We start from the raw sequence: 144,179 nt of genomic DNA, 5'->3' as shown, positions 1-144,179 counted from the left end.
TGCCTTAAAATAATCTGAAAAAATGGATGAATGACATTAATATAGAATACATATGTCAAAGTGGGCCTCACGATAAGGGTCACACCGTCTTGGGTGGGGCTAAGGTGCACCTAATCTGCTCCTAAGTTTTGGAGTAGGGCTGTCAACGGCCAGGCATAGTGTTGGTCTCCGCCTGAAATTTGAACTATTTTAGGCCAGCCCTATTCAAAATTCTGATTTTGCATGCCTAATCCCAGCCTATTTGACACCCCTACTTTGGAGCATGTTGATATTTATGTTCTCCGCAGAGGCAGGAGGGAAGAAAGTTTCAGCTTTGAAAAATTAGGTGTGGCCCCCTATTCATCTGTTTTGCTAGCCCATGTTAAAACACGAGACTAAAAATAAGACGGATCCAAGAGTCATGTAGGACACATGACAGGAAACATCGGGAATTGGACACCCATGGTTGAAATCGTTCCAAAGCCCTCACCTTGATTTATGTGCCATATTAACTATTCATTAGGTTATTTCCAACCGAATGAATTGAAAACACAAGTCATCAGCTTGCTTCAACAGTAGGCATTCAATCTACTTATTTCATGTTGTGTGGCCCATTTGAGGTTTCAATCCACCTTATTTTTTATCTCGTCCTGAAGTGATATCATAAAACAGATAAATGAAGGGAATTTCTCATAAATATTTCAAGGCATCCCACCTAACTTTCCATGGTGGGAAACTCCTATGCTAGGGTTTCGCAGTAATCCATACTAGATCTGCTTGATCACACCTACACATGAGCTAAAAAATAAGATAAAAGCAAAACTCAGCGGAACCACGTGACAGGAAAAGGTGTTGACATTTACATGCCATCTAAATCAAAAAACACAAAATTACTAGTTTTTTCTCTTTTTAGGTTAGCTTGTTAGAACACACTCCACTGTTAGCCACCCTCACTAGGGAATCAATACTAAGACCCCAGTGTTGAAATGAGGGTATCTTCACCCAGTCTACCACTTGAGCAATGGATTATAATGTTAGTGTAGCTTGATTCAAAACTTACATGATGTAGTGCATTCCTCGCTAATTCTTGTTGTGTGGCTCACTTGAATTTTAAATTAACTCATTTTTTGGACTCTTTTTGTTATTTTACACATGCACAAACACCCCCACACACTCATGCCATAGTAGGAATTCACCACCTATGGATGCTCAAACCCTTGACCGGATGTTGAAACTCATGAGAGTCTACCACCAAGGCAAGATTAAGGATCCAACTCATTTTTTAGACTTATATCTTAAAAAGAGCTGGCAAAATAAGTGAACTGGCTGGATATCTGAAAAACTAATATTTACAAGTCCCACTTAGCTTTCAAGGAAAAGGAAGTGGGTGGCCTGGACTCCACTTGTGTTTCCCATCATCATTCACACGCGTTCCAAGCACTGCCCCTACCTATATTGATGTTGATATGTTAATGAATTAGCAGGATTTAATCCCAGAAATGGCTCTCAAAAGCATGTTTAGATATGGTTTAGTCAAGATGCTAGACTAATCAAAAGTAGCCATGTCAGCACCCACCTCACTCAATTCACTCTCTTTTCGAATATATTTTGAAATGGTCCAATCAAATTCCACTGCGTGAAGCTAGCTCCGACTCGATGTGTAAAGAGGCAGCATCCAATTCCCATCTTCGTCACCCCGGTTAGAATAACACCAGGATTAGGTTTGATGGCATATCAACATCAATGGGGCCTGCAAAATTTTCTACAGCGTACGTTTCCATCCCCATTATTTTCTGTGGTCTGGCCCACCCAAGCTTCCGGTCTGCCTAATTTTCAGTGCACGTTCTATCTTGATTGGGAAGAATTGCTGGACGGAGTGGATATCTTGGAGACATTGCGGTGGGCGTCACAGATTTTTGTTCTGATGTGACTGTGACTGCTGGCCCCACTTCTGTCTAAAATACATGCGACGCTGTACGAGAATGCGCCCTATACCTTTCATCAAGTGCCCGAACAGGTAAAGGCGGCAACTCAAAAGCAGTACTGATGGCATAGGTGCATGCCAATCCACACCATCCAAATCATAGCTGGGCATGTTGATAGATCCATCCTAACCATTCAATCAGGAGTCGTGAACCATCAGCGACAACTTGGACTGCTCCGTTGGGCATGCATGTCTGGTAGGCCCAGAAACGCAGGCTACAAACGTGCTAGCGTTTTTTTTCTAAGTATCCCAGAGAATGTGTACGGTCAGGCCAACCGACTCATTCTGGGGAGCATGGATGGATTTGGATGATGGACGCGGATTAGGTGGTGTTGCCCACGCCACCCCCAGTGATGGTCGGTAATGTGTTGGGTGCTGTGGGTTCCACCTCAATGTATGTGTTTTATATCAAAGCCATTCATCCGTTTTGCCTACTCATTTTAGGGCATCAACCTGAAGATGAAGTAGATATAAAGATCAAGTGAACCACACCACATGTAACAATGATGATTAAACGCCTATAGTTAAAAACTTCTTGAGAGCCACAAAAGTGTTAGATCAACTGTATACTTGTGTTTACTGCTTGTCAAAGTTCATGTGACCTTATTAACAGGTTGGATGGTGTTAGAGTGTTACGGTGAGTATTAAGTCTCATAATATACATCTAAACACCATTGGTTCTCTATCAACTTTTACAGTAAGTGGTTTTACATGAGTTGAGTTAGCTCAGTTTGTTCGCTCGACTTACTCGGAAAAGCTTGACTTGCTTCTGCTTGAAATTAGATTCAGACTATGTTAAGCTGGTTTTTGGAGATCGAAAATTTTTTGACCTGAGTTTCAACTTGCCTGAGCTTAATTCAAATAGAATCAAACCTCAACTCGAATCGACTCAAATTAACTTGGTGACTCAGTTTTTAGATATTAACACCGCTCGTTGAGTGTTTGATGAAATGACTCAACAAAGTGTTATTTTTGGTGCATACATTCTTCGTAGGATTAACTGATGGAGAGGAAGGAATGGATACGAAATAAATCACTACAAAAAAAAAAAAAACTTTATATTATAAAACTACTCTCATATCTTAATTTTGATGTTACCTACCAAGTGTCTGTTGAAATACCTATAAACTATTGTTATTGTTTTATATTCTGTAAAAATGCATTTTATGCATTTGCGAAAATGAAGAAAATGTCATACTAGCCCAAACTTAGCTTGAATGGGGTAGAACTACTCACCGAATCAAGCCGAGTTGGCCAATCAAGCTCGAGGACTGAGCCGAGCTGACTTCAAACTAGGGTTAGCTACTGGCCGAGCCAAGCCATGCTAAGCTCAACTCAATTTAACTCGTGTGCTCGAGTGACATGATACTAGAGGATGGGCAGGTGTATGGATATAAACCATAGACATGGAGATGAGCCCCACAACCCAACACATCACACACCACCTAATTCGGGTCCACTTGGATCTGCTTAATTTTGGACTACTTTCCTCCAATGAGCTGGGGAAAAAAGATGTACGGTATAGATATAAATCACATACATCAAGGTGAGCCTCACAACACCCAACACATCACACACCACTTATTGGCCCACCAATTTTTTTTTTCTATTTTTGGCTAATCTTTTCTGTATATCTCTTTTGGATGGAAGGGGAGTTATCAATCTTGGGCCAATTCGTGACCCGACCTGTTTTAAGACTGGGTCCAAAACGATGAACCCAAACATAGACCCGACCCAAACCCGGATAGACCCGTTTCTAGACCGGGTCCGTCGGGTACCGAAGCCGTAGTAAGTAGTGGCAAACAAGCACCAGTGGTAGCGGCTTGCAGGGGTTTGGGATACCCCCTTTCAAAAGCTAAAACCCTCCTTTTTGTGGGTTTGAAGTTTGAATTGAGGTGAGGAAGAGGGAGGAGGGATTTGGGTGTGGATTGTGGTGAAAAATTCGGAGGGATGGAAAGTGGGAGAAGAGTGGAAGCAGGTCCTTCTGCTTCATGTATTTGCAGAGAGCAGATGATTGCTGCTGCTGATGCTGATGGTAGGAGAGATGAAGCTTCTGAGAAGGAGAGAAATGATAATGAGTTTGTGTTGGAGGAAGAAGAAGAAGAAGATGATGATGATGATGAAGGAGAAGTTGGTGTTGGTGGTGGTGGGTTCATTCCTGGCCCTTTGATTCCTCTCAAACAACAGATTGAGAAAGACAAGGTTTCTTTTACTTTTTCTTTTCATTGATGATTCTTTTGTTTTTCCCCTTTCTTTCCTGCTTTGTTCATGGAATCTCTGGTCTACTTCTTGGGTTTTGGTTTGTGTTTTTTCTGCATTTTTGTGTGAATTTAAGAAATGAAAGAATGCCGTTCTGATTGTGTCTGTGGGATTTATTTATTTTTTGAAGATTTTGATTGTTGGTTTTGGTTTTACAAGTTCTGGATATGCTTGGATTGTGATTCTGTGGAAACTGGAAAAGGAAAAGGACCGTTGCTTTAAAATGGGTTTTTCTCATTTTGAAGATTTCTTTCTTTCTTTCTTTGTTTTGTAGCTGATTCATGTTCTTGAGTGTCTAGCATTTCGATTTTGGTGATTTGGGTTTTATGTAGTGCCTGCTCTTATCCTGTCTTAATTCATTTATGTTGTCAAAATCACAAGAATTTTCTTTCCTTCTTTTTTTAGTTGTTGTGTGATGAGGGTGAAATGAATGAACTTTGAGGTTTGCGGGATTTGAGAAGATGTGAAATATTGCCTCCATGTGCTTCTAGTGTTGCATAATCTTTTCAAAAATCCATTACAGTTTTTGCCTTGCTGTGCTTTTTTATTTACACACACACACCCCACAAGGGGTACTCGAACCCATGACCTCTGCATTGAAACTCTTGTGAATCTACCACTGAGCCATGAGTAGGGACTCCTATCAGGAAGACTTGAGGATATGTGATGATATATCATTTATTTCACTCATATGAATGAACAGAGATGCATGGACTATTTTTTTAGACCATGGAAATGGGACACGATGCATCATTACACATATAAATTAGGCATGCCAGTTTCCTTAGGGGTATAAACTTGCATGCATGGCTTGAAGAAAAACTTGCATAAAATTCCACGTACATGGTATAGCATTTATACCTTATTAAGTTACTGTGTGATTGCCTTAGGTAAAGAGATAACTTTCTTAGATGAATGACAGGTGTCTTAGTTTGGAAGGCTAGGATCATGGGTAAAGGTTGTAATGTGTGGCTTCTAGAAGGGTCTTTAGGGTCGTCCTAGCTAAAGAGTTGAGTTCCCTAAATAAGTGGCACTTGTACTTGGTTTGACCTAACTAAAGATAATAACTTTCTTGGATAGGCTTAGTTTTTGCTTGGAGAACATGAAGTTTTAACCTGATGGTATCCAACACCTTCTCAAAAGTTATCCAGATACCCACCACATCAGCATGAGCTATTGTGTGAGCCAAATATTTTTCACTTGTCAGTTTTGCAGGTATCTCATGCTAAATGATAACTGAATGTTGCCTTAAAAAAGCATTTAAAAAAGGAAAAAAGAAAATGCTGCCTTATATAAATGATAACTAAATGCTGGTGTTTGCATCTCTTGCCCATGTTTCAGAATATCTCAAAGACCAAGAGGTTATGGTGGAGTTTGATGGTTATTGTGGAGATATTCAAGGGACTGAGGACCGGCAACCGTTGAGCCGTAAGCAGGCATCCTAGATCAAGATGAGAAAATATTTAAAAACAAAATCAAATGTATCTGATCAAGATATTCAATGCCCTCTTCTGATACATGATGAACAAAATTCGATGTGTTCATATGGATTGACCTTGCTCTGCTGCTGTTGGTCCGTCAAATGTATCTTCACCGTACCACCAATTTAAGCATAAAACGTCATAGTTCCCAAAGGATACATAAGATGTTCATTTCACTTGCGGAGTAGATTTAGTATGACAATTTTTATAAAGCTTTGATCCAATTAAGTGTTGTTTATAGACAGTTTTAGGTTTTCGGTGGGCCCATGGGTGGCAGTGTTTTTGTTGTCTTTGCATTCTCTTTTCTTTTTTTCTGAAAGGTGATAAAATTTGTTAAACGGCCCAAAGGGCAAAACAACTATACAAACCCTAAAGGGAGGAACTATACGAGCTCAGGCCTGAGCAAAAAGAGAAACCAACACCTAAGAGACATTAAGAGGCCAACTCCTTAGCAAGCATCATTGCTTTTCTAAACACTTCCAAGTGGGGCCCACTCTGGTTCCGAAAGCACTAGTTGTTCCTCCTACCCCAAATAGTCCAAAGGCGTGCTAACAGAGCCAACATCCTTCCTCTTTTTCTGATACCACCTCCATACCATGCAAGAAAGAAACCATCAATAGATCTCGGCATCACCCAAGAGACACATCATGTTTTCAATGCTTAGGTTGATATAGTTTCTACTCCAAGGTAGCGAATTTGATTGTTTTGTCTTGTTTAATGGTTTGGGTTCTAACCCAAAATGTGTTGGTGTGCAACTTTCCTTGCAAAGGCTTTAAAATTCTCAACTCTAAAAAGCTATGATGATGACGTACTCAAGTTATTTTTACTTTGTACCTTACATTTCTTAGCTAGCCCATGCAAAATGGGTTGCATTTCGCATATTCCATGACCTTGGGGGCAACTTCAGCAATCGCTTTCCAAACGAAAGAGGCCCGATAAGGCAAAGATCATTGAATCCACCAACCCATCGCATTTGTCCCATAGAAGCGATTAAGTTTCTCCATAAACTAGTCTCTTTAGCACCAAACCTCCAATTCCATTTGCCCAAAAGTGCAATGTTTACATCACAAGTTTCAGCAGTCTAATCCCAACTCCCCCCTCATTGAGGGTGGCATACCTCTTTTCATTTTAACCTTTTAGGTGATAAAATCTACCAATATAATGCGGGGGCATTTTCACGCCGGGCTCGATTGGGGTGGCTTGTGGGATGCAGGGGCACACTCGAGGTGGGCAGCCCGTGTAACACATGGATTTGAGGGCCCGTGGAGGCGGGTGGCTCATGTGAAGCAGAGTCCATGGATTTGGAGCTCACGAGAGGGCGGAACCCATGGATTTGGGGCCCATGATGAGGTTTCGGCAGAGGACCTAACCCATGGATTTGGGGCCTGGGCTATGAGATAAAGGGCTTAATTTGTCATGCTCTATCAATTCGAGCTTTTAGAGCAAGTGGTTAATTGTCCTGCATCAGGAGGTATCCAATTTTACTAATATTTTTGGTAAAGTAGGATTCTTTCCTTTTTCTTATCTTGGGCAACCTTTGTCTATGGGTAAGCTAGCGCTTCGCCTTTGGGGTAAAATTGTAAAAAGGATGTAGAGGAAGTTAAGTCCCTGAAAGAGTAAGTTACTCTCTTTCGGGGGTAGACTTACCCTTATTTAAGTCATTGTTGTCTAACCTCCCTCTGTACTTCTTATCCCTATTCAAATGGCCTAAATTAGTGTGTGATCACATTGATCACATTAATCCCTTTATCTCATAGCCTAGGCCCCAAATCCATGGGTTAGGTCCTCTATCGAAACCTCCCTGTGGGCCCCAAATCCATGGGTTCCGCCCTCTCGTGGGCTCCAAATCCATGGGCTCTGCCTCACATGAGCCACTCGCCTCCACGAGCCCCAAATCCATGGGTTATACGGGTCGCCCACCTCGAGTGTGCCCCTGCATCCCATAAGCCACCCCAATCAAGCCTGGTGTGAAAATGCCCCTGCATTACCTTCTCCTGAAAAAAAATGAATTCGTAGGATTTCTGACTTGGAAGGGATAACTTCAAGTTCTGAAACAATCTTGAACCAAGAAATCGAAATCTTGAGATCGGCAACCATAGATTCCCTGGCTTCATAGAACAAAATGGTTTCATCTGCAAACTGAAGGTGACTGATCGGAAGTGGAAAAATCAAAACAGAAAAAACTTTTAAAAAACCAGCCTTTTGCCCCGTGGATAACATCCTATTGAGAGCTTTTAATACAATCACAAAGAGAAAGTGGGATAGGGGGTCCCCTTGTTGCGAACTTCGAGAAGATTTAAAAAAACCAAAAGGAAAACCATTAATTAGAACAAAAAGGAGGTCGAGGAGACACAATTGTGAATCTACCGTCTCCACTTCACGCCAAAACCCAACCTCCTCAACAAATAATCCAGAAAAGACCAATCAACATGGTCGTAGGCTTTTTCCAAATCTAACACTATCAATGATCTGCCTTCCTAAGATAAAACACTTTCATATAGAGAGATAATGCTCGAGAGGACCTAATTTAAGACCTTAGAAAGGATTTTATACAATAGGTCTAAAATTCGAAAGACAGTACGGATCGTTAACCTTAGGGATAAAGGCAAAAAAAAGTACAACCTAATACCAAGGACAGCCAAGAAGATTCGAAGAAATGATTTGCAAATGCAAAAAAGTCCAATTTTACCAAATCTCAGAAAGATTGAAAGAAAGCCAGAGGGAAACCCCAATCGGGCCAAGAGCCTTATCTCAACATAGATCCCAAATAGCATCTTTGATTTCCACCAACTAAAAAGGCACCTCCAAACGGGATGCCATTTCGGGAGGAAGAGAATCGAAATCCAGATTGTCCAAAGAAGGCCTATCCCCGTTCTCATTCGAAAGCAAGTCAAAATAATACTTAACAATGGATTGACAGATAGAATTTTTGTCACTAAACGAATACCATTAATCAAAAGAGGAGATAGAATTGGCTCTAGCATGGGTACTAGCATTGCCATGAAAAAACTTAGTTTTTTTTATCTCCCTCTTTTAACGAGGTCGCACGCGAGCATTATCGCCATTTTATCTCTTCTTCTTTAACCTTAGAGAGATAGTCAAAAGTTAACTTGGATTTGGAAAGATGCTCAAAATCCGAGAGAAGACCGCCTTCCTCCTTAATATTAAAAACTTGAATCTCCCTTAGCAACTCATCCATATCCTGCTCTCGGATGTCAAAGAAACACTTCCACGAGACAATCTTAGCTTTAAGCAGTTTTTTTTTTTTTTTAAGAGAACGAAACCCACTTGACCTACAATATGAAAGGAGGACCACTAATTAGAAACCAAGGACCTAAACCCTTTTACTTCAAGCCAATCTAGCTCAAAGTGGAAGGGTCTTGGTCCCCTGTTAATCTCATTAACTTCGAATAAGATTGGACAATGATCAGAGATAGGCTTGGGAAGGCGTCTTTGGCAGGAAAGAGGAAATTTCAAAATCCATCTTGGCGAAACTAGGAATTTGTCAATACGGACATGGCCGAGGAGGTCCACTCATTAGACCAGGAGAATCTAATACTTCCCATCGGAATGTCCATAGGTTTGTGCTTAAGGACCCAATTAGCAAAGTGGACCACATTTTTTCTGAAATGAGGTGGACCACATTAAAGTCCTTTCCCATGCACCAGGGGAGGGGCCATTGATCTGGAATATAAGAGAGCTCTTCCCGAATAGAAGGGTGAAGAGAAGGATGATTCGGGCCATACACTCCTAATAGGACCCATCTAAAACTAGAAGATATTTCTTGAAAAAGAACATTGACGGGAAAGACCCCAATTCAACTTTCTTCCTTCACCCAAATTGACGGATTCCAGAGCATCAAGATGCCTCATGATGCCCTAATGGAATCTAGAGCCTCCCAATTCACACCTTTTTTTTAAAACCTCAAATAGACCGCATAACACCCTTGTCCACTGACTGGAGTTTCGACACTTGGACGATGATACTAGCCTTCGAACACTTGCACAAATCTTTCACAAGGATGCGTTTCTAGGGCATCCTAACCCACGAACATTCCAAGTAAGAAACTTCATTGGGACCCCAATATGACCTCTCTTCCTTTCTTGTCATTCCGCAAAATGGCTTCAAACTCACCTTCAAGATCCATCCTGAGGTTCACTAATTCACTGTCCCCTTTTGGAACTCTGGGAGAACGACACATTGCCTCCACATTGGAAAGACGGAGACCCGTAGCTTCCATCATTTGGAATAAAGCAGCATAATCCTTATTTTTATCCCCAAAGACCACCCCTAACTGTCCATCCACATGACCTAGAGCATCCCTAACCCATCGCTTACTTTTAACAATAGCTATGGATTATCTCCTCTATGCGAGCTGCCCGAATCAGGGGAATGTCCAAGGTCCCATTAGAAGAGAGAGGAATTGAGGCATCGGAAGAATGACTACCCAACTCCGAACAAGAACTCAAAGGAAACTCAATGGGAGAGAAGGGGATAACAACCAAAGGACCAAACATCTCATACTAAGGAGCCTCACTCCCAGAAACTAGAGACCCAGAGTGGGATGGGAGAGGAATTTGGGGTGTGAAAAGAATCCGAGTTAGATGGGGAAAGAAAGGAGGAATCTCATGTGATTGGAAAGTGGAGGTTGTGCACACGAGGGGGAAAAGACAAGCTCATTGCATGAGCTGGGGATGACACACGAAGAACTAAAGGGTGAGAAGGATTGGAGATACCCATCAAAAGAAGGCCATCATTTGGCTTACGAGAAGGCGGGTACCCTACATGTGTCCAGGAGAGGTTCTAGATCTCTGCATTCTCTCTTAAGATGGGATCTCTTGTCAGCTAGAGAAAATGCTTGCTTGACATCATCTTCCACTACACTCCCAGCCTCGGCGAGAGGGAATACAACTGGAGCGTCCGGATTGGGCAAGAGCACAATGATACAACTCCCTTGAACATAGGAGTAAATGCCATCGGACACCAAGGAGCAGTCAACATCATAGTTAGGGCCACACGTTCGCAAAAGAGAGGGCATGTCCATCGGAGGTAGTGCATGGATGCTCTCTTGTTGCCACACGTCCCAAGGGCATCTCACCGCAATACATATAGAAGGGAGAGAGTTGAAAGGCAATAAAGCAGGAAACGTCATCATAGCAACACCACCACTCACCGTTTCTAGCATGGTAGACTCCTTGACATGTGGACAAAACTTCTCGACTCTTTGGAGGCGGAGACCCGTCCAAGTCATCCTCTGTAATAGGAGACAATGAAGGGCTCTAATCAGATCTCTAGTGAAGGCCCGGGTTTATCACAACCATTGAAACAGAGGGCCTTATGATAGGAGAGATCAATTCACTCAATAAACGACAGTTGTCCCTGGGAGCTGTAGACGATAGGACAAACCCACTAGGGGACAGCTATCCTCCATGTAGCGGGGGCGGTTGGGGAAGGTGTATTCGCATAGCCATCGACTGCTTGTCCCTCACACATGTTACAAATGCATATCTCGTTTCACACGAGAGCCGGATGGTTTCCCGTGGGAGCAAGAACAAGGTGCTCCTTCGTTCCCTGAGGGTTGCCAAGCTAGACCCGAAAGCCTCCCATCCATATTGCCATGGATTCTGGTGACCAACGAGTCAATAAGCCTGGTCGAAGGGCAAACACGTTGGATTTTAACCTCAATATGGATTTCGCCAACACAATTTGGAATGGAATCTAGGATAGGCATTGAGTTCTTCTGACGGACACAATTCGTCGCCCGACGAAGGTCCACCAAATTAGTGGTGGCATCGTTAATGATGGTAACCTCGCCAAGGCCAGAATCCACTACCACCAAGACCTCTTCATTCTACAGCTCTAGCGGGAGATCTAAGAGATGAAACTAGGTATCCGAACGTTGGACTACCTAGAAAGACAGAACAAGGCCATTCAGGTAGAGTTGACCAACGTAGAGGGCATCATCAATGTTCTCCATGGGTTAGAGGGAAATCCAAAAAATAGATTTTTGAAGTTGACAGAAGGAAATCCTCCTTCAAATTATAGGGGACTCAAATAACCAAGAAACTAAGTTGAAACCATCGACTTAGTTCTCGAGTCTTCTCAACTCTGCAACGCAACTCCATTGGCTATGACTCCAGGAAGGACAAACACCCCTAAATTAGACACCATAACTGACTTAGAAACATAGATGATAACGGGGAAAAACCTTGGAACTGGGCAGATGGCTAACAACAGGCTTAAGAATAATAACCCTAAAGGACGAATCCCCAAAAGAGCCCCTTTAAAGGAAGATGGACCCCCACCGCATGCCCCTGCTTCCTTCACCAGCCCCTTAGAGATCAGCTGCTGAGAGGGAAGAGATTGAGGTTCGCTGCTATTAGAAACTAAATTTCCTTTCCCTTCCCTCCCTTCTTGGTTAACCTTCCCCGGCCCATAGTAGGCTTCCTAAGCTCCAATCTCCCTCCCCGAAAAGCATCTATCGGCCATGCCTTCGATGGCCCTTTTCATATCCTTTACGGACTCTATCCCGACAAAAGCAAAACCCAGAATGGTTGACAAGCCCTTAACCCTAGGGATAATGACCTCTCTTACCTTTCTGAAGTGACCAAAAACCCTAAAGAAATTGATATCCACCCATTCCTTCGAGATTTGGTCAACTAACGGAGTTGGCAACTCAAAGAGGGGCTCCCCGTTCTTCTTGCAATTCCTGGGAGCATTCTTTTTTCTACCTTTGCTTGTCGGAATCCACACCCCTTCCTCCCTCCTCCCAGTCGAGCAGAGTCAAGTTGCCTTGATTATCTAGTGATTTACCTTTGCCCTTGTCTTGGTGCTTCGATTCCTTTTTTCCCTTCTATGATAGGAAGACTTAGACCTCCTAGTGCTTTTCCAATCATTCCCTTGGACGGGGAGGGACGAAGGGTGACCTCTATTTCTCCCTTTAGATCGATAAGAACTCCGCTATGTAGATCTCCCTCGGCTTCCACAAGAAGGATTTCTCTGGCCCCCATCTTTGGATATATCTTGGCCTCGAGAAAGAGAGATTCTTCCTCAGCTAGGCTTTGGGCAAAATGGCAAAGCAAATACAAGTATTAGTAGCATAGCAAAGCAAAAATGTGTTCCTCATCATTAATATGTTTGCCTGTAGTAATTGTGGCCTCGTAGGAGAATCAATGACTACACTGCATCTTTGATGCACTGCTAATACATCATCTGAGAATTATTAATTGCCTAATTGTAAATAGCCCAGACAGAGAATACAACCCCTGCTGCGGGGCTTAGAAAAAAGAGCCGTCAACGGCAGCCTTTACATAATCCGCCCAACTCAACACAAAACTCTTGACTTTACAAATGACCTCTTCTATACCCCTTGTTTCATTCCTAAAAGACGTGATCATGATGTCTCACAACTCGCAATACTATCTTGTGATCTTGATGCTTTGAGGAGACGTACCAGCCCATCTCTTTTGCTAGGGAAATCCTAAGGATTTTGCCAAATTTCCCTAAATTACAACTCTGTCCTAGGATGTTAGCTCTCTAAAGAATAAATTCTATAATGCATGTCATTCATGTAGGAAATGCATCTCCAGTTAGGAACACCATCACAATCTTTGCCTTGAAGCATGATAAATATCCCATGTCTAAACCTATTACGTGGTAATTATCAAGTCCACACCTAGCCCAAACTCTATAAATGGAGGGAATTATAATCATCAATGGCACATCTCTTTGGCTGTTTTGACATTCTAGGGATTCTTTCCTCCTCAACTTCAAGCAAAATCTCTCATACAATAAAAAATTTGCAAGAAAACCTACTAAAAACCTCCAACACTTGGAATTCCATAGAAAAAACCTCTAATCTTGTTCTACCAACACCCGTAGTTTAGGATTCTTAACCTACTATCCACCACTAGGATCCCGAATAAAGACTCTAGGACACAACCCTTGGAAGAAGGGGCCACAAGCCTACAAGTGAGAGGAGGGGAGGAATCTATCCAACCTTGTGTGCTAAAGGCACTCGGGCCATTCCTTGAAATGGGTATAGACTCTGGACTCACTTATCTAGTGAGCTATTTTGCTTGCAACTTCTTTTTAGTGGAGATGGGCTTTTGCAGGAAGGGTCTTGGGTAATTGGCAATGCCTTGTTGAAGCTAACTTCTGAATTTACAGTTTCATAGAATGATTTTGTGGAGAAAATGCGGATCCCGAGTTATGTTACAGAATAACCTTCAAGCACTTTGCGATTTGCTCTGGGAATCCATTGTCATGAATTGCTTCTTTTGTTATGTTGGGTCCCTCATGTTGCGGACTTAGAGATGCAGTGCCGAGTAGTCTTGAACGAGAGCAATCGAAGGAGCACATGTAGGAGCAAGCTAGTCGCCCCTTTTTGGAAATAATTATTTTTCATGCATTATTAGGACCAAATTTTCAACAGAGTAGTTTTTGTTGTTTGTTGAATGCGGGAAAGAATATAATCAGTGTTTAGAGTTTCCCTAGTTTTACTTTTGAAGTTCTCTTATTCTGCAGGAAGATGAGAGTTTAAGAAGGTGGAAGGAGAAGTTGCTTGGTTGTGTTGATGGTGATTTGAATGGTCTGTATCATTTCTTCATCTTCAGTAGCAGTTCTGTTTTTAATTGTTTCACGATCTCTTTCTTTATCATCATTGTTGTCGTCGTCATCATTTTTTTTTTCTTTTGTGCAGATAAAATGGTACCCGAAGTAAAATTCCATTCCATAGGAATCATAACTGAGAACTGTGCAGAGATAACTACACCCTTACCTATTAATGAGAATCAGAGCAGAGTCCTGTTTACTCTTAGAGAAGGATCCCAGTATTGTCTCAAGTTGACATTCAGTGTTCAGCACAACATTGTCTCTGGCTTGACCTACTCAAATACAGTTTGGAAGGGAGGGCTTCAAGGTACTTTTGAGTGTTATGTTCTTTTTGGCTTAGTACAGGCTCTTGTATTGTTCAGCCGGTTTCGTTTGTTTGCTTTCTCTTTTAATAAAATTCAGATTGCCAATATAAGAAAATTTAGATCTGATAAACTATGGCAAATGCAACCTGCAGCTCTCAAGCCTGATTGTTTATACGCAGACAAGTTTTCTCTTAAAGATAGTAATCCTCGTAGCCACTATTAGGTTCTCTTGTTTCTCGGTTGGACCACCTTACTATTGACTCTAGATTGCTACTTATGAGACTAGTGTGAGTGAGAGGGAGAAAGGGCCTCACCAAACAGGTGCCAACATGGAAGACTGGTATGAGACCTGGGTTGCCCATCGGGTGGGGCCTACTGTGAATGTTCCTGGCCTGAAAAATAAGGCTGTCCAGTCAAGTGGTGAATATTTTCTGAGAAACATGTGCGGTTAGACAAAGAAACAACTGAGGGTCCATATTTAATGTGGCCCCCTGATGAGAGGCCTGAATTTGGGACCATGCATCTTTCTGGTGCACCTGATAATTGTTTTCTGGATCTTGCACTTGTCTGACAGACCCCATCTCTCTCTCATTCACATAAGTTCCACATGCATTGCTTTAACTCTGAGATGAATATACTCATGTTCACTCAAATCAAGTTCACTGTTTTCAACTTCCAGGTCCCTTTACATATTTATAACCTTTGAGAAAAGTCTCTCTAAGATTCTCTGAGCCAAAGGCCCAAAGTTACTAAAAATAGGAGAATTCTCTTCTAAGTAAAGAGCAAGCAAACGAAAGAAATTACAGTGTGTTGACTTATCATCTAAATCTATAAAGGACACTATTTACTCTAGTCAAATCCTAATTAAGCCAATAAAATAATAAGAAACATATCTCAAAAGTGTTCCACCAATTAGACAAGCATGTGGGGGGCCATCCATCGTGTGTCATCGCATGTATTGGCCCAGATGTCAATGCATCGTTGGTGCTGGTGGGGCCAACAGTCAACACAGTTCTAGGCTGACAAATCTTGTGATGGCAGATGTCAAATTTATGAAGCCCTATGCGGGTTCATCAAATTCCCCTAATTTGGAGAAATCGCCCTTGGGTTTCTGTTCATAGTAATCTCCAAAGAAACTTCAGATCCATGGCAATCCACATTATAAGCAGTGCCACATTTGTCAGTCTTCAGTCAAATCGTGCTTGTTCCATCCAACAATGTTGGATTCAACAGTTACCTCTGCACGAATTGTTCTCAGGTTGTCAATCATACTATCCACTATTTGAACAATCACCTCTTGACCTACAAGATCTGTAGGTTTTTGGAATGAAAAATCCCTTTCAAGTAAAGAACTTTCAGAAGGTAAGATTTCATGTGCCCTGGCAATATTTTCTTCTTTGAGAAGATGACACATCAACAAGGATTGGGAGGTCATCCTGATTGCTGTGCTTGTAATTGTCTTGTTCTCTGTACATTTGGTTATGCCTTTTCAACTGCTTCTCCACTGTATTCTTCAAGCTCTTCATTGTTGATTGGATCTTCATCAAAGTCTCAATACTCGACAGACACATCTTCGTCGTAGATTTGCTCTTCGTCAAAGTTTTGATCTTTGTTGTAGATTGATTTGATCTTTAATTTTCAATCAGTATCTTCAAGCGACAGAACCTCAAGTCGCATTATGCATCCAATCAAAGACTCAACTTGTCTTCATAGAAATTGGGTCTCTATGTGTAGAGCCAAAGTCTTTACTTGCTCTTTAGAAAATCAATCCCTTCATTCCAATTGGCTGTGACTTGCTCGGGGTAGATAGTCCTATCGGCGCAGCACCTGTGCTCTCGAACTCGCCGAGCCATCTGTAGTTGGGTGGAGATGGTTTTTGATGATGGATGAAGATGGGTGTTGCCAAGAGATGGCTGCCTAGAAATCTGCTAGAGAGACAGTGATGGTGGTGTGGCAGTGGCCAGAGAAGGTGTGGCAGAAAAAATCTGGGCAGTGGACTTTGTGGAAGAGCCTTGCCTGGACGGATTATCATCCAGGCAGGGGCAGGACGCAATCCGCTTCTGTTCAAATTGCCAGGAAATTCAAGGCGCATATTATAAGTAGAGATTGGGCAGTTGCTTTAGTGTTTCTTAATTCTTAATGGTAGCGTTCATATGCCATAATAGTTTTGTCTGCAACCTGAAGTCCTTCCAATGTCCTTTTCTTTTGGATGTCAGTTGATCAAAGTAAGGGCATGTTGGGTACCTTTGCTCCGCAGCGGGATCCCTATGTACATAGCTTGGAAGAGGAGACTACTCCATCTGGTGTGCTTGCACGGGGAATTTACTCAGCAAAGCTCAAGGTACATTTCAATGGCTCTCTTTTCTTTTTCTTTTGTAAAAGCAATTTGATTACCGTAATAGTCCGACAAATGTCAGCACTCCACATGTTTTCTTCTGCATTGAAGAATTTTTTTTTTGGGGCTTGGCATTGGGGAGGAATTGGGAAGGAAGGTAAGGTAAAATGGCAAATATCTGTGTTTGGTTGGAATTTGGACTCTATAGGAAGAAAGGAACAGCAGATGTTTTAGGAATCAAAGAAGGTGGTGGGTAGGGGATGTATCCAAAAGGGCTCAAATGTGTGTAACGGAATGTGCAAAGGCTTTTTGAAGCTGGTTGGCTGTATTCCTTTTTCTTTATTTTTTTAGATTGGATTCTTTCAGGCCTTGGCCTCTGATAATAAAATCGTTGCCTTCCAAAATAAAAAAGAAAAGAAAAGCATAAGATGTTTGTTTTAATGCTGCTGCTCACTCATCATCCAGTCTGTTGATGCAGTTTGAAGACGATGATAAAAGATGCCATTTGGAACTTGATTATTCCTTTGAGATCAAGAAGCGCTGCTAACAGGACCCATCACGCCAAATTTCCAGATGGATAGATTTTTATTCTGTGAACGCCGAAGCCGAGTGCAGATAATTAATGAAAATACGATTTCAGTGTGCCTTTATTATGCCAATTTGTTTAACATTGTGTTAGCATCGGCTTGCCAGCAGATTATAATGCCATGAAAACTCCAGACGTGCGCCCCTCTCCCCCTCTCCCCACGGCCTATATTGCAGGATACCTGTTTTCTACTAAAAGAAAGATTCTTGATTAAACTCAAATTTTTTTTCCTGGAGATCAATTCCAGCATCCTTAGCAATTGTATCCAACTGTTTGTCAATTGTCTTCAATGCTTTGGTACACAGATGCAGCATCGGGTACCATTTCCCTGCTTCCAACTGCAGCTTCTCTCTTCTGCTCAGAAGGCGTGTCCCTTCAGCCTGCCACATGATGATCCGGACTGTTCATCTATCTTGTCCAATGATTGATCAGAGATACATTGGCAGAAAGTTAGTAAGAAATAGTGCTAATGTGAACTGTTGTTTCGAAGGGGACCTGGGGACGTTTGGATAGTAAGTTACTTAAGTTACTTATGCCTCAAGTAGTTTATCTTAGTTTCTACTTATTAAGCAGATAGGATGTTTGGTAAACAACATATATATATATATATATATATATATATATATATATATATATATCAGCTTCTTCTCTCTTATGTCTCTCTTGATTCTCTCTTCAACAACTTATGAAAAGTAGAAAAGCTAAAAGAATTAGCTGAAGTGATTAAGTAACTTTGAGTAAAAGAAGTTACTTATAACTAATCATAAACCAAACTTATTTGAAATAAGTTACTTATCTGCTGTAAGGTGTTTTTTTTTTCAAAGAAGTAACTTATTTGGGGTATCCAAATGGGCCTAAATGAACTTCATGTCGATGGTGAGACAGAAGTCCTACTGTGCCTTTTCAGGTAGTGATTAAGGGCGGGCTTTGTCCCCAGCCTTTGGACTTTGATTGTTGAGCCTAATACGGTTCAAGTTACACACCATTAGACTTCTATAAATTTTTTTCTTTTGTTTTTCTTTCTTTTTAAAGAGAGCGAGAACCAAAAATTTATCGACGAAAACAGAAAAATGGAACAGCAAGGAAAGAGCGATGATCTAGACCATTGTTCTGGTGGGCCCCATGGAAGATGGTTTCATTGCAGGAAAGAAGGGAGAAAAAGTCATATATTGGGAGATCCAAGCCACCAATCTTGTTTCTTCTCTCACCTGGATGTGAATTGCTCAACGGGGGACAATTTTGGGCAATGGTCAATGAGCAGTTGGTCCCAACAGATCAATGGTCTGGATCAAGGAACCATAGGCCCCATTTATGCGAACTGAAAATATGAGCAGATGGGATGGAGGATTGGGTAATATCTCAATAATGGCGCTTTACAGCCCGGTTGTAAATTACCTGTGCTTCTCGTCTATTAAGGTAGATATTCTTCCAGTAGATAAATAAAATAAAATAAAATCGACCGTCCAAACTAAAATAGATGAAACTGAAATCAGAATCCGAATAAACAAGGAATCCTAGATGGCATGTATTGAAGTTGTTTGTACCAAGATTCATGTGGATTATATGGATGGTGCTAATATTGACATGTGGCACAGGAGATCTTCAAAGAAGATCTGTGTCGGGGGCAATTTGAGGATCGGCTAGTCTTTAGATATTCAAGGTCGAGGTTGTCATGTGTTAAGGGTTGAGGTTGTGAGAGTTGAGGTTATCATGTGTTAAGCGTTGGGGTTGGGAGGGTTGGGGTTGTGATGTGTCGAGGTTGTTGAGGTTATGATGTGTTAAGGGTCCGGGCTGTCCTATATTCACTTCATTTACTACCGAAAATGGATGAAAGGCTACTGACTAAATCCACAGTGAAGGAATGTTTTAGTTTATAGCCATTGGTACCATAGTCTAAGGCCCACAATGGGGTGATATATTCTGTCCACTTTGTTGGCCAGCACGTTATGGTCCCAAGAAGTCCTGACTTGAGCATGGTCTACTTCCAATAAACATAACATTTAGCCTAAAAAGTTTTAATGGTAGGTGACACTGTCACCATAGTTTTCTATTATGTGGCCCACACTAGCTCTGGATCAGGCTGATATTTGGGCCATAACCCTAAAACGACACGGCAAAATGATGGGCTGCGTGGATTATACACATACATCAATGTGGGCCCCACGAGTTGGGCTTTTCTCCACACCTAAAAAGGGCTTTCGTCACGTCATTTTTTTGGGATTGAATATAATTTAACTTCTTATTCACTAAAAAATCATACAACTACTGATACAAGGGCAATTTGGTCTGAAAATTTTTTTAAGACCTGTTAGATGATTACCTTCAGAATACTTGAAACTTTCATTTGATTTAGAGATTTTGACCATACCACAATGCTAGTACGGTCAAAATCCCTTTATTTATCTGATAGAGAGAGTCATTACAAATGAACGAGGAGAGCCCCGTTGCTAAAGAAGAAGAACAATGAGAAAAATGCTCATTTTTTGTTTTCTTTTTCCAATGGGAGTTGCAATTTTTTTCTTTACAACTCAGGTATGACGATAGACTTTACTCTCCTCTCGTTTTTCTTTTTTTTTTTCCCGAATTTATATATATATATATATATATATATATATATGGGCACAAGGCTTCTGTCGAAAACCAGTGATATTTATCTTCTTTTATGGATATTTTTCAAATGGTGGTAATTGGCTATATTCGTCAAATGGGGTTTAAGGGAGATTATATCGCTGATAATTTCAATAAATTATTATCGGCAATATTTTTAGTGAAAATTCACGAAACCAAGAAGAGAAAAGAAATATTGGGTATTTGATGTCCATGTGATAGCGAAATCAAAATTATCGGCGATAAAACGATAATATTGACGACGACTGCATGCATGTGCATGATCTAGTCAAGCTGCCTCGTCTCCTCATCGGCTAAGCCAGCTGAGAAGGTGGAAGCTGTAACACAAACAGCGTGCCCGATAAGTGTCAGAGCCCCTATCATGTTAGTTTTCTTATGATTCGGTCAGGGACTAAGCCAAGACTAGGGAGGCTTGGGTTACGGTCTTACTCGTCGGCCATCAGAATGTCTTCGTGTGCCAAAAAAGCAGCCAAACAACTCTGGGAAGATCTCCTTGAGGAGAAAAAGGAGGACAAAAAGGATTGCAGGAGGATTAAGATTTGAAGCTTGGCTAAACTTGAGCTAGGAAATAGTATTCGCAGGTTTTTAGAAGCAAGTAGAGCATTCATTAAGTTTGGAAAATGGAGGCCACATGATTGAAACTGAAGCATTCCATTCTAGCAACGCTAGCTGAATCGTAGAATACATGGGTAATAGTAATGGAGATTGTTGTCATTTCAAGTATTCCAATAGTCAATGCTAAGTGGAGAATTTTGATTCGTCTCCATGAGAGGTGATTGATGATCGAACCTGAGGGTTGACAACCCCAATTATAGGGTTGTGATGTGGTAATAACTTGGTAAGACCGAAATTGATCCATTGGTGAGAATATACTATGAATTTAATCTAAGAAAAATGATAAGTCTGAATTTTTAATCTAGTAGAGCAGAAGAGTTGTAGAAATAATTATAAAAATGACTAACGATCTAGGAATTCCCAATTAATAGACTTTAAATTCAATTCATCTTCTTGAGTTGATAACTCAACTAGAATTGGATTCCAATCCGTTCTAATCGGAAGATAACACAGTAATATCAATAAAAAAAACATTCAACATAGACTAAAATCATGATAGGCTTAATCTGTCATTAAGATATAGGTAATCACATCACAAGAAATTGAAAGAATCTAATGTACCCGAAGGCAACACTAGATGAAACAACTTTACAGATTAATTTTTTCCCCAATGTAGAAATTCAATCATATCCAATCATAATTCAACTTAAAAACTTTAACTTTCATTGAAGAAACAAATTAAACATTAAATATCCATTAAAAAATTCATCCCTTAGCCTTATCAAAAATATTAGTCAAACCTGACTAACATCTTAAACAAAATATAAAGAAAAACTAGAAAAACAAACTAGAATAGAATGATTGAGAAGGAATGATGATTCTAAAAAAGTTTCGCAACTCTTACGTCTCTTTCTTAAGCCCTAATTCGCACTTTGGAATGCTTAGAACATCCATTTAAATAGGAAAAATTTATACCGACTTGAAACCATTTTTAATTTTTGCACTTTTGTTACACTTCGGTTGAACCGACTATAGCTTCGATTGCAACTAAATTTCCTTAAAATTTTCTGAAGTCTCTGTCTCCCTTTGGTCACATCAAACTTTACTTCGGTGGCATCGAACCCAGCTTCAGTCAGACCTAAGTGTCAAGTTGAATTATCTCTGAAAATCACAGTTTGTTGCTGGACTGTTATTTACACATTCGGTCGGACCAAGCCAACCTCAGGTGGGACCGAACAGTCTGTTATTTTTGTTATTGAATTTTGTGATTTTCAATTATTCCTTATCTTTTGTACCTGGTTTTCTTAGAAGTTTGGCACTTGAATTCTTTATTAATGTCTTCTAAATTTCCAAGTCTTCTCTTGATTAATCTTTTTAGCTTTAATTCTTCTTAAGCATGATTTCATCTTTGTTTCCTAAATCACCTCGTATGTATAAATTAAATATTAGTTAATCAATTAAGCACTTTAAATGCATAAAAACTAGTGCAATTGAGAGAATAAATATGCAATATTTAGATGTTATCGATTAATAAGGCATTTCCATCGTAATTAATGCATGGAGATATGTGAAGTGAAAAAGATCAAAGAAAGAATTTTTTAGATGTTTTGCATCCACCTACTTGTGTAGGGTGTACAAAGATAACAGTTCTTGGTATGAATATGATAAGACTTTGGTATGTCAGGCACTTGAAAGAACCTAAAAAGAAATCATCAAAGGATTCATAAAATAAGCTAATGTTGCATGACCGATGGTCGGTAAATATCTCAAAGAAAGCCGTGTGGTTAAAATATTACTGATCCACGAGTGAAATATGAAAAGATACTAAACTGTTTTAAATTTTAAAGCCTTAAAAGGCTTTGTAGCTTTCAACCACGACATCCAGTAATCCTATCGTGATCGTCTTGCCATCCTACAATCTACTGATTTTCCATACAAAAGTTGTGAGCTAGTCGGAAGAGGAGGAGATTTGCTTGATCAAGGTGTTGCAAGTTTCATATGCTACCAACAATTTTTTGTCAAGCTCTATAACTTCATTCTCCATCACTTTGATCTCTTCCGTAACCACAACAGTTGTTTCTCTAGCTCTTCCTTGCAAGCATGTGCAGTCTATCTCCTGGAAATGAGGTCATTTTTGTTGTCGGTCATGGTTTTAATTTGTTGTCGCAGAACTGTGAATTGTCGGAAGGATTCATTCATGATGGCGCAGATATGCTCGTGCGACTCCAAGGAAGTGTTAACCCGACTGATCTCCTCTTAAGCCGACTTATAATTGTTGGCAACAGTCAGGGCTCGCTTCAATGACTCCAATTTCGCAGGACCTTCATCGTTTAAAGATTCTAGCCGCTTAACGTGAGCTATCATGATTTCCAATCGATTATCGGCCACTAGCGTAGGTAGGTCAAAGGTCATAAAGCTTTCGATCTTTTTTTTAGGTAAATCGACCCGTGACTGTTGTTCATTGACAATCGAATGAGAGGAAGCAGAAGCCGTAGGCACAAGAGCCACTGAGAAAAGTTGAGAAAAGATGTTGAAGGCGGCATTAAGATCGGCCAAAGATTTTAATTTCACTAATCGTGGGCAGATGATTCACTAACGTGTAGATAATCTATGGTTGCAACGAATGGGACGGTTAATGTTCATCAGTTGCTTTACCCGACTTAACAAGATGGTCGGTCGACATTGCTGGTACATTTGAGGAGATTGTAGGCTCAACAGTAATTGTCGGAGCCTCATTTATCTCCAGAGAGCTTTCAGTGTTAGTTAGATCAGTTATCATGCGTGCGATCTAACTGCTCAAGTTTGGCTATAGGATAGTCAGCATTAGTTGAAGAGCCTAGCTGCACAGTTTCATCATATGGGGGTGAAGGATCGGGAACCTGAAAAGCAACAGCCATAGACGTGGTTGATGAAAGTCTCGATCGTGGCTGATGAAGTAATGGAGTGGAGTCAAATGATACCTTGGCTTCTCCTAAAATTGGATTGTAGATGAATGCCGGTAAGTCAGCAGGCTCTTGATCCATCGTTTCATCAGCAGCTTGTTCTTCTGCTACCTCAGTGCCTCTTAGTGTGTCTCCTAGGCAAGCTTATAGAGAAACATATTTGTTTAGATCAGTAAAAGGCTAGGTAGTTCCAAGGGTTATCCTTGAAGGGATTATCGTTGCTGAGACCATTGAAAAAGAATAAAATAAAGAATGAGCAAATTAGGAGACGAGGCGATTAAACATTAAGGATGCTGAAGTTCTTAGTGTGGTCACCTTGAAGGGCTATTAGAGCTAATGTTCGTTCATTAATGAGGCCAACACACATCACCCCGGGTTCAAGTTTGACCCCAGAGTTGAGTTTAAAAATAGGTTCTGATATTGCATAATCAACCTTAGGGAATGGGGGCAGTTCCTTGTCATATGAAGGATAAAATAAAGCTTTTTGCCTTTTGGCTTCGGAAAATTCATAGTCAAACAGGCTCTATTCCATTTTCGATCATATTGCCTTTGGTGGAGATCTTCGCGAAGCCATAAAACTTGTTGCATGTGTGGCCAGTGTTCAGCATAAGATTTTTTAGAATTGAATTCCATGAAATAAAAATGCTCAAAATATTATATGGTTGGGATATGCTTACTTGGAACGATCAAGGTCGGGGCAATTTTTTCTGCTTTTTCTTCACTAGCCGTTCTTGTGGTTAAGGCAATAGTGATCCACTCATAGAAGATCTTGTTCACTTAGATTTCGACCGTTTCCATCGAAATGATTGAGGTAGAAGTTTCTATCGGTGGATTCATCAAGAGAAGAGAATGAGATGACTTATCGAAAACATTCTGAATAAGCCTCTCCCATCGTTAAGTATAATAGTTGGCCCACCAGGCTTTGAAAGAATATGTAGATGATGGACACAGGGTAGAGAGACCAAAGAATACGAATTGGAATTGTTAGTATAAGAAGTAATAGCAGTGACTATCTCTGAAATATTCTTAATATACCAGCATGTATATATTAGTTAATTCAAGGAAAGTGAACAGCATGGAAAGGGAATGGCTTGGCCAAAACCAAATTGATGAGCAAGGAGGTTAGGAGAATAGAATTCTACGCCGTGCATCTGATATTTTCCCATATTCTTATTGGAGTTGACTATTGGGATATCCCAAGCTAAAAGATAGCTAGCCCAAACCAGATTTCTAGCTTCGATCAATTATGTGTCAGTTGTATCGAACTATGTATCTGTGAACCATTTTGGGCCAAGTTCTCCATTCATGTATGGGTGGAATAGCTAATCAGGTCAATCCAATCAAAGAGAGTAAAAGAAATGAAGACATTCGTCGAAAGAAGTAATTTTGATGGAAGCCTTTATTCGACGATATTCATAAGACGTCAATCTATTGGTAGACCCCACAACTTTATCACTAAATTCATGAAAATATTCGAAGAGCCATAGCTGAAGTAGCCAGAGAGGGCCACCAATCAGTTATGAACCAGTGGAAGCCAAAGTATACATATTGTGATAAAGATGGCCAAGTAGAAATGGAGCAAGCGCAACTTGTATTCCTGATGCCAGCAGATCGACCAGGCCGACATACTCTTTTTTTATTTTGTCAGTTTTGACACAAACGAGTGACCGACAAATCCACATTAACAAGAAAGCGCAGTGTTCTTGATAGCTAACCTCTCCTTCGGTCTTGCGCTCTCATGCCATAACTGTTGTGTACGACACACGAATGTCATCAATGTTAAACGTAAATTTGTTGGACATGCATCCTAGGTAGAATTGATGGCCTATGGAAGCAGAGAAGTAAGAGCACAAACGTCCATGACTGTTGGACTCATCAGACCACATCAAAAGTGAAGAGAGTTGGTGGAGTGGCTCAAGAAGCAGGCTGCTGCAAGGACTAAGGCTGGATGTGGAGAGATTTCAGACTGATAAATGTATGCATTCTGCAATACCGATTTCTGTCTATTGAACTATAAACTACTTTTTAACTCGGCCATACCATTCTGGCCAGTCATTAAGATGTTTGGGCCATAGTTGAGGAATTCTCCTAGTATTTCCAATCAAAGAATTCATGGGAGATAAGGAATCGTTCTCTTTTTATCCATTGGAAAGTAGTTTGCAATGGTGATAAGATCTAGGGATGAAGATAGATTAAAGATGGGGGCCAGGTAAAGGGTAGAATCTAAATCAGAAGAAAGAATCGTTTCTGTAGAAATAAGAGGAAGGTGTGGCGCTAGAAGAGTACTGAGAGATGAAGTGTGAGAAACTGGAATATCAGAGATCTTCACCGTCTTCGGAGCCATATCCGTACGTGACGTAAAAAAGGGGTTCAGGATTTTTAGAAAAGAAAACAAAGAAGAAGAGGTGGTATATATAAGACTTCCACATGCGAGACATTAATTGTTGCATGATGATTGGAACGATTTCCAAAGCAAAAGCTGCCACAGAGATATGGAAATATATTCTCTGTATTATATGTGGCACTCGATGATAACAGAGAATGATATGATGGTGACACCATCTAATATTTTTAGAAACTTAAATTTAGCATATGTCGCAAAAGTTAATACACGACCATATGTCCGACTATTCTTTGTCAAATAGGCATAAATGTGACGGGAAAATGTTTATATCAAAATATGTGCAGATCAGATAGATGGTACTAATATTGCCAAGTGGCACAGGAGATATTCAAAGAAGACCTGCGTTAAGGATTCGAGGATCGACTAGTCCTTGGGTACCTAGGGTATTTTTGGTCATTTGGATAGAGACGGACGGTTACTTCTGCCACGTCAGCCTTGTGCCGGATCTGAAGGAAGAAAATAGTTTAGGGCCTGTTCGCCTACGCTCATATGATAGGCAGACTGTAATTGTAATTCCTGGCATTGTCTCTACTTCACTCATCATCACGCTGCTCTCGGAAGCACGTTGCTGCTCTCAGTAATTGGCATTTTCCTCAACCACATTGTCTTGGAGGCACCATAAAACTGTTGTACCTTCACAAGTCCTTGCATTTCAAAGGTAAAAAAGAGCTCATATGAAAATTTCAAAGGTAAAAAAGAGCTCATATAGAAGAGCCCCAACCTCCACCAATCATCAGTTGGCTGAATAGACGAAAGGTTGAGCTATGAACGAGCCTCACTTTATCTCCACGCCAGCGGTCAATGGTCATGGTTTGAATCGGACCCAATCAGTTTTGGCACGCCCGCAACCCTCTCATGTGTTTGGCGTCGCCGAATTAGAGATCCAACAGAAGTACATCAAAACTAAGAGTCGAGTAAAGAAAAGGATTACATAGTGATTACTTCGGTTGTGTCGAGCCTGACAAGGTCGAGGGGATTGAAATCGAGAGGAGAGTAAGGGCAGTCGAGGGCGGACCACGCTTGTAGCAGCATAAGGCGAAGCCGGGATTATAATACCCGATAGCTTCGAGAATCCTCAACCGCCATTGGCGTTGCTTCTCTCTATATATATATCTCCCACAACGACGAATGCCAAAACAATGAGAAGCGGAGAAGAGATTGCATGCGATTCTCCCATTCTTCAAGTGAGAGGCTTTTATAATTTCTCGGGGGGCTCTTTCGTGATTTAAAGAAAAAAGAATCAGTTTAAACGCGGCAAAATCTGCCAAACTGGCACCGCGTGTGAGAAATCCTGGCCTTTGAAACTTTTGTGGCATCACGAACATGGGCCACCGTACTGTGCGGAGCCGGGTTTTCGCCCACGGAATGCATCTCATAAATGACGATCCGAAATCTTCATGTTCTCATTAATACTGCGTAGAAGCTATGATCTGCATCTTTAGATGAGAACGCTGCCAGGATGGATTCGGTCCTGGTATGGATTTTGTAGGGCCCACCATGATGTATATATTTTATCCATGCCGTCCAAAAAATTTTCCAGATCATTTTAGGTTACGAGCCCAAAAATGAGACCAATCCAAGGCTCAGGTGCACCACACAGTGGGGGTTGATGAAATAATGTTTCCTTTCCAACACTACTCCATATCTAACACTAACACGGGTACATGACACTTATTCGAATATTAGAATTACAAGACCTATTGACCCTTGGTTACAGACGGCAATCCGCATCTACCTGATAACTAGCCCTATTTTCACACGTGTCACCCTCACCTTATCAGCTTGGGCTTCAGAGAATATAGCCTGTTTGCAAGGATGGAACACTGGGCATAAAAAGTAATTTTGTCCAAATAAAGGGTCTAGAAAATGTTCTGTCAAGGGTATAGGCTAGTATTCATTTTCTGGATAAAAAATTACAGATTCAGTAGCAAGTGAACCGTATCATCCAAACTAGCTGTTTGTTAGTCCAAGCTTCATGCACATACTACACGCGTGTGGAACATCAGAGCTGTCCATCAGGTGGGTCTCAGTATGTGGATCCCCTAGTCAAGATTCAAGAAATCCAACAGCTAAACCCTTCTTTTCCAACCATCCATTTCTTTCTCACACTAGCCCACCAGAGTCCTGACTCTTTGAACCAGGGCAAGTAAACAGCTAGGAACCGATGGATGGTTCGGATGTCATAATGGCCAGGCATGGAGAATCCCAGTTAACGTCAAAAGTGCTAATTTCCCCGTCTGGTTGCTAGGCCATAGTCAAGAGAAATTTCCTACTGTACGACCCGTATATGGCCCACGAACCTTTTTAAGCCCACTTGTTTTTTAGCTTCCAAAAATAAGCCCCAGCTGTACGGCCCCATTTCTCAGGTCAAAAGTGCCCCTGCTTTTTTAGCTGGTGCTCCCTATTGCTACGGATTATAACCGTAGCCATAACCGTACGGCCACTACTTGGAGAACTTCATTCTACCTACATTTTTCTCTAATACATATTTATATAAATATGTATATATAAGCATATAAAAAAAAAATCTCTCTTTTTTTTCATTTTTTCTTTATTCATTTAACAAGAATATCTTTTAAACCAAAATTAGTTACTTGATGTACCATATATGATTTTGGGGCAAGAGAAGCTACTTTAGCCAACCAACCTGTTTATTTTCCAAGATTCCATCAGGTCGATGGTTGAAAATCCATTTCATTCACTTCGCGGTCAATTTCATTCACTTCGCAGTCAATTCAATTCATTTTACAGTCAATTCCCTACATTTCACAGTCAATTCCGGCAATTCCCCTTCACTTCATGGTCAATTAAATTCATTTCACGGTCAATTCCCTTCACTTCACGGTCAATTCCAGCAATTCCCCTTCACTTCACGGTCAACTCAATTCATTTCACGATCAATTCCCTTCACTTCACGGTAAATTCCATGCATTTCGCGGTCAATTCCCTTCACTTCACGGTCAATTCCATGCATTTCACGGTCAATTCCGGCGATTCCCCTTCACTTCACAGTCAATTCAATTCATTTCACGGTCAATTCCCTTCACTTCACGGTCATTTTCGTGCAATTCACAATCAATTCGCTTCACTAAACAGTCAATTCCATGCATTTCACGGTCAATTTCGGCGATTCCCCTCACTTCACAGTCAATTCCATGCATTTCACGGTCAATTCCCTTTACTTCACGGTTAATTCAATGCATTTCACTGTCAATTCCCTTCACTTCACGGTCAATTCCATGCATTTCACGGTCAATTCCCTTCACTTCAAGGTCATTTCCATTCATTTCACGGTCAATTTCGGCGAATCCCCTTCACTTCACGGTCAATTTCATGCATTTCACGGTCAATTCCCTTCACTTCACGGTCATTTCTATTCATTTCACGGTCAATTCCGGTGATTCCTCTTCACTTCACAGTCAATTCCATGCATTTCACGGTCAATTGCCTTCATTTCACGGTCATTTCCATTCATTTCACCATCAATTCCCTCCACTTCACGGTCAATTCCATGCATGTCACTATCAATCCCAATGATTCCCCTTCACTTCGCAGTCATTTCCATGCATTTCACGGTCAATCCCCTTCATTTCACAGTCAATTTCATGCATTTCACGGTCAATTCCGGCGATTCTCCTTCACATCACGGTCAATTCAAGGTTTTTGGATTTGTAGAGGATTTGTAGAGAAATATTTGAGAAAATAGAAGGGAAAGTGTGTGCTTGGGTTTGGGTCTTGGATAAAAGAGATGAGAGAAGACAAAATTTTATGATATAGGGTTTGTAACATCTCGAAAAAATCCGTACAAAGACCCGAGTACCACCTCAGGCAGAAATCCATAAGGATTGTATTCTGTAGAAATTTAGGCGAAAATGAATTAAGTACTCGCTGAATTAATCAGTGGATTCAACTCGAACTACTATTTATACAATTGGCAAGACCCAAAACCACCAATACCGCTATCTCAACACTACTTTAAAACCTAGAAAAAAATCCTAAAAGCTTGTTGCTCTCGGGAGCACATTGAAACTCTGTATCGGACCGGGACCACACGTCGAAAGTCCGATGACCGCTAAACTATAGGGTTATGACCGTCTTATTGGGCTTGACAACCATCGCGAGAATCGAGTTCAGATTGTGTCCAGAAATGGACAACTTGAGCCCTAAGTGAAGTTTGTGAGAAACGCGAATATCTTTAGAAAACGTAATGAAACTTAAGTGCATTGGGTCATTCGCTTACACGCGACATTAAGGATTTCAGACCATCGGTTTCTGACCAAACTGCACCGATGGGAAAAGAAAATTTTCCTGTACATATCCGTATAACAGTGGCCCCGATCAAGTAAGTATGACCGTTGATCTAGCACGGGTCTTCCATGGTCGATCGGCCTATCCAATCGCGCCGAAACCACATCGTAGTATAGATTCATTGTCAGGGAACTTACACTATGACGTATGTGAGTAGTGGGCTTTCCTATGAGCTCTGTTTGTCAAAAACAGTCACCCTTTGGATATAAATTAAGTATACCATGTCCCTAGGGCCATTTGCATCACTTCTGGGCCTATATATAGCCTTAAACCACCACATATCTCTCCCATACGATTTTCTCCAAACCCTAGTAGAGAGAAGAGAGAAAAGAAGAGAAAAGAGTGAGGAGAGGAGAAAGTTTGGGAGATTGTTGTAGTGATTCTTTCCCACTACTCCACGTGCTGATTCACCTCCCCACTTCGCTACACAATCATTTTCAGCTACGATTTGGGTAAGAAAACCTAACCCTAGTATTGTTGTAAAGATCCAGATTGAGTAATCGACAAACTAGCTAACCTATTTCATGATTTAGGTACCCGCCGTTCCGTTTTCGAGAACGTAGTGTTTGAACCGAGTCCGAATCGAGTATTCCGATGGAAGGTGCGGACTATAAACATTTAGGTTATGGTTTTCAATGCTTTCAATGTCAGCTAATGATTTATGTCTGACTTGATTGCTGCCATATGATCTTAGTTATGGCATTGTCAATATATTATGTACGTGTGAACTATGTTGAATACAAGATGCATTCCATGTGTTTGTTAAAATGTTTTAATGAACATGAAATTGTGATTTGCGCTTGTCGTGACTGTAAATCTAGGATTCATGTTTGCCGTATGTATGACGATCTCTTTGTATAAGGATTTGTCATAATATATGTCGTAACTAATTTAGTTTATGTATTTGGTAATGTATAGCCTAAGTGTTTGATAAATTGTCTGAATGAGAAATTATTGATGAATTGTATTTAATAAGGCTATTGAGATAGGATTCTTAATTACCTTATCCATATGTATAGTTTTCTTCATGTAACCTTAATTTTGACTACGCAATTTATGGATGAAATGTAAATATTTAGTAATATGTTCAATGTGTTTGGTGCAATGCTTAAATGAGGAATTCACTTGAATTGTTTGTTAAATGCTAATATGATTATCACATGTATTTACACGCTACATCTAAGTAAGATTAGGACTACAACGTAGTCCAGGCAATCGGTAACAGTTCCTGTTCGAGTGGCCGAATTAGTCTCGCCACATTTGACACATTCGATGAATCCGAGTCGTACGACGATTGTCGACAATGGTTAGGCCACGTGGGGTGCTTATGCGCTCCGTGTCGATTAAGTCAACGTGCACTCGTACCAATCGAATTTGTCTAATAAATCGACTAACCTATTGTGTGTTTACCATATATGGACATCGCTGCTTGAATCTAAGGTACCACTTACCAATGTAAAAGTCCGTTTTAACCATGGTACCACGATCCGCTAAGACTCATGAGCCGGACATGGTGGTATGGGACACCGTGGTCGAGCTGTCTGCTTACGCTGGGGTGACGAGCCTCCCCGTGGTAACCAGTGAGCAACCCAAACTCGTGAGCTGGACATGGTGGTATAGGACACCATGTTGGAGCTGTCGGCCTATGTTGGGGTAACGAGCCTCTCCGCAGTGACCGTGAGTATAAACTCTTGAATTTGCCTATCGACTGCTTTACATTAGGGGTGATGCCCTACAACTTGCCTACCATATGTGATTAACTAGGATTGACAACCATGGATGAATCCTTCGGTTTGGGTTATGATATAAAGGGAGGTACCTTAGCTTCCCAAATCTGCTGTATGAATTAGCTTAATTAAGTACTCAGCTAACACGACCATGCACTGCATTACATGTGCTTTGGCGAGGAAGTTGCACTTTAGGGAGGTTATCATGCGCGAACTTGGTTGTCAGAGTCGCTTGTGGGAGAGCTTCGTCTGAGGGTATGCATCATTACTGCATACCATCCCTGCATTAACAAAAGTAGTTAGGATATGATTGTTGTACTGCTTTATCATTATTGCTTGATTGACTTGATAACATATTAACCTTTGCCTTATAGTACCACTGAGTTGATCACTCACTCCCACCCTGGGACGGTGTTTTAAAACACCAACCAGACTTTGTTGTAGATGCAGGTGATGATGAAGTCTATGCGGCTGAGTTGGACTTTATAGATGAGGAGGAGGAATTCTCTTATGTTCAGCTATCAGGCAGGTCTATGTAGACCTCGTACTGATTCGATGGGATTACAAGGTCACATGGATTAGTTAGACACCTACATTTTGACATTTTGTATATTTTGAAACAAACCTTGTATATATTAAACCCTGTTACATCATCATACTCTGGAGGCTGTGAATCGCTTACTTATTTCAATACATATACTTCAGACTTTCGCTTGCTTAATTACGTTATCTCTGGAGTATAATATGCTATTTTAGTATAATCTCACTCATGTTTAATACATTGATATGGACAACATTCAAACATCATTATCCATGTTGCATAAGTGATGTGCTGAATCTCAGGAGTTGAGCTTTGCTCGACCCTCGAAATTCAAGGCGTTGCAGGGTTGGCCCGGCCGACTAGGCTTGAGGCGATTGCAAGAGGGTGGACAGCAATTCGGGGTCGACTGGGTAAACCCGGTCAACCAGGTCAGTGGGATAGTGACTCGAGGTCAACCGGGTTGCAACCTGCCATGTCAGATGAATGGCATGGAAGGTCTGGTTTACTAAACCATGGTCCTTGCTTGTAGAAATAGAAAGCCTGAGGATACTATCCATGTCCTTGGTATGGGGATCATAGAATTTCTCCATCTTACTGAGACAACCAATCATGGACTGATCCAAAATCAAAAGAACCCTTAATGGTCATCTTTACAATGAGATTAAGGACTCATATCCCTCTAAGATGTGTTAGGTTCCTTTTGCCTTCTAATAGAAGTCATCCGCCTTTGTTTCTTGCAAACCAACAACATCAAGGGGCCTTCCTTTCAATAAGCCAATCCAAATGATCTTGAGTTTGGTCTGTTCAAGTGTCTATTGTAATGACCCGAAAAATTTCGTGCAAAGACCCGAGTACTACCTCAAATTCTTTAGAAGTTAAATGTGGGTTAACTAGCGCTAAACTCGATTACTTGTGAAATTAGCACCAATCACTTTAAATTTGATCTGCAAGACCCAAAACTTGTAGAATCATTGGCGCTACGTTACCCTGAAATCTAGGATTCAACGCTAAATCCAGTTGCTCTCGGGAGTACTTGGAAACTTTGTATCAGACCTGGACCGCGCGTCGAAAGTCCGATAGCGATGAACTTAGACAAATATGATCACCTTGTTGAGCTTGACAATCACCTCAAAAATCAAGTCCAAATGATGTCCTGAGACGATTTGCTTGATTTCGGAGTAAAGAGTCTGAGAAAGATGATAAATTAAATATGAATTTATGAAATCTGAGTCGTGTCGCTTGCGCGCCGATTTTAAGCATTCTGACCATTAGAATCTGACCCAAATTTACCCTCGGATCAGGGAAGATGGCTCAGACATGTCAAAGTGCCGGTGGCCCTGATCGAGTTTCGATGACCGTTGAATTGAAATTGGTCCGCCATGAACGATCTGAAAACCCGATCAGATTGAAAATTTAACTTGCTTAAGATCCAATATTAGTGAGCTTAAGTCCGACCACACTCAGAAAAAGGACCTCCAAAAGCGCTCCATTGGATCGAAATAAGCCCAAATTGGTTATAACCTAAGTATACCTTGGCCCTGGGGCTATTTTCATCAATATTAGGCCTATATAAAGACCTTAAACCCTCACTCTCAATTCCATACGAATTTTCCAAACCCTAGCTAAGAGAGAGAGAGAGAGGAAAAGAGAGAGAAAGTGAGAGAGAAGTTGGTGAATCATCTTGAGATTCTTCCCAGTTACTCTGCGTACCTAAACCATCACATCTGAATCGTTATTCCGGCGATTCTAAGTTCATTCTTAGGTAAGTCAATCAAACCCTAACCTGTTTTGGAGCTTAAAATAGTCTAAGTGTTGATGTAGCTCATTTCATTCATGCCTTAGGTTATCTAGTTGCCGTTGACGAGGACTTATCGTCTAAATCAGATCTGTTGCGCACTTTCTGTTTTAAGGTGCGGACTATATTCGTATAGGTTATGGTTTTCTAGGCTTTCAATGTCGGCTAATGGTTTATTATTGTTGTGGGTGCAATTTCACATGCCAAATGCGATGTTTGTATTGCGTTTCTGATATATATGAACTATATGGAGATTTGTGTATTCCTTGTATATGTAGAAAGTATCATATACGTATGAAATACGAGCATGTATTTTTCATGATTAATTGTCGCATGTTTGTGCTAGTTGTATGTGTAACAACTCCTTGGCAAGAGGAATTGTCCTAATGTGAGCTATCACCAACATACGTCATGTATGTTGGAATATATAGCCTAAGTGTTTGTAGAAATGTCTGAATGAATAAGTGTGTCATATATTGTACTTTTATGGGCGTTGAGAAGAGATTCTCAACTATCTTAATGATGTGTATGATTTCCTCCATGCAATCTATATTCTTTGTCTGTTTAACTTAGACGTTACTTACATGTGAATTCATGTTAAGTTGATACTCAACAAATGCTCACATGCTTGTATGATTGGAATTGTTGATCCATTACTGTTCTGAATTGTTGGTATGAATATTTGTTATACTTGAATGTGTATGGGACTATGAAATAGTCTAGGGAATCAGTAACAAACCTTGAGTTCGTGGCCGAAGTTGTTTTCGCCACGAAGGACGTGTTTGACGAACCCGAGTCGTATTAGGGTTGTTGGCAGTGGTTTGGCCACACGAAGTGTTTGCGCACTCTATGTCGTTCAACTCAACGTACGCTCGTGCTAGTTGAGCTCGTCAAGTAACCCGATTATCCCGGTGGATGTGCACCATGTATGGACGCTATTGTTTGAATCTAGAGTATCAAACTTACCAGTGCAATCCCGTTAACTATGGTATCTCGATCCGCTAAGACTCATGAGCCGAGTATGGTGGTATGGGACACCGTGGTCGAGCTGTTGGCTTACGCTGGGGTGACGAGCCTCCCCGTAGTGACCAGTGAGCAATTCAGACTCGTGAGCCAATTATGGTGGTTGGGACACTATATTCGCGCTATCGGCCTACATTGATTAGTGACAAGCCCTTTGTAGTGACCTCGAGCACACCTTGATACTGCGTTGAGGCGACGAGCTTTAGGGTAGTAACTAAGGTATGATAGGCATGCATTGATTGGTGACGAGCCCTTTGCAGCGACCTAGGGCCACAATATCCTATGAGATTGTCTAGGACTGACGACCCTAGAATGGATCACCGTTTGGGAATTGATATGAGGACGGTACCTTAGCTTCTCAATCCTGTTGTATGAAAAGGACTAATAACAACTTGGTAATCATGTTCATGCACCGCATTGCATGTGCCTTGGCGTTGTAGAGCACTGCGGGAATTTATCATGCGTACCATAAGATGAAGACGCTGAGGGAGTGCAGGCGAGAGCATGCATCATTTCTACATACATCCTTGCATTAACAAGAGTAATCAGGACATGTTTGATTGTATTGCCTTATCATTACTGCTTGATTGAATTGATAACGTGTTAACTTTTACTGTATAGTTCCACTGAGTTGATCACTCACTCCCACATTCTGGGACGGTGTTTCAACACCAACCAGACTCTGTCTTAGATGCAGATGATGATGCGACCCCCGAGGCAGAGCGGGAGTATGAGGATGACGAGGACGCATTTTTCTTTATGCAATTCTCAGGCGGGTTCATGTGAGCCGTGTCCTGAGCTACGGAGATTCTGGGTTTATTTTATAATTGATGATTTCATTTTGATACTTATATTTTGAAACAAACACTTGTAATTATGACTTGGCAAAGCATACATATCTCAGGGACTTATATAGATATACATATATGTTTCTTCAGTCTTACGCTTGCAGATTTCACCTATCCCTGGATTATATTTGCAGTTTGGCTTAATCTACTTCATGTTTTATGCACTCATACAGACAACATACATCCATCATTGCATATGTTGCATAAGTGATGTTTTGAAACTCGGGAGCTGAGTTATGCTCGACCCCCGAATTTTAGGGCATTACAAGTTGGTATCAGAGCATGATTTGGATTAAACCGGACCTAGGTTATGGTCACACAACACACGCTGACACCACCTTAGTGTAGGAGAGTGCGAGATTAATCTAGAAACAGTGTAGGTTTTTCAGTTGCTCTTATCGGCGAAAGTTGACTGAAAACGATCGCCGAGATCGAGTCCGTGTACACTCTTGATCACACACAGCGACCTTCAAATCTCTTCTAAACCGTCCATTGACAGGTTTAGACTGTGTATCATCCCTTTCCAGTCGTTAGAAATCCGGTAAAAGTGAATCTGTATCAGATTCTATTCAAAGTGACCCGATAAGAGTCGAAACGGACTAAGGGCCCAGTCGGGGCATTTATAGGGGGACCCAGGGTGGGACCCACATCAATTGCTGAGCTGGGGGCAGGAGGACCTCGCCCAAATGGCGAGTCCTCGCCAGAATGTCCAGAAACCGGCGATGACCTCGCCGCCCAACGGGCCTGGCCGGGCGGGCCAGCTCGGGCCGACGCATATGGGGTCTAGTGTGGCCCACTCCTCCATGGTTGCATGTTTTTAACTCCCTCAAAACCCTCCTTCCTTCCCAAAGCTACCCTCGAAGCTTCCCTTTTCTGAAAATTTCTTCAAAACCCCACAAAAATCCCTCCTCAAACCCCTTCTTCTTCCATTTTCCTGCACTCCCGCTCTACCCATCTCAAAACCCACCTCCATTGCTGTTTTCCCTCTCTTTTCTTTCCATTTGAGTACTCAAATCCCTCCTTTGAGTCTCAAATTCGTGGAAGCCTTACCATTCCTCCCATTTTCCCTCTTTCCTTTCATTTTCCATGGCCCTATTTGAGCTTATCACGGCTATATTTTCCATTTCTACCATTCTCTCTTTCATGGGGAAGAAAAGAGCTCCTATTGATGAAGCTGGGCCTAGCTGCCCAACCCGTTCACGGAGGCCGAGAGGTGCCACCGCGAGCTCAACCGCCACTCGAGAGTTTCAGACAAAGCAGGATCTCGATCCTCAGTCTACCGTTGGAAGAACTTTTGGCGGAGCTATCTCATGGAATCTATGAGGGCCGTAGGGTCCTTTTTGAAGCTCATGTAGATCTGCGGATATTTGGAAAATATCTCTTATTTGATCTCATGAAAGGGGCCGGTTGGTGTCCGCTATTCGAAGGCAAATATCGTGCCAATGTGGGTACTGTCCGAGCTTTCTATTCCCACATTCGAGAACCTTCGCTGGAGCCATTGCAGTTCAAGATCCCTTGCGGAAGAGATCGGGAGGCCACAATCAACGTCGCTTTGATATCCCGATTTCTGAACGTGCCGCTTAGCGAGGTTCATATAAGTGAGAAGAATCTGAGTAGTGCGCGTGAAAGGGATCGCCGCACGCGGTTCCTTTGTGGTCATCTGGTTGAATGACAGCCTAACAGAAGCCTTTTAGCAACCAACATGACGGACGACTTCCGCTTGCTTCACCACATCTGCACATTCAATGTTTATCCAAGGTGGAGCAATCGCAGTGAGTGTACGCGCCTAATGGTTGATTTTCTGTATCAGATGGGGCAAGGAGAGAAGCTGTGTGTGCCAACGTACATCTTGCGTCAGATTGTCCTTATCACTCGTTCGAATAGGAGGACCGAATCGCTCCCATTTGGCCGACTCATCTATAAGATTGCACATGAGTTTGGCTACAAACTCGGGGCAGAAAAGCCGGTACCTGTCCGTTACATCAATGAGATGACTCTTAATCAGATGGATATCGGGCCTCGTCAACGATAAGCCTTACTTGAAGAAAGTGAGGATGAGACTGAGAGCGATGAGGAAGAGAGTAATGGCGAAGGTGGAGCTGAAATAGAAGAAGAAGAAGAGCAGGACGAGGAAGAAGCGAAGGCCCAGGACACGAGTGAGAGTTCTCCTCCTGTGGCACTGGAGCAGGGCACAGATCAGGCCACCTCAACGGCCCATGGTACCACCGCCGAGTCGCCCACAGCAGGCTCGAGTTCACGCGCTTACAGCTGAAGCACCTGGGGCTGACTTGGCACCGAAATCTTTTGAGGTTACAGCTCACATCCAAGGTATTCCCGTCTCCTTATTGGTGGATACCAGGTCCACTACCTCTATTATATCGTATGAAGTAGTTAAGCGCCTGAGTTTGGGCACTGTTACTATGAAGGGAGTGACACTCACTACCGCTACAGGGACCTCCTCTGATATTACCAAGATTTGTATGAGTTGTTTGATTGATCTAGGGAGCAGATCAATTCTAGTTGACTTGTTTGTCGCACCTCTATATCATTACGATGTCATTTTGGGCATGGATTGGCTCACGAAGATGCGAGCAAAGATTGATTGTGAAGCTAGACTGGTGACAGTCCATGGACCTGAGGGCGAGACATTTACTTTCCCTGTTCAGGTCAATTACCCTTTCCATTTTGGTTGTTATACTTCTCTGTCGGAGAGTATTGCTGGTTCGGTGCTTGAAAGCACGCCAATAGTTCGGAATTTTGAAGATGTATTCGAGTCGATTCCTGAATTACCCCCTCGGCGCGAGATTGATTTTACTATCGATCTCATGCCTGGTGCGACACCTATTTCATTTCCCACCTATCACATGCCTCCGAGTGAAATGGAGGAATTGAGGAAGCAAATAGATGGCTTGTTAAAGTTGAGCTTTATTCGACCTAGTGTGTCCCCTTGGGGAGCACCTGTTCTGTTTGCCAAGAAGAAGGATGGTTCCTTGCGATTATGTATAGATTATCGCAGGTTAAATCAGGTGACAATGAAGAACAAGTATCCCTAGCGCAGGATCGATGATCTGTTTGATCAGTTGAAGGGGGCATGGTACTTTTCGAAGATTAATCTACAGTCATGGTACCATTAGTTGCGCGTCAAGGATGAGGACGTGCAGAAGACCGCATTCAGAACTAGTTTCAGCCATTATGAGTTCCTTATGATGTCGTTCGATCTTACGAACGCACCGGCCGTGTTCATGGATCTGATGAACAGGGTGTTTCGGCCATTTTTGTTCCGATTTGTCATTGTCTTTATCGATGACGTTTTGATATACTCTCGAGTCGGAGAGAGCACGAGGAGCACCTAAGAGCGGTCTTAGATGCTCTCAGAAAAAATTAGCTTTTTGCACAGTACAAGAAATGTGACTTCTGGAAGGAGAAAGTCAAGTTCCTAGGACATGTGGTGTTCAAGGAAGGGATAGCTGTCGACCTTGCTAAGGTAGCTGCAGTTCAGGACTGGAAGCAGCCTGGTTCGGTTACTGAGGTGAGAAGCTTTCTACGTCTAGCAGGCTATTATCGACGCTTCATACGAGACTTCTCAAAGATAGTCAGACCGTTGTCTCAGTTGACACGGAAAGACTTGAAGTTTGCTTGGAATGAAAAGGCGGAAATAGCTTTTCAGGAGCTGAAGGACAAGTTGACGTCCGCCCCTGTGCTAGTATTGCCAGAGCAAAGGGTTGAGTATACGATATATACTGACGCCTCTCGCATTGGTCTGGGTTGTGTCCCTATGCAGAAGAACAGGGTGATTGCATATGCTTCGAGACAGTTGAGGAAACACGAAGAGAATTACCCTACACACAACCTAGAGTTGGCAGCTGTCATTTTCGCATTAAAGCTCTGGAGACATTACCTCTACGGAGAGGAGTTCGAGCTCTTTTATGACCACAAGAGCCTTAAGTATATCTTCACTCAGCGTGACTTGAATATGAGGCAACGCCGATGAATGGAAACCTTGAAGGACTTTAAGTTCGATGTCTCTTACCATCCGGGGAAGGCAAACCTTGTAGCAGATACATTGAGTCGCAAGAAGGCTGTAAAGTTTGTGGCTCCGCTAATGATAGCTGAATGGGACATGATGGAGTTTGTGCGAGACTTTGAGCAGAAACTCACGGTGGAAGAGCCGTATGAGGTTATCGCACACATTCGAGTACAGCTCCTCATTGACGAGAGGATCATTGCAGCTCAGGCAGATGATGAGCTATTGGCGAAGATGAGAGAGCAAGTTCGTACAGATGAGGATTCCGAGTGGAGTGTTGGTTCAGATGGGGGCCTACGATATCGTGGCTGCCTATGTGTCCCAGACATTCCTGACTTGAGATGGGAGGTTCTCGAGTCAGCCCATAATTCAAAGCTTGCAATGCATCCAGGTAGCACGAAGATGTATCAAGATATGAGGAGATCCTATTGGTGGGACAACATGAAGGTTTACATTGCTGAGTTCGTATCTCGTTGTCTCACATGCCAGCCGGTCAAGGCAGAGCATCGCCGACCTCCTGGAATGTTTCAGCCCATGCCCATAGCAGAATGGAAGTGGGACTTCATCTCTATGGATTTTATTTCAGGGCTACCGAGAACGAGGAAGGGACATGACTCTATTTGGGTGATCGTCGAAAGATTGACGAAGTTGGCTCATTTCTTACCGATCAGAGTCACAAACTCTACAGACGAGTTGGTTAGGTTGTACATCAAGGAGATATACGTCTGCACGGGGTTCCCTTGGAGATTGTGTCTGACAGAGACACGCGATTCACATCTATCTTCTGGACTCGTATCTAGGAAGCGACGGGTGTGAAATTGAAGTTCAGCACCGCGTTTCATCCGCAGACAGACGGGCAGACGAAACGTGTGAATCAGATTCTAAAGGACATGTTGCGAGCTTGTGTTTTGAATTTCAAGGACAGTTGGATGACTGTCTCCCTTATGCAGAGTTCGCGTATAACAACAGCTTCCAGGCAAGTATCGGCATGGCTCCCTACGAGGCATTATATGGTCGCCCGTGTAGACCACCGTATTGTTGGGCAGAAGTTGGTGAGCGCAGTTTGATTGGCCCAGAGTTGGTTCTGGCAACTTCAGAGAAAATTGACATTATTCAACGTCGACTTCTGACAGCTCAGAGCAGGCAAAATAATTACGCTGATACGAGGCGGCGACCGCTTGAGTTCGAGGTTGGAGACCATGTATTTCTTGAGGTTTTCCCTATGAAGGGAGTCTGCGGTTTGGTAAGAAGGGGAAGCTCACGCCGAGATTTATTGGTCCATTTCAAATACTGGATCGAGTGGGAGCGGTAGCGTACCGCCTTACTTTGCCAACACCACTTGCGGGCGTGCATAACTTATTTCATGTTTCTATGCTGAAGAAATACGTTCTTGATCCTTCGCATATTATCAGTTGGGAGCAGTTGAGCGAGGATGCCACATATGTACTGCGACCGACATGTATCCTGGATAGGAAGGAGCAAGTACTGCGTAGCAAGGTCATCCCACTTGTGAAGGTATTGTGGACGCATCACAGTGAAGAAGAGGCCACTTGGGAGGCTGAAGATGAGGTCAGAAAGAACTACCCTCAGATCTTTGAATAGTATGAGAAGGTACGAATTTCGAGGATGAAATTTTTCTTTAAGGGAGGTAGATTGTAATGACCCGAAAAATTTCGTGCAAAGACCCGAGTACTACCTCAAATTCTTTAGAAGTTAAATGTGGGTTAACTAGCGTTAAACTCGATTACTTGTGAAATTAGCACTAATCACTTTAAATTTGATCTACAAGACCCAAAACTTGTAGAATCATTGGCGCTACATTACCCTGAAATCTAGGATTCAACGCTAAATCCAGTTGCTCTCGGGAATACTTGAAAACTTTGTATCGGACCTGGACCGCACGTCGAAAGTCTGATAGCGATGAACTTAGACAAATATGATCATCTTGTTGGGCTTGACAATCACCTCAAAAATCAAGTCCAGATGATGTCCTGAGACGATTTGCTTGATTCCGGAGTAAAGAGTGTGAGAAATGTGAGAAATTAAATATGAATTTATGAAATCTGAGTCGTGTCGCTTGCGCGCCGATTTTAAGCATTCTGACCGTCAGAATCTAACCCAAATTTACCCTCGGATCAGGGAAGATGGCTCAGACATGTCAAAGTACCGGTGGCCCTGATCGAGTTTCGGTGACCGTTGAATTGAAATTGGTCCGCCATGAGCGATCTGAAAATCCGATCGGACTGAAAATTTAACTTGCTTAAGATCCAATATTAGTGAGCTTAAGTCCGACCACACTCAGAAAAAGGACCTCCAGAAGCGCTCCATTGGATCGAAATAGGCCCGAATTGGTTATAACCTAAGTATACCTTGGCCTTGGGGCTATTTTCATCAATATTAGGCCTATATAAAGACCTTAAACCCTCACTCTCAATTCCATACGAATTTTCCAAACCCTAGCTAAGAGAGAGAGAGAGAGGAAAAGAGAGAGAAAGTGAGAGAGAAGTTGGTGAATCATCTTGAGATTCTTCCCAGTTACTCTGCGTACCTAAACCATCGCATCTGAATCGTTATTCCGGCAATTCTAAGTTCATTCTTGGGTAAGTCAATCAAACCCTAACCTGTTTTGGAGCTTAAAATAGTCTAAGTGTTGATGTAGCTCATTTCATTCATGCTTAAGGTTATCTAGTCGTCGTTAACGAAGACTTATCGGCTGAATCAGATCTGTTGCACACTTTCAGGTTTAAGGTGCGGACTATATTCGTATAGCTTATGGTTTTCAAGGCTTTCAATGTCAGCTAATGGTTTATTATTATTGTGGGTGCAATTTCACATGCCAAATGCGATGTTTGTATTGCGTTTCTGATATATATGAACTATATGGAGATTTGTGTATTTCTTGTATATGTAGAAAGTATCATATACGTATGAAATATGAGCATGTGTTTGCCATGATTAATTGTCGCATGTTTGTGCTAGTTGTATGTGTAACAACTCCTTGGTAAGAGGAATTGTCCTAATGTGAGCTATCACCAACATACGTCATGTATGTTGGAATATGTAGCCTGTGTTTGTAGAAATGTCTGAATGAACAAGTGTGTCATATATTGTACTTTTATGGGCGTTGAGAAGAGATTCTCAACTATCTTAATGATGTGTATGATTTCCTCCATGCAATCTATATTCTTTGTCTGTTTAACTTAGACGTTACTTACGTGTGAATTCATGTTAAGTTGATATTCAACAAATGCTCACATGCTTGTATGATTGGAATTGTTGATCCATTACTGTTATGAATTGCTGGTATGAATATCTATTATACTTGAATGTGTTTGGGACTATGAAATAGTCCAGGGAATCGGTAACAAACCTTGAATTCGTGGCCGAGGTTGTTTTCGCCACGAAAGACGTGTTTGACGAACCCGAATCGTATTAGGGTTGTCGGCAGTGGTTTGGCCACATAGAGTGTTGGCTCACTCTATGTCGTTCAACTCAACGTACGCTCGTGCTAGTCGAGCTCGTCAAGTAACCCAATTGTCCCGGTGGATGTGCACCATGTATGGACGCTATTGTTTGAATCTAGAGTACCAAACTTACCAGTGCAATCCCGTTAACTATGGTACCTCGATCCGCTAAGACTCATGAGTCGAGCATGGTGGTATGGGACACCGTGGTCAAGCTGTCGGCCTACACTAGGGTGACGAGCCTCCCCGTAGTGACCAGTGAGCAATTCAGACTCGTGAGCCGATTATGGTGGTATGGGACACTATATTCACGCTGTCGGCCTACATTGATTAGTGACGAGCCCTTTGTAGTGACCTCGAGCATACCTTGATACTGCGTTGAGGCGACGAGCCTTAGGGTAGTAACTAAGGTATGATAGGCATGCATTGATTGGTGACGAGCCCTTTGCAGCGACCTAGAGTCACAATATCCTATGAGATTGTCTAGGACTGACGACCCTAGAATGGATCACCGTTTGGAAATTGATATGAGGACTATACCTTAGCTTCTCAATCCTGCTGTATGAAAAGGACTAATAACAACTTGGTAATCATGTTCATGCACCACATTGCATGTGCCTTGGCGTTGTGGAGCACTGCGGGAGTTTGTCATGCATACCGTAAGATGAAGACGTTGAGAGAGTGCAGGCAAGAGCATGCATCATTTCTACATACATCCTTGCATTAACAAGAGTAATCAGAACATGTTTGATTGTATTACCTTATCATTACTGCTTGATTGAATTGATAACGTGTTAACTTTTACTATATAGTCCACTGAGTTGATCACTCACTCCCACATTCTGGAACGGTGTTTCAACACCAACCAGACTCTATCTTAGATGCAGATGATGATGCAACCCCCGAGGCAGAGCAGGAGTATGAGGATGACGAAGACGCGTTTTCCTTTATGCAATTCTCAGGCGGGTTCATGTGAGCCATGTCCTGAGCTATGGGGATTCTGGGTTTATTTTGTAATGGATGATTTCATTTTGATACTTATATTTTGAAACAAACACTTGTAATTATGACCTGGCAGAGCATACATATCTCAGGGACTTATATAGATGTACATATATGTTTCTTCAGTCTTCCACTTGCAAATTTCACCTATCCCTAGATTATGTTTGCAGTTTGGCTTAATCTACTCCATGTTTTATGCACTGATACAGACAACATACATACATCATTGCATATGTTGTATAAGTGATGTTTTGAAACTCGGGAGCTGAGTTGTGCTCGACCCCCGAATTTCAGGGCGTTACACCTATGCTTCCTTTATATAGCATCCTTCCTAAATGCTTGTGCACCAATGTGGTTAGAGCTCATTGGCTTCTTTCACAAAGAAACAGCATTCCTGATGAGCTTGCTTGTCATCGCTTTTTCACTTAGAGGATTGTTTGGAGGTAAGATGGGAGATATACTTTTCAAACGTTACCCGAACTCTGACAGGATAGCTCTATCACAGATAAGCTCAGGTTCGGCAATCCCACTGGCAGCACTGCTATTGCTAGTGTTACCAGATGATTCCTTTACAGGATTTATGCATGGTTTAGTCTTGTTCATGATGGGATTGTGGATATCATGGAACGCTCCTGCTACAAACAAGTATGCCTCTATCCTAATCCCCTCTTTTAATTCTTTTTCTCATGAAATGTAGATCATATAAACAACTCTGCTAATGGGAGTCCTCTTAGTCCCATTTTAAGGTGCATGGGCCACATTTATCACATGGAACAATTTGTGAGATCCAAGCTGCTCATTAGTGGGCCACATCAAGTAGATTTCCTGGGTGAAAAGATATGAATCTTTTTGCTCTCTGGTCCACATGTACAAAAGAAATGAACAATTAAGAGATATTTCATGGTCAATTCCCTTCACTTCATGGTCATTTCCATGCATTTCACGGTCAATTCCAGCGATTCCACTTTACTTCACAGTCATTTCCATGCATTTCACGATCAATTCCCTTCACTTCACGGTCATTTCCATGCGTTCACGGTCAATTTCATGCATTTCACGGTCAATTTCGACGATTCCGCTTCACTTCACGGTATTTCCATGCATTTCACGGTCAATTCCCTTCACTTCACAGTCATTTCCATGCATTTTACGGTCAATTCCAACGATTCCACCTCACTTCACAGTCATTTCCATGCATTTCACAGTCAATTCGCTTCACGGTCATTTCCATGCATTTCACGGTCAATTCCGGCGATTCCGCTTCACTTCACGATCATTTCCATGTATTTCACGGTCAATTCCCTCCACGGTCATTTCCATGCATTTCACGGTCAATTCCAATGATTCCGCTTCACTTCATGGTCATTTCCATGCATTTCACGGTCAATTCCGACAATTCCGCTTCACCTCACAGTCATTTCCATGCATTTCACGGTCATTTCCATGCATTTCACGGTCATTTCCCTTCGCTTCACGGTCATTTCCATGCATTTCACGGTCAATTCTGGCGATCAGTTCATGGACAATCAATCTCCCTAACCATTGATTAGAAGGTTTGAATATCTAATCAAAATGGTTTTTAACAAAGACAAACCATCGAAATCCTCAAACAATGCCTAAGAAGTTGAATGTATAATATATTAAATTTTCATAGCGAGTAAAGATGATGTCATAATTATATAGGTAAAGAGAAGTTAATTGGGAACATTAAATGGACAAGTTAGTGTACTTGGACAACTGTGGTGAACTTGATTGCTATGATACCTGTGGATTACAAGTAATGGTTAACGGCAGGTAACCTTGAGTGGAATGGAACATGGAAGATGTAATGTGATAGTAGGATGAAGATTGTATAGAGATTTAATGAAGAAAATGGGTGAAAAGAAGGAATAGGGATGACAAAGATGAGTTCGGACGTGTATTTGGACGTAAGGGAGAGAGATGACGGAGATGAGTTCGAACGTAAGGGAATTGACCGTGAAATGCATGGAATTGACCGTGAAGTGAAGGGAATTGACCGTGAAATGAATTGAATTGACCGTGAAGTGAAGGGAATTGACCTTGAAATGAATTGAATTGATCATGAAGTGAAGGGAATCATCGGAATTGACCGTGAAATGCATGGAATTGACCGTGAAATGAATTAAATTGACCGTGAAGTGAATGGAATTTACCGTGAAATAAAGGGAATTGACCGTAAAGTGATTGAAATTAACCACGAAGTGAATGAAATTGATCGCGAAGTTAAAGAAATTCACCACGAACTGATTGAAATTGACCGCGAGGTGAATGAAATTGACTGCGAACTGATTGAAATTGACCGCGAAGTGAATGAAATAGATTTTCGACCATCGAACTGATGGAATCTTGGAAAATAACCAAGTTGGTTAGCTAAAGTAGCTTCTTCTACCCTAAAATCATATATGGTACGTCAAGTAACTAATTTTGGTTTAGAAGATATTCTTGTTAAATAAATAAATGAAAAAAAAAAAAAAAGAGAGAGAATTTTTTTTATATGCTTATATATACATATTTATATAAATGTATTAGAGAAAAATATACGTAAAGTTTTCCATGTATTAAAAAAAAAAAAAAAAAAGTGCGTAGACTATTGTGCCACTACGGCTATGACAACGGTTATAATTCGTAACCACTGACCCGGTCGACCCCGGCCTACTGACTTTTTTTTTTTCTTATTGTAATCCCCACTGCTTTTCGTGGATCGCATTATGAAGTTTTTTTCTTATTGTAATGCCGACCGCTTTTTGTGGATCCCATTATGATGTATGTGTTATATCCAAACAGTCCATCTATTTGGCAAACTCGTATTAAGGCTGGAGACAAAAAATAAGATAGATCTAGTAATCAAGTAGACCACACTATAAAAGGCAGTGGAGGATTGAACGTCTACCATTGAAACCCTTTTAGGGGTCATGGAAGTTTTGGATCATTATGAAATTTGTTTTTCCTCATCATCCAGGTCTTTGAGACCTTATGAATAGCTTGGACGGTAAATAAATGTTATGGTGGGCCCTACAAAATTTTTAACGGTGAAAATCAATTTTCCCGCGGCTGTTTGTGGTGTAGTCCAGTTGATCTTTGGATTTTTTTTTTTTTTTTTATAATGCTCCCAAATGATCTCGTAATATGGATGAACGTTGCGGATATAATAAATACATAGCTGTGGGGACCATGTAACTTTGATCTCTTTTGAACAGTTCGTACAACTCGGAGTTCGAGGAGCGTCAGCGCTCGTCTTCGAGCACCAGGCGATCCGCTTCTGGAAGGAAAAGCAGGGGCATTATATGCTGTCCGTACAGCTGGGGCTTATTCTTGGATGGTAAAAGCAAGTGGGCTTAAAAAGGTTGGTGGGCCATATATGGGTCGTACAGTCGGAAATTTCTCCATAGTCAAGAACCACATTTAGCTTACTTTTTTAATTATCAGATCAGTGCTATGGAAAATGCTCAATTTATAATAAAAGCCAAAACCTACCAATGGTCCACATTTAATGAGTGTATATATCACCCCCAATTGGTCAGTTATGCTATCCATGCAGTGAACCACCAGATCAGCTGACACCCACGCACGCACCAACACAAAAAAAAAGGGGGGAAAGGAGAAGAAATGTCACTCACTGTGAAGAAGCTGGAACCTCAATGCAAATATGATAAAACCATTCGAATCCTCAATTCCTCTTGTAAATAACATCACAACAACCGCAGGGAACTCTCTCACCTACATTCAGAAAATAAAACCATGAGCTTGACTTGTCCCCCCAAAAGTTTAGCCCTCCCCAGAAGCAACTGCTGTTAAGGACAGGTATCATCAGTCATAATGGCTCCAGAGTGACATCTAATCTGAAATCTGGAACCACCCAGTAAAGATGGTGATGGTCAACCAGACCTGACACTGATAGATCTTTTCGCTAAGATATCAAGATCAAAATCCAATCAGTGGTCATTTTGGAAATCGTGCATGATATAGGTCATAAGGGGCATATTCAGCTGCCACGACCCGGCCACCATAGAGCCGTCCATGCAAGCAATGGGCCGCTGCGCAAGCAGCTTCTCTCCTCATGTACTCAACAAGAATGCAACCCTTTTCAAATACATCAGGGTTGCAAACCTTCTCGGTGCTGTCCCCATTTCCATCATATGATTTCTCCACGGTAGTAGTATCCATTTCAAGTTCAACACAAGCATCCTGAAGTTCGCCATCAGCTTGCTCAGGTTTAGGGTCATCAGGAACAGAACTGGTCCCACTGCCAGAGTCTCCAATCTGAGAATCAGAAACCTCGTCGGAACATGCTGGTCGATCTTCAGTAGTGCCAAGCTGGAGCGGTTCTTCAGCAGTCACTTCACTGTCTACCTTACCAGCCCCACCACATTCCTCATTTTCAAGATCGTCGTGCATGGGTTTATCGTCACCAACTTTGCTGGCTTCCTCAACTTCCCTGAGATCTTGAGGTTCTTCAACAGCGTTTTGAGGCTTCGCTTCACCATTTTCTTTGGTATCACTGTTCAGGTGCTCCATCAATGTTGACCTTACATTATCAGTCTCAGGATCCTGCGAAACACTCTGTATATTGCTATCGTTGGAGATATCCAATGCATCAGGAGCAATCATGTTATCTTTGTTGAACCTGACAATATTCACGGACTTGACAGTGCCAAACCTGCACGAGTGTTGCAAGTAACACAGTCATTCCTAGGATGGATGGTACTATATGCAAGTGAGGTGAGGATGAGAAAAGCAAAAGGAGACATGAAGGCTGTTGAAGATGATCTTCAGAACAAGCATGCCATGAGAAGGCAGCAGAACTGTGTAAGATCTTGGCCATTTTCCCTTTTGATGTATACAATAAATTAAATCTTCGTCACAGACCTGGCACACTCTAACCGTATATCTTCTAACGTTTCTTCCAATTCTGGTTCAGATATCATTGAGAACTCCTCTTGATCGAACTAAAAAGATCCAAATCGCATGAATCAGCATCCAAAACCAAAAAAGAAAAGAAAAGAAAAGATGAGAAGGCTGCCAAGATAACAAGAAAAACCTCAACTTTGCGAAAATAATTGAACCATACCACATTTTTAAGCTTCAGGACCTGTGTGGGTTTTTCAAGCAGTGGCTTTGCATGCTCAGGAATGCCATAGAAATGGGGGGTTTCAGTAGTTCCCTGTAAATCAAAATTCCTTTGTTACAGTTTCACAGAAGAAAGCTTTAGACAGGCAAACAAAACAAGGATGACAGTCTTGTACCCAAGATCAATAAGAGGAAAGACAAGGGATGCCATAAAATACCTCCTCAGATGCATCAGGAACAGCTTGAACTACAGTGAGGACATTCCCTCCTAACTTTATTCCATTCAATCCAGCGCATGCCTTGAGAGTGACTGAGTGGTCTACATACTGACAGATAACAGCATATAGTCATTGCTCACCCGATTTTCACAGGCAATTCGTACACGTCCGACCGAGCAAGCACTTTAAAAGACACATGTTTGCACATGTAGGATTCAAAATATTGCAAAAAACAACTATACATAATAAGGTTCCAATTTATAGGGGTCTAACCATGTATGGTTGAAAAAATCAATATAAAATTGGTAGCTAATCAATAGATTGCCCAACACTCATTAATATATAAAATTTCAACATTAATTAACAGTGAAAAACTATATTTTCCAATATTAAAAAAAAAAAAAAAGGATTTCACCAAATTCCCACATTTTCACTTAAATGTTAACTTTTTCGCCACAAATCCACGCCAATGCAAGAGAATTGTGCATGGATATGGATTTCCATTACAATCCATGCTAACATTACTAAATAAATAAATGAAGTTTGTATGGATTTTTCATCACCTTTGAGTTTAGGATAGTCTTCATTTCGAGTTGATATTTCTCTCTAAATCCAAACTTTTGATTCAATAAAAACCAACAGAGATCGAAATCACCCTAGGAACAAAATTCCAATTTTATTTTTTTTTTTTAAGATTTTTTTTCCCAATTTTCTGTCAACTTTTGTCCAATATGCGGATGTTTCCCTAGTATCGGGGATATTATCATTGATATTGGGGATATCAGCAATACCAGGGAACTTTTATAAAGGATTCCTCTTAAAATATCGTTGATATTGACAATATCCCCAAGCAGCGCCTATATTATCAAAAATATCAAAGATTTTCGAAAAAAATTAATCTGCCAGAAGTTTCAGTATCACTGACCTGGAAAATACTGATAATATTGGTGATATTATCTATAATATTACCAATATTTGGAACATAAGTGGTAGTATGAAAGAGGACAAGTAAATTAACAAAAGAGATGCAATAATCATAGCAGCAAAGCTTTGAACCAGAACGGAAATAGACGGAATACAATCTTGATGCCTCATGTCCATCGGACAGACAATCGCACAATACATAAAAGAGAGGGCAGACAACCATGCCTTCCATTCCAGTTGAGGAACATCAGGACTGCACTTTTAATCATGTCACAACATTCTAGAGATTAACTTTTAAGAGAAAATGTCATCTTTGCTTCTGGTTTGAGCACGGAATCATGGAGACCATCTTTTTATTGTGAATAAGATCAGTACTGGATTCAAAGTATCTAAGAAAGCAGATGAATGGGCCAGCAGACTTGCTAAACAGGTTATGTGGTAAATTAGTAAATCTTCAATCCTTGTAAGCAATTTCTAGTTTGCAGAGATGAAGAAAAGGTTACACGAAGACATTCATTGCAACCAAGAAATGGTTGCGAAGACTTCGGATTATAGAAAATAAGCATTGTTAAAAGGCAGAACTATATAAAATTGCATGGTAATTACAAGAAACAACTGTAAAACACAAGTCGAGCTTCATCAATACCTCCAGAAAGGCAGATGGTTCACCAAACTCCTCATTAGCCTCAAAGCGATATGCTTTCAAAGGTCCAAAGACAGTAACAATCTCCATAAGCTGAGAAGGAAATAAATAGGATCATTATCTTGAAAAGTAGCATAAGAACCTAGTTCTTGACTTTATAAAGGTAGAAGTATGACAGTGCTTTTGATGTAACTTTACCATATCAGATGGCAGTGCTTTTGGAATACCACCAATGAAGATCTGCAACAACAAAGAACAGAGCACGGCATCTGATTTCAGAATCACATTCCCATTTGGTTGAAATAAAGAGAGGAAGCAGAGTATCAGTTGCATGGAGAACCAGTTTTCATACTAATAAATCTAAGAATTGCTTGCTTCAAAAGTTCTGATGGACCAGGTGAGGCCCAGGTGAGGCCCCACTGAAGCTGGATGCTCTATCCATGTTCAACAATGGAGCAACAAATGTAAGAGTGGAAACCATGAAATCTTCTTTTTTCTTTTTGATCTGTGAGCAGGGAAGAAGCCATGACATCCCATGTCCTATTGAAGACACAGTACAGGAATTGTTTTAGGTTAATGGTGGCTACAGATACACGTCAATTAACAAATAGTAAACCTTGTGTTTGTTGATTCCACAAAGAAACTTTCTTTTTTCTTCTTTTTTAATGGGTAAACTTGGAAATTTTCATACAGAAAGAACAAAGGAACAAGAAATAGCCAGACCATCAGCCTCTGCATTCGCTTCCCTATTAATACAAGAGAAGCAGACCTGCAGACCCACACACAGGTCTAATGCTTCCGCCACCAAATCCACAACCAACTACTGGCCCGTCCAGATTCACCTTCCAGCATTTGTTGGATTGAATTTAAAATGGACCGCAACTTCGACAGCTTGAAGGAAAGCCAGAGCTTCGGCGTAAGTGGAATCTTTGTATCTAAATAGGGCCAGCAAAATCAGCAAGGATGGCGCCAATCCCTGGATTGCCCAATGCACTACCATTGAAATTGACCTCAACAAATCTACGGGGGAGGGGGACTTCAGACAGCAACTGGTTTCAGAGGTTTCCCACCACAAAACAACACTTCAGACCATCTTGCCTTCAGCATCAAAGAGGAGATTCCCGAAAACCTGAAATCAGCCTTCGTGCAGATAATGATCTGATTAAACATCCAATTTCCAAGTCTTTGCACGCAAGTGGATCTACCATTCAAGATTCTTGCATGTCTCTCAGTCCATAAAAACCAAATAACAGCAAACACAGACAGTCCAAAGGATCCACATGTGATGCAGAAACTGCCCAACTGTCAGTTGTATCTAAACGACTAAAACAGGCTTTGGAAAAACCCATGACATACCAAACTCAGTTGAAACAAAGGACCGAGGCTCTCTCAAAAATGGGCAGTGAAGAAGAAGATAGCTACCTGATTCTACACTGGCACAGCAGGAAGTACATATATTAGGCATATAGATCCCCTGATGCTGAAGATGGTCCATAGTAGGGATCCAATCAAAGGAGGCCAACCACAAAAATGCTCTGATGTTTAACAGGATGGCAGCACCCCAAATTCTAGAAGTGTTACTACTCAAATACCCACTGGAAAGTGATCTCGCTAGCGATTTCATAGAAAATTTTCCATCCACCTTTTAAGTCCCATATCCTTTTCTAAGTTAGACGGTTTCTGACAGCTCCAGCAAACTAGTAAAGCTCTCTATTTGACTATCACTGAGGTTGTGCGAAAATGAAGGTGCCAGAATATACTACCAAACAATCCATGTAAAAATTGGTGACCAACAAACCACTGCTGGATACTAACTGATGTAACCTTTCAAATTTCTCAGCAAAGAGAACTTCGGAACACCAAACGTCTTCCCAGAATCTCACCCTGGAACCAATTCCAACCCTCAACCAAAAATGTTTTAGGAAAACAAAAGGACACCCACGAAAATGCTCTCCAAATGGGAGAGCCATTTCTCCGTGATGCAGACCAATCACGGTTTTAAGACTGACAAATCCAAGACAACTCATCCAAGTTGACACGGATTCAGTAGTACCCAATCCCCGACTCAACTCAGGGCCAAACGAGTTGCTATGCCTTTTAATTATGATCCCAATTATTAGCTCCAACCTCATATTTTGAAACCAGAAGATTTCTCAGCAAGAAGTTTTGTCATTTTCTCCCAAAAACCATGACCATTTTACCCACCGGGGCTAGAGTATTTGTATGCACATTCCTAAAGACTCAAACCCCCATATCTGATGGGCTTGCAAACCTATGGTAGCACAAAGTGTGAAGCAAAGCCGCAATGGATTCGGGCATGAAGTGTCTGTTTCAAAATGTTATCCAGCATAAAAGGCTAGGAAGCAAGAGCGGAAGCATGCTTCAGTGCAGAAGCAGCACCTAATTAAAAGAATCCCGCAACCAAGTGCAAACCACTTCTCACGCCACCAAATGAAATTTACAGGCCCCTTCCTGGTCATTCCATTGGAATCCTAGATGGCCTCAATCTCATTAGCAACCTTAGCTGGGTATCTCATAATAACAAGTAGATGCCAGAACTGTTCTTATTAGAGTCATTGTTCCTCCTAGAGACAAATCTATATTTCTCTATAATTGCATCCCAGAAATCAGATACCACGCAGCCTTTTAAAAATCTGGAAGGCCAGCAACCTCACGACCAAAATTTCCGAAGCAATCCGCAACAATAGGCTCGCTTCAATTTTCATGCCAGTTATATTACACTGCTTTTCCTCATATTTATTTTTAAGTGGGACAGCTCCAAAAATAGTAAGAATATTGGGAAGATGTTGCGCTTCCCTCAACAAACAGGAGATGATTGTCTGCATACAGGGCCTGAGTCCCTCATTGACTCTATGCCCACCATCAAACTGCTGATAAGATTAGCAGGCACTCCCTCTTCAAGTAATCTTGATCATGATTCACCTTCAATCAAGAAAAGGAGAGGGAGAAGGTCGCACTGCTGGATCCCATGCTCATTCTTAAAGAATCCTTTTGACGTCCAATGAGGACGGAAAATCATGAAGAGGAAATAGTGAAATACACGCTTTCACCCATCTCTGACACTGCATGCTGAAAACCCACTTGAAAATCAAATTAAGACAATCGTAGGCCTTTTCCATGCCACTTTGAAGAGAAAACCTTTGGCCTCATTCTTGCTGAACTCATCCTCAATTTCATTAGCAAGGACGGTCAATGACAGATCAACCAATAATGAAGGGCACTCTGAGTACAAGATAACACACCCAAACACTTCAATTTTTTATGAGCCTAGGGCTTAACATTAGCAAAAGTGTCACGGTTGGGGTTGCGTCCGATGTAAAGGACATGAATTTTCCAGCAGAGTGGTAGCAGAGCAAAAGGGTGGAGTTTCCCTTTAACTATCTTGGTTTTCCTTTAGGATGTTACCCAACAGCAACATCATTTTGGGATCTAGCTGTTGAGAGGATAGAAAAGAAGTTGATAATGTGGAGGAGAACCTACCTTCTGTTTGGAGATAGAAACTTTCATGAATATTCTACTGTGCTGTGTATCTCCCTTCAAGATGCCACAAAAGGGATTTTTTTTTTTTTGTGAGATGGTAGGGAAGCAGTCCCCCAATTCCACTTAATCAATTGGAGGGATGTTTAGAAACCCAAAAAGGGGTCAGAGCAACCAAGCACTCCTTAGCAAATGGCATTGGAGGTTTGGGGAGGAGCTGCATGCATTATGAAGGAAAGTCACTGCTCAAAAATACTATTTCAGCGTTGAAGTGTGCATATGGCAAGGCAAGGGCTGCTACCAATATGGTGCACAAGGATAACATTGCTGGCCCTGCAGTAGCAGACGTGGCAGAAAGCCAATTATGGCAATATAAAGACATTATTATAAAATATGAAAGAATCCAGCAAAAACTCAAATCAGCTCAGAAAACTCAATTTTTAAAGAAAAGAGTTTTCAACTGTTAATGACGGTGGATGTGGGTTGTACGCCTACACGACCCACCTAGATGACTAATAAGGGGTCTTATGATTGTATAGCCCACTAAATCTTTAGTTTTGTCCATGTTTCACTTTATTTAGTTTATTAAGTGAACTAATATGAACATGCCATATCGCGAGGGGTATTTTTGGCAATTTTTACTTAATATGAAAAGGGGAGAAGTAAGGACGTACAAATCCCTCCGTCCTATTTCTACATAACTCTATATGGTGTTAGAGAGGGTTTCGTTCTAATTTATATTGTTTTCTTCTCTTCTATCTCATATTAGTTCTTATTTTCCTCTTTACTCTCCATATCTCCCATGTGTTGAGAGCAATGTTCGAAATATCTGTATCGCGCAATGCATCGCACCCTTGGGATACAGATACTTATCGGTTATTGCATGGGATATATCGTTTGTATTGCATAATTTATTGCACTTTTTAGGAAACATAGGGAAACATTGGGAAAATGGTTGAATTTTTCAATGAAACTTCAGAGATTATTAAAAATGACCTTAATACACACTTTTAAATCATAAAATCTTTTAAAAAAAAAAAAAAAGTGCACATAATAGGTTTCCTTTGTATAGGGTCGTCCTAAGTTATGTGTCGTTCGATTGAACTAAAACAACTATATTCAAATATGTTGCATAACATTTATAAATACATCAAAACATGTATATCCACACCGTCCATCTGTTTTGCAACCTTAATTAACAGCACCATACCAAAAATGAAGCATATCCAATTATCAAGTGAACCATGCCATAGGAAACAGTATTGATAGAAGGCCCTACCATTAAAACCTTCTTAGGGCTCACCTTAACGTTTTCGTAGAGTTTATTTACCATCCAATATGTTGATAAGTTCACATAAGCCTGGATGAAAGGCAAAAATAAATATTAGATTGATCCAGAACTTTTGTGGCCCATTAATAGTCAATCACGACTTTTTCCTTTGGTATGGTCCACCTGATAATTGGATGTGCTTTGTTTTTTAGATAATACACTAAAATGATTTGAAAAAACGGATGAACAATATGGATAGAGAATACATACATTAAGGTGGGCCCCGCATTAAGGGCCGCACCATCTTGGGTGAGTGTTGGGTCTCATCTAATCCGCTCTCCAATCCCTAACATTGATATCTTTACTTTTTTATAGGTCTTGGCTCAAAAAATGAGGCAGACTGTGTGGGCCCCATGCATTGTATCCATGCCATCTATTCATTTTTTTTTTGTCATTTTAAAGCTTGAGAAAAAAATGGGGCAGATCCAGAGATCAAGTGGGCCACATTGGAGGACGTACGTAATATCGTGGGACCCTGATGTGGAGCCACCTCGACGTAATATGGTGTATATACACCGTCAATTCATTTTGGCATATTATTTTAGGGAATGGGCCAAAAAATGAGACAAATCCAAATATGAGGTGGACCACACCACACGAAAAAGTGGTCACTGAACGGCCACCATTAAAAAAAAAAAATTAGGGGCTACAAAAGTTTTGGATCAAGCTAATATTTATGTTTTCCCTTCATCCAGGTCTGTTAGACCTTATGAACAGATTGGATGGCAAATAAACATCACGATGGGCCCTAGGAAAGCTTCAACGGTGGATATCATTACCACCACGACTTCCTGTCATGTGGTCCACCTGAGCCTTATTACCTACATTTTGGGTTTATACCCTAAAATGACCTATCAAAATGAATGGGTGGTGTGGAACTGTGGATAAAACACATATCATGGTGGGCCCTACAGCGCCCTTGACAAGAACGTCCGTCTCCAAGGCTTTTAATCCACGCCGGTCGCGGATTTCCTGCAAAAGGCTTTCGCGAGAAGTTCCTGTGCTGGGATGCTAGGTGGGGCTCACTGTGATGTTTGTGAGAAATCCAGCCCGTCCATCCATTTTGCAAGTTCATTTTAGGATATGTGACCAAAAATGGGGTGGATCCAAAACTCAAGTGGGCCATACGAGAGGGAAAACTGGGGAAAGAGTTTCCTACTGTTGAAACTTTCCTGGGTTCCACCTTGATGTTTATATGCCATCCAAACCGTTTATGAGGTCATTCCCACTGGGATCAAGTGAAAATACAAAAAACTTATCCTGATACGAAACTTCTATGGCTATAAAAATGTTTCAACGATGGTCACTGAATCCCTACTATTTCCTCTCGTGCGGCCCACCTGAGTTTTGGATCCACCTCATTTTCAGTCGCATGTCCTAAAATGAGCTTGCAAAACAGATGGACGTGGTAGATTTCTCACAAACATCACAGTGGGCCCCACCTAGCATCCCAACGCAAATACTTCATGCACGAGAGGCTTTCGCATGAAATCCGCGTCCGACTGCACAATAAAAAAGGCTCGGAAGCCCTATTTGGAAGCAGAGAGCATTTCGACCCCTGAAACCCTAATTTCTCTCCCAAATCTCAGGATTTTTTCCACATTATCTTCCGAAATCAATTCCCTAAGAACTTCTGAAATCAATTCCATAGGAACAACACGCTTCAATTTAAATGGCCCACTAAATGCAGCTTCCAATCAGGGCAATCTCTTCCACAGGTACAGAAATCCACATTGTTGAAAGTTTCTTTCTCTTTTCTTTTTTTTTTCAAAAAAAAAAAAATCAATTTTTTCGGATATTTGCATACAATAAAAAAATTTGTAGTATCTTCTGACGGGTTTTGTATCGCTGGATTGCGATACCGATAATATCGGCCGATGGTATTGATATTGCTAACACTGGTTGAGAGTACTCTAAGAAACTTAGGATTTCTTCTTCTTTTTTTTTTGGGGGGGGGGGGGGGGGTCGGGCCTGCTTTGCGTGTGAGAGTGTGAATGGCGTGTTCATGATCGTCGCTCTTCTCATGTTCGATTAGAAGGTTGAGCTGATTGTTTAGTCAGTTGTGATGCGTACATCATGTGGAGCGTGCAATTGGAGAGTTCGTATATCTAGGAGAGCTAGCCCTCATTTACATAAGCACTCTGTTATTCTCTATAATTTTTTCTTCTATTGGAAACAAAGGGTGATTAAATATTTGGGTTCCTAAATCCATCTGATTTTCAAACCACCTCTATAAATTGAGCAAATTATCTCCAGTGGTCTAAATCTATTCAAGTGTTTTTTTTGGTTTACAGCTAAAGGCAAATTAAGAAAGCTGACCATAGAGAAACCAGATAAAAATGATAACACATACGATTAGTGGATCCAACAAAATGCTCAGATCATGACATGGTTGTGAAACAATATGGAAACATCTATTAGTGTGAATGTGATGTTTTCAGATACTGAAAAGGTGTGTGATGGGGACATCACGTGCACACGCGCACTCACGCCGCCCCCCCTACGCTCGTACGTACGCAGAAGGAGGACCCCACCATCGATCTGGCTCAATGACGACGTCCAGAGAGGGCCTCCTAACTAGAAGACAAGTTTTGGTTCAGAAAAGTGGCCCGATAGTCAAGAAAAGCCCACCATGGGATCTCATGATCGTGGCCCACTCATCGGATTGGTTTTATATTTTAGGTTTTGCTTATTGTTATTATTTAGAACATCGTGAACGCTTTAGATTTCCTTATTTGATTTTTATTTTAGTTTACTTCATCGCCAAGTAATAGGTGTGTCGCACATGGTGCGAGTTTTGGGTATAGGGTTTTCCTATAATAGGCACCCCTTGTAGTTCTTTTCATTCATTGAAGTTAATAAAAAAATTCCTACTTTATTTTTCTGCTCTCTTCGTGAGTTGTGGAAGAATTCAAAAGTGGGTGCGAAGCCCTCCCTTTTCGAAGGGCTAATGTGAAGCCACATCGATCCCAATTCACCCCCATCTTCCATCATCTTTTTTTCCATCTTCCCCCACCATCCGTACTTCGAATTTGTCCTTTTGTTGCATCGAATTTCTTCGTTACAGCATGTTTCCAGATTTCGGTGAAACTTCGTCGGAGCACCACGCACAAACCGTACATCGGATCGGGAGATTTGGAGGTTTTGGAGTCCATCCCTAGGCCAAGGTGGCCTTTTTCAATAGTGGGCCCACACACGTGCGGCCGGATCACACGCACGTCCTCTGGGCCATTGCCCCACCGGATCATCTTTTCCTGTTTTTATCCTCTTTTATCCTCTTATAGCCGTTTTTTTTCATAAATCCTAACCTTATATTACATGATCCCTAATTGATTTGCCCCTTTTTTATCACCTTAGGGTTCCTTGAATTGAAATTAGAGAATCCCTTGGATTAGGGACTGATTTTTATGCATGAGTAGTTGATTTTATTTCCCTTTGACATTGTTTGGCTTATAATTTTATTGGTCCAGTCCTAGCCTGTGTCGGCTTGGACCCGCATAGATTCCCCTTTAACTGAATGTTTGGATTTTCATGTGGGATATGGAATTTGTGTGATTGTTTCTGAATTGGTGTGATCTAAGCCTGCAATCTTGCATATCATATTTAAATTCACGTCCTGCATCAGTGTGGGATATATTACAAGAGATGTATCCATTCAATAAAAACATGTTTCATACATATAAGTTGTTTGAAGAGATTTGTTTCCATTCCAACAAGGGAAAAAAGTATCTAATATTATTCAAAACTCAAAAGGAATGTGGAAGGAGTTGAATGTATATCAACCTCTTACTAATGATTTGGAAAAACAAAGTCAGCAACATGAGGTGTTCCATTCACTTCATTAAAAAAAAAAAAAAAACATGAGAAGTTCCGCGTGGCTAAATTCATATCTGGCTTGAAACCATAATATGAGCCCGTGTGTGTGCAAATCTTAAGTAGCAAGGATGTTCCAACCCTAAATGAAGTTTATCGCCTTCAATGTGTATCACTTGGCTCTGCAAGTGGAACTAGTGATAATTCTGCTTTGGCATCATATGTTGGATGAGGCAAAGGCAATGGTCGCGGTAAACAAGCTAATCAAGAAGGTGGCAAGGTTATCAAGTTAATACAAGTAGTTGTACCGATGCAGAGGGAGGTCGTGGTAGAGATCGTGGACCTAGGAAGTGTACTCAATATGGGCTTATAAATCACACTATTGGGAAATGTTGGGACATCCATGGAAAGCTAACTTGGGCAAATCAGACATCTTATTCTAAAGAGAACAGTGGATCTCGTTCTGTTGGTTCTACTTCTACAACACAGCAGCCAAGTATATTTGGTGACATAGTCAAACTTACCAATGATAAGTACTCCAAGATATTGAAAAATCAACCTATCTCTACTACTACTACCACTTTTAGAGCCACATTCGTAAACTCATATACGACTTGTTTAAGGTCCAAGACTCTGCAGCTTCTGACCATATGACAACTGAGTCTAGTAACTTTTCCTTTGTTGATAAATGATACATTATTATCAAGCTCATTAATCACTATGGCAAGCAATACCCAAATCAAAGTGTGTGGAATGGGGTATTATTCATCAAAGTTCCTTTATTTTGTTGTTAAATGCTCTCTATATACCTAAAATTCCTTTTAGCCTTGTGTCCAATAATAAACTCATAAATTAAAAACTACTTGATGCAGGACAATTAACCAATTGCTCTAAAAGCTCGAACTGATAGAGCATGGCGAATTAATCTATTTATCCCATAGCCCAGGCCCCAAATCCATGGGTTAGGTCCTCGGCCGAACCCTCCTCGTGGGCCCCAAATCCATGGGTTCCGCCTCACACGAGCCACCCACCTCACATGGACCCCAAATCCATGGGTTCCGCCTCACACAAGCCACCCGCCTCATACAGACCCCAAATCCATGGGTTCCACGGGCCACCCACCCCGAGTGTGCCCCTGCGTCCCACGGGCCACCCCACTTGAGTCTAGTGTGAAAATGTCCCCGCATTACTACTTTATGACTTTTAATCCTTCACGCTATGTTTTTCAAGATCTAAAGACAAGAAAGAATAATGGTGAAGGACATGAATATGGTAGGCTTTACTATCTTGATTGTGAAGTAATTGAAGCAGTAGCACAAAACAACATCTCTTCTTGTCAGTGCCATTGTCACGTCGATCACCTGTCCTTGAAGATTTTCAAAACTACAATTCCTTCATTTTCATCTGTGTCAACTTTAGAATATGAAGTGTATGTTAAGTAAGCATCATCAAGTCACTTTTCCACCACATGTGGAAAAACATAGTCTAGTTCCATTTGCTTTGGTTCATTCAAATGTTTAGGGACCCATTTGAGTCTCTAATGTGTCAGAGTATAAGTATTTTATTACTTTTGTTGATGGTTTTTCAAGAATGACATGGCTTTATTTAATCAAAGATATACTTGAAATGTGCTCTAATTTTAAGATCTTGAATATGGAAGTATAGAATCAATTTAACTATAATGTGCAGGTCCTTCTCATGCCTCAATGGTAGACTCACAAGAGTTTCAACATGAGGTCATGGGTTCGAGTACCCATTGTGGTGAAAAACCATTGTGGTATGAGTGCATGGGTGTGTGGGGTGGAGTGCGTGTGTAAAAAAAAAATTATAACGTATGTTTTGTTCAGATAATGCTGAGTATATATCAAATTCTTTTAGCTTATATTTATCTAAAAATGGTATTTTAGATCAAACATCATATACCCACATTCCACAATAAAACGGTGTTGCAGAATGGAAAAACTGTCATCTGCTTGAGGCAACATGTGCCTTGTTGATTCATATGTATGTCCCAAAAAGTTTTTGGAATGATGAAGTTTTCACAGCATAATATCTAATCAATAGAATGCCCTCTACTATCCCAATGGATCAATCGCCTTATGCAATTTTGCTTCTAGGTGTTCCATTGTTCACTTTGCTCCCAAGGTTTTTGGGTGTGTATGCTTTATTCATCAATTTGAGTCAAACCATGATAATTTGAATCAAATGTATTTTTGTTCGATATTCTAGAGCACAAGGGGGTTATGGGTGTTACGGTCCTCATCTTTGAAGACAATTTTGTTATGACGATGTTACTTTCCTTGAGACAACTTCATTCTTCTCAAAGGAAGGTAGAACTCTTAACTTAGAAGCTTCACCATCTCAACCCACAGTGCCTATGCCTATTCCTATTGAAGAAGACACTATCTAATCACCTCCTTCCACTAGTTCGCCCATTCCTGTTGCTAAGGCTACACACAAAGTCTACTCACAACAAAAACCAGGAGTTGTGCCATCCACCATATCTTCTTCCAAACAGGTTGGTCCAGTCACTTCATCCATATCTCCTAATTCGTCATATCTACCTATTGCTCTAAGGAAGGTAAGCATGCCTACATCAACCACCTTATCTCCAAGTTTTCATTGTTTGTCTTCCATCATTCATAAATTTGTCTTGCCTTTGACGTCTTATTAGTTCCTATGCCATACCAGGAAGCCATGTCACATAAGGAGTGTAAGCGAGCTATGGAAGAAGAAATAGTTGAGCTTTATCAAAATGACACTTGGGAAACAACTAGTCTTCCAGTAGGCAAACACATTGTTGGTTATTGGTGGGTGTTTACTATTAAATTTCAGCCTAATGGCATAGTCAAACGATTGAAAGCTTGCTTAGTTGCTAATGGATACACTCAAACTCTCAGCATCAACTATAACAAATCCTTCTCTCCAGTTGCCAAGTTTAATGTCATTCGCATCATTCTTTTTGTTGTTATTAATCATTGATGGCCCCTATTTCAGTTTGATGTTAAAAATGCCTTCCTTCGTGTTAATCTCACAAAAGAGGTCTATATGAAGCAACCACCAGAAAAAATTACTCGGGGGGAGTTAGATTTTTTTAAAAACTTTAATTTGATAATGAATAATATTGTAAATTTCAGTGAGTCAGATAAAGTTTGTAAACTGAGGCAATTTATGGATTGAGGCAGTCACCACATGCATAGTTCGATAAGCTTGGTAAGGTTATGTTGGCCTACGTTTTTTTTAAAAGTCATGTTGATCATTCTATCTTCATACAAAGAGGTGTTACAAAGAGTGATAGTAAAGGAATTGAAGATCTTAAGAAGTATCTTCAACGTCACTTCCTAACGAAAGATTTTGGTCATCTTCGATATTTCCTCTAGTTAGAAGTTGCCAGATCAAAGGAAGGCATTTATCCATGTGAAAGGAAATATGTTTTGGATTTGCTCACAAAAACATTGCCTTCTTGGTACTAAGCCAATTGATACATTAATGGATCCAAATCATAAACTAGTTAATGGTCAAGGAGATGTGGTTAGAGATAAAATGTGTCGCAATGGTGGCGGTGACCATAACAGCCACCACTATTACCGTTACAATATGGTTCGTAACAGCTGTTGTGCTCTCTTTTTCTTTTTTCGAAAAAAAAAAAAACTGAAAAATAACCTATATCAGCCCCATAACAGACCGGTCTGGGGAAGTAATGACCGTTATAGGGCTGATGCAGGTCATTTTTTTTCTGTAACAGCCACTCGACCCTATAATGCATAATGGTTGGTACCGTTACATAACAACCATTACGGCACACCTTGGTTGGAGACCTAGGTCGGTATAGAAGATTGGTCGAAAAACTTATCTACCTAACAATCACTAAGCCAAATATATCATATGCTTGAGTTTGATAATTCAATTTATGAGTTCTCCTATGGTGTCTCAAATAGATGCGGTAATTCATATTCTACGTTATCTTGAAGAAGCATCGAGCCAGAATTTTATATAAAAGGAAAAATCATATTCAAGTTACGAGGTATTTTGATACAGATTAGGTAGGCTCTCCAACTGATAGGCGGTATCAAAATACGTGAAAAGGTTTCTAGTGGTGAAATTTAACGTCATATGTTCGTTCTCAGGATCAACTTGTTGATATATTCACCAAAGCTCTTGGCCGAAGCCAAAGTCAGTCTGGACATATTATTCCAAGCTAGGCATCAACGAAATTTATGCTCCAGCTTGAAGGGAAGTGTTAAAGATTGTTCATAGGACATACACGATTGCGCGGTCCACCTGGATTGCTATAATAAGGGGTTTTACAGTTGTACAATACCTATAGTCCTTAGTTTTGTTCATGCTAAAATAAAAGTTAGTTCAATTCACGTTGAAGGAAGAATCTTAAAATAAGAGATACAAAATAAGTTTTTTTTATTTAAAAGAGTAACTTTAACCAGTTCATCATCAATGTTTCTCCAATTACACCACAAGAACAGTGCTGCATCAAACTCCTAAATCCATAGTTGGTAAAAGGTACAACATACTTCAAAGCTAATAACCAAGTCCCCTAAACCTAAAAAATATTACAATGACAGCAAACATAAGAAAATTACAGCACTTGAGAATGAAACAAGCATAACAAAACTTACAGCACTGGCTGTTGTTTCTTATGTATACCTTTTGTGGTGTATCCTTTACAACATCAGATATTGAAGTAATAACTGTGGCGACCGGTTTCTCCGTGACTCCTGTCTGCATGAAAATAGCAACTGTCTGAAAACCTGCTACATGAGTAGTAACCACATACACCTTAGAAACCAAAATTTTCACCTACAAGAAATACTATGTTCAACCAAGAAGGTATTCACGGTCCGCATATAAAAGTAACAGGAATAGAAACAATCTTCATTCAATGAACAGAAAACATATAGTATGTGACACGAAAGATCATAGCTATGCTAAGGAGACTAATAGAATGTATAGAAAATTTCTAGGGACCTCATATCACCACAACAGACATAATATCTTGAAATAAGAAGCAAAGTGAATTTGGTAAGAAAAAAAACAACAATGCTAGATCGAACGTGAAGCATAACTACGATTTTTTACCCATCTAAGCTTGGGCAACATACAAAGATACAAAGCATAATACTTGAAAACAATAGGTGCTCTCATGGAAAACTACACATTTAATTGCTGAAACCAAAATAAGTTTATCACAATCATTGGAGGCAATTTTTAAAACCAAGAAGTAACAATGTTGAACAAATTTTCTAAATAAAGAATGCCTAAATCATAACTAATAGAATTTATTTATTTTTTGAAGATTAAATCATGACTAACAGATATCATTACGAAAATAGCAAAAATTAACTAATTAATGGATCATAATAACTGAAATCCAAGAAAGGCATAGCAATGAGTAATTGACATAGTACAGAGAAACTGGTAGATTTTATGCTCATAGAAGTGGCCAATGAAGCAGCCTTTGCAACAACTGTAGTTAATATATTTAGTAATCCCCATGTCATTACGCGGTATGCACAGGATAATGGAACAAACATTTCAGTTGAGAATACTCAACAAATTATGTAATGTTAGAAACTAGAAAGCAGTCTACTTCCTCATTTACATTCTGAAGTTTTTCCTATGGCTGGTCACCTTATTAACAAATTCCTCATCATTATTTAGCAAGCTTCCCTCTTCTCCAAGGCTATTTGTTGAACGATGCACATAAGATGAATCTTCTAACAACATATAGATTAACATCAAAGTGACAAAGTTGCTCCAAGATGTGTTGATATTTTACGGGGAGTGTCTAGTTTTGTGTCCACAAGGATTTCATACAATAACCCGTTGACATCTTGCATTCCTTGAAAATGCATCACAAGTTGACAGATATGCTGAAAGTACATAACTAAAGTGCACCAAAAGAAACTTTAATTCGATTATTGAATGCTGCAGGTATATGACTAAAGAGAATGAAATAAAAGAACTTAGTTGAATTATTTATTTTGCTTAGATTCCATTCACAGGACAATGCTATAGAGAAATTTAAGGCCCAGATTGATGGTCGATGGGTATCGAACATATCATCCAAATCCACAAGTCTACTAACAAAGGGAATGCCAAAAATCCGTCAGTCAGCCATGAATATTTATTGCCAAGGCAGACAGATAGAAAAAGGAAGTTGAAGCCTGAAGGTGAGAAGATCTCAGAATTCAGCAAAAGAGTTCCATTCTATGACGAAGCTCAGCAACATCTGTTCCCATCTGCATTAACCTCAAACTGTATTACACTCTAGCATGTAGCACTATCTGAGTTTTGTCTCAGGGAATCTATCCTTCTGTAGGCTTCTACGACAATTTTTTTCATTGTACTTCTTGCTTCAGTCGATGCCTTTTTCCAAGTAAAAATTTAAATAGCTCCATTAACCATGTAGTGACCTCCCAAAGTTAGAAACAACTCAACAAGGAGTATTAAAAGGAAAAAAGAAAAACCCTACAAAAGGTTTTTTTTAATCTTTTTTTTTTTTTTGGGTAGGTAAGCTCAGCTCAAACCTGAGACTGCAATGTTGAGGCGAAGACTGCCTACCATCAAGCTATGGTCAAACCCAACCCTCCATAAGTGACAGAGGAAAATAGTCCCAAAAAGAAGAATCTAGAAATGACAAGTGTTTACAGGACCATTCTCCCAAAGTTTGGCTGCCTAGTGTCCTATGTTCCTAGCCTGAAATATCATATGCTCGAGTAAAATGATACATAAGCCAGAGTGCTGCTTAATGAAGATTTAGGCAAAATTAAGTATAAGACATTAAGATATGCATGGGTGCTTCTCCATATAGCTTTCTCAGAAGGCATGATTGTTTCCAATATCCATCTATCAAGCATGTCTATGGGGAGGGTCCTTACTCCTGCTCGGGTGGTAGACTATCAGGAGTTTCAACTCCCGGTCAAGGGTTCGAGTACCCATAGGTGGTGAAATTCCACCAGCGTGAGTGTGTGGGGTGTGTGTGCGTGTGTTAAAAAATTAAAATAAAAAATAATAATAATAATAAAAAAGAAGAAGCATGTCTATGGGGAGAAGTACATGCAACTAAGCTTAGCAAACTAGACAACAGTTCCGCATCTCATAAATGCTGTTGAGAAAATAACTGCTAAATTCAAACACTAATGAATGCCTTTTACTCGGACATTCCCCAAAAGGAAAGGAATCGAATCAAGTCCATCTACCCAGAAAATTCACCTACTAACATGATTCATGCTATGTAACAAGGACAGATCTTTTCTACAGAATGGCCATGTTGCCCAAGATATTGAGCACCAAGACTGAAATGGACAACCTAAAATGGAAATTTTCCCACGTTATTTTTTTTCTAATATTAGGCCCTGTTAGGTAGACACCTAAAAATGAGTTCATCTCATTTTAGTTAACAATAAATTATGTAATGGAGATCAATATCTCTAATGCATAACAATATCTCTAATACATAATTAATACTGACGTGAACTCATTACGTGTAAGGGATCAATATCTCTAATACATAATTACTGTTAATTAAAATGGGATGAACACGTTTTTAGGCTCTACCAAACAGCGCCTAACATATTTCCATTAATCTAGATGCATGTCTATGCATAATTTTATAATCTTGATAGGTTAGTGTATGGTTTTATAATATGAATTATGGATGTAATTATAGCATCAACTGCTGTTTATGGTAGTAACAGCATCAGCATATACTGATAGATTATTAATGATAGGTTCACAGGGTCCCAACACTGAGAATGTGCTTATTACAAAATCTCCATGTCAGAGTTAATATAATCCATTGGGCATCAAGCTTAAAGGCTCTTGATGATGGTATTTTTTTTATTCCTTTATCGGGTTTTAGCCATTGTTGTATTTTTGTAGCCTTTTTGGCATTCCTTTTCTAATAAATTGTCATTACCTTTCAAAAAAAAAAATTAGTATAGTCCCCCCATTAAAACAGTAAATGCTGTATAGAATCTAAACGAAGGGGCCTTGTCAACTGTCGAAATATTTACAATGCAAGAAGGTAAGCAGCAACTTTAGACATTTTCAGCAAGTAACATCTGGAGCTCTACGAGATCATGAGAACAATTATTCACTCTAAATAGGATGTGGCCCGCCTGACAGATGCATTTCCTTTTCATCATGTACTACTTACACAACAAAAGCAAGAAAATGTAAAAAGGCATCTGTAAGGATGTTTCCAATGTTCCTCAAGCATTCTACTTAAGACATTCACTTCACTCTTCAAGAATTACACAAAAGGAAAAGACTCATGTTCAATCTCTTTAAAAGCATCTCCACCAGTGAAAAAGAATTATCCATATTTACTCATATTGATTTTCTTCCAGAAAATGATCAATAGCTATAAACATGTAGAACATGTGTACATTATTTTGCTACTTATGGAGCTGCTTGATGGTTCCCCGTCGTGCTTATAACTAATATCATGGAACATCATGTCCCACAAGTATGTAGCAAAATTTTGGAAAATTGAGTTAAAACCTTCCCAAAATGAGATATTGAGATTACTACTAGCTAAAATAATTACCAGAGGCAGATAGAAACCCGCAGTCACATATGGATGCCAGCAATCAACCTCAATCACCCATTTAAACTTTAGGAATGCTTTCATATCAAGAAATTGATGAAGGAAAAAACTGTTCATTTTAAAGCCAGTTCCATAAAAATAGCTGCCATCACATTGAATTGGCATATAATGATGACAGGATGCCAGCATAAGACTGTCAGTTTCTGAATCCAGGCACAGTTACAAATCCACTATCCGTATACAGAAATCCCATTTTGTTGAAATAAACACCAAGTCAGAGCTTTAGAAGACAATTTAATGACGCTCATGATAAATTTAACTGAGAATGACGCCAAGAATCCTGAAGAAGCATCTGAGATCATTTTGTAAAGTTTGCTATTAAGTTAAAGCAAACGCCACATAATGGTCAGCTGAAAGGACTCTTTCAACAGTCAAGATCAATCACCCGAAATAGATTCTGGAAAGAAGCTGCTATCAAGTCAACCTTGCCACTACACCAGGAAGTCTTCTTTTATATGTCCGCGTGTTGTCACCACACTGAACGTGAATTATGACACACCCAATACAAATACCCTATTTAAGAGAGATTCCAACATGATAGTCAGACAATATTTCATCTGAAGATACAAATACACCATGCCTTTGCAACACAAAACTAGCGAAGCTATATAAAGAGAGACTATGGGGAAACTTAAAAAACAATGTTCAGCAATTTTTCAAGCACAGGGACTAAAGGACGCATGAAAGAACAATGTTGAGTAACCACCAACCATCAAGTTTAACCTTAAGACAATCAGCATTAACTTGAGGCATTTAATCATGATGGCTCTAAATTTTTAAATAATTGATTTATAGGCAGGTGATTTAGATGCAAGTGGAAGTTTGGGCCCCTTTCCTTTGTATTATCCTGGAAGCCTTTCTGCTCAGTCTTAGATGTGAAGTCATCACATGAAGTTCACAATGCTGGTTTATTTCTTTAGAAACGCATCCCAGTTTTCATACAATCATTCAGGAGTGAAAGAATTATGCAAAAGATAATGAGCAGTAAACAGCTCCGCATGGGATTACCATGGTGTCAGAATTTAGTACGGTCAAAGGCTTGTCTGACAGGAAGACTATAAAAATACAAAACACCAGCACATGCAAATTGCACAGAAAAGGCACTCAACACTGATGCATCCAAGCCACGGATCAAACGTGTATACGTGAAGGTCCAGGAGCGGGGGCCACCTGCCACCTGATCCATCAAAATTCTAACAAGGACGTCTCTGAGTGCGTTCCTCAAATTTCACATCATTGAGATATCAGTTCTTCATCTATGTGATATGTGACACAGCAAGGAGATGGAAGTTGAACCCGAATCAAAGGAAATCAGTTTAGGGCCCGTTTGGATTCGTGAAAAGAAAACAAAAATTGAGGAAATGATGTTTCTTGTGAAACACCATTTTTAGGAAACAGTGGAAAAGGAAAAGTCCCCTAGATTGTTTTTCAACAAGATTTCCTTGAAATTTTGCTCTATTTCAAATACATTGTTTGGGGAAAAAAAAAATTGATTTTTTTATTAAAATTTTAATTGAAGCAGAAGGTGACACATGAATGCATAGATGGATCGTGGCACATGTATCATATTGCCACATGTGACACATTGGCACATGTGGGACACAGCACATGTTGGCTGCTTAAAGATGGATGGCGTAAATGTTGCAAATGTAGCATGTTGGCAAGTGTGGCGCAAGTGGCGCACTTAAAGATGGCCGGCAACACATCACGCGTGGCACAATGGCGCATGAGGTACATTGGCACATGTGAGGTGCTTGAAGATGAGGGTGGCACATGTTACTCGCATGGCACATTGCACGTGGCATGTTACACATCATGGGGAGGGACGCACATCGCAAATGTGGCAAATATGGTACATTGGCACATATATGGTGCTTTATCGCGCATGGGGCACTTGAAGATGGATGCTTGCATATATGGGGCACTTGAAGATGGATGATTGCACTCGTGGGGCATGTTGCACATTGGCACATACAACACATGTAAAGTGTTTAAAGATGAACAAGGCCGCATGGCACATGTGGAGTGCTAGAGATGAGGGTGGCACATTTTGCACATGGCACATTGGGGTGTGTGGCAAATTGACACATAGAGCACTAAAAGATGGGCAGCGGCACATGTTGCACATGCGGCAAATTAGCACATGTATGACAGCGCGTGTGGCACATTGACACGTGTGCACTTGAAGATGGAAAGATGCACATGTGGGACACTTGGAAGATGGGCAGTGGCACATGTGACTGCCATGTGGTGCATTTTGTAGAGAGGGGGGGGTCATGTCCTCTCCTCCTCATTTTTTCTTGGAATGATGTTTTACAAGCATTTGCAAGGAAATGAAAAGGGTGCATTTTTCAGGAAATGGAAACAGCATTTCCAAGAAATTTAAAAAAAAAAAATTTAAAATTTAAAATTTTAAAAAAAAAAAAAAAAAAAAATGGAAACAACATTTCCTCAATTTAAGTTTCCACAAATCCATGCAAGCCCTTAAGAAACATACGTAGCAGATCCAAGGTTCAAGCTTGATCTCCAGCAACCACACTAAAGGAGAAAATCCTTAAAATAAGACAAGCTCTGTGAAAAGATCCTACTACCTTCTAGTAGATTAACTACTGGAACAAAGAGAATAATCACTCTTCTAGACTCAAGGATTGAAAGAAAACCTCAAAGAACCTTATTTAATAAAAATAAACATGTGCAGTTCCATGGCTATCTATTATAACCCTTTGTACATGAGCCCTCCCAATTGAACTAAAAGTCCATCTGTTGCCTGCTATAACTTTCAAAAACTAAGACACAATCATTACCACTTGTTAAACAGATTCTAAATTAAAATTAAAAATAAAAAAATAAAAATAAAAATAAAAAAGAAGAAGAAGAAGACGAAGAAACTATTTACTAGAAAAGCAAGACCACTCAAAAAAATTGAGATAGAACAGCAATTTATTGTAGAAACATCCCAAGCATAAAAAAGAATACAAGCTAACTACAAATTTAAAAAAAAATGAGAAGACTTACAGATCTTATTTGTCTAACCAAGGAAGCCTAGCACACCAAATTCCATTTAATCTCCCTAATAACCTCTTGGATAGAAGAACTTCTATTCCTAAAAAGCCCACCTATTCCAGTGACCCCAGATAACCCAAAAAATCCCCAACATGAGCATTCTCCACAACACTTTGCCTACTTTCCCAACTCCCCCTTGATGCCAAGCCCACATCACCTCCACAATCGACCTTGGCATTGCCCAATTGATATGGAACAAACCCGGAAAATGCTCCCATACCTTACAAACAAAAGAGCAATGCATAAAAGGGTAGTCCACAGATTCCACTGCTTCCAAACACATTAGGAAAATGTTGGGCAAAATAAGAGATCTTCCTTGCAAGTTATCAATAGTGAGCACTCTCTTATTGCCCACTAACCACCCAAACGCAGCCACTTGAGGGGCACCATAAAACATTAAAACCAACAATGATGTGGGAAGGATTGGATATGAGGCGCATCATGCAACAGACGATAAAAGGATCTAACCGAGAATCGACCCGAGCTGTGGACGTGCCAAATCAAATAACCTACTTCCTGAACCACGGGTATTTTATCCTTCAATAGGCCAAGAAGCTCCACCATCTCCACAATTTCATCATCTAACAAATTTCTCCTGCAAGGAGGTGACCACACCACTGACCCGCAACAAAACAAATAGCAATCTTTCATCAAAATATCTCTATCTGAAGCAAGGCAAGCTAAACCAGGAAAGGACTAAATGAGAGCCCAATCTCCACCCCAAACATTACTCCAAAAGAAAACCCAACTTCCATTCCCAAAAGAAAAGGACATATCCTTTACAGAACCGATGTTCGACCAAGGAAACCGCCTTCCACAAGACAAAGTCTTCCTTCCTCGGATCTGAACCTCCAAAGCCGTTTCCCAATAAGAGCCAAATTCATAGAATCAAGATCCCTAATACCCGCTCTTGCCTCTACAATTGGTTTACATACCTCTTTCCAACTAGGAAGATGAAACTTCTTTTTACCTTCCGAGCCTTGCCACGAGAAATCGTGTCACAACTTCTCCAACATTTGGAGCACCAACTTGGAGCATTTGAATAAAGACATGCAATACACCGGCATATTAGAAAAAAGAAACCTTGATGAGAGTTATTCTGCTTCCCAACAACAAATACCAACTCTTCCAACTAGACAACTTGCTTCCAATTCTCTATCCCAAAGTTGTCGAGCAAGCTTCCTGACACATAAAGGCAAACCGAGGTAAGATGAAGGAAACGAGCTAGTCTTGCATTTGAAAATATCTGCCAACCCTGAAAGTTCCTCCTCACCTAAATACCGAGCATTTCACTTTCAGCAATATTGATATTAAGCCACAAGGCTGCTTCAAAATAGACTAACTTTTCTAAGATTAACAACCATAACTGCATCCGCATCACAAAACAGAAAAGTGTCATCTGTGTATTGAAGGTGGCTAATCTGAATTCCCCCAATAGCAACTCCAAAGCATTTGTTTGATGTGACCATGTTCTTCCAAACATTTTCTTGATGTGCATGAGGGATGCGGGACCGATATATCACCTATTCATTCATTGCCATTACGCCTTTAAAGTCTGGGAGCAATTCCTCAACTTATTCCATATGCCTTGGGTGATGCCAAGTCAGTCGATCACCTCTTGTGGGCCTGGCATGGAGGTGTGGTGAGTAAAGATAGAAAAGTTGTTTGGCGTGTTGTAGAAATGGGTATATTTTGGCATATTTGGAGGGCTTGTAACAGTCGTTTCCAAAACGAGGATATTACCATTGCAGAGGTCATTCATTTTGGTCAAAGATGATGTCTTGAATTAGGCAGTATGTGTTAAATCAGCTATGCTAGTTGATATCTTCGAGTGATTTTCCCTAGTTTCTTTGTGTATTCTTTATGCCTTTTGGCGCGTTCCTACTAAATTTCCAGTTGCCTCTCAAAAAAAAAAAAACTTCAAAGCCTTTGATTAATCCAACTTCCTCACCCTTGTGGAACATCCTGTTAAAGCCTCCCTAACCACCACAAACAAGGAGATAACATATCCCCTTGACAAATACCTCTAGATGCTTTGAAGTACCCGTTTAGAGACCCATTAATCAAAATAGAGAAGGAAGCCGATTGAACATAAGCCTTCATCCGACTTCTCCATTCTGACCATCCTTTGAAGAAAGCATAATAGCTCACTGGTCTAGCTCCATGGCACCGAAAATGTATCAGGGCTCAAGTGATTCACCGAAGCGACGAGACCTTGAAAGCCACTTTTTCAAGTGTCAGTAGTAGGACATTCTGTCAATCAAGGAAGGTTTTACCCCATCTTACCGAGCATGTAGTCAAGGAAACCCCAATCCACATGATCGTAGGCTTTTTCAATATCAAGTTTGCAAACCACCCCACTTTTCTTTGCTCTATTATTTCTAGAATCAATGCATTCATGCACTATTAGCGCACTATCCAAAATCTATCTTCCCATGACGAAAGCCCCTTGATTCTTGAAAATTACCATACCCAACACATTTTTTAAAACAAAAAGCCAACACTTTGGCTAATATTTTGTACGGGCTTCTAATCAAACTTATAGGTCTGAAAGTCTTTGATTAATTCCGCTCCTCCCAATTTGGGATGAGGGCGATAAACGTTGCCCCTAGTTCATTAGACAAACGACCCTGCTCATAGAATGCTGAGATGAATTCCATAACGTCTTTTATAACTTTTTCCCAATATGACTTGAAAAACATCATAGGAAAGCCATCTGATCCTGGTGCCTTGTCCCCACACATCAAGTCCAAAGCCACGACCTCCTCCACCAAAATGGGAGACTCAATGAAGTTAGTTACCTCCTTCTGCAACTGGGAAAACTCCAAGTGATCCAACCAAGGACGATTTCAAGAGTCTGAAGACAAAAGATTTTTATAGAAAGATACGGTTGCCTCATAAATAACCCCCTTATCCAAGGATGAAGAGTAATTAACCACCGAATTGTTGATACGGATGCTCCGAGCTCTTGCACTATGTTATGATAATATCATGTATTTTTATCCCCCTCCTTAAGACATAACGCTCTCGACCGCTGCCGCTAACGAATTTCTTCCTCTTTTATCCAACTAGAATATCTTGAAATCAACAAAGCCCTTGTTTCATGATTTTCACTAGAGAGATTCCCTAATTCCTCCTTGAAGCCTAAGTCGTGGATCTCCTTTAGATATTATCGAACTCCACTTCTCTAGCGCCCATAACCTCTTTCTTCCAAATTTTAATTTTCTCTTTCAAAAGTTTGAGTTTCCTTCAGAGCCTAAAGCCGACATAACCATCTACCAAACAGATACCCCAACATTCCTCAACCAGCTACCGGAATCCATCAACCTCCATCCAAGCTAACTCGAATCTGAAAGGTTTCAAGCACCAATATAATAGGGCGATGATCAAATATGGGCTTCAGCAAAACCCGCCAAGCTATGAGGGGGGATTTAACCAAATCAATCTGAAGAAACTAAGAACCGATCCAATCTTGAATGAATAGGATTATCTTGGTCATTTTACAAAGTGAACTTCGAGCACTCGGGCAACAATCCGATAGGGCGATGATCAAATATGGGCTTCGGCAAACCCCATTGAGCTACAAGGGGGGATTAGCCAAACCAATCCAAAGAAACTAAGAAACTACACATGCGAACAGCCACTGCCAACCAAAGTTAATCTCACGAAACACCACCAACAACGAGGTCCCCGCCAAATTGTTCATTTTCTTCCAGACCTCAACATTCCAAGCCACTAAGATTCCTCCGGCAACACCCACCGCATCAACCATTAGCCACTCTTTGTTTTTAAGCCCCCAAATTGTATCCACTGTAGCTTTGTCCATGTTCTGAGTCTTCAATTCTTGCAACGCTACAATATCAACATTTTCCTTCTTACATAACTTCTTAATCTAAGCTCTTTTGAGCTTACACCCCAACCCCCGAATATTCCAAGATAAAATAATCATTGATAACCTGACTTGCCCATTTTGACCCTTTAGCCTCCATTGGTCTTAGAAGTTGTATCATAATTAACGAAACACTCCACATGGAGCAATTAACGCCAACCCCTCGGGGACTTCTTAGATTTTAGCGCGTGAATGTCTCAAAGTCTCTGCACCCCCCCTGCGCTGCACAAACTAGAAGAAAGCATAAGCATCTTCATCGCAGGCTCTGAAAGACATCCCCAACACAATACCCACCCTCTCCAAAATATCTTTAGACCTGCAGTTGCTCCTTAGAAATCGCAGGACCCAAATCCACAGCAAACTGAGCTACTGGAACCATCTCAGCATCTGAAGGGCCAACCGCACAAGCAATGACTCTTCGAGAAGGCTGAAGAGGAGTGATCGTTAAAGCGTCCGCCATCAAGTTCTCAATCAAGGGTTGACGTTCTAGGTCCAGCGCATACCCATTTGTCATCATCGCATCTTCATAAAAGAACAAAATCACCGCCCTATCTAAAGACTCGACGAAGGGATTTCGATTGTCAAAGTCACTGTTAATAGAGGACTCGTCGGCCGTTAAGTCCATTAGATTATCAGAGCCACTTGCCGAAAGCAACTACGGAAGGAAGACGACCACGGATCCCCATTCTACCCTCTTTGCAAGTCTCTCTCTTTGAAATGAAGGAACCTTCAAGTTTCAATCAGGTTATGAAATAAAAGGGCTAAAGGGGCTTCGCACGTGTGAGAGTGAAGCACACATACCGGAGCTGGATTAAAAGACGCACGTGTAGGAGACGCAATGAGAGCCAACGATAGGTGGTCCCCATATTCCCTACGTGTCGACCTCTGCTGTAAAGATAGCTCGTTGTGCACACACATGTCGCTAGAAGCCATCTCCTTTTCAAGTGGCCTGAACCAATCCCCAGCCTTCTCGCCAACGCCAGGTGTAGGGAGGTTATTTCCTTTGGAGATAGGTTTGGACTCCAGACCACTGCTTCGGAAGAGGTTTGGAATGGGAGTGAGGTTCACTCGTGCTCCCACATCACACGGAATGTTTTGTCGCTTCCTCGTACGCCCTTTCGACACCTACCTCCTCTAGGCCGATTGCATGCTTCCACATCACTCAATTGTGGTGATGTCTCCCCGGAGCACAAAGCCCGAACACCTTCCGCTCCATGACTGCTATGGGCCCTTCCCGACTACCCGGCTTCATATCTCCAACGCCAAACATCTCCCCATCTCTCTGGAATCCCCCACACCTTCTCCCTCTCCAGTCACGACTACACCCTCTCCGCCCCTACCAAAACTGTAACGAAAGACCAATACGCCATAGCCCTCTCCTTCCTTACACAAACCCTAGCTACTCCCACTTCCTCACCCTTATCTATATCTTCATAAATGACTAGAACTTCCCTTGGCACCCCCCAATTTCCACAAAAACCTCTCAGAACCATAGTTCCAAAGGGATTCCAAAAATGAGAAACCACAGCTCCTCCATCCTGAAATGAGAAAACTTCGACCATTTTTTAATGCTACGAACAAGTTCATCTCTATGAAGAACATTGGCAATGATGACATGATCATGATTCTTCCTCGGAGACACCAAACACCAAACCTCCATCGATCTAAGAATAAAATGACTATTGTCGAGATTGCGATAGTCTGCTATCCATTCCTTGATTTGTTGTAAAGTGGCATCCTCGAACGTTTCAACCACCAACAACCATTGCAGAGTTTCCCACCCCTGCATGACGACTTCCTAATTAATACAAATAACATACTACCCTTCAATTGTTTCCCTCTAAATCCATCTCTTTTCCTCCACATGCTTCTCCTTAGCTCTACTGATCAATTACCCTTTCGCTCTTCCCTTTCTCCTCATGTTCCTTCTGATGAGAAGCTTCCCCCATTACAATGTCTCTAAAAGATCTCCCGCCGCTATCGTAACAACCTACCATGCCTCCCATTTTTTAAACCAGAGCCCCTTGTGTTTCTCCCAATTTGATCCTCCCATCTTCCTTCCCCTTGAATTAGTTTTCCACTATGGTTCTCTGTTTTTCACCTCCGGCCCAAACCAAGCCTTCTACACCTTCAATCGCTTGCCTCCAAAACTCTCCCCACAAAGCATTTCAATTGCCTTGCTTGCTTTCTCTTCGAAGCTCATTCGAACAAACGCAAAGCCTCTAGGAGACGAGGTCTCCCAATCTCGTGGGATGCTGACCTCCATCACTGCACCAGCTCTACCAAAGACTCTGGAGAAATTCATTGGAAGCCAACCATCTGGAAACACAACAACAAACAATGTCGGAAGTTCGGTTAGCTTAACCCCCTAATGGAAGTCCGACGGCTTCTTCCTTCTTCGAACTTCTCTCCAATCATCATCCCCCACCTCCACGCCCAAACCCCCTCCCCTCCATGATCATCATTCCTTTCCCCAACTCCTTCACCCACCACCTTATCCCGATTGTTACTCCCTCTCCCTACTACATTTGTTCCGCTCAAGCTACCTTCTCCTAAGCTCGACTTCAACACATCCCCCTTAACTCTCCATGATTGCTTCTCGTTCCTCCAAGGTTTTTCATTCTTCACCATCCTAGGAATGATAAAATGTAAAATGTTTATAGGAATAGTTTTTAACAAAAACAGGTTATTGGCATCCTGATAGGAACTGGGGATTCGTACATCACACACACACACACACACACACACACACGGTCCAGTTGATTTTTTTTTTAGCACTAGAGTTTTATACTTTTTCGTTTAATGCACAAAGGCTTACAGTCCCAATACAAGTGACCCCTCTCATCGCTAAAAAGACGGACCAGCCTCTAGAGACTGAATACAAAATCCTGATCCTAAAGCCACAAAGTTATCAAATACCTTGGAGCAACCTCAGAGCTCGTCTCGCCAACGCCCAATTTATAATCATGTGCAGGGTTCTTCTTCTTAAAGATTCCATCAATGAAGCAATTTTCTTGAAAATTCCATCAATGAAGCAATTTTCTTGAAAATTCTAGCATCTTTCCATCCACATGCCCCATATGATCCCAAAAAGACATCTTCCACAACAACTCCTTACAGCCCTTGAATGGCTACTCCGATATGTTTTCAATAGACGCGTTGATTGACCATGTGATGCAGGTCCAAGGGCCACCATGGGGCCTAACATGTGCTGAATTTTGGGCTGTTAGTTTCTAGTTTCGGGGACCAACCATCAAAGTCTACATTTGCCGTACTGGGAAGATAGGTGGGCTGATTTTGAAGATATGATTATTGATTCTCTGGAAATCTTGGGATTACTTGTGAGACATTCTTTTACAATTTTTAGGCCATTATGATATGGTCAAATCTATCTAGGTGCGATTGCTATTATCTTAAATAGATTTGATTGATTTGAAATCAATCTAATTGTTGGGGGGATCTTAATTAAAATTTTCTAGGGATTTTATCTTACGTCTTTTGAGTCTAGAAAGGGAGTAGAACTAGGTGGTAAGGTATTCCACGTTTTCCGAGTTTCTGCTAAGTATCTGTAGGAAGAAGTTTGAATATCAATAAAGTTGTTTATTCCTCTCTACTCCAACTTTCTTGGGGTTGTGCTATTCATCCATTCTTGTGATCCAGGTATCAAAACCGCATTGATTTGATAACCAGATTGCATCATCTTGTTATCAGGTGACTGTTAGGACATTTTCAGCACTACATCATTTCCTCATGGTTTCAAAGAGGGTGACATAAGAAGAATTTGTTCAAGTAACTCAATTGATCCGTGTACTCACAAAGCAGGCAAATCAATTCGCACATACGGTAGGTAATCTTACTAATCAATCTTAGAGAGTGAAAGAACCTTTTCTTCTAAGAGTTAGCCCCTTCTTCACTGGGATCCAGGTAGGTTCATCAGAGTATTTGAACAAATATTCTGAACTAGAAAAAATGCAAAAACCCTCAGTTCATTTAGTCAACCTGGAACAGCCAGGTGGGAAGGCATCCGGCATGTCCCCTCGACTCGTCATGCGGACAATTGAACAGTAGCCTATCACTGTGAGTACTGGATTGGAGCGCAAATGTCACAACCTACACTGATGAATGGGCCAGCATCTAGCACATCCCCTCGATTCAGAGTATCGAAGGTGTGTTCAGTCTCGATAATGGAAAATCAAGTGGCATTTGGATACATGATTGCTGTACTCAGATCAATGAGTTGTTAGGTCATTTTACAACAGGTACCCCTCGGTTGACAGGGAGCCTTTGCTCTCAATTGGCGAGGCCTCACAGCCCTTGACACTCTAGGCTTCTCCCAGAAGCCCTGTGCTCTAGCTTGTGTAACGTGCCTTGCAATGCACTATTCAAGCTTCTCTCTCCAGGAAGCCCTAGGATCGAAGTTCAAATGTCAGAGAAAACAACATTCAATTTAATTCATTAAATGGGCAATCAAAGTGATCCTGGGTCCCAAAGACCAACTGGACCATTAGATTAGTCATTAAATTGGTTAAATGGATCATATGGACCAACTGGATGCCCCTAATAGCTGATTTATTGATCAGCCAGCATGCCACTCCACTCTTGGACCACCTCTGGTATGTGCAGTGGATGGGCAGCCTGAATGCATCATCGCAAACTCTCAACTCTCCATCAAAAGGAGCCACAATAGACATATCTACAGCATAGCAACTTTTCTTCACCAATAGTTTTTCATTGCAAGGAATAGGATACCTTTTTCTCTAATAAATAGCAAAAGAAATGAATAGAGCACTTTCTCCTATTCAAACAATGCACTGGAACACTTTCTCGCTGTACTGTGCCTTTATTAAGAGCAGATAATGACTAAAGTGAACAATTGCGCTTAATGAAATTGTTGCATTTCTAAATAATAATAAATAGAGAGAGAAGAAAAGAAACAAAAGATGTCCTCGTTATTTCCAAGGGGGCATCACAACATTAAATATTTCAGTTCTGACCAAATTTGCTAATAGATTCCCAAAACATACAAAAACATTAAATATGTACAGTTCCAAATGACTCTCAACACATACTAAAAGATTATTTTCTAAAGATTAAAAATAAAAAAATAAAAAAATAAAAATAAATCCTACAATTTCTAGTCTCCGTCCAATATTTATTATCAGAACCTTTCTTTTCAGTATCAAAAACCTTTTGAGTGGTCACCACATGTATTTTGGAAATCGTTATTATTGAAACAACTTATATTTTGAGTATGTCAAAGTTGATGGAGACCAAGTATACAGCTAATGTCCTTCTCAATTGAAACATCCCAATTGGGATGAAAGAATATCGGGGGTGTCATCCTAGGGTTTCCAAATGAATCGATTCTTAAAACATCCTAGGTTTCATGATGAATTGATTCCTATACCACTGCTGCCATATTCAGACTACAATGGTCTAACGTCCAGATGGGGTGTAACAATACCAAGCAGCAGATTAGCATATCTAATGATATGCATCACACATGCACGGATGCATGCACACACAAAAAAGAAACTCCTTCCAAAGTTGAAGGATTAATGCCATCAAACCTCAAAGCTCAAATATTTTGTGGGGAAGTAATCATAAAAAAATTATGGGAAACAATTAGTAAGTGCTAGTTCCATATCATCATCATAGGACAATCCAAGCTATTTTGGGTCTGGTAACACTGCTGCCATTACCTTCCTTTAATATTCATCAGCTGATTAACTGGTAAAAATCAAACAAGGGAGACCTGATATGATGTGCACAATTTCGGCACCATTTGTACTTGTAAAGCTTAGTGTTGCATTTCAATGAACATAACTCAATTTCCAGAGAAATCACAAATGCATTGCATGCAAAAGTTTAATGAGTCAGTAACAAGCAATCAGAAGATGAATTACACACACAATAAAAATACTAGACAAATTAGCAATCTTACTGCAGCTTCAACAAAATCTTTGGGGCGCCTGATTTTGAGGATAGATCCAGCAAAGGATCTACCATCAAATGAAAGAGCTGATGAAGCATGTTCTGGGGTAAGAAATTCCACAAGGGCTTGACCCTTCTCTTTGTTCATCTGCAATGCAGTGTATACACAATAACCAAGTCAACACCTAAACTCCCTGATCAGACGTGCTTAATCATGTTTATGGATAATATGAAGTTAACTACAAATACGAAAAGGAAAATCTTTCACTTACCATACAGCTGATGCATGGCTGGGTTCCTTGGATATGATTAACACCTGATGATAGCAGGAAATCATTAAGACATTCCATTACAGCTTTATCAGAAGCTGTTGCCGGTAAATTTTCTACATAAAGTCTCCTCATAGGTCGAGTAGCTTGCGTTAGTTGAATAGAGTCAAAGGAGATATCCTTGACTGTTGATACAGTTACTGTGGAAGCTGCATTTTGGGACTTCTCTGTGGTCAATGCAGCAGTGGCAGCAGCAGACAACTCATGTGTACTCGATGATACGGCCTGGCGAGATGATCGAAAACTGGTTATCACAGAACCAGCACCAACATCATCTGGTGCGAGATCCCAAGCAGCGCTTTTCCTCTCAGGCGAGCGATTTGTTGGGGAGGGAGTCCTAATGGCTGCCTCCGTTCTTCTCTTCCTTGGGGAATAGCCACCAAGCCCACTTGTATGCCCACCATACCGCCGATAATGGCCACTTGCATGCCCACCACTACTTGACATTCTATTCTTGTCAGCATCAGAATGCTGCCTTCCTGACCTGTCCTTGAAGGAGCGAAATGATGATTGACCATGATCTCGTCCCTGATTAGACAAACGTTTGTGTCCCCTTGGTGAGATCGAAATAGACCTATCCCTGTCTTTATCGTGTTCCCAACTCCTTGACCTTCTCCTTTTTTGTCTAGTTTCTTCATAATGGGATTGAGATGATTCTTTCCTCCTGCCTTTCCTTTCTGAATAATCAGTATCTTGCCATTTGCCAGAATCATGTCTTTTTGAAGCAATCACATCTCCCTCCGATATTTTTTCCTCATCATTTCTACCCAACTGTTTTCGTTTACTCTCTCTATGGGAAGTTTTGTTTCTCTCCCTGTTCTTATCCTTCACAACCATATCTTTAGACTGTTTCTTTTCAGACTCATTTTCAAAATCAGGCCTTGTTCGGTCATCATTCCTGCCCCGGTAGTGACTCTGTTTTTCATTCTTGTCTCCTTTATCTTTTTCGCTCTTGCTCCTGTCCTTACTGGACTTCACCTTCAGTTTAGCTTCCGAATCCAGACCGACTTTATCTTTCATGAAACCATCTTCCTTTGTGGACTTATTTTCTTCCTTCTTTCGAGAAATTCCCTTATCGGAATCCCTTGAAACATGCCTCGTCACACCCAAAACAGAATCCTTTTTGGGCTCTTGACCCCCATCGGATCCAGAATGATCGGAGGCACTTTCGCCATGCTCTTTTCTCGACAACCTCCCCAGTTCTCCTACACTCTCTTTGGCATCTTCTGTCAGTTTCTTGTTTTTCCTTCTTAACATAATCTCTTCAAAGCTGAAAGGTCTTGTCCGAGCAGCGGTACCTTCGTTAGAGGCATTACAAGGAAGCTCTTTACTATTGCCATACTTGTCTTTTTGCCTATCAGTTCTGCTCATCTCGCTAGGGCATGTAATTCTCAATCTAAAAATTTTAATGTTTTGGGGAAAAAAATGTAAGTCCTTAAGCCAGACAACACAGCTGACAGAATAAAGCGTAGATCATCCACTGACGACCTCTCATTTTATCTATTCATGTTGCCAACTCCACAGTTGCTGCAACAACAAAAAAAAAAATGGCACTTGAAGAAAATGCATACATTGGAACCAAGGAGCAATGCACAAATCAGATAAACATGCTACCAAAACTAGCAATTGGTTAAATAAGCATAAAATTCTATTTCCACAAAACATGGCAAAATATCTTAACTCACAATAAGGATTCAGGCTAAGTCATTTCAGATCAGGCCTTATCGAGAAGAATACTGCTCATGGTTGTCAGTTGCATTCTCGACAAAAGGGTTCTAGGGATGCTCTGCACAGATCTGTTGGGGACTGGTCTTGGCAAGCGATAGCTGAAGTCAGTAGCATTTTTGTTCGGGGGCTTTGGGCTGGTTGTTGTGGTTTTATTTTTGTTTTTCTTTTTGTTTTGAATGGCTTGATAGCAGTCTAACGAGAGGGTCACATGTTCTGTCTTTTTCCCTTTTTGTTGTATGTGTTTTTTTTATATAAAGCCATAAACTTTCTTATTCTGACCCATGGCCCACTATAGAGCCCAGCATGTGCTGATTTTGAACTGTTTATTTATACATTTGGGGCCTAAATATCAAGAGCAACAATTTACAATTTGTGGGGGATATGGAAGGAAATGATGGATCATGTGGGGCTGATATAAAGATGCAATTGAAGATGTAATTGAATATTTTGATGATTATTTTATGTATTTATTTTTACTATTGTTAGGGCTTTTACCAACTTAGGTAGATTAGATTGATTTGAAATCAACTATGATCGATTTGAAATCAATCTCTTAGTTGAGGGGATCCTCATTAAAAATTCATTTAGGGTCTATAAAAGGGTGACTGATGTAGGAGGTAAGCATTCCAAAACTTTCTAAGTGTGAGTTTTTCTTAAGAACTTAAAGAAGAAGTTTGATATCAAGAAAGTATTTCTCCCACTCTACCCTAGTATTCTCATGCATATACACTTGTCCTTTCTTTGCGATTTGGGTGTTGAGGTCTCATTGACTCGATAACCGGCTAGCAACATTTTAATATCAAAGCAGGTCATTTTTGGGGATTTTTGACTCTACATTATCTTCTAATGGCGTCGAAGGGAGTGACACAGGAAAGTTTGCACAGTAGCTCACTTGATTCGCGTGCTCACAGGGCAAATGGATCAACTCACATATACGGTAGGAAATTTCACTAACCAGGTGGGAGAGCTCTAGCGTGGAGGGAATCTGGAGACTAAAGTTGGAGCACATGGACATGTAGCAGAAGATCCCCGCCTAGGTCCTAAACGGCGACAGACATCACCGATTTGTGAAGACACCAATGATCAAATCTTTAGATTGTTGGAACATGACGGAAAGCCCGAAATTAAGGTAGAAATTCAGAATTCCATAGTCGGTTGTATCTTGACGACTTCATCAATTGGCTAAGCAAGATGGAAAAGGTGTTCAAGTACAAGAACACCATGGAAAATCAAAAGGTTGAGTTAGTAGCTATAAAGTTTTCCAATCATACGCTAGCCTCGGTATAAAATAGTTTGGAGAAGGAAGCAAGGAAACCATCATCATTTATTTCCTAGTTGGTAAAGAAGACAAAACAGGCAAATGTTCCACCTCCTATACAAGAGCTCCTTCATGAATATGAAGGCTTGGTGCCTGAAAAACTCCCAGTTGGACTTCCTCCTATAAGAAATATTCAGCACCACATTAATTTCGTGTTAGGTTCAAGTCTGGCACAAGGGTTTAATTTGGGAAAGCATGCTACCATATGTTGGATCATAGAGGATGCATGTGGACAGTCGTGCAATCAACCAGATTCTATCAAATACCGATATCATATTCCTCGCTTGGACGATATGTTGGACATGCTACATGAAGCAAAGGTCTTTTCAAAGATCGACTTGAGGAGTGGATATCATCAGATACGTATTCAGCCCGGGGATGACTAGAAGGCCACATTTAAGACTCAAGACAAACTATTACAAGTGGCTTGTCATGTCATTCAGCCTTTCAAATGCGCCAAGCAATTTTTTTTTTAAGTGGATTAAAAATTTTATTAAAAGGTGCCAACAAGCAACAAAGAATACAAAAGCAAAAGGCCCAAAAACAACTCCAAAAAACAAATACCCATAGCTAACACATCCCCAGAGAAGCAACAAAACAAAAACTACCCACGAAACAAATCTTCCGAAGAAACATCAACCCCATTCCCAAGTGAAGGTCCAAACTCTTCCAACAACCCAATAGACATTATGGCTAATATTACAGAACCATTTCTTGTTCCTTTCTTCCCAAATCGCCTAAAGCGTAGCCACCAAACAAATCCTCCACAAATTCTTCTTGTCTTTCGAAACCCCCGCACCATGTCAAGCCATAAGCAGCTCCCCCGTGGAACTCAGCATCACCTAATGCATAGTGAATCCTAGATGGAACAACAAACCACGCCTTGGAAGGCATTGGGATGAAAAGATAGTTGACCAATTCCGAGTCCTCCCCGCATAACAAGCAAACATTAGGCAAAACAAACCACGCATTGGAAGGCATTGGGATGAAAAGATGGTTGACCAATTCCGAGTCCTCCCCGCATAACAAGCAAACATTAGGCAAAACCAAACAACTTTGGGAGGCACTCCCCCCGCATAACAAGCAAACATTAGGCAAAACAAACCACGCATTGGAAGGCATTGGGATGAAAAGATGGTTGACCAATTCCGAGTCCTCCCCGCATAACAAGCAAACATTAGGCAAAACCAAACAACTTTGGGAGGCACTCCATAGAACTAGAAGGCATGAAAAACTCATGCCCCCTTAGGGCCTCAATAGCAATAATCATCTTGCGGAAAGACTTGACCAAGAAAATGCCAGAAGGTGCACCCTTCCCCAGCAGTGAATCATTTGAGGACATCGATGGCTAAATACGATGGAGTCGAGACAACAACTAAGCATACTTCGTCACCTCCTCATCTAACAAAGCTCTTCTACATGGAGGACACCACACACCCCTCTCACTTTTGGATGAAAAACATGAGGATGCGGGAATGTCCTTCCTTGGGGCCAAACTCGCCAAAGATGGGAACACAATGTAAATTCATTTGGGGCTCTGTTTGGATGCACAAGCAATTGAATCACGAACATCTGGATTAACTGCAGTAAATGACAAAAGTAGTGACGTTTTCTAGTCATAATAAGGCAATAGCCCTCAAATTGCAACTGCATACCTTTCAAGTCCATCATGAATGTAAAGAAATTGCAATTGGGTCTCAGACCATCAACAAGAATGCTAACAAACGAAATAACAATTTGCTTATCTCACTTTGCTGGGCTGAAACTGCTACTCTATCCAATAGTGTGTCCAATCACAGCACATCCTCCAAGTTAGTTTCTTTGTTTTTTGTTGTAGCCAGTTACCTAATTCCTTTGGGAAGTTGGGGATTGGTCTCCGTATAAATACGGGTATGGAATATGTAATTGCAGCTTCTAATGGGTTTTTCTTCTAATTCAAGTGCTAGCATTTGAGATATTTCTAGTGCATCGAAATTCGAAACCCTATCTATTCAAAATGTCACTCAAAAATCCTAGAAATCTCAGAACACGAGCAATTCATCAGGAAGAGAAAAACCCAAGTAAGATTCTTGCAAAAATAAGAAATAAAAAATCGAATCTCTCCTTATGTAATCGTGAGATGTTGGCAATATAGATGGAGATTCAAGTACGAGGACGTGGACGTGGAAAAAAATGAAAGAATTGATAGAAAATAAGAGCCAAAATGATATAGATCAGAAGAGAAATGAGGGGGAAAAAAATAATAATTAGAAAAATACCTCTGCAGATATGCTGAGAAGGAGAAAAATACCTTAGAGAGAGGGGGTGCTCCTGTTCGGAAAGCGAAAAGATGAAGAGCTGGGGTTCTAAACCCTCGCACGTGTGACTTGATGGTGTGGGAGCTCGGAGGCTTGTTTGCATTCTGCAAAAACAAGGTGGGTCTTTTAGTCATTTCATATATTATTCGGTCCTGATGCAAAAGTGGGACCCACGTAGGCCGAACCGAGGCGAGGATTTTATTGACCCACTTTGGGTGTAACAGGCGTACGCGGACGGGCTACCACGCCGCCTGTCCCGAGCTCGGCGCACGCAGGGGCTCCGAGGGGCTCACCGTGATGTATGTGTTTTATCCGCACCGTCTATCCATTTTGCCATATCATTTTAAGCTACAATCCAAAAAACAAGCAAATCTAAAATTCAAATGGACCACTTCACGGGAAGCAGTGGTGATAATGAAACCCACCGTTGAAACCTTCCTAAAGCTCACTGTGATGTTTTATTTGCCATCCAACCTGCTCATAAGGTCACATAGACCTAGATGAAGGGGAAACAGAATATCTGATTGATCTAAATTTTATTTGGCCACAGAAAAGTTTACAATGATAGGTGTTAAGGTTAAAAATGGACGGACTAGATGTATGAGACATATGAGTCAAGCAGCCAGACTCGATGAATATGTATTCTTTGACCTCAGTTACCAACCTTGAGGGTTGACCTCGGATATCGACCTCGTCCTCGGTTACCAACTTCGGCCTCAGATGCCGACCTTGGCCTCAGGTGCCAACTTCGCCCTCGGATACCGACCTTGTCCTCGAAGAAGAGACTCGATCACGATCAACATTTTAGCCCGGTCTGTGTCATTCTCAACCACGGCTGACAGTTCAGTTCAGTCCGTAAGATCTCGACCCAGCCATCATGTAAATAAGCCTTAGCCATCTACCCAGACCTCCTCGAATCTCGACTACTCGAAAATCTTATCTGAAAGAGATCTTTCCGATATCCTCGTTGTGGATCTCAATGAGGTAAACACAATACATTCGGAAGAAAATCTCTTCCGTAATACACAATCATCATCCAAGAGGCATTGTCATATATGCCACCGCCCTCAAAAGCCTACAAATACACCTGTTGATGCAAAAATCTGGTTCACCCTCACCGAGCTCCAAACACTCGCGTCGAGCCCTATAAGCCTGTACAAGAGAAGGACAAAGGAGACCCTGACCAAAACAGGGGACCCTCCGATGCCAAAGTTAAGCTAAGAATCCGGGTCTAAATATAAGTAGTGTAGCCGGCGCTTAGGGTGTGAGATCTTAGCGTACCTGTTCCTGTACGTATGTCCCCTATTTATGCCTTTTGATCAAAGTAAACATGCCCGTCATTCTCGGAATGATCTCTGCCGTTAGGAGCGGAGGACGCATGCGTTGATGTTGGCAGTTACCCAGAGATCGTGCGCCAGATCTTACTCCATGCATGCGTTACTGGAATTGATCCTTAAGCATGACCATTGGTTCCATCTCCCTCCGAGTTGACCCTATAGCTTAGCGCCACCGTTAGAACTAACCCTAAAGTCTGGGTCCTTCCTTTGACAGACTGAACCTGTAAGAAGGTCAAGCCTGGCCGTTGGTCGGCAAGGATCGGGTCGAAGCCAACGGAGGGGATGTGTAATGGCTTCTTCCGGGTTCCAAGTTGATGTGAAAGCTCTACAAAAAAACTTGGAAGTCGAACTTTGGTTACTACTGAACCAGGATTAGACGAGCTGTCACAAACGAGCCGAAGTTCGGCTAGAGGTTCAGCTCATCGGCCTTAGTCGTTCAGCCTGCTATGGCGATTCCGCTCAACTAGCCGAATCGAGTCCGTCTCTTTCGAGGTCGGCTCATATTTTCCCCTAACAGAAGCCTCCTACTCTCTGAGTTCGAGCTCGAACTTCAGGGAGTAAATGCCTGGGGACGTGAACCGCCATTGCCTCCCTAATGATGAGTCGGTAAGATTGAAACAAACAGCCACAATCATGGCTCTCTGCTATCGAGGCGTCATACTACGGCGGCATCCTTTCGGGTACAAGCTTGCAGTAGGTGAACATGTGGCGACGGTTAGAGATTCAAATCATCTAAGCGAGCAGGGCGTTGCCGTGTGGACATCGAGAGGTGGAGAGTCGTCCTTACATTAAATGTTATTCATTATTGGCGGACACGGCTCTTGAGGATCTCAGCTCGGACTAATGATAAGTTACCACGTATACCGTAAGGCTCGGTGTCACGCCGTTTTAGCTCTAGAAACGGTTGTTCGTCATTATTGCGGGTGGCCGATTTGGGCTATAAAGACCGCCCTCCATCTGGATTCGCTTACATCTTATTTCTCAGAGAGTTTGCGCTGCCAATCGTCTTCCAAATAGCAGTTTCCTGTGAGTGCTCTCCTTCCCAAACCTTCTTTCAATTTCCTTTCTCATTATGTCGAATAGATCGGACGAGGTTCAAGTAGTCTGAGAAGTCAGAGAGGAGTTTAAACCGGAGGGTACGGACTCCAAGCGCAAGGACTCGGAAGGTCCCTTTGAGGCGATACCCCCCCGACCTCTAGCAAAGAAGACTACGAGCCCAAAAGCAAAGGGTCGCGCCAAAGGATTGAGGAGAATACCTTGGGATCCAGCTGGAAAGGCCATGGTCGGGCCCTCGGGAGGCCGGTCCAAGGTGGTCGTTCCCGGGGGCTTGGTCTTGGTTGAGTCCCAAATGGCTCAGATCCGCGCCGAGTACCAGATTCTCGACTCGGTGCACATCATAGCTCCTTCTCCCCTCGACGCTCCTGGAGATCCTAATGATGGGGATGTCGCCACTTCATTTACACCCTCCAGTGCGGGCTTCAGTTTTCCATTCATCCATTCGTGCGCTTGATGACTGCACGTCTGAGGCTGGCGCCGGGTCAGCTTGTCCCCTAATGCCTGGCGAATCCTGATCTCTTCATACATCATCTGGGGCCAACTCAAGAACCAGGATTTGACGCCAGACGAATTTGTCTATGTACCAAGCCAAGCATGACTCGGCTGAGCTGTGCTGGTACCACTTTTCGGCAAGGAGCCAATGCACCCCATGCCTCGTAGTCAGACTCCCTTCTTCCAACAAGGATTGGAAGGGCAAATGGTTCTAGGCCTCGGGAGAGTGGGAAGCACCTGCATCTGAGCTCAGCAGTCTATGGGTCAGAGTGCCCATGAAAAATTTCAACCCAGGTTGAGCCTTTGATATTCCTACATTTTATATTTCTGTCATGTTCTTTGTTCCGATCTGTGTCTTCTATTTGTAGATTATCCAAAAGGTCCTCCCAAACTGTCTTCCTTCCATCGAGCCCAAGTCGCCAAGGGCCGGGTGATCAAAAAAGAGCAACGCGCCTGACATAGTATCATCAGTCCGGACAACCTTCTTCAGTCTAGATTCTGTAAATTCAAGCCTCTCCCCACTGCCCTGGGTGAGTCTTGCAACTTTTTATACAACTATTAGTTTTTCTTGTAAACGCATTTTTGAGTTGAACTCCCATGAGCATCAGGCTCTAAGAGGAAGAGGGCGTCGGTGCCACATCCCCCTCTTAGCATTATAATGGCCTCGGAGCCCCATGTGAAGATCATGGCGAAGAAGAATAAGACAACCCCCTCTGCGGGCGAACCTACCGCGGCTGACCTTGCTGCAATCGAACCTACCGTGGTTCCTGCTCCGGCCCCGGAGGCTCCAACTGCCCTACACCCCCCACCCGGGATTGAGAGGGAGGTGGCAGGAGAGACCGCTGTTGTGAGTCTCTCCTACGATAGGGACATCTTGGATGACCCAGCTGTAACGCCATGAAAATCGGGGGTCGTGCATACACTTGACTCCCAAGTTCCCGGGTATTATTATAACCACTTTTACTGTTTTGTACTTAATTAAGCTTAATGCGCAATATGGAATTACTTGAAACATAGATCACAAACACAACTAGTCTACTGAAATAGAAGTCGCAAGATATATCTATACATGACTAAAAATATGAATAGGTTGCACAAGTCGTCGCCCAGCAAAAATACAAAAGAATGATAAGTCTAAAAGAATGTTGCGCTGAGTTCACCACTCAGCGATCCAAAATAGGCTGTTAATCTATGGCGAACCGTCCATCAGCTGGAAGTAGGACAGCTTGTCCTCCTCGTCAATGCCAGCGCCACTCAACTCCTCAAACTCATCGCTACCTGCAGCTACTGAAAAGTCTGGTTGGTGTTTTAAAACACCGTCCCAAAGTGGGAGTGAGTGATCAACTCAGCGGGTGCTATTAGTCTTAAGTTACACAAACATCAATTATATTATGAATTTAATGAAAGGCAATACATTCATAAAATCCTAACTAATCTTGTTAATGCATGTGTATGTACTATGATATATACATACTCCCTCAAGCGACTCCATCTAATGATCGCGTATGACCAACCACCCTCATTGCGACCTCAACTGCCGAGTCGTCAACCTAACTAGTGCGATGCGGTCATAATCGTGTTTGCCGGATTTTTAATTAAGTCCATTCAAACAGAAAATTGAGGAAACTAGTACACCCCGCGATGTCAATACCCTAAACTGGTTACGGGGCCAAGGCCCCTCAACCTTTTTAAAGATCTTTAACAAGTAGTCGTTTTCGAATTCACAACTATTTTTTTAGCTGGGTATTCACTTTTTTTTTCAATGAACATGATGGACAAATTCCCCAGGCTGGTTCCTTCCAAGCTTAACAATTCAATATCGAATATTTCGAACTTAACTGTGAAATATAACAGATAACTGAATCCAATAATCATAAGTCACCAACATTAAGTATTTTATACTTTTAAATCAAGGATAGCCCTCAAAATCACTCGAATTCACAAAATTTTTAGAAAAAAAAAGTTAAAAAAAAATCGTAATTTTTGCTCAAGACTGAAAAAACACTGATTAGGTAACCTAATTTTCCATCCCCAACCTTAAATCTACATTGTCTTCAATGTAAAAGATATAGCATGTAATGCACATGAGGCAACGAAATTGAAGGAGAAATGATTGAAAGATAGTACCTGATGAATGAGTTAAGAGGCTTTTTCCAAAGAGATCTCAGCATAAAAGTAGGTCAGCACGAGAGTCAAACTAACAAAAAGCAAACTATCCTAGAGCAACTAGAAAGCAAACTATCCTAATAGCATAAAACCAATTATCCTAAAATGACATAAAGCAAACTACCCTAGTCCTATGAAAGCAGGGGAAAAGCTATTCAGTCATGCCGCAAGGTTCCTCCTCCAGCCAATATCTTGATAAATTTCTCAGTAGGTTTCTTAACAAGATCATCCAAAAGCTCTTTTTGTAATAGGCTTTGATGCCCTAGAGCATGAATTTCTAGAGAAATTTATGGACCCCAACAAAAATTTGTTATTTAATCACTTGAGGTATCCAAAGTATATATGATTCACCTATGACAGAAAAAGTTTCAAAGTTAGTATCCCATGTTGAATAAGACACTATGAGCAGATAAAATTCAAAAAAATTCTCAGAAAGTGATGAAAAGTTTCAAACTTCGGTTCAATTTTTAATTCCTCCTCCTTTAATGATAAATGTTTAGGATTTGGGGAAAGATGGGCTTCAGAATAAGGGTTCTCTTGGTCCGTAACAACTACGGAGGTATTGTGTTGCGAGGCATTCACCTTTTCTTTTATCATAGGTTCGTTTGAATATGCAAAGTGTTCCAAGCAATCATCTAAAGATGTGGGGAATTCAGCTGAGAGTGACTCATTTTCCATATTGAAACTTGTGATGATCTGCCCAAAGATTCCATCATCTTTAAAAGTAAATGGAGGTATGCTCTCTTGCTCTAGCCCTGCACAGACAGATTGAGGGTCAATAGACGAAGTATTGATGTAAGGACTCTGTTCATTGAAGCTACTCAGACATTTTCTTCACTCCACGGTGTAGCTCACCAGAGTTTTTAATAGCTTGCATTTTGGTGCATCCCTTCATCCCAGTTGTTCAGACCTTGTGAATGGTTTGGACTCTGGAGCGCGTAGATCACCATGGTGAACAGGATTCTGGAGCGCATAGATCACCATGGTGAACAAGACCCTTTCACTTGTAGGGTTTAACTAAAACCAGACATGCTCATTCACTAAATAGTTCTTTATCCAAATTTTAGACCCGGACCTTTTTACTAAATGGACGGGTCTAAGTCGGTTACGAGTCAAGCCATCAAATTCATTTATAAATGGATTTGGGTCTAGTAGAGGGAGATCCACCCATATTCATTTTAAGTCTAATGAGTCTCTTTTTTTCATATTACTTGTCAAGGTATGCAAGCATTTTTATCGAGTTTAAAATTGAGTTTGGATAAGTGCAAGTCGGATGGGTCCTTTGTAACATAGAGCACACCTGTCCATTTACTAAATGAGTTCAGATTGAGTCGGGCCTAGTATAAAGCAAACCAGATCCATACCCATTTTAGCAACTGGGTCTGTTCTTGGACCCAAACCCATACCATTTAACAAATCAGAATAGTTATGTCGGGCCTGGCCTAATATAAAGCAAACCCTACCCTAGCGTCAATGTGTCACTTGTGTATAAAATGGTGAGATGTATCATATTAATCATGGTGAAAATCAGAATGATGCACTCATCAGGCGGGCCACAACACTGAAATCAATGTAAAGCTGACAATCCAACGAAAAGTACGTGACGCATCTGATGACTGGATTCTTTCAATTTTTGCTTCTGTTGATTTTCATGGGATGACCATCATTTTTAACAATCAGATTGTCCATTGACCTGGCACAAGTAGGCCGTGAGTGTATCCCATTCCATCTTGCTGGCATGCCAACGATATCAGACGATCTGAGGCTGGCTCCATTGAGTAAGAAATTTTACAAGGATGCGGCCCACTCCTCATCACCATTGAATCTTGTTGTAGCATGAATGCCAACCACCGCAGTGTTTCCTTGCAATCCGTCAATCAAAACGGTTCAGGAATCCCATTGAGAACATTGGGGCTGCGTCCTATCCCCTATCATTGCTCATTGTTTTTACTATTTCCTTTTATGTGATCAGTTTGTGAATGCCTGCCCACACAACAAAATGGAAAATAGACAATCGGGATGTCATATGAACCAGCCATTCGTCTGTCTTTGCATTGTAATCCAACATCTGTCTTTGGTAGAGAGTACAGCAATCACATAAATTATTCACTCTCCAACGCAACAGCCCCACTAAAATACTAGCAGTCATGGTAGAAGTCAGCAATAGCTCTGTTATGGGAAAATATGAGCTGACCTCGGAAGAGGCGGACTCTGCTCGACTGATTGAATGGAAATGTGTGGACAGAAGCATCTCCAACCCCAGTTAAGGAAAACGCGACTCAGCTGTTGAGCGGCCTCGCCATAGCAGACTGGATGGCTAAGCCCGATGAGCCGAATCTCGGCTCGTCAATGACAACTCGTCTAACCTGGTTCGGTAGTAACCGAAGTTCGGCTTCCCAAATTCTTTTGTAGAGCTTTCACATCAACCTGGAACCCGAAAGAAGCCATTACACATCCCTCCGTTGGCTCCGACCCGATCCTTGCTAACCAACGGTCAGGCATGACCCGCTTACAGGTTCAGACTATCAATGGAAGGACTCAGACTTTAGGGTCGGCTCAGACGTTGACGCTAAGCTATAGGGTCAGCTCGAAGGGAGATGGAACCTGTGGGACTTAATCTATATGCGGAATAGGCCCACGGATCTGTCTGTGCATGGGACATGGCGATCAGGGGTTCAGATAGCTTACCTAGCTGAGACGCCGCCATGGAAGCCGGATAAGAACACCAGAATACCAGAATTCCTTTAGAGCTTAGGATCTTCCTCTCCTTCACACCCTTTCTGCAAATCAGTAGATGGGACTCGAATTTTTGCTGTGGTGTAGGATTGGGGACCCAGCTCTCTTTTATAGAGTCTGTGGAGAGGGAGTTTGAAACCCATCACAACTCTCTCTCCCATGCTCCACGTTGTAGCATCCTAGTTCAACTCAAACTGCTGTCTGCGTAAGACAGCTATAGCATTCCAGCCCTAGTACGCAGAGCTGCGCAGATAGACTGCGCAGCGCATCACCTGAAGTGGGGCCCACTGGTCTACTCAATCATCCAGTCCAACTGTATAACAATCCAGACCGTTGATCAGTGAGGCCCACTAAATAGAGTTCTTACATTCTCCCACTTGGGCCTCATTGAGCAACGTCAATGATAGTCATATATATAATAATTTTGTAAACAAGTTTTGATATTTTAAGAAAATATCTAAATGGTTAACCAATGAAAACAGTTGGATAATATGAGTAATGCTATTCAATCTGGTCCATCAAAACAGTCAGTATCGAAACGCGGTAGTCATCACAACATTTAATTTAGGCGAAGTGAGTCTAAGCGCGATCACAAATACTTTCAATCTTAACGACATAGATCACGAACTAGGAAATGTGGTATAAGGATTACACACTTTAGTGTGATAATATGTGCCTATCCTTAAGAGGTCCTGAAGCTTTTTCATGTCTCCAACGAGACACAACTGTAGTTCCACTTATTCAAAATTTGCGCATATATGTAGAGAAGCAGAAATAAATCTTTATATCAAAATCATCCAAACAAACTGTATAAAATGAGATCTCTAAATGTCTGTGAAAATCAAAGTACGCTCAACTCCCACTAACTGAAAACATTTGTGGGATCAATGACTCTCATGGATGTTACATGCTCTTGAAATGGCGTGATAGGGAGCCCTTTAGTGAGCGGATCTGCAATCATCTGCTCAGTGCCGATGAATTCCACGGACACTTGATGATTCTAAACCCTTTCCTTTACAACAAGATATTTGATGTCGATATGCCTCAACCTTGACAAATGTTTGTTATTACTAGAGAAGGAAATAACAGCCGAATTATCGTAAAATATTCTCAATGGTTTCGGGATATGCTCCAATACCCGCAAACCTGAGAAGAAACTCTATAACCATAATGCCTGATTAGATGCCTCATGGCAGGCAATAAATTCAGCTTCCATAGTGGATGAAGCTGTGGTAGACTGTTTCACGCTTTTTCACGACACAGTTCCTCTCACCATCATGAAGATGTATCCTGAAGTAGACTTCTTAGTGTCAACACAGCCTGCGAAGTCTGCGTCTGAATATCTGATCAACTCCAACTAATCAGATCTTCTGTATGTGAGTCCGAATATTTCGTTCTCTGAATATACCGTAATACTTTCTTTCCTATCCAATGTTGCATTCCCGGATTAGATAGATATCTTCCCAACATTCCAGTGACAAAGGCAATGTCCGATCGGTACAGACTTGAGCATACATGATGCTCCCTACTACTGATGCGTACGAAAATTATTTCATTCGATTCTTTTCTAAATCATTCTTTGGATACTGAAATAAACCAAATTTGTCGCCCTTCACAATGGGGGACTTTCCTGAAGCACAATTTTGCATGCCATACCTTTCGAGTACCCTAGCAATATAGGTCCTCTGTGACAAGCTGAGCAGTCCAAGTGTTCTGTCACGGCGAATCTCAATGGCAATGACGTAAGAAGCTTCACCAAGGTCTTTCATTTCAAACTTTTGAGATAAAATTTCTTGGTGTCGCTCAACATCCTGGTATCACTGCTAGCTAACAGAATGTCATCAACATACAAAATCATCATAACGAACTTACTCCCACTGGTTTTAATGTAGATGCATTCATCTGCAGTGTTTTCTACAAAGCCATATGAAGAAATTACTTCATGAAACTTAAGGTACCACTGCCGCGATGCCTGTTTCAACCCATAGATGGACTTCTTAAGTTTGCAAACTAAATGTTCTGCGCCAGTAGCTACAAAACCTTCGGGCTGCAACATGTACACATTCTCATGTAGATCCCCATTGAGAAATATAGTATTTACATCCATCTGATGTAACTCTAAATCCATATGAGCTACAAGAGCCATTATGATCCTGAATGAGTCTTTCTTTGATACGAGTGAGAAAGTCTCCTTAAAGTCAATGCCCTCACATTGGTTAAAACCCTTGGCAACAAGTCTGGCTTTATATCGTTCGACATTACCTTTGGAGTCCCGTTTGGTTTTAAATATCCATTTACAACCAATCGGCCTTATTCCAGTGGGTAACTCTACAAGATCTCATACTTTATTGTCCTGCATGGATTTCAACTCATCTTTCATGGCATTAAACCAACGAGAAAGATCAACACTTTGTTTGACTTGTGTAAAGGATTCAGGATCCTTTTCCACCCCTATGTCAAAGTCGTATTCCTGTAAGTATACGATGTAATCGTCTCGATTTACAGGCCTTCGCTCTCTTTCAGATCTTCTTAATGGTTCAGCTTGTTGGGTCTGATCTTGATTTTCCTCATCAGTGGTTTGTATATGAGGTTCTACGTGGTGCTCTGCAGTGACTGCATGTCCACGTGATCTGGATTGACTATGATAGGAGTCAATTTTTCCTCAAATACAAAATTTCTTATGTTCGTGCTCCCACTATTTTCGGTGTCTTTGAATCTGGCATTCCCAGCCTCAACAATCCCGATGGAGTGGGAAGGACAAGAATCGATAACCTTTTGATCTTTGGGTATCCAATGAAGAAACAACTTATGGTTTAGGATCAAGCTTCTTTTCATGCGGGTTATAAATTTTGGCCTCCAAAACAACCCCAAACATGTAGATATCGGAGACTTGGTTTTCTCCATTCCACAACTCAAAAGGAGTTTTGCTTACTGCTTTGCTGGACTGTTTAATATATGAACTGCGGTTTTGATCGCATCACCCCAAAGGGATTTTGGCAATGTTGAATTGCTGACCATACTCCATAAGGGTGCGATTACGCCTCTCAGCAACTCCATTCTGCACCAGGCATAGTGTACCGAGCAACAATGCCACAATCCTGTAGGTATTTAGCGAATGGCCCTGGATTGCATCCTGATTCGTCATATCTGCCATAGTATTCACCACCATGGTCAGATCTGACAACTTTAATTCTCTTATCGAGTTGATTTTCAACCTCAGCCTTATAGATTTTAAAAGCATCTAGGGCATTTGATTTCTCACTGATAAGGTATAGGTACCCGAAGCGAGAGTAGTCATCTATAAAGGTAATGAAATATTTGTAGCTACTCCATGAGGTTGTAGGGAATGGTCCATAGATATCTGTATGTATAACCTCTAATATATCTACACTCCTAGTTGCACATTTCTTTCTCGTTCTAGTCTATTTCCCTTTTATGCAATCAATGCATACTTTATAGTCGGAGAAGTCTAGAGAATGCAGAATTCCTTCTCGCACAAGCTTGTCTAATCTCTCACGAGATATATGGCATAGTCTCCTGTGCCACAACATGGAGGAATTCTCATAGTCAAGCCTTCGCTTGGATCCTACATTATTTCCATGCAAGGTATTAATATTATAAACATGAGAGGCAATCGAGTCTAACTGGTATAAGTTGTTTACTATAGAGTCGGTTCCAACTTTAATCGAATTAAAGTAAATACTAAAACTTTTATTTCCAAAGTGGAACGAATATCCCAACTTATCCAAACAGGAAATTGAAACTAAATTGCGCCTTATAGACGGCACACAGAATGTATTAACTAAATTCAAAAAATGACCAGACTTCAACTTAAGCCTATAGACTCCTATTGCCTCCACGTCAACTTTGACACCATTGCCTACGTATACTGAGCGCTCCGCATCAGTTGGTGGCTTGCCTGTAGTAATTCCTATATAGAAGTACATAATCTATCCACCAGGAATCCGCTGACACATCGGTCAGATTAGATTCAAAACAGACAAGAACAGAATGATTACCTTTCTTTATGAGCCAATTCTTAAAACCTTCGCAGTCTTTCTTTAGATGACCCGTCTTTTTACAAAAGAAGCACGGTTTGCCTTTAACCCGTTTGCGTTTAGATCCATTTCCAGATTGATTCTCATGGTTTCCAGATGGAGGACCAGAGAATCCATTATTAGAACCTTGTTTCCTCTTCCTTCTACCTTTATTCCCCTGCCCATGCCCTTGTCCTGAAGTCACCATATTAACATTTTGAACTTTTATCATCTGTCTGATCCTGTCTTCTTCTTGGACGCACTGAGTGATGAGTTCATCCAATGTCCACATGTCCTTCAGAGTGTTATAGTTTACCAGGAACGTGCCGAATTGGGGAGGTAGGTTGTTCATGATCAAATGAACCAATTGATCATCAGTGAGTACAAGCCCTAGAGCACGAATCTTAGAAACAACTTCGATCTGCTCTACAATGTATTCACGGATGTTGCCTTTTCCACCGTAAGATGAGCGAGTCAATTTATTCAGAAGAATGCCTACTTCAGATTTATCAGATTTCTTGAATCGTTTTCCCATTTCAGACTTTGGCCTTATCTGTTTCAGGCATGGCACCCTTCATCGATTCAGAAATTGAATATTTAATGACTTTCAGGCATGTATCATTTGATCTAAACCATGCAACCCATCTATTATATTCAGCTTCAGTGGCATTATCAGATGGCTTTGGCGGTTCTGGTGTTATCAGGGCAAGATCTAATTGAAGACAGCCCAGTACAACTTCAATGGCGTTCTTAGACCCATTTAAGGCAGGGACCTGATGCGTATTAGTTGGAATTGAGACTGAAATATAAGAGATACACATATACTCACATTAGTTCATTATTTCACAAAACAGTTTAGTAAACAAAATATCAGGCAAAGATAACTGATTCAGTTGCTAAGGGAGGCATCAACTGAATTATCCAGGATGACGATGGGCCCAACCATCTCATCCTAGTGAGAATCTGTTACATCATCATCATTCCTCCTATGGGTGGTAATGACAACATGTTAGTAATCCTCCTAAATATGAAGCTAAGTGATGTCAGTGATGTAAATCTGAGACACTCAACACCTGTGGGTGAGATGAGTCTTTCAGTTTTACATTACCAGCACCATTTACTTCACCTGTTCACGCGTTTGCCAAACGGTAATCATCTGTGTTTTCATTACTGCATGCATGAAGACGTGAACGCAACTGTATGCAATCATTCTAATCCAATGTTACAAGTTTGTACTTGTAGAATTTTCATTGATTGAGGTCACTATGGTGGCTAACACAACCGAATCCAAAACTACAAATATAGACTGCAAGATTGCTATTATAATCCTGCCTCTCTATGGATTATTTCTTAATTAGTCCGATGCGGTCCATAAGTTAGTTGATACTGACCTTTTGGAATTCTTCAAAGTGAAATATATAAATAGGTTTCACACCTCATATTCCAACGGTCCATATCAATACTTAAAGATGGGTGATGGGCCAACTATAGGGCCGAATCAGAACTATTATTTGATCACTGAATGAGTAAAGCAAATCTAGTACATTGCATTTACATGATAGATAAGAAACATTAACCTTTAAATAACTGGATGTGTGGATTCATTCATGGGTGTCTACAACATGGATGGATCAGCCCATATACTAAATATTTGTCAAATATAGTTTACTATTTGCATTACCTATCAAGAGAATGCATAAGATTAATTCCTCATGGTAAATTGTTCACATTAATTAGATGTGTGCTGACATGTGACTCAATTAGAATGGTCCAAAAATTGGACCCTTAGCTAAAATGGTCATGGTACATCAATGATGCATACCACATAAAAAAAACACTTTATGTGTACAATGTGCCTGCTACAAGACACGAGATATAAATCAGATGGCCCAGATGTGCAATGGGCCGGTTGTCAGTGCAGGTCCGCAGAATGTATCAGACGCTGTATGTAATCGGGTCCACTGACCCGACTACTTATAAGGTCGGTTTCGACCGAGCAGCAATCAGACACCCGACTTCCTAAGAGGTCGGTTTCGTCCGAGCAGCGATCGACTAAGGGAAGAAGAAAAAATTTCCCTTTCGTGAGATTTTCCGAAGTTTGTGGAAGATCTCGTCACGCCATCGTCCACGACGCTGATTCGAGAAGAAATTACGCCGTTTTCGACCTACTAGGGGCGGCTACTGAAGGGAGAGGGAGATTTCTCCTTCTCTGCAGATGGATTCGCAGCCGGTCGGACGTCTGGTCTTCCCTGATGGTGGGTTACATGGCCGACAGTGGTGCTGTAATCCATGACCGCCTCCATTGAAGACACAGGTGGGTATAAAATCCCCAATTTTGGGTTTTTTTTCGGTTTCGAATCTGAATTCTGGAATCAGTATTTTGCAATCCCCAATTGCTGTATTTGGGGTTTTGGAATCTGAAATCCCTAATTGATCTGTATTTGGGATTCGAAATCCTCAATTCTGGATTTCTAAATTCAGGGATTCGAAAATCCCTAATATGCGATGACTGAATTTAGGGTTTTTAATGGAAAACCCTAATTGCAGAATTTGGATTTGGGGATTCAAATCTAAATCCCTAATAAAAACTGGATTTAGGGTTGTAGATCTGAAATCCCTAATCTAACTGATTTCTGAATTTAGGGATTCGAAAATCCCTAATTAAATTCTGGATCTGAGGATTTGAATTCGAAATCCCAAATATTTTATAATTTGGGAATTCAAATCTGAAAAAACCCTAATTGAAAATCGAAATTCCAATTTTAAAAAAAAAACTGGTTTCAGGGTTTTCGAAATTCAAATCCCTAATCTGAACATTTCAGGATTCAGGGATTCGAAAATCCCTGATCACAACTGTTTCAGGAATTCGTAAATTCCTGATGTGATCAGATGTGGCTGGATGTGATCATCTATGCCTATGCACAGATCTCTCTGATACCAACTGTGGGACTTAATCTATATGCGGAATAGGCCCACGGATCTGTCTGTGCATGGGACATGGCGATCAGGGGTTCAGATAGCTTACCTAGCTGAGACGCCGCCATGGAAGCCGGATAAGAATACCAGAATACCAGAATTCCTTTAGAGCTTAGGATCTTCCTCTCCTTCACACCCTTTCTGCAAATCAGTAGATGGGACTCGAATTTTTGCTGTGGTGTAGGATTGGGGACCCAGCTCTCTTTTATAGAGTCTGTGGAGAGGGAGTTTGAAACCCATCACAACTCTCTCTCCCATGCTCCACGTTGTAGCATCCTAGTTCAACTCAAACTGCTGTTTGCGTAAGACAGCTATAGCATTCCAGCCCTAGTACGCAGAGCTGCGCAGATAGACTGCGCAGCGCATCACCTGAAGTGGGGCCCACTGGTCTACTCAATCATCCAGTCCAACTGTATAACAATCCAGACCGTTGATCAGTGAGGCCCACTAAATAGAGTTCTTACAGTGGTCACACTCAAGGATCAACTCCAGTAACACACGCATAGAGTAGGATCCGACGCACGATCTCTGGGTAACTGCCAACATCAGCGCATGTGTTGTTCACTCCTATAGGCAGAGATCGTCCCGAGAATGACGGGCACGTTTACTTCGCTCAAAAGGTATAAATAGGAGACATATCAATAGGAACAGGTACGCAATATCTGACACCTTAAGCCCCAGCTAAACTACTTAGACTCAGATTCCTAGCCTGACTTTGGCATCGGAGGGTCCCCTGTTATAGCCAGGGTCTCTTTTGTCCTTCTCCTGTGTAGAATTACAGGGCTCCACGAGAGTGAACCAAATTTTTGCATCAACATTTTGGCGCCTTCTGTGGGATGGTCTGAGATACAAAAAAGTCTTAGTAACTCTACCATATAAACGGTTAGGGGAAAGAAGAAAGCACCTCTAGTAGCGATGACAGAACCTGAGCCTACTGGACAACGACGCTCATCTTCAATACTTCATGCTGAATCAGCTCTAATGGGACCATCTCAATAGACTCAAAGCCGAGGAGGCAAGTATCGTCCGTTGCAGAATCAAGTGCAGGCGTTGGTCGATGAGATAAACCAAATGAAGCAGCAGCAGATGATAGGACAACAGCCACCCCTTGATCAGGGACAGGTCGCCCCAGTGGTGGCAGAGCAACCCGTTCTCGTAAGTTCGCAAGGTCTCAGATACGTAAGTCGGTGCGTCTCAACAGACTCGAAGCCGATGAGGCAAGTATCATGCGTTGCAGAACCAAGTGTAGGCATTGGTCGACGAGATAAACCAAATGAAGCAGCAGCGGAGGACAAGACAACAACCACCCCTTGATCAGGGACAAGTCACCCCAGTGGCAGTAGAGTAACCCGTTCTCATAAGTTCCCGAGCAGGAGCGTCCCAGAGTATGTCAACTCGGGCTCCGAATCTCGTGCGAAATGCGGCAACTCGAGCACTGACTTATGTATCTGAGACCTCGGTGTTAGCCCCAACTGACCTCTGCCATGAGCTGGAGAGGAGAAGAAGGGGCAAAATGCCCAAGGTCGAAGTTCCTCATGAAACTGTCGCTGAGAATAGAGACCCATGAGAAGCCCAGCTTGATGAACTCTGAAACCAAATCAAGAGCTTGCAACGGGATCACCAAACTCAGACCCCGACTGTAGTAGAAGCAACGATGGAGGAGACCAAGCCTCCATTTACTAGTGAAATTATGGACACGACAATGCCCCCAAGGTTCAAGATGCCCCCCATCATCCAATACTCCAGTTCAGGAGACCTGATAGAGCACATGGAATCCTACCGCTCTTGGATGCAAATCCAGTCGGCATTAGAGGCAATGATGTGCAGAGCATTCTCCATAAACCTCACAGGGGCTGTAAGAAGTTGGTACCGACAACTTAAGTCAAAGTCAATCAGCACGTTCGCTGAGCTTAGTAGGGCATTCCTGACACAGTTTATTGTCGAAAAGAAGAGTCGTAAGCCATCGACTCACCTACTCACCCTCAAGCAAAAAAGTGGAGAATCAGTAAAAGATTACATCTCTCGTTGTCCTTCTCCCGTGCCTCCCCTTCTTCCAGCAATTGAAGGGTCACAAGAAGGCAGAGTAGACCCCTGATTGCGAGCAGGCCTTCCAGCAACTGAAGCGATATTTAGGGTCACCTCCCTTACTGTCCAAACTAGAGGAAGGAGGGCCCTTGTTCCATTACCTGGCGGTTTCTGCATCAGCCGTTAGTTCGGCTCTCATCAGAGAAGCTGAGAGCAAACAACATCCTATTTATTATACCAGCAAGGCGATGGTTCCAACAGAGACAAGGTACCTGAGCATGGAGAAGCTAGCCTTGAGTCTGGTTGTCTTTGCACGACGGCTACGTCCATACTTCCAAGCACATTCCATCATCGTCATCACAGATTCACCACTCCGATAGGTACTCCAGAGGCCCGAAGTATCTGGACACTGACTAAATGGGTTGTTGAGCTCGGAAAATTTGATATACAGTATCGACCGAGGACTGCAATCAAGGGTCAAGCAGTGACTGATTTTATAGCAAAATTTACCACTCCGAACTGCAAACTCCGAGGAACCAACAGACTCAACGACGAACCCTGCCGTTCCCCCAGTTCATTCATCCCCTGAGGATGCCGGGGCAGTGATAAGGTCTGATAGATAGACCCTGTTCGTGGACGGGTCATCCAACTCAAAACGAGGAGCAGGGATCGTCCCGGTCGCACCTTACATGACTACCATTCAGTACGCGATCAGGCTCGGCTTCAAGGCCTCAAACAACAAGGTAGACTATGAGGCACTGTTGGTTGGACTCAGGTTAGCTGTCAACCTAGGAGCCTAGCTCATCGATGTCTGGTGCGACTCCCAACTCATTGTGAACTAGGTGTCAACAGAGTACGAGGCGAAAGAGGCGAGGATGATAGCCTACTTGGGTGAAACACAAAAAATAATGGAAAAATTCAAGGAATGCATCGTGAGTCAAATACCAAGAGCTGAAAACTCCTGGGCCGATGCCCTTACAAAGCTGGCCTCGGCAACGGAAAGGAACATCTCGAGGATCGTCCCCATGGAATTCCTGGATACACCGAGTATCAGTCAAGTTGACCAAGAAACCATCAACCCGGTGGTGGCAATTGCGAGTTGGATGGATCTTATAGTTAGATACCTCATGAGCGGCAAGGTCCCCAAGGATAAGTTGGAAGCTCAGGGTCTGAGAGTCAGGGCAGCACGGTACACGATCATAGGTGACACTTTGTATAAAAAAAAGGGTACTCTTAACCCTACCTAAGATGCCTGCAACCTGACGAAGCAAAATATGTGATCTGAGAGACACATGAAGGGATTTCTGGGAATCACTCTGGCGGTCGCGCCTTGGCACAGAAGATAATTCGTCAGGGGTACTTCTGGCCAACAATCCAAGAAGATTCTAAGGATTTCATCCGAAAATGCGATAAATGCCAGAGATTCATAGTCATCCAGAAGTAACTGGTGGAGGAATTGACCCTTACGAGCGGATCGTGGCCGTTTGCTCAATGGAGGATTGACATCATCGGGCCTCTGCCACCAGGTAAGGGACAAACTAAATACGTGATCATAACAATGGATTATTTTACCAAATGGGCAAAGGCCGAGCCTGTGGCAAAGATTACTGAGCAAAGGATAACAGATTTCATCTGGAAGAACATCATCTATCGGATCGGCATCCTACATACCATTGTGTCCGACAACGGGAAACAGTTGGACAACGACCGATTCAGAGGTATGTGCCGAAGGCTCGGCATCGTCAACGCCTATTTGTTGCCTCGTCATCCTCAGTCCAATGGCCAAGTGTAAGCTGTGAATAAAATCATCAAGAACCATCTCAAAACAAAACTGGAGAAAGCTAAGGGCAATTGGGCTGAGGAATTCCCGTTTGTTCTATGGGCATACAGAACCACTGCTCAATCAACTACAGGAGAGACCCCGTTCTCCCTATCATACAACTCAAAGATTGTCGTCTCGGTCAAGATAGGACTCCCCACCGCTGGGGTACGGACTTATCAAGATGATCAGAATACCAAGCAGATTGCGACAAGCCTCGACTTGCTTGAAGAATTGCGAGACATCGCCAGACTACGGGTTGCTGCTCGGCATTAGCAAGTCGCCCGTTTATACAATTCCAGGGTCAAAATGAGGCGATTCCGACGAGGAGATCTCATCCTTCGCCGCGTGTTCCAAAATACAACAGAACCAGGGGTGGGGTCCCTTGGCCCAAACTGGGAGGGGCCCTACCGAGTAGTTGACTCGGCTAAGCCAGGATCCTATCGCTAAGAGGATTTGGAAGGACGACCATTGTCGCACCCCTGGAACACCGAGCATTTGAAAATCTAATATCCATAAAGGCGAACAATGTAAGGGTGGAGACCACTTGTTATGACTACATTTTGAATAAAGGATACTTTTCTACATGAAGTTAGTCTACATGGGACTTCCCCTGAGGGAGACGATCCCAATGACGAACGGATCACCTAAAAAGATGTTTGCCTCGTCACCTGAGCATGCTACAAGGTACCATTTCTCACATGTAAAAATGAAATCCTTCGGTGAGCCGACCCTTATAGAAGAGGTCGATTCGTCATTCAACATTTCGACAAACCCCACAAGCAATCCACAATCAACCAATGGAATCATCAACCAAAAAACAAGATTCAAAGTAAAAAACGCAAAAGCACTAGTGTTTCACTACAAAAATAATAAATGAAATTATTCGTTTCGATGAGGAGGATCGGTCGTAGAGCTGGGAGGTTGAACGTCGGGAGCGCCTTTGGCCTCAGCAGCAGCATGAGCGTCCTCGGCCTCAGCAGTAGGAGCATCTTCGACCTCCTCGGTAGCCAGAGCATTGAGGTCGATATTCGGATAGAGTCTTCTAACATCACCCAAACAGGTGTTGTAGGTGGCGTTATAGGCATAGTAGTAGACCATGTCCTGCTCGACAGACCTCTCTGCCGAAGACTTGAACTCCTCAACAGCCGCAGCAGCCTGAGAAGCAACCGATGCTTCAAGCTCGGCACGTTGATTAGCTAGCTCCTCGACAACGTCACGTCTAGCCTGCCCAAGTTCAACTGCCAACCACGCATTGTCCTCCTCCACACGTTCAAGGAGAGCCTTTGAGCTCATCAGTTCAGACTCAACCGAGTCCAAGCGAGACTGAAGCTCATTGACCTCCCCTTGAAGCATCAACACCCTTAACTGGCCTTCCCCTACTGGGCCCTTCAACCTCTCCTGCTCCGCGGTCGAGGTCTTCAGAAGCCCTTCCAGTTCGGCCTTCTCCCCCTCGATCTGGGTCATTACCCTTAGTCTCTCTCGAATCAAAAGAAACATCGGCAATGCCTGAAAAAGCAAGGGGCTAGAGAATAGAAAACGACAATTAGAGCCAGCAAGTCACATTGAAAGCTTACCGTATAGCAGACCGAGGCGTAGTCATTGACGAACGACTCGGGAAGGCGGGTGAGAGTATTGGGGATCGATTTCTCGGGCGCATGCTTGGCCGCCCAGTCGGCCAGAAGAGACATGCGATAACCGGGTGGAAATGTCTCCGATCCTGAAGGAGGAATTAGACCCCCCCCCCAATGCCACTAGCAACTGAGGCTTGAGGCTCAGCCTCGGGCACGACAGCACCTCTGATCAAGGTGTCTGTTCTGCCGGCTACAAAATCTACCTCAGTAGCAGTGAGGTTGATGTCCATGGGCTCATCCAGGATGTCCCTATCGTGGGAGAGACTCACAACAGTAGTCTCTCCGACCACCTCCCTCTCAATCCCAGGCGGGGGTGTGGGGCTGGAGCAGGTGCCGAGGCGGGTTCGACTGCAACAGGGTCAATCGCGAAAGGGATAGTTTTCTTCTTCTTTGTCGTGATCTTCACACAGGGGCTCTAAGGGCATTATCACGTTGAGAGAGGGACGCGGCACCGACGCCCTCTTCCTCTTAAAACTTGAGGCCTTGGCCATACCTAGTCATAGGAGTTCAGCTCAGAAATGTGTCTACAAGGAAAACTAAAGTTGCATGCAGAAGTCACGAGACTCACCCAGGGTAGTGGGGAGAGGCTTGAATCTACAGAATCCAGAGTGATGATACTATGCCAGACATGCTGCTCCTCTTTGAGCACCCGGGCCCTTACAACTTGGGCTCAGAGGAAGGAAGACAGTTTGAGAGGACCCTTTGGATAATCTACAAACAGAAGACACAAATCAGAACAAATAACAGGCCATAAATATAAAATGTGGCATGAATCTCAAAGGCTCAACCTGGGTTGAAATTTTTCGTGGGCACTCTGACCCGCAGGCTGCCTAGCTCAGATGTAGGTGCCTTTCACTCTCCCAAAGCTCAGAACCATTTGCCCTTCCAATCCTTGTTGGAAGAAGGGAATCTGGCTTTGAGGCCTGGAGTGCATTGGCTCCTTGCCGAAAAGTAGTACCAGCATGGCTCAACCGAGTCATGCTTGGCTTGGTACATAGACAAAAATTCGTCCAGCGTTAAATCCTGGTTCTTAAGCTAGTGCCAGATGATGATTGAAGAGATCAAGATCCGCCAAGCATTAGGGACAAGCTGACCCGGCGCCAGCCTCAAACGTGCGGTCATCAAGCGCACGAATGGATGAATGGGAAACTGAAGTCCGCACTAAATGGCGTAAATGAAGATGGTGACATCCCCATCAGCAGAATCTCCCGGAGCGTCGAGGGGAGGAGCTCTGATGTGCACCGAGTCGGGAAACTGGTACTCAGCGCGAATCTGAGCCATTTGGGACTCGATCAAGACTGAGCCCCCAGGCACGACCACCTCGGATCGGCCTCCCAAGGGCCCGGCCATGGCCCTTCCAACTGGATTCCGACGTACTCTCCTCGATCCTCTGGCACAGCCCTTTGCTTTTGGGCCCACAGTCTTCTTTGCTGGAGGTTGGAGTGGAATCGCCTCAAAGGGACCTTCCGAGCCCCTGCACTTGGAGTCCGTACTCTCCGGCTCAGACTCATCTCCTCCTACTCGGACTACTTAAACCTTATCTGAGCCGTTCGACATGATGAGGAAAGGAAATTGAAAGAAGGTTTGGGAAGGAGAGAACTCACAGGAAACTGCTCTCCAGAAGATAATTGGCAGCGCAAGCTCTTTGAGAAATAAGATGCAAGCGGATCCAAATGGAGATGGAGGGCGGTCTTTATAGCCCAAATTGACTATCTGCAATCATGACGGACAGTCGTTTCGAGAGCTGAAACGGCGTGATGCTAAGCCCTATGGTATACGTGGCGGCTTATCATTAGTCCAAGCTAAGATCCTCGAGAGTCGTGTGCCGCCAACAATGAATGGCATTTAATGCACGGACGACCCTCCACCTCTCGACGTCCACGTGGCAATGCCCCGCTCGCTCAGACAATTCAAATCCCTAACTGTCGCCACGTGTTCGCCTACCACAGGCTTGTACCCGAAAGGCAGCTGCAGTAATATGACGCCTCGATAGCGGAGAGCCATGATTGCGGCAGTTCACTTCAATCTTACTGACTCATCATTCAGGAAGGCATGGCGGTTCACGTCCCCAGGCATTTACTCCCTGAGTCCAAGCTTGAACTTGGAGAGCAGGGGGCTTCTGTTATGGGAAAATATGAGCCGACCTCGGAAAAGGTGGACTCGGCTTGACTGATTGAATGGAAATGCCTGGACCGGAGCATCTTAGACCCCAGTTGAGGAAAACGCGACTCAGCCGTTGAGCGGCCTCGCCATAGCAAACCGGACGGCTAAGCCCGATGAGCCGAATCTTGGCTCGTAAGTGACAGCTCGTCTAACCTGGTTCGGTAGTAACCAAAGTTCGACTTCCCAATTCTTTTGTAGAGCTTTCACATCAACCTGGAACTCAGAAGAAGCCATTACACATCCCCTCTGTTGGCTCCGACTCAATCCTTGCCGACCAACGGTCAGGCATGATCCGCTTACAGGTTCAAACCGTCAATGGAAGGACTCAGACTTTAGGGTCGACTCAAATGCTGACGCTAAGCTATAGGATCAGCTCAGAGGAAGATGGAACCTGTGGTCACACTCAAGGATCAACTCCAGTAATGCACACATGGAGTAGGATCCGGTGCACGATCTCCAGGTAATTGTCAATATTAGCACATGCATCGTTCACTCCTATAGGCAGAGATCGTGCCGAGAATGATGGGCACGTTTACTTCGCTCTAAAGGTATAAAAGAGACATATCAACAGGAACAGGTACACAATATCTAACACCTTAAGCCCCAACTACACTACTTAGACCCAGATTCTTAGCCTGACTTTGGCATCGGAGGGTCCCCTGCTCTAGTCAGGGTCTCCTTTGCCTTCTCCTATGTAAGCTTACAGGGCTCGGCGCGAGTGTTCGGAGCTCAGCGAGGGTGAACCAGATTTTTGCTTCAACAAGCTCCATTGAGAAGATTTAAAGCATCTGGCTACACTCTATTCATTCTAATATAGCCCCATCTTGATCAATTTGGATCTAGCAAAATCACAAAGAAACAATCTCACCATGGATGGACCACATCGCAAGAACCCGCTCATTGGAGATTGTCGCCATCCATAGAAAGGATAGTTGGACTAACAGCAGTCTACATTTTAAGACATTTGTATGGACGGCAAAGATATCTGAGCAGTGGGATTTCTCCGTGAGCTGTCCACGGTGGGGCCTGAGTCACCTGACAGAAGAACGGTTTGGATTACCAGGCGGCCAGGCGCAATGAAAAAGCAATGACACGAGAGCAACAACTAGGAAGCAATGCTAGAAATTTCAACAGGAGATTAGAAAAGATGAGAGACAGAACTCCCCACAATAATAAAAATCACCAAAAAGGATGAGTCCATTCATTGCCCTAAACACACCAAAAAGGATGATAAAAATAGTTCAAGCCATCTCATCCTAAGACAACCATGTTCTGACAGAAGGCAAGGCCCAACAACACTAATTTCCGTGTCTTCGCCCACATTACTCATGAAAAAGCTTAAAATCTCTTTCCATCCACAAGTATAGGCAGAACCTTCAGTCTCATCGCTGGTTTTCTCTGCGCCTCACATATCGGGTCCTGTCATTATATCTTGGTCTGTCTTGAGCTCTCTGAGGCACCGGCTCAACTCTCCTCTGTCTCTCAGGAGACCGCTGCACAATCTCGCCATTTACAAACAGTTCCGCTGCAAAAAAAAAAAAAAAAACACTCGTCAAGGTAAATCCCATAGAAGCAAAGAAGGGAATGATTGCAAAATCCATGAGAACAGGTTCCACAGCCTATATAGAACAATTCCACATTTCCTATTCGAACTGGAAGCTGGCGTAACTGCTTTGCCTGTGAATGTTAATTGTGGATGTTGCTAGCTTAAAAATGAATATTCCAGTAACCGGCTCTTTTAGATTTTTGGTATTTTATTTTTTTTTTCCTTTTTCTTTTTTGAGAAGCAACCAGATCTTTTAGGTCAACATAGAATTAATAAAAAATAAAAATAAAAAACCGTTAAAAGTAAATAAATAAAGATTTATAAGTTTTGAATATTCCAGTTTTAAATAAATAATTGTTTCAAAAAAAATAATAATAATAAATAAAGATTTATAAGATTTATAGCTTAAAAATGAACATTCCACTAACTGAATCTTTTAGATTTTTCTTTTTTGCAGATGACATAGTTTTTAAAGACAAGGTGAAGGAGGGCGTAAACATAAAAGCTGAATTTGCAAGGGTGACTTTAGAATCTAAAGGATTTAAAATTAGTCAAACTAAGCACAGTATATGGGGTGCAATTTTAGTAACGATGGGAGTGACAATGAGAAATTAGTTACAATTACTTACCAAGAAGTTTTCCAAAATGACCACTTTTGATTCATGAGGCTGGAGATAATGAGAAGGATGTTGCCCATAGGATTCAAGCTGGATGGAAGAAACGGAGATGTGCCTCTAGAGTTTTATGTGATTGTCATGTACCACTCAAAATGAAAGGAAATTTTTATTGGATAACTATAAGACTAGCCATGTTTTATGAGACAATGTTGGGCAGTTAAGGAACAACATGTTAATAGGAGCTGAAATGAGGACATTGAGGTGGATGAGAGGCAAGACGAGGAAGGATAGAATTAGAAACGAACGCATTTGAAGGAACGTAGGAGTAGCACCTGGTAATAAGATGGGGGAAAGTAGAGTTAGATGGTTTGGTCACATGCAATGGCGATCAAGAACCGCACCAATTAGGAGTGTTGGCACAATTGAAGGCTCCAAAAGGGCAAGGGGAAGGCCAGCAAAGGATGTGAATGGAGCTAAAAAGAAAAGACTTGATGACCAATGGTCTAACTAAAGGTGTGGCCCTTGATAGAGTGGAATGGGGGAACAGGACCCCAATTAATTGGGATAAGGCTTAGCTGCAGATGATGATGGTGATGATGATGAAGCCATTGCATCTATAAAGATTTAAGGATGAAACTGCTCTGTCACCCTTGCTTCTCCTTCTGCCAAACATGTGGGCAGAACTTCCCATGGCTCAAATTCATGATGTTAGACAACAGGAAGCCCATATAGAATTGTAATTGCGCATCAACGACTAAGCTATTCAATGTAGGCTCTCTTTCTATATTTAGAGAGTCATATTCAAGATGCAGCATCCATCCCTACTATACATAACACAAGTAGCCATAGTTTATTGACTTGCTAAAACCTTCCATTGTGATTTATGAGTGGATACTAAGGCCCCGTTTGTTAAATCTGAAGTCTAAAGCCTGAATCTGAAATCTGAAGGTTGAATCTGAAATCTGAAGTCAAAAAACTTGTTTGGTAATTATGGCGGAAGCCTGAAAATTAAGTACCGAACTTGAGACAACATGTTTGTTAACAAACATTTGAAATGTCTGAAATATGTTAATTTGACGCATTTGCCCCTATCTCTTGTTTGGAAATGTTTTACGTTATAAAGAAATTATTTTTTATTAAATGAAAATAAAATTATTCTATTTAATTCAAATAAACTATAGTAATTAAGAGAAAATTAAAATATCATTATTCATAAAAAAAAAACAGATAAATTCCTTATGAGGAGTATCCAAAACTCGTTTTAGGACGTTCGACGAAAATGAAGAGTATCCAAAACTCAAGTAGGCCATACAAGATCAAGATGAAACAATGAGAAAGAAATGCCTAACGTTAAAACCTTCTTAGACGAGATGAAGTGAAAACATCGTGAAGCCATATAAATGTTTCAACGGTGGTCACAAAATCTCCATTATTTCCTATCGTGTGGCCCATTTAAGTTTTGGATACATCTTATTTTTGGTTGCATGTCCTAAAATAAGCTCCAAAAATGGATGGATGGACTGATTTTCTCACAAACATCACAGTAGGCCCCACACAGAATCTTTCAGCGAGTCTTTCACAGGAGGAGGCAGATTATATACTGACTGGTTGAGTAGGAGACTCGCTACTGAAGTGACATCACCAAGTTCTGTGGGACCCACCATGATGTATGTGTTGTATCCACACCATCCATCCATTTGGAGATATCATTCTAAGGCATGAGACAGAATGAGTCAGATTCAAATCTGGAGTGGACCCCACCACATAAAACAGTGGGAAGAGTGACGCCCACCGTTGAAACCTTCCTAAGGTCTACTATGATGTTTATCTGAGATCTAACGTGTTCATAAGTTAAGACAGACATGAAAGAAGGTAAAAAACAAATTTCGGCTTGATCTAAAACTTTTGTGGCCCTTAGAAATTTTTAAGGGTGGACGGCACTCTCTCCACTGTTTTCTGTTGTGGGGTACACTCGAGCTTTGGATCTGACTCGTTATTTGGCTCATACCCTAAATTTATATCACCAAATGGATGTACAGTGTGGATACAACACCTACATCATGGTGCGTCCCACGTAACATAACTTGGTGATGTCACTTCAGTAGCCATTCTCGCTAATCAATCTGTCAGTAGCTAATTCACGTCCTTCGCGAGAAATCCGGGAAATGGATTGGCTACTCCCCCTGACACCCAATGGCTAGTGGTCGGTGCTCTGTGGGGCCCACCATGATGTATGTGTTTCATCCATTCCATCCATCTATTTTTACAGATCATTTTACTATATGAGACCAAAAATGAGGTATATCCCAATCTCAATTGGACCATATTACAGGAAACAGTGTTGAATGAGCGTCTACCATCAAAAACATTTTGGGGGCCATAAAAGTTTTGGATCAAGCTGATTTTTGTTTTTTCCCTTCATTTGGGCCTATATGACCTAATCAACAGATTGGATGTCAAATAAACAGTACAGTGGGCCTTAGGAGGATTTTAATGGTGGATATCCAATCACTATTGTTTTCATGTGGTGTGGTCCACCTGAGATTTATATACCTCTCATTTTTGGGATCAAGCACTAAAATGATATTTAAAAATGGATGAACGGAATGGATGAAACACATACATCATGGTGGGGCCCACAGCACCAACCATCAGCCCCCTGCCGGTGTTAGGGGGAGTAGCTAATCCGTTTCTAGAAATCCGCGTCCGATCTGGACGGAAGCGGATTGGCTGGTGTGCCAAACACCTATGTAGGTGTATTGACGTCAGCAAGTTCCGTGGGTCACTTAATGAAGTATGTGTTATATCCAAACCGTCCATCCATTTTTCGTGCTCGTCTTAAGGCTTGAGCAGAAAAATAGGGCAGTTCTAAAGATCAAGTGTACCACGCTGCAAAAAGTAGGGGGGGATTGAACGTCTACCATTGAAATCCTTTTGGGGTCACGGAAGTTTCGGATCAATATGAAATTTGTTTTTCCTCTGCATCCAGATATTTTTGACCTTATGAACAGATTGGATGGAAAATAAACATTATGGTAGGCCCTACGAATTTTTTAACAGTGAAAATCATTATCCCGCTGCTATTTTTGGTGCAGTCTATTTGAGCTTTGGATATGATTCATTTTTTGGCTAATCTCTAAAATAATCTCGAAAAATGGATGGACGGTGTGGATATAATAAATACATCATTGTGGGCCATGTAACTTTGATCTCCTATGAACGGTTCGCACAACTCAGAGTTCGAGGAGCGTTGGCGCTTGTCTTCCCACGACACGTATCTACTCCCCCTACCACCTAGGGTCGGTGCTCTATGGGCCCCATCATGATGTATGTGTTTCATCTATTCCGTTCATCCATTTTTATTGATCATTTTAGGGCTTCACACAAAAAATGAGAGGGATATAAATCTCAGGTGGACCACACCACAAGAAAACAATAGTGATTGGATATTCACCGTTAAAATTCTCCTAAGGCCCACTGTACTGTTTGTTTGACATCCAATCTGTTGATTAGGTCATACAGGCCAGATGAATGGAAAAAACAAAGATCATCTTGATCGAAAACTTTTATGGCCCCAGAAGGTTTTTAATGGTCAACTTGAGTTATATTCAATTTCCATTGGTTTTTATGGTATGGCCCACTTGAGTTTTACATGTACCTCATTTTTGGGCTCATGCTCTAGAATGATCTGAAAAAGTTGATGGACGGTGTGGATCAAACACATAAATCATGGTGGGGCATAAAGAAGTTTCACATGTTAAAAGTTGATTTTGTATTGCGCAAACAATTTAAAGAGAAAAAATTTACCGTAGTAACTTGAAAAGGGGTAATTTTGGAAGCAAAAATTTTTGTTTAATGAAAAATTCATGGAGCGCATTCCGCATTCACCATTAAGCCAGACTCCTATCACGGAAAGAATTCAGTGAAAAACCACTTAGCGCTTTCCTTCTTCCGTGTTACCAAAGCATTAACAAACACCACTAAACACGGAACATTTTCCCAATTCCGCGTTAAGTGCAAAAAGTCAGCATTAACAAACAAGCCCTAAGTGTTTTAAATCTAATTAAAGGACATTCAGGGAATTTACGAAGGCATGCCGTATGCTCCACATATGCAGGAATTATTTGCAGATGACATACTTTTGATTCACATGACGGGGGAGGGCATAAACACAGAGCTAGATTTATGGACGGATGCTTTAGAATCTAAAGGAAATAAAATTAGTCAGACTAAGCAGAGTATATGCGGTGCAATTTTAATAACAACAGAGTGAAAACAATGAATTATTTAAGATTGTTCACCAAGAAATTTCCCAAAATGACCACTTTGATACCTTAGGTGAATAATTCATGAGAGTAGAGAGATTGAGAAGGACGTTGCACATTGAATTCAAGTTGGATGGAAGAAATGGATATGTGCCTCTGGAGTTTTATGTGATTGTCACCACTCAAACTGGAAGGGAAATTTTATACGATAGCTATAAGACCAGCCGTGCTTTATGGGACAAAATGTTGGGCAGTTAAGGAACAACGTGTTCATAGGATGAGTATAGCTAAAATAAGGATGCTAATGTGGATTAGTAGCAAGACGAAAAAGGATAGAATTAGGAATCAATACATTCAAGGGAACCTATGAGTAGCACCCATAGGTAATAAAATGAGGGAAAGTAGACCTTAGATAGTTTGGTCATGTGCAACAGAGACTGAGAACTACAACGATTAGGAGTAGGTGCAAGTTGAAGGCTATGAAAGGACAATGGGAAAACCCAAAAAAGATGTGGGTGGAGGTTCTAAGAAAAGATTTGATAACCTATGGTCTAACTGAAGTTATGGCCCTTGATAGAGTGGGGCACCAAATCAAGATTTGTATAGCCAACCTCAGTTAGTTGGGGTAAAGACTTACATGATGATGATGCCATATGCTCAACAAATTCACATCTTTGTCCACAAAAAGAGGACCAAACTCCTATCATAACACACCGGCATTTTAAAACTGGGTGAGTCATCGCCTCACATTTTGATGCAGACATCAATGGTGCACCCTTTAGAGTGTACCAAAGGAGGAGGCGTCATCGACAGAGTACCGGAGCGGAGAAGTTGATGTGGATGGACATTGGGTCCATCGGACCCATTTTCTGACGCACTACGAGTGCAGGAGCGGCATGACCGCACCCCAACTATAGATCCATGGGTCGGATTTCACACCCTACCACACGGGTGTTTTAGTTTTAAGCGTTTTTGTTTTCCTTATTGTCAGGGTCTTTATTGCACTTTATTTACTTTTCGTCTTTTTTTGTTATTTTTCTTGTTTTCAGGAGCTTTAGTGCACTTTTACTTTTTCCATAGCTTATATATATATTGTGAGAAACCCTATTTTCATTATTAATGAATGCGTAGAAATTCGTCTCTTTTCTTCCTCTTTATTCAAGATATTAGGGTTTCAGGATTGGTCCTTGGGTATTGAGGATTCCACCCCGATTTCAGGTTTCCTTCTTTCTAGATCTTTGAGGTGCAAGAAATTTTAAGAGTCATCCTCCTTTTCTTTTAACGACAAAAGGACCTGTACTTTCTTCATCTCGAACCCTTCATTCTTCACCCCTTTCGTTCCTCTCTGGATATCCCCTTTCTAGTTTGAACGGAAAAGAGGGATGGTTAGTCAGTAGAATCAGATCCAAACTTGACTGTGGATTGACTTATGCTAGATCTGGGATATCCTCATATCCCTAGGTCCTCCATTTTTATTGTTTACGCGATTTTATGCTAAGGGGCATGATCCTAACAGAATGACCTTATCTTTGTTTTGAAATTTACCAAATCCCTTTGACTAAAAACTGTTAGTTAATTGGTGTATTTATTTGAACATTCTTTAACCTAACCATACATGCATCTAGGATTAGGCCAAATTCTCGGTCAATTTAAGAATGGAGAATATCTCTAAAATCACAGCAATCAAGCAATTCTAACCATGAAAATGATGACTACCCAATGGATGTTTAGAAGTAAAATACAAGGGCTCCAAATTCGAGAGGCATGATCAGGTAGCAAATATTATGTTCTTAATGTAATTTTAGGTCATGATCAATCCAGAGTTGGGTCAGCTATTTGAATGGTTTGGCTTGCTATAGAACTATGCCATTCTTATGGTTGAAGTGTCACCAACATTTTCAAAATAGAGGTGAACTATGGCAGGATAGTTGATGAGGACATCACGTCATATACGCCCTTACGTAAGGAGGCGGGCCACGCTGATTTTCCTATGGCTAGGCAAGTACCCGTGATCGTGCTGAAGACCCCATGTGCATGTGCGAGCATCTGAAAGACCCCACACTGGGAAGATGCACATGGTTGCTTTATGGAGTGATCTAGACCGTTGGATCGGAGGGATCGACAATCGGGCCATTGGATCACATGGATCACATGATCGAACCATTGATCGTTGATCGTTCACATCAGTTTTAGACTTTATCATATTTTAGGATTTAATTTTTGTTTATTTTATATTTGGACACATTATGAGTGTTTTAGTTGATTTTATTTAGACTAGGGCTATTTTCGTTAAAATACACAAGAAGAGAATTTTGTAATTTTTGAAACCTCTTGGATCTATAAAAAGAGGGGGGCATGTGAGCTCTCTCCCATTGAATTTCATGATTTAAATTTTATTTTTTTTTAAAAAGGTTTTTGCTTTCTTCTCCCATCTTCATGGGATTTGGAAGGAATATTGGTACGATGCTAATCTTCATCAACAGAGGTGCGAGGTCTCCATCTATCCCCACACAATCTTCTCTTTTCTTCCCCATCCAGGTATTTTCTTCAGATTCTTAATTCTCTCATCACAAATCTCCGTCTTCTCTCAAACCCAACTTTCTCATACCCATCCACAATCCAAACCCTAACCAACCTAAATCCATCCTCCCACGCCACACGTGTGAATCCCACCTGCCCCTTTTGGTTTCCCACCATCTTTATATCAAAACTCATTTCTTCCATCCCCGAAACCCTAACCCCAAACCTAAAATTCCTAATTTTCCTATTTTCCTAAATTACCCAAACCCTAATTTTCACCTTAGGTTGTATTAAGTTTCCTATTTTGAAAGAGACTATACCCTATGCTAATTGAATGTCCTTACATCCATTAGATCCTAGTTTCTTTTTATTTAATGATCTTATGTTATGATGTTGGTAGCTTAGGCCAAGATTATGCATAATTTTCTTTTGATTTTCATGATATTTGTGGTGAATATAGCGATGTTTGTGTTTTTTTTGTTGAATATCTTAATTCGGCTATTTGATCTCACATGTTACTTAGTTCATGCATCTGTCCTGCATCAATAGCTCAACTAAAGGAATGTAATTCTTATAGCCACTTCTCCTCCCCTCTCCAGAATCTTCCAAACGGTTTCCTCTCCCTCCATGTGGGTTGCACATGCTATGTGCAACAGCATATTTAGGGCTACATTAGTTGCCCGGCAATCCGTAACAAAAAATACCGGAAAGAGATGGAACTTGTCTTCTGGTAAATAAATTAAGAGTTATGCAGCCTCCCTCCAATGAAGTATGGTGCAGCCACTTGATTGGGGCCGACATGCAGCTGAGACTCCTGTAGCTGACCCCAATTAACTGGGATAAGGCTTACATGATGATGTGGCTGAGACTAATGGTGTGGACGAGCAAAGTTAAGTAGCACTGAATACAAGATTACGCATCTAAAGGATGTTATATTAATAAACTAGGCAAAGTTAATCTCCTAATATAAGTGCATTACATAGTATATGCCGTATTGCCATACCAACCATGTATCAGGCATCATGTACCACCCCGCATGTGCCACATTTATATGTCATTATTCATACAAAATACATCTTTTTATAATCAGCAGGAATTTTGTTGGCTTCCAGAACAAGTAACATACATACTTCATTAATAACGAATACAGTATTGAATGTACAGATTTCTATCATTATAATTAATTAACGAATATTGAAGTGCTACTTATAAATGGGTGCCAAGCTTGTGTCTACCAGGTCAACCTTGAGCAAAAGTTGTACTTATGTGTATGCAAATATCATGGACTAACAATGGCTGAGTCGATGTGGTTCATCTGAGTCTACTTAGCTTGGTTGAGTACAATCCAGTTCGGCACCACAAGTCAGTATTGAGAACAGTGGGGGACTTGGCCTGACTCGGCCAAGTCAGGACTCAACTCAGGATTGAACGAGTTGGTCTGATTCACCGAGTCAAAAAAGCCTAGGCAAATATAGTGTCCTTGCTGTACGGTGTTGGTGACACATTTGAGTGGTATGATTTGGATGGTGAATAAGAGTATCACTTTCCTAATGAATAAAAAGAGTATCATGTACCAATACACTACAAACCTACAACAATATGTAAAAGAAGCCTATGAATTATCTAAAAATATTAGGTGGTATTTTGTAAACTCTGCCTGTTAGCAATTGCACTAGCCAGTCCCCAGCCTAGCAACAGGGAAATAGCGATGTCAGATGGACGGTTGTTGAGTGCTTACAATATACCCTGAAAGCGAAACCCCAAATGGGTGGGATAAGGCTATGATGATGTTAATACATTAAGATGACGGTGATGATAGGTAGCATCTGGGTGTACCACTGAATCATGGATCATTGGCCTTTCCAACCATATTAGTGCCATTAGGTGCATGGTGTGGGGCAGAACCTTAAGGAAGCACTATTTCATAAAGAAACGTGATCTGATATCATTTTACAAAAAAAAAAAAAAACAAAACAAAACATCAAGGCAGTAAGTCAAATGTTTCCTGCTTACTGATATGCAACACCAGGGAGCATAAGAACTACCGATGGAGAGAATGAGTGTTAGTCAATTAGGCATTCAGAGAGAGAAATTGTCTTTGGATACAATTCCACTCTGCGAAGATGGCATGGACCCGTTTAGAATGAAATACAAATGCAAGAAAATGATATGCCAGGATCGCCTAAAAATTTAACACAGCAACACCGAGAAAAGACGAAAACACAAGTCAAATGAAATCCCCAGGAAATGAAATGAAATGAAAAAATTTAAATTTTAAAAAATATATATATAATAATTATTATTATTATTATTATAAAAATTTAAACAAAAAAAAAAAACTCGTCGTCTCACACTGGCAAAATTCTTACCTCCATAGTCCTTGTTCTCAGCATCAACATAAGAATCTGGAAGCACAAAAAGAACACCTGGCAAGCCTGTGGACAATGTAGGTACAATTAGCACAGAAGTACACGGACCAATTGATGTTTCCATTGCAAAGACACTTGCTAAGGCTAGGCTACTTGAATCACCAACCCCCTATGCTTTTCGTACTGAATTAGCGATCTGGATTATAAGTAAGCTTGTGATCCAGATAGTTATATTTTCCCGACCCAAATTTTTTATTATATTCTCTTTAGTGTTGAGTTGTTATCAGTGTTAACCAGTAGCATGGTTGGGTGCCAAGTGTACTAAAACTCAAAAAACTAAGCACAGCAACACTTCCATGCTCAAATAAGTAAATTTTAAATAAATAATAGAAACTAAGAAAAATGAAAGGGGTTGTTTGGATGTGCGGATAACTCTCTTTAGTCAAGGATATCCTTGTCCAAAGAGCCTAGACCACGTTAACTTAAGACAAGCTTGTCCATGCATCCAAACAACCTCAAGATTAGGGGATTTTTCTTCAGATAGACAATCCAAGGAAAATTCAAAAAATAATAATAATAATAATTCGCACTGTTCTATTCAAATTTCAAAACATAATCAATTAACCAACCTAGAAAATCATGCAATAGTCATCACAAGTAATGGCAGCTCACATCAACAGTACAGTGGAAATCACTTGCTCAATGTCGCCATAGAGAACCAAACAAGAGAACATAAAAAGCAAGTAAACAAGACTTGTGATTTTTTGAGGGTGCCATGTACTAACAGAAATGAACTTAAACCTAGCATTTTGGAGTGAGTGCATGTGTATAATTTCTTTGACACCAAGAGAATGGAGACAAGTTGGCAGCAAAGAGTGAGAAATCTTTGGCTTGAAAAAAAATGAGGATGCAAAAAATTGCAGAGAATATGCCCATATGCCTTAGATCATCTACAGAACTTTCTCGTGTCATGACGATGAGTATCCAAGTGCCGCAAGTGACCCCAAAAAGAATAATAAGTGTCCAGGCAATATTGGTTGTAATGTAAATTTATCTTTAGGAAGTTTATACTTCAGTTTGTGCAATAGCATTCATGAGCAGTGGAATATTATGCATGCAGGATCTACAATAATAACACTCGTAATTTTTTAACATATCAATCAATACCCACAAACATATTGCATGGACTTAAGCATATGAACAGGAGCAGCCCACATGATTCTAAGCCTAGCATGCCATATAGTGAAGGAAGTAAATACTTTATATCCTTACATGTACCGCATCCAAATTGCCCGGCAATCAGGAAACAAAACCTACTCTCCTAGACATGCCCATGCAATGGAACTTTCGGAAAGCATGTGCAGACCATAGTTGTCATCTAGCGGGCCCACAGTGTATGCATTGTGCGTATAGCTTGCATGTAATCAGTGACGTCCCTTGGTCTTGTTCTTTAAACATCCATTTTTCCGCACACAAGTGGCCCACCAGATGCCTAGACCAGCCTATTTTTGGACCACATCACAAAAACGGCAAGGGACACCAGATGAACAGTCCAGATCTTGAGCACATGTGCTGCATCGAAGGGGGCATAGATTCCAAAAGAAGTAAGGGGGTCTGGCAGCTTGGATTTTGATTAGTTGTCAATGTGAAATCCAAATTCACCCCAAAATCTTTTGTTTAGCATCCCGAATTTGGTGGATTTCAAATCCACTTCAGATTGAAAGTCCTCAAAAGGGTCCCCTCTTATTCTTCTCTAAAAGGTGGGTTGCAAAAATACGAGGATTTTCATTCCTCTCCAACTGTTATAACTGCTCTCCCTCCCCTCCAACCTACAAGGTGGCCTTTTGAAAGTCCAGGTTGCCAAACGCAGTTTCTGGATTCCACTGGATTGAAAATCCCCACTTCCAAACACAACTGATAGAATGAAGAAAAAACATCAGGGATTGTCAATCATGAATTTGGATTCTAAAGGTGCCAAACAATCCCTAATCTTTTGAGCAGCATTCACATTTCGCCGCTGTGAATCTACAATGACATGTCACCAACTGACCTTCGAGCTTATTCGAAGTCTCCTCATCAATCTCGCATCCGAAACCGAAATACCTCTCGCATGAGACATTATAAATCTTCTTCTTTGCTTCCTCTTCACTGAAATTTAACAAAACAGAACAACTCATACATAATTTTTTTAAAAAAGATATGAGGAATAATGAAAATGCAAAAGCCAGGAAGCTTCAAGAACAACAAGCATCCGTAAACCCTAACCTTCCGACGACCTTGGCAAGGGTTTGGATGTAACAGTCGATCATCTGCTGCTTGGCGGCTCCCTCGCCTCCGGGCTTGTCCATGACGATGAGCCAATGCTCATAGTCACAGCCCGGGAAGAGCGGCGCCATCTCCGTCGGCGGGCGGTCGCTGAAGTTCGAGCCCGAATTGAGGGGCGAGTAAGCCGAGTCACCGCCGGATCGCTGGACTCGGCATCGGATGGGGTTGAAACGGTTGGAGCCGGGGGAGAAGACTCGGACCGCGTGCGAGAGTGGGGATGGGCGGGAGCGGGCCGGGCCCACCAAGGGAGAGCCCAGTCCCAGCGAAAAAGGGGTCGTGATGAAGCGCTTGGACAGGAAGAAGGGCAGAGGAGGGTGGCGTGAGGAAATAATGGCTCGGAGAACTGCTGCCATGGCGTTTGTGTTTGAGAGCTGGGACTTGGGAAGGGTTTTTTGGTTTTGGGGGTTTATCTCATCATTTTCTTTTGCTTGTGTTGCGAGAGGAATGTTTAGACATACAACGCTTCTCTTTTTTTCCTGCCAATTTACCGCTTGTGCGGAACATCCGGTCCGTTGAGAAGGTGGGACCCGCTGTAAAGATTGTTTGAGAAAAATAGGACCAATGTGTCCATTTTAGCTATCCCATAACAGTAGCATTGATTCACATCACTGTCTGTTCATTGATTTCTGTCGTTTGGCCTACATGATGAATAACCAGTTTTGGTGTTTCACGTGTGGTCGTTAAGGTGCCGCGGCATTTTTCACGGCTCAGATTTTTCGTTACCTTGCATGTTGGCGGGAAAGGAAGCCTTGAATGTAAAAGTCCACGTATGAGTGGAGGTGGGCGGGGGGCTACTCTAGTCGGTGGATCCGACTCATTGACTCGGTTATGTCCGACTTGACCCAAACCGAATGGTGTAGTCGGGTTCAGATCGAGTGGCCCTATCTCGATCTGAAATCCGACCCAGTTGAGTTCAAGTTGCTATGTAATTTGACCCGACTCTAACTGAAACTCAATCCGGTTGGATTCGACCTGATCTAAAACCCAACTTGATTCGGTTATCAGGTACTATATAAATAAAAATAAAATAATAATAATAATCTTTCTACCTACCCTAACCCTACCAGCAGTTGCCCGCTGCATCCAACCCGATCTTAGAACCTTATTCCAGCAAAGCCACCCGTTCGATAACCCTCTATCAGCAAGCTCATCCTCTTCCTCCGGCCAGCAGCCACCCATTCGAGGCTTCGAGCTCCTCCTCATCTCTCTATCTCCTCTACTCATACACGCAATAGCATCCGTCCCGGCTTGATTTTAGATATTATTTCTTTTTTAATTATTGTTTTAATAAGATAAATCATCAAATTAGATTAAAAAATCCAAAATTTTAAATATCTCTAACCTTATACGCTGCACCTAATCCCAAACTCTCTTCCTCCCTCATCCTCCTCCTCTTCCAAGCCCCACAACCACCCACCACCATCACCACCCTCCTCCTCCCCTCTCTCCCCTCTCTAATCCCTCCCACCCTCCTCTTCCAAGCCCGGCAGTCACCCATCACCACCCTCCTCATCTTCTCTCTCTTCTCTCCATTCCCTCCTTCCCTCATCTCTCGATCCGAATCGGTACCAACTCAAACCAACTCGGTACTTTTAGCTGAGTCGGATTCGGTCCAAATTAGTATAGGCCAGACTCATATTTGGATTTGTTCAATCATGCTAGACTCGGTACCGAGTCAAGTCGAGTTCGAGTCAGACCTATTTCAAAACCAGATCGAGTCGGGTCAGCCCTAACTCAGGTCGGACTCGACTTGTTGCCCAGCCCTACGTATGTGGTAGTTGGGTGGGGTCATTCCTCTTGCTATATATATTTCCTAGGCCGGTTGAGTTGTCGAGCTTTGCGAAAATGAGATGCGCGTTACGTGGTGTTGTCAACCCCACCCGTAGTGGTGGTGTGTTGATGTGTATAGGGCTGTGGGACCCTGGTGTGATGGGATGAGACACGGATTAGCTACCAACAAGTTGAGTAGCGAGACTCGCTACTAAAGTAACGTCACCAAGTTCTGTGGGGCCCATCATAATGGATGTGTTGTATCCACACTGTCCATACATTTGGAGAGATTATTTTAGGGCATGATCGAAAGAATGAGGCAAATCCAAGGCTGGAGTGGACCTCACCACATAAAATAGAGGGGAGAGTGATGCCCATCGTTGAAACCTTCTCGAGGTCCACCATGATGTTTATTTGAGATCCATGTTGTTCTTATATCAACGCAGACATGAAAGAAGGGAAAACACAAATATCAAGTTGATTGAAAACTCTTGTGGCCGTTAGAACTTTTTAATGGTGGGCATCACTCTCTCCATCGTTTTGTTTTATGTGGTGGGGTCCACTCAAACTTTGGATCTGACTCATTCTTTGGATCATGCCCTAATATAATATCTCCAAATGGATGAACGGTGTGAATACAAAGCATATATCATGGTGGGGTCTACAAAACTTGGTAACATCACTTGAGGAGCGAGTCTCCCTTCTCAACCTGTCAGTAGCTAATCCGCACCTGACGGGACACGGATTAAACCAATGACAGGTTTACCAGCAACACCGGCCGGAGTACCACACACTAGCTATATGGCTAATGTATTGACGTCAGCAAGTTCCATGGGTCTAATCATCAGGTATGTGCTATATGTAAACCGTCCAACCATTTTGTGAGCTCGTCTTAATGTTTGAGACGAAAAATAAGATATATCTGACCATCAAGTGGACCATACTGCAAAAGCATCTGGTGATTGAATGTCTATAATTGAAACTCTTTTAGGGGTCACAAAAAGTTTTGGATTAATATGAAATTTGCTTTCCTCTTCATCAAGGTCTTTTATGACCTTATGAACAGATTGGATGGAAAATAAACGTTATGGTGGGCTCTATGAATTTTTTTAACGGTAAAAATCATTATACCACTGCCATTTGTGGCGTGGTCCAGTTGATCTTAGGATATGATTCATTTTTGGTTAATGCTTTAAATGATCTCGAACAATGGACGAGCAGTATAGATATAATAAATACATCACTATGGGGGCTATGTAACTTTGATCTCATTTGAACTGTTCGTACAACTCGGAGATCGAGGAGCGTCAGTGTAAGACCCATATCCTAGCTCGTACCGTTCCGTATGCTTCCACGGTTCTCTCGGTCGAATTCCGGCAACCCTCGACCTGTATTCGATATTTGTGCGTGATCCTAAGCCGAGTCCTACACATCAGAGTCGACTCGAAACTTGTACCCCTACAACCGCATCGTCACTGCGGTTCCAACGCCGCGACTCGCACACCGATTTAATACCCAGGCCAGGATATGTGGGCCCGCGTTCATTTTGAAGAAACGCCACGCGTTGCGAATTTCAAGAGAATCTCTATAACATGTCCCATCAATCAAGTCAAGTATACACCATACCACAAGTACAAGCAACCCATCCCCTTCCACTTCCCAAAGTCAACTCCCTCTCTCTCCACCCATCCCTTTTTACACAATTTTTAACTAAGCCCATACCTTCCCTTACAACACCCATCCCACCATTCCTTATCATCCATTATCTCTCTCTCTCTCTCTCTCTCTCTCTCTCTCTCTCTCTCTCTCATTTCTATCTTAACTCTCCAACCCCAAGAGCAATACCCAACGTCTTAAGCTCTCTCTCCTAAATCCAAGTGTGGCCCACCTTCCCACTCTCCCATCTCCCATCTCAACCATTCATTCATCATCTACCTCCATCAAAATTGAAGGCAATGAGCATAGGAGTCCAAGGAGCTAAAGAAGGAGGCCGATAGGTGGGTGATCGACCGTTGATCTCGATTTCTAAGGGCCCACTAATTGTGGGACCCACTTGATGTATGCATTGTATTAGGGAGAGCCCAATAGTGGCGGGCTCCTCCCTTTCTCATTTTTCTCTCTCTCTCTTATGTATGTCGGTGTGTGTGTGTGTGTGTGTATGTGGCCCACCATGAAATATGTATTTTATTTATGCCAACCACCGAGTGGCCCACATGACAGTCCGTTTGGACGAGCCCAAACTTAGGAAAAACACAAATATCAGCTTGATCCAAAAGTGTGGCCCACCTGACGTGGGGCCACCATATTTCGTAGGGCCATCCAAACCGTCCATGTGGGGCCTACAAGTGGGGCGTACCCCTTTTTTTCTAGGCCGTCCAGCGTCCCTGGACGCTAGACGCTGCCAGTTACATGGTTTCACACGCCCACACATTCATATATACAAATTGTATACTATATATATAATATTGTATATTATAATATATTATATTAATAAATATTGTAGTGGGCCACTCCTACATGTGGACCCACCATGACCTCGTGCGTCAGATCAGCACTGTCCAGAGCATCCAGGGGTCATGTTATATTATAATATATTATATCATATGCTATTATATTATATTATATTGTATCATATAATATATATATATATATATATATTATGATTAGAATATTTAATGGGTGGGCCACTCCTACGTGGGACCCACCCTCTGTGAACTTCTGCGCGTGGGAATAAACCCATGTTGTTCATCTACTTGGTGGGACCCATCGTCGTTGGACGGCCAGGGGTCTCACGATGTGTTGAGGTCCACATGTGTGGACCACACGTGATGTATGGGTTTTATCCACACCGTCCGCATGCTGGGACGGTGGGCCCCTATGATCCATGCATTCTATATCCAAGCCATCCATCCGTCTGTCATGCCCCATGCACCCCACCTTGATGAGTTGTTCAACTCATGCCGTCCATCCAAATTGCGTGTGGACCCACCACGATTTTTGGGCAAGATCAGCACCGTCCAGAGCATCCAAGGTCTGGACGGCGGCTCTTTCCAAATAATGCATTATGTTATGTTATATTATTATATAATATATTATATTATATTCTAATATATTTACACCCAGATCCATAGCTCAACTGGCAAACTGAGTCGAGATACCTCGTTTCAACACTTGAGGTCTTGGTATCAATCCCTAGCGGGGGTGGCTAACATGGAGTGTGTACACACATGTGTGTATACTTACAAGCTAACCGAAAACAAATAAAAAATTCTAATATATTTTTTTATGATATATAATATTATATAATATATTATTGTATCTGGCTTTGGATGCCAGTCAGATCGGTTGGACCCACTGTTGGTGGGCGCATCCCATCCTGACCGTCCATCTACTCGTCGTGCTGGGTGGGGCCCCACCATGATGCATGGGCTATACCCTACCATTCATCCATCTGACGTGCCATGCACGGTCCCACCATGATGCGTGTGCTGTATCTCTACCGTCCACCCAATTTTGAGGAGCCACACGTGATGTATTGGTCTTATCCACACCGTCCATATGGTGGGATGGTGGGCCCCATTTTGATGCATGTATCCTATATTCACCCCTTGGGTTACAGGAATTTTGGACCAATATGACATTTGTTTTTCCTCATATCCAGGCCTTTGTGACCTTATGAACAGGCTGGATTATCATACTGAAAATCCTCCTTGTAGGAACCCAGGATCGGAATCTGGCGCATGCGCGCTGGGAGACGAGAATAGGGTACTACGGAGGTTGTCAGCACCGGATCCGGCGATCGGTAATTTTGTGAGCCCGATTTTCGAGTTTGGGGCGTGACGGCGAAAATCATCATCACCACTGTTAGGTGTGGTATGGTCCAAATGATCGTCCGTTATGATTCATTTGGGTAATGCTCTAAAATGATCTCTAAAATAGATGAATGGTGTAGTTGGTGCGACCCATTAATGCGGCCCACTCGTTGTATGTGAGGCCCATTGGTGTGGCCATTAATGTAGCCCACTTGATGTATATTGAGGCCCATGGGTTACGGCCCATTATGATGTATATTGAGGCCCATGGGTCGTAGCCCATTGTGATGTATTTGGGGCCCATGTTAATGTATATTAGGCCTGTATGAGCGGCCCATTAGGATATATTTCCGGGCTATGCGCTGAGGCCCATTGTGATATATTTTCAGCCCATTTGGTAAGACCCAATGAGGTGTATTTTCCAGTCCATAGTGACGTGTATTAGGCCCTTGCGTGAGGCTATGGGCCCACTATATGTTTAGCTCTATATAGGCCACTGTTTGGGAGCAATGTTGGTTAAATGGCCACATTGATGGGCAATGATAGTTTAACGTCCACATTGTGACCTTCCCTTAGGCCTTGTTAGGCCCATTCTCATCATTCTCTAGTAGGTTAACCCAAATGATTGGACCCCATTAATATTGCTTGATTCATCATCGATCGTCCATCCATAAACCCCGCTTTACGTGGAGGCCGATTCCGTTTGGTCGAGGCCGATTCCATTTGATGAGGTCAATTCTGTTTGGTCGAGGCCGATTCCATTTGATGAGGTCGATTCTGTTTGGTCGAGGCCGATTCTGATTATCGAGACCGATTCCATTTAGTTGAGACCGATTCCGTTTGGTCGAGGCCAATTTCGATTATCGAGGCCGATTCCGTTTGTCAAGGCCGATCCTGATTATCGAGATTGATTTCGTTTGATGAAGGTGATTCCGTTTGTCGAGGCCAATTCTGTTTGGTTGGAGGCCGATTCTGTTTGAAGAGGTCGATTCTGTTTGGTCGAGGTCGATTCCGTTTAGTCGAGGGCCAATTCCGTTTGTCAAGATCAATTCCAATTTTTTAGGTCGATTCCAATTGTCGAGGCCTAATGTAATGTATATAAGGCCCACGAGATGTAGCCCTTTGTGATGTGTATTAGGCCTGTGTTAGAGGGCCATGAGATGCGGCCCACTTGATGTATATGAGGCCCAATGTGACATATTTATGACCATCTATTGAGGCCCACCTTAATGTGATGTATAATGGACTTGTGTGAGAGGCCCATTGCGATGTGTTTGGGGCCCATGAGTTGTGGCCCATTGTGATGTATTCGGGGCCCATGGGACGTGGTCCATCCGATGTATATAAGCCCATGTGATGTGTATTAGGCCCATGTGACGTGGCCCATTGTGGTGCATTTGAGGGCCAGGCTATGGAGCCCATTGTGATGTATTTTAAGCCCATGTGAAAGGCCCATTGTGATGTGTATTAAGCTTTTAAGTGAGGTCCATGGTGTTGTATTTTTGGCCCTTGTGTGAGGCCATAGGTCCACTATATATTAGGCTCTATGTGGGCCATTACCTGGGGATAATGTTGGTTAAATGACCACGTTGTTAATGTCGATTGTTGATGCCGATTATTGATACTGATTATGAGTATGTGACAGCATAACATCATAATATATACTTGTACGCATCATCTGCATGTTTGTTATGAGGTGTGGTTGACCATTGCATATGTCATTGGGCATATTGTTATGAGACTTCCTGATAAGCGAAGATTGTCTCAGATGAGTGCATGGTATGCGCATGATTGATGCATGGCTGGATTGTATGACTCATGCATCTTGTATTGTGTATTATGATTACTGTACGCCCTAACAACATCAGGGTCGTAGCCTCCACAAGCAAATCGTGGATGGGCAGATGGGACACCGAAAATCTGTTATTAGCATCGGGCTACCATAAATGGTCTTGGGTGAAAATTTCTAAACCCTCTTAGTACTAAAGGACGTCCCAATGTCGAAACTGAGTGGATATATATGAGCGCATAGGGGTCATATACCAGTAGGTTGTGTCTCTCACTGTGTCGTGGTCGGTTGGGATGGGGTGTGGCCTTACCCGCCTAAGGGAGTATGCATATCTAGGTTGAGTCTGACCAGCTCATGAATGCGCCCGCTATCGACGAGCCGGGATGGTATTGGTAGCCAGATAGTGAGGTCTCTTTCACTTACCCAATTGTGTGCTTGATAGGGAGGTAAGCTGGTGTGGAGTATACTGGACATCGGTGATGATCCCAGAGATGTACAGTACTGATTTGTGGAGCAGGAGTTGCATATTCATTCATTCACTATCCACTCGGGCTGGTGGTGTGCAACTATTTATTACGTGTACCTTCGCAATGGCCAAGATTTCGATTGGGGCGCACGACTAACCTGAGATAAGGAGCTTACCACATTGAGTCTGACTATCAAAATCTAGGTATGGGACTGGTTTGAATAGAAGTCCCTTGTGATGGACCCCATAGCATGCGATACTACGTACTATCATCCCGACTTCACACTCCAGTATAGTCATTCCATTTGCACCGCATATTGCATTACATCCGCTACATATGCTATTTTGGGCTATTGTGGTCTAGATATGGCTGACGATATTCGTGAACCCATTAGGAATTGTATATTGCATTGCTTCCTCGGCATCTGATATTTGGTTCCTTATAACTCTGCATTTGCATAGCCGATCTACATTACATATCCTCATATTGTATGACTCATGGACTTACCAGTATTTCCGATATTGTATGATTATGGCATTGTATTGAATCCTTGACACTTACCTTGTGCACACACTTACACCACCCTCTAAGCTTTCTGTAAGCTTATGCACGATAGATGCGTGCAAGTGATGTTAGGTTGCAGCAACATGGAGCTTGAAGCATGTAGTTGACTTATGGAGCTTTGATTTTGACATATATATTTTTTCTTTCAACATTGTATTCAAATGTTTATATTAGTGGATATGTGATGATGTTTTTGCCTTTGTGATTTGGATAAACTTGTGGTTATGCTCATTACGAGTAAATATGCATTGGGAAAAATCCTCCTTATAGGATCCCAGGATTGGAACTGGTGTATGGACGCTGGGAGCCGAGAATGAGGTACTACAGAGGTTGTCGGCACCGAATTCGACGATCAGGAATTTTGTGAGCCCGGTTTCCGAGTTTGGGGTGTGACAGTCAGTGATCGTCTTGGCACGACACACGTACCTACACCGGCTACATAGTGGTGTCGGGTACACCCGCCAATCCGCTTTCGCTTCCAGAGTGATGTCACAAAGTTACAGATTGGCTAGTGGCTACTCCCTGCACCAGCCAATAGCTGGTGGTCGGTGCTCCATGGGCCCACCATGATGTATGTGTTTCATCCATGCCGCCCATTTATTTTTCTATATCATTTTATAACATGAGACTAAAAATGAAGTATATCCCAATCTCAAGTGTACCACATTATAGAAAACAGTGTTAAATAAACTTCAACCATTAAAAAAAAATTGTGCATAAAAGTTTTGGATCAAGCTAATCTTTGTCTTTTGCCTTCACCTGGGTCTGTATGACCTAATAACAGATTGGATGTGAAATAAACAACACATTAGGCTTTAGGAGGATTTTAATGGTGAATATCCAATCACTATTGTTTTCCTATGGTGTGGTCCACCTGAGATTTAATCCCTCTCATTTTTGGGATGAAGCCCTAAAATGATCTGTAAAAATAGATAAACAGAATGGATGAAACACATACATCATGGTGGGACCCACAAAGCACCGACCACTAGCCACCGATTGCTGGCAGAGGGAGTAGCCATGATGTATGTGTTGTATCTGCATGGTCCATCCGTTCGGAGAAATCAATTCAGGGCATGATCCAAGGATTAAGTCACATTCAAAACTCGAATGGACTCCACCAAAATACAGTAGGGAGAGTAACGCCCACCTTAGAAACCTTTCTAAGGGTCCACCATAATGTTTATTTGAAATTCAACTTATTCATAAGTTAACACATACATAAATAAAGGCAGAACACAAATACCTTGATTGAAAACACATGTAACCCCTGGAAGTTTTTAATGGCAGCCTTCAGCTTTGGATCTAACTGATTCTTTGGATCATGCCTTAAATTGATATCTCGAGATGAATGGACAGTGTGAATATAGAACATACATCATAATGGGTTTATAGAACTTAGTTATGTCACTTTAGTAGCCTCCAATGATGGGTGTGTTTCCATGCCGTCAATCTTCTTTTTTTTCCAACTCATTTTAAGTGTCGAACCTATAAATAACTAATCCTTAAAACCTTTTTAGTGATACATTAAGAAATAATAAGGTTAATAACACACATTAAAAACATTTTTTAAAAAGCATCACCGCCCTTTCCTTCGGTGGAGAGCTTGGGATCTCCTTATTTGTTGGCTCATGCTACTTTGACTCTTTCTTGCTAAGTTGCGTGTAAGCGCCGGATAGCATTCCAGAGTCCGTCGAGCGTAGCGAAGGCGCTTCCCAATTACGCGCGCACACACACGTACACATGCACGTGTAATAGTACGCGCGCATACACGCTCGCGCATATGCGCACATGCCCGCGCGCGTGTTATAGCACGCGTGCTACTCAGCCAAAAATGTCCAAAATTTTAATTTCTCTAAAAATAGTCATAACCCATGCAAAAAGCTATGAGCAATCTAGTAATTTGTATCCCATATGGAGCCACATTGTAGTATAGTCGTTGTCTGGAGTCCCACCTACCCGTTTAATCCAACAAGATGGTAAACCCCGTATGACTAGGTATTCTCCTTAGCTTTAGGAATTGCGCTAGCGAATCATAGCCGTTTCGTACAAACAGTCTTTCGTGTGTGATCGGAATTTGTTCAGGATTTCGACCTATCCTAATGTATGACTCGACTCGGATTGAACCCAGCTCGAATCGAACTTGGATCAAACCAGTTCGGTAACTTGGTTACTTCGATATTGATGTTGCTCGCCAAGTGTTTGATGAAATGTCTCAAAGAAGTGTGGCTAGTGGCAATGAAGGTATGTATATGAAACCAACACCCTTTTTTCTTGATTTTTATGTTGCTTAGAAGGTGTTTGATAAAATACCTGTAAAACCATTGTTGCCATCTCAAATAGAGTGAGATTTTGAAGGTGCAGTCCAGGTGTTGGTAAAAATGCCTCAATGGTGAACTCGGCTCAAACTCGACCCGCGCTGCTGATTGAACCGAGCTGAGCTGGCCAGTCAAGCTCAAGGACCGAGCCGAGCCAAGTTCGAGCTGAGGTCAGCTAGTGGCCGAGCCGAGTCGAGCTGCCTCAGCTCAACTCAGTTCGACTTGATGTACACCCCTCGTTTTGTCATTGGGAATTCATTCATTAGTTATTTTGGGAATCTTACCAAAAAAAAAAAACCTACCTAATAATATATAATTTACACTATAACACTTTTATAAATAGGTTTTCAAAAAGCTACCTCATCAATCCATATAATTATGATTTCATTACCTTATGTTGTATTTTTTTAATGGCTGATTGGGTGGGTGTGCGAGCAAATAGGTTGGCTTCTTAAGTGGGCCCCACAATAATGTTTGCGTAAAATCCAACCTGACCACCAAGTGTGCAGCCTCGCGTTAGACCAAGGGCTAAAAAATCACCCTCATTCATGATTCATGTGAATCACATGATTGGAAGCAATGTAGAGGGCAACAATCGCCCTCAAAATTGCTTCCCTTGTTATGGCCCACCTGAATCACGGATTGCCATGACTTTTAGGGTTTACAAATAAATTTTGGTTTGAAATCTAATGGTTAGAGTGGATTTTATATAATCATCACGGTGGGCGCTGCAAAAATTAAGTGTGGATCAATATCTCTTCTAACTATTTCTTTGGTGTGGTCCACTTGAATCACGAGTTAGCTAGATTTGTTGTTCTAGGACCAGACTGAGATTATGCACCAAATGGTCATAATGGATTTTGTATTCACATCATGGTGGACCCACCAAAAATCAAGTCTGGGCGTCCCTCTTTAACTGTATAGGGAGATTATTTAGAAAAATATAATTGTATGGGACGTTGCTGTTGATTTTGATGGGGCCCACCATGATGTTTATATAAGATCCACTCCGGCCACCACAGATAATCATCATGGTGGGCGCTGCAAAAATTAGTGTAGATCAATGTCTCTGCCGACTATTTCTTTGGTGTGGTCCACTTGAATCACAAGATAACTAGATTTGTCGTTCTAGGACTAAACAAAGATTATGCACCTAATGGTCACAGTGGATTTTGTATTCACATCATGGTGGACCCACCAAAAATCAAGTTCGGATGTCCCTCTTTACCCGTAAAGGGAGATTATTTGGAAAAGAAAAAAAGAATTGTATGGGACATTGCTATTGATTTTGATGGGGCCAACCATAATGTTTATATAAGATCCACTTCGGCCACTAGAGATTTATTTCCACATTAGGTTAAAATACAAAAAATCACGTTGGCATGTGATTTTGTTGGGCTACACCAAAGGAATTGGTTTGAAAGAGAGATGTTCGCCCTTGATTTTTACAAGGCTTACTGTGATAAATATAAAATCCACTCAAACTATTAGATTCCACCTAAAAAATTAGGAAATTTGGGCTTATTGACAAAAAATCATACCCTTTGTGATTCAAGTGGACAACATTAAAAAGAGGTAGTTTTGAGGCCAAGTGTTGCCCTGTACACTTTGTCCAATCAGGTGGTCCACCTAAATCGCATATAGAGCCGGTGTTTAAGCCCTTAGCCTCACATGGAGCGATGCACTATTGGTTGGAGTGGATTTTACATAAACATCACTGTGGGACCCACCTGAGCCACCGACCCATTTGCTTGCACGATGGCCATGACAGAATGTAATGCAATTATAATTATATCGATTAATGAGGTAGTAATTTGATTTTTCTTTAAATCTGTCTGAATATAATTTTTATATTAATTAGGTAGTCATTTTTGTAAAATTCATTTTTATGTTTCTCATTAATGTTAAAGTTACGAGCAGTTTAATAAAACATATTTTTGGCACTTATCACTTAAATTTAATATTTTTAGCGATTTTCACTAAACTGGATTGTTTAGCAAATCCAACTCATTAATTGCTTAAATTAATTATAACAAACAATATGGTTCTTTTTTTAGTTCTCATATCTTCACCTGATGCCGAAGGCTAATGCTGAAAGCAGTCGAAGAAGTGGTACATTAAAAATTACCTTCACTTATAACAAAAATATTCATAAATTTATTTCAAAATTACAATTCAACACTTAAAGTTTTTAGTACTTAATTTAAAATTTTGAGCTTATTTATCGGTTTATAAAACAACACCTAGTTTGTAAGGAACAATAAAATAATGAATTCCAGTTTAAATTATTTAGGTTTTTAATTCTTCAACTGAATGTTGGGGCAAGTTTGTTAAGAAATAGCTAGGGAACAAAATTTCTTTAGTTTTTTTTTTGCCAACTTCCATGGTAAAATAATCCAAATGAGTCATCATTACTATTTACAACATTTATTAAAACATGTATTATGACACATATTTATGCAGTTAAATATATGTGTAATATAAGATAAGTCAGGAGTTTGTAACAACTACAAATTTATGCTGTATTGTGGTGAAAACTCTAATATATAAGATAAGTACAGAGTTTGTAACAACTACAAATTTATGTTGTATTGCGGTGAAAACTCTAATCCAAACATCAACATCAATTTATTTTAGTATTGATTTGACATTGAGTAAAGCAAAATTGTCGTCACTACATTTTTACACTAATAAATCAAGCAATGTAATTTGTGACATTATTGTGGTCAAATGCAGTTAATCATCACACAAGTAATTTGTAATCGTTGTATATTTCTTCTGCTTTACCAATATAATTGTTAAAACAAACATGCTCTTAATTTTTAAAACCAACAAAAGGTTGTGAACAAAACATGTCTTTTGTAAAAATTGAAAATTTTATTAAGCCAATGTAAGATGCTTGTGTTGCCTATTCAATGATTAGATTGGCATATTTCTAGGACAGGACACTTGTACGTGTAATATTTAACTAGATTAGGTAGGGCTAATGAGACATGAGCGTAATCCTAGCTCAAAAATTGACTCAAGGCCTAGGCCTAGCTATAAAGTCCAAGCCTAGTTTTTATAGAGATAGTAATAATGCATATTTTCATTGCTAATTATCTAATAAATGTCCACCAATGTAATGCCCCAAACTTTTCAATACTCGAGTATTGAAAGTTCTCAAGCGTTACCTGAAAATTTACTTATATGTGCATGTGTACGATACCAATCAGACAATCCTAGCCCTACATCCTTGCCTTAACACAAACCTAACCATTAATGTTGACCCTCATTCATAAATCAAGCCATCTGACCGTTGATTTCTAGGCAGGACCATCCATTATATGATTCGACGTAAGTACCTTCCCACAAAGGGCATGATGAATAACTCCCTATTCGTAGTGATTTAGATATGCATTCCTTTATAAGAATTTCGTAGAAACGTGCCTATAACCATGTGGGGCCATTAGATTTTCCAAAACTCATAGATCAACAATAATTACGAAAATGTCATTGACCCAGACCTTTGAATTCTAGATTACACGGTTCCCACAATCTATTCCATGTGAAATTTTTTACCAAATCTAATTATCACAAATTAACCATACACGTCGAATTTCAACCCTTAGATTGTAGCAAATTAGCTACTTGACCTCTATATTCGTTCGTGCACTTATTAGATCAAGATTTTGATCCGTTCATATTATTCATCACCTATGAATATGCTTAAACCACCATCAGAACTACGACCTAAGAAAACTACACATGTGAATAAGATACTCTAATCTGACGATACACATGCTTTACCCCTAATCCTCCAGAAACCCGCTTTATGTCTATCCATTTACGAAACTGACCGTATATCCGCCTACATACGTAGTAAGAGTGCTAACCATCAAGTGTCCTTATTTTGAGCTAGTCATCTGACCCTCTATCATGTTCAGATCTGCCAAGCGGGCCGTAAGAACATTACGGTAAAATGATCATCATGAAGATCTTAAGTTATAGGTTCAAATTGCCCCGTAACTTGTCGATTAGAGGTGTACAAATATTATTTTGAAAATTTAAAGTATATTAGCCATTAAAAGAACATATTATTCATCCTCAAGAGATCATGGCCCAAATTGGGGTGTTAAAAGGAGTGTGTAAAATAACAAATAATGATGAAATTTTATCTCATTTGGACGGCGCAATCAAGAAATACGGATGACACAAGTTGCAATAAAGGAAAAGGGTGAAATCATGATTATCAGCTTGGATCTTATATACACAGCAACATAGTTTCACGGAGGTTTTAACAGTGGGTTTCACCCACATGCTTTTACAACGTATGGCTCACCTAAAGCCCAGATAGACTTCAAATTTGGACTCGTGCGTTAACATGACCGGACCCAACTAATGGATGGGATGGATTTTCATAATAACATTAGGGTGGGGCCCACCCGATTTTTCCCAAGCCGTTCGTGAAAGCTAAGAATTTAGGTGCACGTAATTGACTGACTTCTTGGTTCAACGTGAACACAATCCCATGTGGGATAAAGTGTGGCCAATCTAGGTCTTGAATGTGTTTCATATTTAGGCCCCTATGCAAACACGATGTGAGGAAGCTGATGAAAGGAATGGATTTTCCTAAACGTCATCACAAGTGGACACTAGCAACTACTACAAAAGAACTAAAATGGAAACTCCCTCCGCAGCACGTTTCCAGTGGGAAACTAGTTACGCCATCTAACAATCCGAATGGGATCCGAGCCATTCAATCTACGCTGGAGGAAAAACCGACTCCAACCAAGAACGTCGGAAGATCGGAAAGATTTCCACAGGGCCAAGATTTTCGGTCCGTAAAAACAGAGCATGACTGTTTGATCGAGCATCGAGTGATAGGACTAGGTATAGGCCAATTAGGAGATGATCAGGAATGACCATCTGATAACCCTCCATCAGGGGAACCTTTCCCTATGAGTGAATTTGATCAGACGTAGCAGCTAGGGCGTGGAACAAAACCAGGCGCAAACAGTAGTAAACCGCGCACCGTGCGTAAACAGGGTGTGGAGGAAGACTCCTTTCGCATGCACAAACAGTCTTACGCAGAGAAGTTTCTGGACTTCAGACAGTCTATAAAAGGGCGCTACTACCGCAAGAATTAGAGCAGAGAAACGTGGGAGAGAGAGAGAGAGAGAGAGAGAGAGAGAGAAAGAGAAAGAAGAGAGTGAGATTGGGAGGAAAGAGGATGGTGTGGCTCACCGAGTCAAACCAGATCATGCCAAGTTCCAATTCCTTGCTGGACACGTTCTGGAGCAGGAAAGACGAAAGAAAAAGGAAGAAAATAAGGAAAGAAAGAAGGGAAAAGAAGAAAGAACTGAGGGAGATGGCTATTGGGCATACACAATATCGCCACCGAGTCTAGGTGCGAGTCGGATTGAGCTCTGGTGATCTAGTCGGTCTAGGTATAAGACCTTCATACAGGTACCTTCAATAAGATCAAAATTAACAACCAATTTACCTTCAAATCTAGATTTGCATGGATGAAGGTTGTCTAGCCATCATGGATATCTGATCTCTTATCTAAGTTACTACCCTTGTAACCCAACCCTAAACTTAGATGTTAGGCCAAATTCCAAACTTCTGTTAACCATGGGAGCCATCTAATGTGGTGATCTAATTGTGCACATAGGTTTCAATCATGTTAGAATTCAATCCCACATCGTGTACATAGAGCTCCAACAACGCATACGGGTGATCTGATGATAAGAGGTGAGTGTTTTATACTTTAAGCTTACACTAATTTAAGTTACTTGCCTTTCATGCCTTTTATGATATGAATTATCTTGCCTTTTCATACTTCTGATGATGAGAGTTATCATGCCTTTTCGTACTTCTGATGATGAGAGTTATCATGCCTTTTTATACTTCTGATGATGAGAGTTATCATGCCTTTAATGATGTGACTTATCCTGCCTTTCATGTTTATATGTTTCCTAAGAATTATCCTATCAATTGATTTGGTTAATATCATTACATCTATTGGCCCTTTTGGGATTATAACATGATGTCAATTATAAGAAATTTCTTTGAATTTATGTGAGGCCATGGATATAAGCCTTGCCTTGCCTTATCAAATTTATTGAGTTGGCCCTGCCACTCGTCTCTTTATTTGAGCTGGCCCTTGTCACTCTTCTTGTTATTACGTTGGCCATTGCCACTTTTGTTGATTTGATCATTGTCACTCTTCTCTTTATTACTTTGGCGTCGTGTCATCTATCTTTACAGCTTGACATGTGTCTTGCTATTCCAGATCCTCCATAATTCAGTTTATATCCTTCATGATTCAGACTCAGTTATATGTTTTAAGATTTAATTTATCTCTGTAAGTGTAAATGATATGTAAGATATATCACAACTAGTGATTCAAATATTCTATCATGAACGTAATGCGCTCTGGGTAGAGACCCTCTTGGGGCAAGGAAGTCGTTGAGCCTTCAGGTAATGGTACACAAATCGATATGTGCAAGTCGCAACAGCATCACATCACCCCGGGATTGGATGTCGCAAATAATCGCTCCATGAACAAGTCATGTAACGTAAATCACCCAGCCCATATGTTGTGAGCTCCGAGGAGTTCTCGTAAATCACCCAGCATTTATTGAGTTGACCATCCTGGTGAATATTCGTATAGTGAGAGTGTGGGTCGAGTCGATATGTGCAAGTCGCAACAGCATCACATCACCCCGGGATTGGATGTCGTAAATAATCACTCCATGAACAAGTCATGTAACGTAAATCACCCAGCCCATATGTTGTGCGCTCCGAGGAGTTCTCGTAAATCACCCAGCATTTATTGAGTTGGCCATCCTGGTGAATATTCGTATAGTGAGAGTGTGGGTCGAGTCAGTTATCTATAAATCGTATTCCATATTGTGATGATCACTATGTATGATGAGCCCCACATACTTTGCTAGGCATGCATCTCATATAGGTTGTTTGCGCATGCTGATACCCTCGTGTTAGTGGAGCACAGGACGTATCAGAACCTTACTTTACCTATTGTGGATCTCTTAAATTATTGTTAATCTTAAAGATAACCTTCACTATGAGTAGGGCATTGACCCTCTCCCAATCGTACAAATGATGCAGGTGATGTACAGATTGAATACTTAGATGACTACTTCTCTATAGAAGATTTTCTTGAAAAACTAAGAAGACAGTTTAACTATTTAGTTTTTTACTTCTGTCGTGAACTATGATGTTGTAATAAACCTCCCATCGTGAGACCATTTAATTATTCTTTTACTCTGATAAAATATAATCAATAGAGTTGATTTTATTCACGTGAATGTTACCTTCATGAATGTATCTGGATGTAAACAAACGAAAAAAAATAGAGTGCGATTTCAGAGCATCCAGTCGTATGTTATTAACACCCAAATTTCTTGGCATGAGTACCTACTCCGGCCGTGAAAATTTGGGATGTTACAACCAATCCAATGATTATGTAATAAATTAAGTACAAATTTTCATTTATTGCACATTAAAATCAGGACTTCATTTATTATACGTCTAAACTAGGACTCATATTTTCGTGTATTTTAGTTTTAATTGATTATCCACCTTTAACGCCTCAGATTTTCAGGGGCTAAGTAAGAACTCGGTTCCCGAATTCCTGGATGCCACGTATGCTCTAATGGGTTTCAGATTTCAATGCATTTGGATTTATTTATAAGTAATGACGAGTTTAACAAACCATATGCATGGGAATGTCATAAAATATAAATACGGGCCGCTAAACGGGTAATATATCCAAAATACAGTACCAATAAAATCCAACTGGGAACTAGACCCACCCAGATAAATATCTCGTGATGACTAGGGCCCTGGCCCATGTCCCGCGACAATCCAACCATAAATTAGAAGAAACCACCGAAGTCTAGGAGTGCGTCCGCTCCTCGTCGTCGTCTGCACCGACATCGTACAGCGCATCCCGCTCCAAGGTACCTGCACCTATACCGGATTCTCGTTGGTGTTTTAGAACACTGTCCCATAGTGTGAGTGAGTAGCTAACTCAGTGGTACCATTAGCAATAAGCCACACAAATTATCATGCATAGAATATGTTTAATGAATAGCAAACAACATAAAAACCTAGATATTGTTGTTAATGCAAATGCATGGTTATAATATGATGCATGCTCCTCACCACCAACGCTCCCTCAAGCAACAAATCTCATGTTCGTAATGATCAACACTCCCTCAATTTGTGACCTCGACTGCATATTCGCCACAATAATAATACAATGTCGTGAAATATATTAGCCTGATTGGTTAATCAGGTTCATTCATCTAGCAGGTTGGGGAAAATGGAATACCCTTAAGGCCCGTTTGGCCACCTGTATTAAGTGGGAGTAGCTGGGATTGCATTCGTTGTCTTGCCATATCCACCGTACAGGGAGATGATTTTTCAACCCGGGATAATGAACTTTGGGTCTCCGGCCAATATCGTCTGTCAAAAGGAAGGATTTGGCAATCTCATCTTGAGTTTGCCGTAACCCGCTTCGACTTCACCACCGGGTAAACCGCTTCCACTTATGTGTGTTTAAGTGACATCTACATGAATGAAGCCATTTGGGTATGACGCTTGACTGTGGGCCCCTTGTGCTATATGTGATTACATCTATTCCATCCATACATTTTAGAAGATAAGTTTAGATTGTTAGCCTAAGACTGAAAATTTTCCAAAGCTCAAATCGACCACACCACCGGAAACAGTGTGAATTGAACATCTACCATTGATAATTTCTTGGGGACCACAGAAGTTTTGTATCAATCTGATATTTGTGTTTTCACGTAATCATGTCTTTGTGATATTATCAACAGGTTTGATGAAAAGAAAACATAACTGTAAGCCATGGAAAGGTTTCGACGGTGGAAATCATTATTCCCTATGGTATGGTCCACTTGAGATTTATATATACCTCATTTTTTTTGTCTCAACCACTAAAATGATCTAAAAAAAGGATGGACTGAGTGGATAAGACAATACACTGACGGTGGGCCCAACTGAGTGTACTCAATACGATAAGTGGGTATTGAGTAAGTCAGTATGATAATGCAAATAGCAATCCGATTTCATGTGAGTTCCTGTGAACGCCTTTCGTAGGATCTACGTGTGAAGGATAGCTAGTTGGGGCTCACAGTGATGTTTATGAGAAATCCACCACGTTCATCAGTTTTTAAATAATATGTTATGACATTGAACCATAAATTACGAAAATCCAATTCTCATATGGGCCACATGACTGATTATTGAATGTCTACCATTGAGACATACGTGGGGCCACACAAGATTTGAAACATGATAACTTATAACTTTTCACCAATATGTGTATAGAATTTACTTTGTGAATGGTATAAATGGTATAAAAAAAATACGGTGGACCTAGGAAGGTTTCAACAGTAGGAATTTACCTACACACGTTTATCTTAAGCATGGCGCACATGAGTTTTGGATTTAGATCATTTTTCGGCCCATCACCTAAAATGATATTGTAAACCTGTTGGGCATGGTTGATTTCCTATATTCATCACGGTGGGTCCCACTGAACTTCACGTCGCATGAAGTTCCTGCAAAAGTGGTTCGCGGGAAATCCGCATCCATATCCAAAGGAGATTCAGAATGATACCATTTGATGGCTGAAGATGGAACAAACTGTTTCTCCTTCTGATGGTTAGAGAGAAGTAGGTCTACCTTCGGGTTCCAGATGACCTATAGGACGCACGGCTTCAGACGATGTATAGCCATACCGTCAATGGGAGTTGAGGCTGACGATACAGCTCGCTTCTTCCATTGTAGTCAAGTAAGGAAGGAGCTAGAAGTATATAAAGGGGGCTTGGGCA

At 41.5% G+C, this 144,179-nt stretch overlaps 4 protein-coding genes across 6 annotated transcripts; 1 reads left to right on the top strand and 3 right to left on the bottom strand.

Moving 5' to 3' along the window:
* The first annotated feature begins 3,779 nt into the window (after positions 1 to 3,779).
* Positions 3,780 to 17,763, top strand: LOC131245807 (rho GDP-dissociation inhibitor 1-like). Its single transcript, XM_058245516.1, has 5 exons — positions 3,780 to 4,165; positions 14,230 to 14,293; positions 14,405 to 14,623; positions 16,838 to 16,962; positions 17,435 to 17,763. Exons 1-5 carry the CDS (start codon positions 3,914 to 3,916, stop codon positions 17,501 to 17,503), a joined length of 729 nt encoding a protein of 242 aa, XP_058101499.1. The 5' UTR covers positions 3,780 to 3,913; the 3' UTR covers positions 17,504 to 17,763.
* A 30,674-nt stretch (positions 17,764 to 48,437) lies between these two features.
* Positions 48,438 to 87,631, bottom strand: LOC131245806 (splicing factor U2af large subunit A). 3 transcript variants are annotated; one of them, XM_058245514.1, is made up of 10 exons: positions 87,498 to 87,631; positions 82,105 to 83,688; positions 81,843 to 81,980; positions 64,980 to 65,054; positions 51,875 to 51,916; positions 51,680 to 51,769; positions 50,110 to 50,217; positions 49,893 to 49,985; positions 49,691 to 49,770; positions 48,438 to 49,481 (listed from the first exon to the last, which is right to left on the bottom strand). In XM_058245514.1, exons 2-10 carry the CDS (start codon positions 83,530 to 83,532, stop codon positions 48,764 to 48,766), a joined length of 2,772 nt encoding a protein of 923 aa, XP_058101497.1. In that variant the 5' UTR covers positions 83,533 to 83,688; positions 87,498 to 87,631; the 3' UTR covers positions 48,438 to 48,763. The 3 variants fall into 3 exon arrangements, with proteins under 3 accessions (XP_058101497.1, XP_058101496.1, XP_058101498.1); XM_058245513.1 differs by having other exon boundaries at positions 87,466 to 87,531; XM_058245515.1 differs by lacking the exon at positions 87,498 to 87,631 and adding an exon at positions 84,845 to 85,144.
* Positions 87,632 to 107,025: 19,394 nt separating this feature from the next.
* On the bottom strand, positions 107,026 to 107,872 carry LOC131247259 (uncharacterized). Its single transcript, XM_058247664.1, has 2 exons — positions 107,726 to 107,872; positions 107,026 to 107,657 (listed from the first exon to the last, which is right to left on the bottom strand). The coding sequence occupies exons 1-2, from the start codon at positions 107,837 to 107,839 to the stop codon at positions 107,031 to 107,033; spliced, it is 741 nt and encodes a 246-aa protein (XP_058103647.1). The 5' UTR covers positions 107,840 to 107,872; the 3' UTR covers positions 107,026 to 107,030.
* A 2,842-nt stretch (positions 107,873 to 110,714) lies between these two features.
* On the bottom strand, positions 110,715 to 124,014 carry LOC131245805 (multiple organellar RNA editing factor 2, chloroplastic-like). Its single transcript, XM_058245512.1, has 5 exons — positions 123,528 to 124,014; positions 123,313 to 123,410; positions 121,263 to 121,328; positions 111,320 to 111,470; positions 110,715 to 110,980 (listed from the first exon to the last, which is right to left on the bottom strand). The coding sequence occupies exons 1-4, from the start codon at positions 123,938 to 123,940 to the stop codon at positions 111,328 to 111,330; spliced, it is 720 nt and encodes a 239-aa protein (XP_058101495.1). The 5' UTR covers positions 123,941 to 124,014; the 3' UTR covers positions 110,715 to 110,980; positions 111,320 to 111,327.
* Between the last annotated feature and the right edge of the window lie 20,165 nt (positions 124,015 to 144,179).

Source organism: Magnolia sinica, chromosome 5 (genome assembly GCF_029962835.1).
Source record: "Magnolia sinica isolate HGM2019 chromosome 5, MsV1, whole genome shotgun sequence".
Lineage (NCBI taxonomy): Eukaryota > Viridiplantae > Streptophyta > Magnoliopsida > Magnoliales > Magnoliaceae > Magnolia > Magnolia sinica.
Note: the sequence above shows the minus strand (reverse complement) of the source record. Positions and strands in the feature narration are given on the sequence as shown.

Bases quoted from the DNA above. Each gene is read 5' to 3' on its own strand.
- LOC131245807 (XM_058245516.1), top strand. From the start codon at position 3,914: ATGGAAAGTGGGAGAAGAGTGGAAGCAGGTCCTTCTGCTTCATGTATT. The intron at 14,294-14,404 runs GTCTGTATCATT...TCTTTTGTGCAG, and splicing joins TGTTGATGGTGATTTGAATG to ATAAAATGGTACCCGAAGTA. The intron at 16,963-17,434 runs GTACATTTCAAT...CTGTTGATGCAG, and splicing joins TTTACTCAGCAAAGCTCAAG to TTTGAAGACGATGATAAAAG.
- LOC131245806 (XM_058245514.1), bottom strand. From the start codon at position 83,532: ATGAGCAGAACTGATAGGCAAAAAGACAAGTATGGCAATAGTAAAGAG. The intron at 50,218-51,679 runs GTATTGATGAAG...GTTATCTGTCAG, and splicing joins AACCATCTGCCTTTCTGGAG to TATGTAGACCACTCAGTCAC. The intron at 49,986-50,109 runs GTATTTTATGGC...TTTGATTTACAG, and splicing joins TTCCTGATGCATCTGAGGAG to GGAACTACTGAAACCCCCCA.
- LOC131247259 (XM_058247664.1), bottom strand. From the start codon at position 107,839: ATGTCTCTTCTGGCCGACTGGGCGGCCAAGCATGCGCCCGAGAAATCG. The intron at 107,658-107,725 runs GTAAGCTTTCAA...TTGCTTTTTCAG, and splicing joins ACGCCTCGGTCTGCTATACG to GCATTGCCGATGTTTCTTTT.
- LOC131245805 (XM_058245512.1), bottom strand. From the start codon at position 123,940: ATGGCAGCAGTTCTCCGAGCCATTATTTCCTCACGCCACCCTCCTCTG. The intron at 123,411-123,527 runs GTTAGGGTTTAC...GTTAAATTTCAG, and splicing joins CTTGCCAAGGTCGTCGGAAG to TGAAGAGGAAGCAAAGAAGA. The intron at 111,471-121,262 runs GTAAGAATTTTG...TTTTTTTTGCAG, and splicing joins TGAGAACAAGGACTATGGAG to CGGAACTGTTTGTAAATGGC.